At 44.8% G+C, this 124,994-nt stretch overlaps 1 protein-coding gene across 1 annotated transcript; it reads right to left on the reverse strand.

Annotated features, from left to right (window-relative positions):
• Positions 1-43,043: 43,043 nt before the first annotated feature.
• Positions 43,044-117,871, reverse strand: wnt9a (wingless-type MMTV integration site family, member 9A). Its single transcript, XM_078215869.1, has 4 exons — positions 117,738-117,871; positions 88,112-88,371; positions 76,364-76,629; positions 43,044-44,538 (listed from the first exon to the last, which is right to left on the reverse strand). The coding sequence occupies exons 1-4, from the start codon at positions 117,821-117,823 to the stop codon at positions 44,056-44,058; spliced, it is 1,095 nt and encodes a 364-aa protein (XP_078071995.1). The 5' UTR covers positions 117,824-117,871; the 3' UTR covers positions 43,044-44,055.
• Between the last annotated feature and the right edge of the window lie 7,123 nt (positions 117,872-124,994).

Consider the following 124,994-nt stretch of genomic DNA (forward strand, 5'->3'; position numbering starts at 1 on the left):
AATCTGCAACCTTCTGGCCTCATATCATGAGAGTGCCACTGTTTTTTTAAAACTAATTTATGGGATGAGGGTGTTGATGGCTGGGCCAGCGTTTGTTGCACATCCCTAACTGCCCTTCAATTGAGTGGCATTCTAGGAAATTTTGGAGGACATTTAAGAGCCAGCCACATTGCTGTGGATATGGAGTCACATATAAACCAGACCAGGTAAGGACGGCAGATTTTCTTTTCTACAGGACATGAACGAATCAAATGTGTTTTTTACAACGATGGTTGCAAATTAGACTTTTGATTCCAGATTTATTTTTCTTGACTTCAAATTTCACCATCTGCCATGGTGGGATTCAAACCAGGATCCTGGGAGTATTGCCTTGGGTCTCTGCATTGGGCCGACACCTATGTCACACAGCGAGTTGACAAACTGTAAGCATTGTGTGGGAATATCACAGCCGAACCCATTTCTGTTCCACTCAACATCTGCACATAGCACTAGGGAGTGGGACAGCTAGCTGACTTTTATTTCCCTCTCTTATCCTAGTAATACTAAGAATAACTGTGACCAATCCCTAACCCCCAGTACCGTCCTGGATGAGATCAAATATCCAGTACAGACTTGGAACTGGACAAGAGTCTTTCCTGGGTCTTCATGACTGGTTACACCATGGAGCTGGAAACTCAGTGTTCATCATTTAATATTCTAACATTTCAAAGCAGGTGAACTCCCACATGGTGTCTCCTGCTCACCTGCTGTAACTTTAGTGAAAGAGTTTTGCAAAGCAAAGTTCAAATGCTGCTTACACTGATTAAAGAACAAAGAACAGTACAACACAGGAACAGGCCCTTTCTTAGGCCCACCAACACCTGACACCTTTCTAAACTAAAGACCTTTTGCCCCTACGTGGTCCCTATTCCTCTGTTCCCTGTCTGTTCATGTATCTGTTAAGATGCCTCTTATCCATTGTTTTACAATGCCCCAGCAGAGAAATGTCTAAAGAAATTTGCCTGTTGGGAATTTTTTCCATTGGAGCAGAGGGGGATAATAGGAGATAATTAGAGCATTTTTAAAATTATTCAGGAATCTGATTTGATGAACAGGGAAAAACACTATCCTATGGTTGGGGAGTTTGTGATAGGAGTTTACCAATTTGAAATTATTACTAACAGATTGATAAGATGGGTAAGGAGAAATATTTTCAAGGTGATAGGTCGGAGGGCCTTTTTTCTGTGCTCTTTTATAGAATCCCTACAGTGCAGAAAGAGGCCATTCGGCCCATTAAGTCTGCACCAACAACAATCCATTCCAGACCTTACTCCCGTAACTCCAGTATTTACCCTGCAAGTTCCCCTGATACTAAGGGACAATTTAGCATGGTCAATCAACCTAACCCGCATATCTTTGGACTGTGGGAGGAAACTGGAGCACCCGGAGGAAACCCATGCAAGCATGGGAAGAACGTGCAAACTCCACATGGGTAGTGACCCGAGGAGAAATTGAACCTGGGTCTCTGGTGCTCTGAGGCAGCTGTGCTAACCACTGTGCCACCGTGCCACCCTAGCTGTATACATCTATGACTCTGGGTGGGATTTTATGGCCTCGCTCATCCCCAAATCGTAAAATCCTGCCTGAGCTCAATGGACCTTCCCACTGTCAGTCCCTTGCCCACTCCAATTCCCGTGGCAGGCGGGGCAATAAAATTCAGTATGACTCTATGATAGAGGATCGTTGGACAGTGACACACAATGTATTAGGCAGACACCATTGTAAGTTTGAGGGAAAAATCTGAAGCAAGTGAAGATCATGGCAGGGATTTTATGGACACCTGATGGCTGTGTTGGCAGGCACGGTGGGGATGGGGAAATGCCATCCCCGGCACCTACCCGCCTGTCCTTGCCCCGGCCAGAGTCTTTTTTTAAAAGTAGGAGCCCATTTTCCCTGTGATAGTCTTAAACATTTGTGCTACATGGATTTGAGGGAAGAGGATGGGGTTTCAGTGAAGCAATTGTCAGAATGCAAGTTGCAATCCCACTTCTGGTTATGTGTTGTTCTGCCCTAGCTATTCTTTATTTATGCTTGTCCAGGAACAGCCTTTGCTGCCATAAGACATAAGAGCAGAATTAGGCCACTCGGCCCATCAAGTCTACTGCGCCATTCAATCATGGCTGATATTTTTCTTTTGATTTGATTTGATTTGATTTATTATTGTCACATGTATTAACATACAGTGAAAAGTATTGTTTCTTGCATGCTATACAGACAAAGCATACTGTTCATAGAGAAGGAAACGAAAGAGTGTAGAATGTAGTATTACAGTCATAGCTAGGGTGTAGAGAAAGATCAACTTAATGCAAGGTAAGTCCATTCAAAAGTTTGACAGCAGCAGGAAAAAAGCTGTTCTTGAGTCGGTTGGTACGTGACCTCAGACTTTTGTATCTTTTTCCCAACGGAAGAAGGTGGAAGAGAGAATGTCCGGGGTGCGTGGGGTCCTTAATTATGCTGGCTGCTTTGCCGAGGCAGCGGGAAATGTACACAGAGTCAATGGATGGGAGGCTAGTTTGCGAGATGGATTGGGCTACATTCACGACCTTTTGTAGTTCTCACCCCATTCTCCTGCCTTTTTCCCATAACCCCTGATCCCCTTATCAATCAGGAACATATCTACCTCTGTCTGAAGGACACTCAATGACCTGGCCTCCACAGCCTTCTGCGGCAAAGAGTTCCACATATTCACCACTCTCTGGCTGAAGACATTCCTCCTCATCTCTGTTTTAAAGGATCGTCCATTTTGTCTGAGTTATGCCCTCTGGTTCTAGTTTTTCCTACTAGTGGAACATCCTCTCCATATCCACTCTATCCTAGCCTCGCAGTATCCTGTAAGTTTCAATTAAAAAAGTATTTATCTTCATGACTGTTGACTTAGAAAAAGCCTGACCCTTTTAAGGATTCATACTGCCATAGAGAACTTTCCCCGTTAAATATTCATAGGAAAACCTTCACCATTAAGGTCTTATCACTTTCATCAGCATCCACCTGATGTTTCCTTTTAAACTGTGCACTCAACATTCTGAGCCTTTCATCATTATAATTTTAGCGATAGATCGATTACCACACAGGATGAAGAAATTTGCCTGTAAGTAATTTAGCTGTGTTTGTTGGAGAGAGTGGCGAGAATCATATTTAAAGGGACAGGCGGATGGAATCTTAACAAACTCCAGATGGAATGGGGAATGAAAAACTGCGGGTTTTTATTTTTTTTGTTTTCTTTGAAAAGTTTTGTCTATTCGCCGTATTGGAGGTAGATTGGGTGCGACTGTTGGAGGAGATGAAACTCCAAAAAAGTAGGGTCTAACCAGAGTTGGCAACTCTATTTCTGCCCAGGTGTGGACTGCCAGTTAAGTTCCACTGGTGCAGCCTCATGATTGCAATCACCTTTTTACATTATTGTCTTGCCAACCGGGGAACAGCACCATGGTATCATGCCAACATTGGGTACTGAGACTGCTGACAACATAAGGACACAGGAAACATCTCAACAGGAGTAGGCCACTCAGCCCCTTCAGCCTGTCCCAGCATCATGGCTCATAACTAATCTATAGCCCCATATTGCATAAGCCTGTTTCACACATCTTGTTCCACACATTTTTCAATAATTTCAACTCATCATTAGTGTGGTCTATAGTTTATTTCCTTGTTTTTGTTTCCTTTGGGCTGTGAATGGAAGGGCTGTATATCGCCCTTCTTTAGAGAATTAAGAATCAGTAAAGAATCAATCACCTTGTGTGGGAGTTATAACCACATGTAGGCCCAGACCAAATCAGGGTAGATTGAACATTGATTAACTAGTTGGGTTCTTAAGAGAATTCAGCTGATTCCATGATTATTTATAATGTCAACCCATAGTTTACCAGATTTACTGAATTCAGTTAAGGTCTCAAGGATCATAGAAATGTCGGCCATCATTTCATTCAATCTGTTCAGCCATTCAATTAGGCCATAGTTGATTTGGATCTTGACTCTACTGAACTTTGATCGTATCCCTAACACGAACGAAAGTCTGCTGATCTCTGTATTGAAAGATTCTCCCAACCTCCATGGCATGGGTGATTGTCTGTTTGGAGTTTACACATTCTCCCCGTGTTTGCGTGTGTTTCCTCCGGGTGCTCCGGTTTCCACCCACAGTCCATAGATGTGCGGGTTAGGTGAATTGGCCATGCTAAAATTGACCCTGGTGTCAGGGGGATTAGCAGAGTAAATATGTGGGATTACGGGAATAGGGCCTGGGTGGAATTGTGGTTGGTGCAGACTCGATGGACCGAATGGCCTCCTTCTGCACTGTAGGGATTCTATGATTCTATGAATTTGAGAGAGTGAGTTTCAGATTTCCGCTTTCCTTTAGATGAAAAATTGCTCCAAACCTGAATTTCACAGCCGAATGGTCGAGCTCTAATTTTAAATTCTGGATTCCTCCATAAGGGTAAATAGTTTCTCAGTATCCACCCTGTCAAATCACTTTATCATTTTAAAGAGCGCAATTTAATCACCCTCAACCTTCTAAACTCATCAGAAGACAAACCAAGTTTATTCAAATCTATCTTCATTTTTAAACCCTTGGTGTTATTATGGCGAATCTGCACTGCTTCTTGATATAGAATTCATCAAATCATAGAATTCCTACAGTACAGAAGAAGGCCATTTGGCCCATCGGGTCTGTACCAACCACATCCCACCCAGACCCTATTCCCGTAACCCCACCCTACTAAGCCCCCTGATACTAGGGTCAATTTTGCATGGCCAATCAACCTAACCCGCACATCTTTGGAGTGTGGGAGGAAACTGGAGCACCCGGAGGAAACCCATGCAGACACGGGGACAATGTGCAAACTCCACATAGACAGTGACCCGAGGCCTGAATTGAACCCGGGTCCCTGGCACTGTGAGGCAGCAATGCTAACCACTGTGTCACCGTGCCGCGCAATGCGGCACCTTAAACTGAATGTGGTATTCCAGATGGAGTTTGACCAAGGCTTCGTACAACTGACATGTCACTTCTCCCCTTCTGTATTCCAACCATCTTGAGATAAAGGGCAACATTCTTAGCATTTCTCATTACCTTTTACTCTTTAAGTCCTGAAATAAAGAAAAATATACGAGGTACAGAAATATTATTCAATATTACCAGCTCGAAGATCTGGTAGTATTGAATAATATTTCTGTACAATCTCCACATTAATTAACTCTGTCGGTAATCTCCAACATTTTGCTCCTTCCCTCTCAGGACAGAGAAAAAAACATTACAATGGAGGTGAGGCTATCCCAGCATTCCAAACAATTGTGAAAGCCTTCTATTAAATTTATAGGCCCTGCGGTTTCAATAGTTGTTTCACTGCGCAGTGAATGCAGGAACAGCTCTGATTTCCCCCTCCCCCATTCTTTCTTCTTCAATCCAAAGAAAGCAATTGGGAATCCCACAGCGAGGAGTGAGTAGCCTGTGAAGGATGAAAGAGAAATATAGAAAATGGCAAGAGAGAGCAAATATGGAAGGGAGCGAAAACAAAATACATTACTTGGCCATCTCTTATGGCCTGAATATGAACTTCCGTAATGTTTATGTATTTTGTTACGAGGGAAATAACTACAACTCTACAACTGGTGTTTATTTAGTGCTGAAAGTCTGAGTAACATTCAGGGCTTTAATTTGAACAGAGTGGGGGTCGATCTTAAAATCCCCGCCACCTGCCTGGCAGAAACTAGTTAAAATCGAGCTAGAGGAAACTATCTTACATCATTCCTGGCCAGAGCTGGCCAACTGCTCTTTTAAATAACACGCATCGAGGACACCTGTCTCAAACCGGCTTTTTAAAAATGCTAATTGGTTTCCAAGGACAGAATTGGGGCCCTGATCTGTGATTTTAGCCCGACGTCTAATGGGGCAGCATTGATGGCTTTGCTGCCCATCGGCAGCCAGGACCAGAGGAGGCTTCCTAGCAATAATCTGGGGCATATGTCTCTGAAGTCCACAAGGAAACCTTGAACCTCCTCTTCTCCAGTTCTGTGATAAAACACTTACCTTGAGATAAGAACCATTCCTCTGCACCTCCTGCAATGGATACACACTGCCTGATTTTATTATCTGACAGCTTCTTCCCACATCACCTCCCAGATCAGGAACTTTTTTTTATTCATTCGTGGGACATGGACGTCGTTGGCTGGCCAGCTTTTTTTGTCCATGCCTATTTGCCCGAGGGCAGTTGAGAGCCAACCACATTCCTGTGGCTCTGGAGTCACATGTAGGCCAGCAGATTTCCTTCCCTAAAGGACATTAGAACATAAGAAATAGGAGCAGGAGTAGGCCATCTAGCACCTCAAGCCTGCTCCACCATTCAATAAGATCATGGCTGATCTGATAGTGGGTTCAGTTCCACTTACCCGCCCACTCCCCATAACCCTTAATTCCCTTAATGGTTAAAAATCTATCTATCTGTGACTTAAACACATTTAACGAGGTAGCCTCTACTGCTTCATTGGGCAGAGATATCCAAAGATTCACTACCCTCTGGGAGAAGAAGTTCCTCCTCAACTCTGTTCTAAATTGACTCCCCCGTATTTTGAGGCTATGCCCCCTAGTTCTTGTTTCCATTGTAAGTGGAAATAACCTCGCTGCTTCTAGCCTGTCTAGCCCCTTCATTATCTTATATGTCTCTATAAGATCTCCCCTCAACCTTCTAAACTCCAATGACTACAGGTCCAGTCTACTCAATCTCTCCTCATAAGCTAACCCCCTCATCTCCGGAATCAACCTGGTGAACCTTCTCTGTACCCCCTCCAAAGCTAATATTCCTTTCTTAAATAAGGGGACCAAAATTGTACACAGTACTCTAGGTGCAGCCTCACCAGTACCCTGTACAGTTGCAGCATGACCTCCCTGCTTTTATACTCCATCCCATTAGTGAACCAGATGGGGTTTTTCTGACAATCGACAATGGTTTCATGGTCATCAGTAGGTTCTTAATTCCAGATAATTTTCATTGAATTCAAACTCCAGCATCTGCCGTAGTGGGATTCATAAGAACATAAGAACTAGGAGCAGGAGTAGGCCATCTGGTCCCTCGAGTCTGCTCCGCCATTCAATAAGATCATGGCTGATCTTTTCGTGGACTCAGCTCCACTTACCTGCCCACTCACCATAGCCCTTAATTCCTTTACTGTTCAAATATTTATCTATCTTTGCCTTAAAAACATTCAATGAAGTAGCCTCAACTGCTTCACTGGGCAGGGAATTCCACAGATTCACAACCCTTTGTGTGAAGAAGTTCCTCCTCAACTCAGTCCTAAATCTACTCCCCCTTATTTTGAGGCCATGCCCCCTAGTTCTAGTTTCACCTGCCAGTGGAAGCAACTTCCCTGCTTCTATCTTATCTGTTCCCTTCATATTCCTATCTGTTTCTATCAGATCTCCCCTCATTCTCCTGAATTCCAATGAGTATAGCCCCAGTCTACTCAGTCTCTCCTCATAAGCCAACCCCCTCAACTCTGGAATCAACCTAGTGAATCTCCTCTGCACCCGCTCCAGTGCCAGTATATCCTTTCTCAAGTAAGGAGACCAAAACTGTACACAGTACTCCAGGTATGGCCTCACCAGCACCTTATACAGCTGCAACATAACCTCACTGTTTTTAAACTCCATCCCTCAAGCAATGAAGGACAAAATTCCATTTGCCTTCTTAATTACCTGCTGCATCTGCAAACCAACTCCTTGTGATTCCTGCACAAGAACACCCAGGTCCCTCTGCACAGCAGCATGCTGCAATTTTTTAGCATTTAAATAATAGTCAATTTTGCTGTTATTCCTACTAAAATGGATGACGTCGCATTTACCAACATTGTACTCCATCTGCCAGACCCTCGCCCACTCACTTAGACTATCTATATCCCTCTGCAGACTTTCAGCGTCCTCTGCACATTTTGCTCTGCCACCCATCTTAGTGTCACCTGCGAATTTTGACACACTACACTTGGTCCCCAACTCTAAATCATCTACGTAAATCGTGAACAATTGCGGTCCCAACACTGATCCCTGAGGCACACCACTAGCCACTGATCGCCAACCAGAAAAACACCCATTTACCCTCACTCTTTGCTTTCGAACCCAGATCCCCAGAACATTAGCTGAGTTTCTGGATTAATAGTCTAGCGATAATACCACTTGGCCATTGCCTGGCCAAATGACATGTTAATGGGACCCTCAACAATTAGTCTCCCTGCTGATGCTAATGTGCCAGGGTGTGGCTGTTTGTTTCAGTGTCCTCCCCCCGGGGGGGTGAAGCAAAGCCCAGGGACAAAAAACCTCTTGGTTCATTGGCAGCGAATTGTGTCGTGATTCAGAAAGTTATGGGCTCAAATTCCACGCCTGAGGAATGAGCAGAAAATCCGGACTGACACTCCAGCGCAGTACCGAGGGAGTGCAGCACTTCTGGGTGCCAGCTTTCAGACGGGACACTCCTCTCACCCTTTTATGGTGAACACAAAATATGGTCTGGCAAGACTTTGAGAAGGATAGAAGTGTTCTCCCCAGTGTGCTGATCCCTCCAACAAAATCTGGCCACTTATTTCATTCCGTATGTTGGACCTTGCTGTGCATAAATTGGCTGTAATCTCTCTGTCTATATTACAACACGCTTTGAACGGATTTGATTGGTTGCAAAGCACTTTGGAACACCCTGCAGTCCTGAAAGGCGATATATAAATGTAAGTCTTGCTTTCATTCAGCAGCCAGCAGGTGAAAAACAAGATGAGAGCAGCGGGGGTTAACTATTGGTGACTGTTAGTGATTACAGTCAGAGGAAGGGGGAGTAACTGGAGTAGAGAGTTGGTCTGAGCTCATTCTTGCAACATTTACACAGCTGTTCCTCAAGGAGGAAGTGAGGGAAAAGAGTCTCACCACATATTGTAAAATAAAATGTGGCCTTTTCTGTAGATTTGGCTGTTTTTCTTATTCTTCCAAAAAAAAAGGCAAAGGTACAATTCCCTTTCAAACTGTGGTATGGATTACCAAACTCCAGCTGAAAGCATTTGCCACCCAACCTCACCCCAACCCTCCACACCCCCACAACCACCCCATCCATCCTCATCGTAGGTCTGATCCCGTCGTCTCAGCAACGCTTCCCATTCCCTCAAATGGACAGCCACAATTAGTGGCTTAAAAAGTCCCTCCAGCTCAGTAGGAAAACCCCTCACATACTGCCACACTCCGCTACCATTTCTTGTTCATCCGGTTTTCTCCCACCCCCCCTCCGCCCCAATGATCCTGATTGATGGCAGGGAGGAGTCGGGGTAATTTAATTAGTCCCGCTGCCCTGCAGCCCAGTCTCATTGCTATTCTTAGTGTATGAGGTGGGGCAGACTGTTGCCAGGCTGTGCAACCCTGGAGGCAGTTACATCCTGGCCACGTCCCTCCCATCATTTGTCCATCTTTTCTGCAACGCTCATTGGGTAGCAACCAGGAGGCAGAATCCTAGTCAGATTCCTAAGCCCATGGATACTGCCACTTACTCCGGCTGCCCTCCGGCTCATTCAGAGCTGGTTGGGGATGAAACTCCAGATCATCATAATACGTTCAACAAATACACCTTTCCCCCTACAGCACAGGGATTGCTCCCAATGCGTTTCCCCCACAACACAGGGATTGCAGTAACACAATGCTACCTTCTCAAGGACAATTAGGGATGGGCAGTGAGTACTGTGCATGTGATAAATGCTGGCCTATCATAAAATCATAGAATAGAATCTCTAAAGTGCAGAAAGAGACCATTCAGCCCATCGAGCCTGCACAAGCAAACCAAGCCCTATCCCCACAACCCCACGTATTTACCCTGCTAATCCCCGTGACACAAAAGGGTAATTCACCATGGCAATCCACCTAACCTGCATGTTTTTGCACTATGGGAGGAAACCAGAGCACCCGGAGGAAACCCACACAGATATGGGGAGAACGTGCAAACTCCACACAGACAGTGACCCGAGGCCAGAATCGAACCCGGGTCCCTGGCGCAGTGAGGCAGCAGAGCTAACCACTGTGCCACCATGCCACGTAGCCAACGATGCCCACATGCCATGAACAATTACATCTTGACAAAACGTTTTTGTTCCCTCATCTGGCTCTCGGTGAATTGTACCGCCTACAAGCAAGTATGGGGTGGTTTTTAGTGGAAAGCAGGTCAGGTCCAGCCTGGGAGATTTAAGCTCATCTGTAAGCCTGCCATGACTCTCTCCCAATGGAAATTGCTCCCCAGTTATGAAGCTACACGGTTGGGATGATGTGAAAGTCAGACAGGCATCTTGAACGGAGGAGGGGGAGGTTGGCCAAAGGGAGGAGAGGGTCAGTGTTTATGGTGTGGGTTTATGTCTGCTCTTTCTGCTCCACAAGAAAACTAAAAACAAAATTAAAATAAACCTCCCTTTCTGGGCCCCTTCTGACCCTGTGTCCTCTTCTCTCAGTGTCTGACCGACAGAGAGGGCATGATGACTTCCCTGTGTAACCATCACATTAATATTGCATTTAGGATGTCATTAGTGCTCAATCTACATATTTAATGAAAGAATGCCCTGCATTTCTCTTCAATGCCTCTTACCCTATTTTAACTCTACTTTTTCTCAACCCAATCATTCTCTATCATGCACTCAGAGATTTAAACGCTAACTAGCATCGATCTTTACTGTCAATAAAACAGATCAGATCATTAGATTTTTTAAAAATTGAATCATAGAGTCATAGAGTCATAGAGATTTACAGCATGGAAACAGGCTCTTCGGCCGAACTTGTCCATGCTGCCCTTTTTTTTTAAAACCCCTAAACTAATCCCAATTGCCCGCATTTGGCCCATATCCCTCTATACCCATCGCACCCATGTAACTATCTAAATGCTTTTTAAAAGATAAAATTGTACCCACCTCTACTACTACCTCTGGCAGCTTGTTCCAGACATTCACCACCCTCTCTGTGAAAAAATTGCCCCTCTGGACACTTTTGTATCTCTCCCCTCTCACCTTAAACCTATGCCCTCTAGTTTTAAACTCCCCTACCTTTGGTAAAAGATATTGACTATCTACCTTGTCTATGCCCCTCATTATTTTATAGACCTCTATAAGGTCACCCCTCACCCTCCTACGCTCCAGAGAAAAATGTCCCAGTCTATTCAGCCTCTCCTTATAACTCAATCCATCAAGTCCCGGTAGCATCCTAGTAAATCTTTTCTGCACTCTTTCTAGTTTAATAATATCCTTCCTATAATAGGGTGACCAGAATTGCACACAGTATTCCAAGTGTGGCCTTACCAATGTCTTGTACAACTTCAACAAGACGTCCCAACTCCTGTATTCAATGTTCTGACCGATGAATGTTAACATGAAGACTATTTCTTTCCCAACCCTCTCCCCTTTCTCTTCTTCTCCAGCTTAATGCCATGTTTGGGTGGAATTCTCCCATCCTGGCCATGATGGGTTTGGTGGCGGGCAGGATCAGAGTATCCAATGGGAGCCAAAACGTGGGAAACCCACCAGTGTAAAATCCTGTTGCAATTCTCCCAGTTGCAGATTAATGGTGCGTTGCTCTTCCCACTGGCAGGTGGGATGAATGTCATTTGCATTCATTTGCATCTCATGAATGCTCATTAAACATCTGCCTACCTGTTCCCATCAGACCACCCAAACTTGTGTCACGCCAGTGCGAAATTACCTCAGTCTAAAACCCGATTGATAAAGAGTGGCATGCACAAGGTGGTCCTCAGTTGATCAGAGACCACAGCGCTGCGCTGCTCCTGATGCGCTGTTCACCATGCTGCTGGGACAGACCGGTTCCTGCCTCCATCTCCATGACCAGTTGGTCTTCATGGACAACACTGTGCTGCTGGATCCATGGGCCCTCTTATGTTACCGAATTGGATCAGTACAGTGAGAAGGTCGGGGCATACAGGGGTTTACTTTTCCTCCTGGTACCACACACTAGTGTCTATCTGGACAGCTCTGTGGGACTCTTCAACCATCGGAACAAAGGTCCGAACTTCAACTAGAGGCGGAGTACGAGATGAGGCTGGGGGTGGAAGGGGGTGGCTATTCTCCAGTCATCTGGAACCTCGCCTGTGGTCAGAGGATGTGTTAAAGTAAACACTTTAATTAAGTTATTTAGAACCAAAAAGGCAATACAATGAACAAATATAATCATCTTATTGTTCAGTAGGTTTTTTTAATTAAAAATCGTTATTTTGGACATTAGAAATTTCAGTTACTGAGGAAAAAATAATTTTGATTAATTTGTGGCCTCTTAGTCACTGTACAATTACAGAGTGATATATGGTCACTATAATATAGAAGCTATTCTGTTTATTACACACAGCAGCACGGTGGCACAGTGGTTAACAGTGCTGCCTCACAGCACCAGGGACCCGGGTTTGACTCCCAGTTTGGATCACTATCTGTGTGGAGTTTGCACATTCTCCCCATGCCTGTGTGGGTTTCCTCTGGGTGCTCCGGTTTCCTCCCACAGTCCGAAAGATGTGCTGGTTAAGTGCATTGGCCATGCTAAATTCTCCCTCAGTGTACCCGAACAGGTGCCAGAGTGTGGCGACTCAGAGATTTTCACAGTAACTTAATTGCAGTGTTAATGTAAGCCTACTTGTGACACTGGTAAATAGTCTTTAAACATTGTCGTAGGGAAGTCTGTACCTTTGACATTGGAGGGACATGTCACAGCACCACCTACAGGAGCAAAAGGTATTGCAATATTCAGGAAATGCCTATTTCGGGTAGATGATTCAATAGATGGAGATAAGGGACAAAAACAGTTTTTAACTTAGCAAATCAGCGGGTGACTGAACCATGCAGGCCTGGATGCTCCCAGGTTTGATTCTCCTCCTATCTATGCAGCCTTAACCAATCTCAGCCAAAGCAGCAAAGCAGAGGGTTACACTTAGCATTCAGCCAGGGACGAAGTCAAACAGAGTTGGACTTCTAACTGCCACTTGGTGTGACGTGCTGGAAATGGATATCATGGCGACCAGTGTCCAGAAGATATGCCATCTGGGTCTATTTTGCAGATCTTCTCAGGTCATTGAAGCATTTCCTGCATTGCACCCAGTTCCTCCCCAGCCATCCTCTGCAGCAGGGTTGACCATAGATCAGCCATGGCATTAAAGCCCTGCTTCTTGGCTTTGCAATCAATCACATTTTACGGGGGGTGGATGACGAACTACATTCCATCAAAAAAAGATTTGTATTTAAAGGAGTCCTTGGAAGGAAACAGAATGACTCCTGGAAACCCAAATTATGTCTTTCGTCTCCAACAGGTTTTTTCAGGGGTGAGGGAGGAGCAGCAGCAGGAAGAAGCCGGGAAGTCCTCAGAAGGATTAGCAAACTGAGGATGCACCATCTAATGCTTCATTCATATCCTTCAGCAGCACGGACACCCACATCCCACAGTGGCTTCTGCCTTAGACATAGTTGCATTGTCACACGGTGAGCTGGAGCGGCTACTAGGAACAGGGACAGCAGAGATTCCCTGTTGGAGGGTGCAGGAAACTTCATGTTACCAGTATTGATGTCCACTTCATGGCAAGTATGGCCTGCTACATAGAACATCAAGATGCAGCAAGCAGCAGACTCATGCTGACTCACACCGGTGGCCTGTATGTTTAGTTTGTCACTTTACTGAGAATGGAGCTTCACCTTGTGACCCAATGCTTCACTAGAATGCTGCTAGCAGGGAAGAGTAGGTAGGCCCAACATGGAGAAAGGGTATATGGCATTTTTATTTGAATTCTTCATTTTTCTGACATCTACTTTGTTGTATCCTGAATTCACTGTGGGCAGTAGCCTCCAGGTGACTTGCATGGCTGGTATGACTGCTACGAGGAGGGCAAGGTGTGAAAATGATGGTTGGGTTTTGGATGGCTAGAGTGAATTGTGTGGCACGGATGTGAGTGAGGGTGAGTAAAGAGTCTACATGTGGATGGCACTGCCCAATGGCATCATACACACAGATTAGCTGAAGTGTGTGAGGACCAGAACAAGCGCTGGAGCGCAAGCCGGTCAGTTGATATCCAATTTTGGGTCTTTGCTGGCAGCTTGGTGGCACCATGGTCACAACCTCAGAGGAGGACAAGGCCAATCAGTTGGCCTCTTCCTCTACCTGTAGTTTCATTCCTCTCTTCCACATGGCCACAGCTATCTTGGAAACCCTTGATACAACATGCTGAAGGGTGCCTGCAGACCTGCTGAGGCACCTGAACTGCATCTTTAGCAGCCCAATAGCTTATGTTTTCATCCTTAGTCTTGTGACTCCTGTTCTGCCTTTCCACTTCATCACTGGTACATTTCCTTACAGGAAGCCTCCTCTCCGAAGGTAGCTCTTGTCTTCCAGAACCACCCACTGATTCTGTGTGGAGGAAAAACAACCTGTCAGAACTGTGACTGCCACAGTGTGAATGAATCATGATAGCTTCCAGGATATCAAGCATGGATATGCATGAATGCCTTCCAGTGGTTACAAATGAATTGAACATGAAGGAGTGGAATGCTTTGCACTTTACAAACACACTAGGCTTATCCGAGAGTGCCACATGTGCGCAGTCAATGCTCCCTGTAGCTGTGAGAACCCAGACTGCAGCAAACCCATCACCCCTTTGTGTCTTAGGGGCAGCATGGTGACACAGTGGTTAGCACTGCTGCCTCACCTGGGTTTGATTCCCGGCTTGGGTCACTGTCTGTGTGGAGTTTGCACATTCTCCCTGTGTCTGCGTGGGTTTCCTCCGGGTGCTCCGGTTTCCTCCCACAATCCAAAGATGTGCAGGTTAGGTGCATTGGCCATGCTAAATCCTCCTTTAGTGTACCCGAATAGGCGCCGGAATGTGGTGACTAGGGGATTTTCACAGCAACTTCATTGCAGTGTGAATGTAAGCCTACTTGTGATGAATAAATAAACTTTAACTTTAACCTTGTCTGTCCTCACCTATGTCCAAGTGAATGTCAGTGGCAAACAAGGCATCGGAGACCTGGAAGATGAATTAGCAGATTATGAAATTCTGGAAATATCATTCACAGATCTCTGGAAAGAACTGGAAGTGAAGAAATTCAGAGCTGTTGTGAACCTAATGCAATTGTCAATGTGTGCCCACCTGCCCTTTTTATGGAATGCCTTATTCCAGGAGACTGCAGAGAAACAGTGACCTGTAGAGAAAGCCTGGGCCTCCAGAAGCTTTGTTACTCTGTCCTGTCCAGGAAGCTGATCCTCAATTTGAAACAAAAACAGAAAATACTGCAAGATCTCAGTAGATCTGACAGCATCTGTGGAGAGAGAATAGAATCAATGTTTTGAATCAGAGTGACCCTTCGTCAGAATGGCAGACCGCATTGGGAGCAGTGAATGCAGAGACCAGATTAAAGGAAGTGTACATGAAACACTGCTTGACCTGAAAAGAGCGGTTGGGCTCTGGGATGGTGAGCGGGGAAGAGGCGAAGGGGCAGGTGTTGCACCTTCTACGATTGCATTGGAAGGTGCCATTGGCAGTGGGTGAGGTGTTGGGTGTGATGGAGGAGTGGACCAGGAACTCTGACACTGTGCAATCATCGGCGAACATCCCCACGTCTGACTTTATGACAGAGGGAAGATCATTGACGAAGCAGCTGAAGATGGTTGGGCCTCGGACATTACCCTGAGGGACACCACTTACAAAGCTGTGTGTTCAGCCTATTTTGTGCATGTTTTGCAGGACGCCTGAATTTAATCTGAAAGGCCCCAATACATTTTCAGACAGTTTATTACAAAGCTTGCCAACTAATCTCTGTCTGCCTCAAACCTATCCTCAGTGCAGTCAGAGGCTTTCTCTTATTTCCTTCTTTCATGCCAGCTAATTCAAATGTAATGTTAATGGGATATTTCAACCTCAGCTGGAGAGGCTGCATTTGATTATTGATGTGTTCTTTGGACTGCAATTGGTCTGTTTCAGACATGGGAATACTCTGCTTGACAGCGGTAAATAAATTTAAATGACCATTTTTAGTTTTTTCTTTGTGGCAATTTTGTTTCCCCTCTATTTCGTATCTCTTTTCTCTTCCCATGAAGCTGACTCTTGCTGGGGTACCTTTTTATTTAATTCATTCGTGGGGCATGGGCATTTATGGTTGTCTGGCATTTATTACCCATCTCTAGTCACCCTTGAACTGAGTGGTTTGCTAGGCCATTTCTGAGGGCAGTTGAGAGTCAACCACATTGCTGTGGCTCTGGAGTCACATGTAGACCAGACCAAGTAAGCACGGCAGATTTCCTTGCCTCAAGGATATTAGTGAACCAAATGGTTCCACCAGTGCCAATGACTTTCTGACACTACCAGGTTGGCCACCCTTTATGGGAATGTTGCCAGGCTGCTCTACCGCCAAGGGCATTACAACCCCATCTACCATCCCCACACCCACCCCCTTTCATCCACTCCACCATCCTGCCCTCACTGAATAACCACTGACACGCAGGCACAATCTTGCCACGCTCCCGCTGCAGTATGGTCGGAGAATTTGGTGGCCAGCCAAATCTCTGTTCACTGTGGCGGGATGGGAAAATCCTGTTGGCATGTACAATGGTAAGATTCTGGCCACAAGCTGCAGTGGGAGGTTATTTGATAGCAAGCAGAAATAGGAATCCTTTGTCAGTTCTTCATTCATCTCAGCTCAAGAGTGTTGCGTCATTCACTGCTGTCCAGCCTGGGATAAGCAAACACAACATTGTAGGTTGAGCCTCAGTCTACCCTGAGACAAATGGCTAGCCATCTACCATCATTACTTGTTTTTGACCCTGATTTCTTATCGAGTTTTGCGATACTTAGCTGCATTTATTGTGTAAAACTAGTTATCCTGAAGGCAATAAAAGGCAATTATGTGAGACTTTGGTCATGCATAAGCCAACCAAGTAAGTGAAATCGCTTCCCTTTTATGAAGGACATTAGTGAACTAGTTGGGTTTTCAATACAAAAAGGCAGCTACTGTGGCTATTTTTCTGCTCCCAATCAAGCAATTATGAAATTTCTCGAATGACCATGTGGGATTTGAATTTATTGACCAAAACATTTGGCTCTAGAGTGCTGCTGGAGCTATGGGAACCAGAGGACCTTAGGGTGGGGCATGTATCGCTTCCAGGTCTACTTCCAGTGTAATCCATGCAGCATTCCTTGCTGGGAAGGGCGTTTGGATGGGGTGTGGTCAATGTACTGGAAGCTTCCAACTGCTCAGGTGGCAACGTCAAGCATCCATTCTGGTTGATTCAAAGCACTCATCCCAAACTTGGACAGCACAGGTTCAGAGAGCAAATATGATTGTTTGTCTGGAGCTACCTAAATGGCCAACCATCAGGGTGAGAGGATTTTGAAGAACCCTTGTTACTGGTCGATATGTGCTGGGGGTGTGGAGGCACTGTAGTGAGTGGCTGGATTTGGCAGCGAGTGTTGCTGCATCCACACACAGATAGAGCAGAAACATTGATGCCTTGTACACTCAACCACTGCAACAAGTATGGAGGGGGTGGCCGGGGGGCGGTGGGTGGGGAGGAGGGGTGGCGAGGGAGAGGAGAGAAACCCATCTGGTTCACTAATGTGCCTTAGGAAAGGAAGCCTGCCATCCTTATCTGGTCTGGCCCACATGTGACTCCAGATCCACAGCAATGTTGTTGACTCTCAACTGCCCTCCAAACAAGGGCAACTAGGGATGGGCAATAAATGCTGGCCAGCCAGTGACGCACATGTCCCACAATGAATAAAAAGAAGTAGATTCTTAATTCCCGATATTTTTTAATTGAATTCAAATTCTACCAAGTGCTGTGGTGGGATTCAAACCCGGGTTCCCGGAACATTAGCTGAGTTTCTGGATTAATAGTCTAGCGATAATACCACCAGGCCATCACTTCCCCTTACCATATAGTAGTGTGAGCACAAGCTGAAGGATGATGATGGGAACCATTCTGTCAGCCTCTGTGTTCTCAGTGCCATTGATGCCACAGGCACTATCGTAACTAACCCCATGATTAAGAATCCTTGTCCCCCACTGGTTCTGTCCTGCTCCAGGCTGTGGTGGGACCACATTACTCTCAAGACGGAAGGAAGAGTGTCAGTGATTGTATTGCACATGTGCTTGGGTGACGTGCCTGGCAAAGCTGAATATAAGGAGGTACGTGGACAAAGTGGTGGTGAGGGATTTGTGGGGCCTGAGTTCTGAATGTTAGGGGTTGCTAATGGATGAGTGTTGCCTTGAACATTGTGAGAGGTATGATGGAGGGGAGAAATTTTGTGCAGATACATTCACTGACCTCGACTGCATGAGTGAGTTCATTGAATGTCTTGCAGTAAGGCTGCCAGGTCCTCAGAGTCAGACTCTGGGTATTGACTTTCCTGCACACCTGCCCCCTTTCCCTTTAGACAGTGCTCCACTTGGGCGCCCATGGAAAGTTGACATTTCTCCTTCTGACAACCTCAAGCACTAAGGCCTCCAACACTGCATCAGTGCACCGAGGAGCATTCTCTTTTCTCCAGTGTTCCTTTTGTGCAGTTCCTACATGTAGGCTGTGCCAGTGCAGATAGCCAGCAGCAGCAGCTCCCAGTTAAGGTGCAGCTCTCCTTTGAGAGAAACAGGCTGCCTTCATGAGGAGCAGGCCATGTTGCACCATGCTGCACCATGTTGCTATATGAACACACCAGCTCTGCCCCTCCATGCTGAGCATTCAGCCAGTCAGCAGTGTGGATCTCTCTGAGCTGAATGCCACACTTAAATGAGGAGACGGTGCCGAGTTGGCATCCTGCTGTCTCAATGGGAGTGGGCCGATATCCAATGCAGATCCCACACCTGAAAATTGGCCTTCATGAATTTTAAACCCATAATCTCTGAGCCGCAAATCCAACATCCATTTGATAAAAAGGTTGGAAAAATGGTTGAAAGAATGAGAAACAAAAAGAATAAGTTTAAAGTTTATTTATTAGTCACAAGTATACTTACATTAACACTGAAATGAAGTTACTGTGAGAATCCCCCAGTCGCCACACTCTGGTGCCTGTTCGGGTGCACTGAGGGAGAATTTAGCATGGCCAATGCACGGGCGGCACGGTGGCACAGTGGTTAGCACTGCTGCTTCACAGCTCCAGGGTCCTGGGTTCGATTCCCGGCTCGGGTCACTGTCTGTGTGGAGTTTGCACATTCTCCTCGTGTCTGCGTGGGTTTCCTCCGGGTGCTCCGGTTTCCTCCCACAGTCCAAAGATGTGCGGGTTAGGTTGATTGGCCAGGTTAAAAATTGCCCCTTAGAATCCTAAGATGCGTAGGTTAGAGGGATTAGCGGGTAAGTATGTGGGGGTAGGGCCTGGGTGGAATTGTGGTCGGTGCAGACTCGATGGGCCGAATGGCCTCCTTCTGCACTGTAGGGTTTCTATGATTTCTAACCAGCACGTCTTTCAGACTGTGGGAGGAAGCTGGAGCACCCAGAGGAAACCCATGCAGACAACTTGCAGACTCCGCACAGACAGTGACCCGAGACGGGAATGAAACTCGGGTCCCTGGCGCTGTGAGGCAGCAGTGCTAACCACTGTGCTACCATGCCGCCCAGGAATAGGAATAAGACAGGAAAATGGGATTAGGGCTACTGCCTGTATGACATAAGTACTGGACTGGTTGGGTCGAACAACTATTTTGTTGCTGTAACTTCTATTTAATTTTATAACCACCAGGCTGCGTGAACCTATTTTAACATACGGTAAGTTCAGAGGACCATATATTTCAACACTACTTCCTGTTAATCTTATGTTCCCTCTTCAACTATTTCTTTCCAAAGTGAGATTTTTACGGGGTAAGACCTGCGAAGAACGACACCACGTTTGCAATAGTTTCAGTTCCCCTCGGTCCCTCGGTACTCCCCGAAGTAGGCTTTTGGCCTACTCTGCGTCTACAGTAAACCCATCACGTGGTGTCCAAAAGTATTCAAATGTGGTTGTGGATTTAAGCCTTGGATTGCCGTTCGGCTGCTGCATCTGATCACATTTCAAAGTCTCTTCTTCTAAAAAAGGAAAATGGAAAAAGAAAATTAAAGTCGAGGATTGGGTTAAATAAAAAATGATTAGAACAGAAAAACACTAATCTTCTTAATCTCACTAAAAGAACTGGTACAACCCAACCTTCACTGAAAACACATGTTCTAAAGAATGTTGTTCAGTCTTGCCCTCTTTTTTTCATAGACATTACACTTTTCCTTAGAGACAATATCACAGTGACCTGTCATAATTAACTTGTTCAATTCTTTCGTCAATTTATTGCTCATTTTTTCCAAGTATGTGAAAACAGAAAAATGATACATAGGAACACGAGTCGGCCATTCAGCCCCTTGAACCTGTTCCCCCGCCGTTCAATTAGATTATGGCTTGTTTGCAATTGTCAACTCCATTAACCCATAGGGGGCGGCACGGTGGCACAGTGGTTAGCATTGCTGCCTCACACTGCCAGAAACCTGGGTTCAATTCCCAGCTTGGGTCACTGTCTGTGTGGAGTTTGAACGTTCTCCCCGTGTCTGTGTGGGTTTCCTCCGGATACTCCGGTTTCCTCCCACAGTCCAAAGATGTGCAGGTTAGGTGAATTGGCCATCCTAAATTCTCCCTCAGTGTACCCAAACAGGCGCCAGAGTGTGGCGACTAGAGGATTTTCACAGTAACTTCATTGCAGTGTTAATGTAAGCCTAAGTCTGACTAATAAATAAACTTTAAAAACTTCTTATCTTTGATCATAATGGAGAGGGCTATCTGAAGGCATTGTCAAAGAGAAAGGGCGGAATTCTCTCATTTTTTGACTAAGTGTCAGGTGGGAAAAGCGGGGTGTAGGCCACCAGCAGCACTCTTGGCTTTTCTCGCCTTATATTTTGATACATATCAGGTTCTGTTCGCCGGTTCCTCATTGTTAAAAACCTGTTGTAAACCGCTAGGATGTGAGATCACTCCGCCGGGGGCGGCGGGGGGGGGGTTCTTTCTATGTTGGGGGGTGGGGGGGGAGTGTTATAACTGGAATGCCCACCAATTATACTTAAATATATTCACATGGCAGGAACCCCCTTACACCACTGGAGTGGGGAGGATGGGGGTGGGGGGGAGGTTGCTGTGGGTGGGGGTGGTTGACAATTGAGCGGCTAAAGCCATTTTGGATTTCAAACTAGCTTCTTCACTCCCTCCGCCATTCCCCCCCTCAGGAAATGAGGGTGGAAAATCCTCACCCCCAGGGACTTTGAAAATGACAGCAAGTAAAGGGAAAAGTGGCATTATGGAGGAAAGCAGTAAAGAATTCCAGAAGTCAGGGTCATATGTCTGAAGCGGGACAATTAGTAATGAGGATCTAACGTTGGGAGAACAGAGAACAGAGATTGAATGCCCTCCCCCAAGGCAAAGTTGATAGTGGGGTGCAAATCCTGTTGCTGTTACTTATAAGCTTTTGCGTGGAGGAAGGGACGTTCCCTAATTCAAAGGCACTCAGTACCTCATTGAGTGACCAGCTTTGGGAGGGTGAGGCACCTCTCTGCCCTTGCTGCAGACCCTCATTCCCTACAAACCACAACCCACAGCACCCCCATCTTGTCATCTGTGGCCTGGGTCCTTTGGTGATTGAGGGCCTTGGGTGAGTTCATTGCCAGCAGCAACTACCACTGGCACTGCCAAGAAATGCACATTTTCTTTTTATTCTTTCATGGGATGTGGGCATTGTTGGCAAGGTCAGCATTTACTGCCCATCCCTAACTACCCTTCAACCGAGTGGCTTGCTAGGCCAATTCAGAGGGCAGTTAAGAGTCAACCAATGTAGGTTTGGTAGGCCAGGCCAGGGAAAGATAGCAGATTTCCTCCCTTAAAGGACATTAGTGAACCGGTTGGGTTTTTCAAACAATTGATTATAGATGAGGGATGTAAAAGCAGGTGGCATGCTGGAGGCAATGGGGAATTTTACCAGTGGTTGATAGATATCAGGCAGATTTGCCTGGCTGCTCGTCCTTAGGTCAATAGGTCAGTGGCCTCAACCCACTGCCGCTGATATTTTACCAGTGGTTAGTAGGTGCCCACATCATGTGGAGGTCCTGGCTGTGGGTTCAGGAATGGGTGCCTCCTGCTTGGGCCTCTGCCCAAAAGAGGCTCCCCACAACAGTGACCCCCAATAAAAACAGAAGGTGCTCAAAACACTCAGCAGGAAGGGTAGTCACAATGTGATGGGTTTTAAGAACATAAGAACATAAGAACTAGGAGCAGGAGTAGGCCATCTGGCCCCTCGAGCCTGCTCCGCCATTCAATAAGATCATGGCTGATCTTTTTGTGGACTCAGAAATGCCGTAGAAATTGGAGAGAGAGAGAGGAAGAACAAAAGGGAATGTCTGCGATAGGGTAGAGCATGGGAGAGGTTGAAAGACAAAGATAGCACGGTACAAAAGGCAAAGAGAGGGAAATGGTTGTAGTGAAAACAAAGTATTTGTCCAGAGTGGGTGTGAATGGCAGAATGATGAACAGCTCTGTCCAAAAGCAAGAACATGATAAACACAATTCAGGGCAGCACATGGCAAAAAAGCAGTCAAAATGGGGGACAGAATTAATCATCTGACATCATTGAATTCAATGTTCAGTCCGAAAGGCTGTAAAGTTAATGGAAGAATACCTTGCATTGATCTTCACTGGAACACTGCAGCAGCCTGAGTTAAAATGGCAAGCTACTGGAAGTTTGCCTTCAGGCAGAGCAGAGGTGCACTGCAAAGCAGTCACCCAATCTCCAACTCCAATATAGAGCAATCTTACATTGTGAGCAGTGAATACAGTGTACTAAATTGAAAAAGGTGCAAGTAAATCATTGCTTCACCCGGAGGAGTGCTTGGGGCCTTGGATGGTGAGGAGGGAGGTGGTGCAGCATGGAAATGTGCCATGGAAAGGGGATGAATTGGTCATTGCCTGTGTGGTGGCACTTGTATGATGTGAATGTTATTACCACTTGTCAGCCCAAGCCTGGATATTGTCCAGGTGCTGCTGCATCTGGGCATGGATTGCTTCAGTATCTGACAAGTCACAAATGGTGTTGAGGAGTGGACCAGGGTGCTGTGGAGGGAACAGTCCCTTTGGATTGCTGACAGGGAAAGGGGAGATGTGTTTGGTGATGGGGTGGCATGGTGGAGGCTGGTGGAGTGGAAAGCGAGGACAAGGAGAACCCTATCATTGGCCTGGGAGGGTGGGGAAGGAGTATGTGCTGAAGTGTGGGTAATAGGTCAGATACGATTGAAGATCCTGTCAACCACAGTGGGAGGGTAGAGGGGGTGGTGGGGAATAATTACTCAGTTGAGGAAAAAGGAAGAGCTGTTATGGAAGGTAGCATCATCAGAATAGATGCAATGGAGATGGAGAAACAAGGAGAATGGAATGGATTACTAACAAGGTACACAGTGTGAGGGGGTGTAGTCGAGCCAACTGTGGGAGTTGGTGGGTTTATAATGAATATTTGTTGACAGCCTATCCCCGGAAATGGCACCAACAGTCATCCGTGTACCAGATAAAGAGTTGGGGGAGGGGCCTGGAGTAGGACTGGACCAAGGAATGGTCAACATACTCCATAAAAAGACAGGCAAAACTCTGGGGAGGCAATAGCCTAGTGGTATTATCGCTAGACTATTAATCCAGGAAATCAGCGAATGTTCTGGTGACCTAGGTTCAAATCCCATCATGTCAGATGGCAGAATTTGAATTCCACAAAAAAAATCTGGAATTAAGGATCTACTGATGATTATGAATCAATTGTGAAAAAAACCCATCTGTTTCATTAATATCCTTTAGAGAAGGAAATCTGCCATCCTTAGCTATTCTGGCCGACATGTGACTCCAGAGCCACTGCAATGTGGTTGACTCTTAACTGCCCAAGGACAACTAGGGATGGGCAATAAATGCAGGCCAGCCAGTGATGCCCATGTACCATGAATGAATTAAAAAACCCATGGGGTACCCATAGTAACATTTTTTGTTTGGAAGAAGTGCAACAAATTAAAGGAGAAATTGTTCAGTGAGAGAACAAGTTCAGCCAGCTAGCCCCCATTTCCCCCACTGCCTCCCTGCTCCCCACCCCCCGCCCCCCCCCACCCCAGGCAGCTGATCAGACACATCAAGAACCGCCATCCCCAGCCCCTCCCCTTCCAACACAGCCCCACTTACCTCAAGTGTCTGGTCCCCATCAGTTCTCCTCGTGGAAACAGGCTGCAGTCCCAGCAGTGGCCACTGCTTCTAATGGCGCTAATGGGCCTGGGAAGTTGCCTGCCATCTGACTGGCTGGTGGGTCTTGGAGACAGAAATTGCTCTCAGATGGGGACAGAAGCCATGACATGAGCCAATTAGCAGCCAGCTGGCTGTAAAATCAGGTCAGGTCTTCCTAGCCAAGCGGGTGTGCCCCAACTTTCCGATTGGGGACTGGGGCCAATGCCTAGGTGTAAAATTCCGGCCTTAGATACAATCAGTGACTGACAAAAATAAGCCAATTAAATGACCCAGATAATCTTTTTTTGGCTGTTATTTTACTCGGGCCAATGTAAAAATAACATACCAAAGAATAGCAGAATATTAGAAAAATACATCAATCGCTAACCCATTAAATTGGCCATTTAAGGGATAGTTCTCTGACTCTGCACAATGGGTTTGTGTGCCTCATTGCAAAGCTTGTTCTATGAGCAAGGCGTGCCCATCTGTCTGGAGCCTGAGGCTTCAGTTTTTCTTCAGTCTCAAGAGGTGGAAATTTCACACAAGACCTGCGTGCTGAAGGTTTCTGGCTTCTGCTGACAATTCCAGCCGTGAGCAGGAGAGAACTATCCCGTGAGTTATAGTTTTTACAATTTTTCCTTAGTGAACTACAATAAGCAGAAACATGCTGTGACAGCTAGGCTGAAAATTCACAAATGGCAGATTTTTGTCAGTGTCTTAATTCAATTTGGCCATTAAATAAAAATGTAGATGCATGAGTGCATCATGTTTTGCACTGGTCCTCCGCATGTGTAATTCACCTACTATCATTCTCCCGTCTTCTCCCTGTAACCCTTCATAATTTCACTTTTCCAATAACAATGTAATTTTGACTTCGGGGTCACAGTCTGAGGATTCGGGGTAAACCACTTAGGATGGAGATGAAGAGACATTTCTTCACCCAAAGAGTGGTGAGCCTGTGGAATTCATTACCACTGGAAGTAGTTGATGCTAAAACATTGAATTATTCAAGAGGCGGCTGGATATAGCACTCGGGGTGAATGAGATCAAAGGTTATGGGGAGAAAGCAGGATTAGGCTATTGAGTTGGACAATCACCCATGATCGTGATGAATGGTGGAGCAGGCTCGAAGGGTTGAATGGCCTCCTCTTGTTCCTATCTTCTATGTTTCTATGTTTCTAAGTTCCTACATTCCTTCTTCACACTCTCAGGCAGTGCATTTCAGACCTTAATCACTCGCTCTGTGAAAAGGTTTTTTCCATATTACTTTCATTTCTTTTACCATTGACTTTAAGCCTGTGCCCTCTCAATCCTTCCATGGGTGGGAACAATTTCTCCCTATCCACTCTGTCCAGACCCCTCATGATTTTGAGTACCTCCATCAAATCTCTCAGCATTCTCTTTTCCAAGGAAAACAGCCCTAACTTCTACAATCCATGTTCCTCAACTCTGGAACCATTCTTGTGAACCAATTCAACCTGCAAGTTAACCTTAAGAGAATCCTGAACTAGGGCTCCCAAGTCCCCTCGCACTTCTGAGGCCCGATTCTCCCATCGCGACCCATAACTTTTCTGCCAGGTCTGGTCGGGAGAATCGCATGTCAACCATTTCGCGGGATTCACACATGCGCCGGGAACGCATGCGCATCTACCAGAGCCGAAGAACAGTCGCAGTCAAGATCGTGCTGGAAACCGGTGGGAAGAGAAGTAAGTCACTTGAATCTATTTTAATGTAGTTTTAATATATTGTACATGTGATTATTGGGCCTGGCATGGAATTTGCCGGGTCCGATAGCATCTCCCATCCCACCAGGAGTACTTCATTCCGGTGGGGTTCAGACTAGCTCCCCATGTTCGGGGAACTGGCAGGAGATCTTGCCGGAATGAAGGGGGACAATCAGGGCCCCGTAAGGGGTGGGGGGGATGATGCCCCCTGGGCATGGGTGCCCTGGCAGTGCCCCCGGCACTGCCCAAGGGACAAAGTGCCCATGCTTGGGGGCACCTTGGCATTGTCCAGTGGGCACCGGGCAGTGCCAAGGGGGTGGGGCCAATTGTGGGCGGGGCCAAGGGACAATCAGTGGGGGTGGGGGGTCCCGCTGTCACTTTGCATTGGGATCGGTCAGGGCTGGAGGGAGGGCAGCGATTGGGGCGGACGGGGGTGGGGTGGTCTGCCAGGGGGGGTCTGCCTCCCAGAGGGGGCGGGGAGGGTCTGACCCTGGGGGAGGTCTGATCCCAGGGCGGAGTCTGACCCTGCAGGATCGCCACTGCTGGGAGGGTGAGCTGGACATCGGGGAGCTCTGGGGCGGGGGGTCAGGGCTGGCCCGGGAATTGTTATGAGGGCCGCGATCGGGCCGTGGGGGGGGTGGGGGGGGTGGTTGGGGGGGGGGGAGGGCTTGCAGGGGGAGGCTGGAGGGGCAGCACTGTGGGGGGCCCGGGCTGGCCAGCAATCAAGCTGGCCAGCAAACGAGGAGACTGCCAGATCGGGACCACTGCGCATGCGCAGAATTTCGGAGCTGTCAGACTCTGCCGCAAATAGGCCCCCCCCCCCACCCCCCCGCCCCCCCCGGGTTTTTAATGATATTTACGATTGTGACCTGTGCGTTGCACAGAGTGCAGAGATTCAGGTCTAAAACTGCACTGAGAAAACAGTCGTGATCTAGAACAGTTTTCCCACCAATTCAGCACTTTTGGAAGAATCGTCCCCCCCCCCCCCCCGCACCAATTTCCTTCATCTAGATAATTGATGTATCAAGTAAAAGGTTGTGGTCACAACACTGACCCCTGTGGAACTCCACTAGTCACCGGTTGCCATCCTGAAAAGGACCCTTTTATCCCCACACTCTGCCTTCTGCCAGCCAGCCAATCTTCTATCCATGCTAGCACCTTGCTTTTAACACCATGGGCTCTTGTTCAGCAGCCTCCTGGGTGGCACCTTGTCAAAGGCCTTCTAAAAATTCAAGTGGACAACATCCACTGGCTCTCCTTTGCCTGACATACTTGTTACCTCCTCAAAGAGTTCTAACAGATTTGTCAGGCATGATCTCCCCTTGTTGAAACCATGCTGACTTCGCCCTATTTTCCCATGCACTTCTAAGTACTCCAAAATCACACCCTTAATAATGGACTCTAAAATCTTATCAATGACCGAAGTCAGGCTAACTGGTCTGTAATTTCCTGTCCTTTTCCTCCCTCCCTTCTTGAACAGGGGTGTTACATTAGCGAAGATGCCTCACCAACCCCTAGCAAGCTGAATTGTGTATCTGCTGCTTGAGGACAGGTAACCCCACTGCTGCCCCTCACCACCACTGGATGCCTCCCCATCCAATCGACAGGGCGGGATGATGCTGAGCAACTGACACACCAGCTGGTGGCTCAAATTAATGCACCCACCTGCCTCCATGCTCCACCCCCATTAAGACTTAAGAATTCAGCCTACAGTATGGGAAACTACTGACATACTTACGTACTACCATACTAACCATATCTGCTGTGGGTTTACTTGCATATTAGCACCATGCTTACTCTATTAAATTAACTATATGGAGAGATACAACATAAATTAAGAGCTTGAGATAGTTTTCATGAGAATTACATGACTGAGTTCATGAAACCCAGCTTGTTGCTGGTGAGGATCAGTACTGTGTATATTAAGTGTATTGATAAATAAGTTTAACCAATTAGGTTTCTTTCGATCACTTAAGTCCAGGAGCCTGTGTTAAAGTAAAAGATGCAAATTATCCCAAACCCAACACTGAGCACAGCTGTGGCTGGGTAGAATCTCTGCCCATTGCCATAATGTTTCCCTGACCCGTGCTGGTCTTCCTGTTTCAGGGTTACTTATATAGCTACCTTACGGGTGGCATGATGGCACAGTGGTTAGCATTGCTGCCACAGAACTAGAGACCCGGATTCAATTCTGGACTGGGGTCACTGTCTGTGTGGAGTTTGCACGTTCTCCCAGTGTCTGTGTGGGTTTCCTCCAGGTGCTCCGGTTTCCTCCCACAGTCCAAAGATGTGCAAATTAGGTTGATTGGCTATGCTCAATTGCCCCTTAGTGTCAGGGGACTAGCAAGGTAAATATGTGGGGTTACAGGATAGGGGCCTTAGTGGGATTGTTGTCAGTGCAGACTCGAGGGGCCGAATGGCTTCCTTCTGCACATGATTTGATTTATTATTGTCACATGTATTGGTATACAGTGGAAAGTATTGTTTCTTGCGCGTTATACAGACAAAACTTACTGTTCATAGAGTACATAGGGGTGAAGAAAAGCAGAGGGTGCATAATGTAGTGCTACAGTCATAGCTAGGGTATAGAGAAAGATCAACTTAATATAAGGTAGGTCCATTCAAAAATCTGATGGCAGCAGGGAAGAAACTGTTCTTGAGTTGGTTGGTACATGACCTTAGACTTCTGTATCTTTTTCCTGATGGAAGAAGGTGGAAGAGAGGATGTCCGGGGTGCATGGGATTGTTGATTAAGTTGGCTGCTTTTCCGAGGCAGCAGGAAGTGCAGTCAATGGTTTGCGTGATAGACTGGGTTACGTTCACAACTGTAGCTTCTTGCGGTCTTGATCAGAGCAGGAGCCATACCAAGCTGTAGTACATCCAGAAAGGATGCTTTCTATGGTGCATTTATAAAAGTTGGTGAGAGTTTGTCACGGACATGCCGTATTTCCTTATCTTCCTGAAGAAGTAGAGATTTTGGTGGATTTTCTTAACTATAGCATTAATGTGGAGGCAACAGTGGTGATCTGGATACCTAGAAACTTAAATCTCTCAACTATTTCCACTTCATCCCCATTGATGTAGACAGGGCCATATCCTCCACTCCACTTCCTGAAGTCGATGACTAGCTCTTTCGCTTTACCGACATTGAGGGAGAGACTATTATCATCGCACCAATTCACCAGATTTTTTCTCTTTTCTGTACTCCATCTTGTCATTGTTTGAGATCCGACCCACTATCATGGTGTCTTCAGCAAACCTGAATATTGAGTTGAAGGGGAATTTGGCCACACAGTCATAGGTATAAGAAGTATAGTAAGGGGCTGAGGACACAGCCTTTCTGGGCACCGCTGATGAGGATAATCATGGAGGAGGTATTGTTGCCTATCCTTACTGATTGCGGCCTGTGAGTTAGGAAGTCTAGGATCCAGTCGCAGAGGGAGGAGCCGAGCCCCAGGCCATGGAGTTTGGAGATAGGTTTTGTAGAAATAATGGTATTGAAGGCTGAGCTGTAGACAATTGGGGATTCTATGATTCTATGATAGCACATGTAGGCAGGCTCTATGACTGAGGGATGTCCCTAGATTGGCAAAGTATTTACTGAGGCAAAACATGGAGACCAACAACTCAAAAATTGCCAATAAAAAGGATTTCAGTTTGTACTTAGGTGACTGCCAAGGCCAATCTGTGCTCAGAATGCTCTGCTGTGAAAAAAGGACAGGATACTAGGGACAGTTGAAATTGGGATGAGTTGTGACCTCAGGAGTTCCTTTCCGTGCGCTCTCCCTCTGCCTCTGATATGCACTGGCTTTAATGGGAGCTGCACTGTTTTTATTTCATTGCATATGTGCTGCCATGAGAGTGAACCCAAACCTCAGACTTTTGTATCTTTTTCCTGACGGAAGAAGGTGGAAGAGAGTATGTCCGGGGTGCGTGGGGTCGATGATTATGCTGGCTGCTTTTCCGAGGCAACGGGAAATGCAGACAAAGTCAATGGATGGGAGGCTGGTTTGAGTTACTGGGTTACGTTCACAACTGTTTGTTGTTTCTTATGGTCTTGATCAGAACAGGAGCCATACCGAGCTGTAATACATCCAGAAAAGATGCTTTCTATGGTGCATCTGTAAAAGTTGGTGAGAATTTGTCGCGGACATGCCGAATTTCCTTAGTCTTCTGAGTTATTAGAGGCACTGCTGGGCTTTCGTAACTCTGGAGGCACCAGAGGTGATCTGGACATCTAGAAACTTAGGTGTCCATTTCCACTTCATCCCCATTGATATAGACAGGGGCATGTCTACTCAAGCGCTGCATAGAAGATTCACTTTGATAAGTGTCAGGCATCCTGGCTGGATGACTAGCCCAACTCAATTGTGACTATCTCAATATGGTGTGGATGCTTGTCATGTCAGATCGGATGAGCACAGCAGATGGGTATTTTGTTCTGCTCACTGATTTTCAGGAGTTTCTGTAGTCAGCTCAAAGTGGTTGTGCTTCTTGTCATGACACTGGTACACAGTCTAAGTCATGTGTGTGTAGAGCAATGTGGGCAGGACTATAGCTCTATAAGCATTCAGTTTGGTAGGCAGACTTACTGTTCTTCATTCCCAGACTGATGTTTGAAGTCTGCCGAAGGCTACACTTGCTTTGGAAAATCTCGCATGTGTTTTGTCATTTCTGTAGACAGCTTGAGAGCCTGTTGCCAAGATAAGTGAACTTATTCACTGGTGATTGGTTCTGGCCATGGACTGAAACCTTGGGCTCGAGAGAGGGTTTTCATGGAGGAGATTGATACATTACTTCCGTTTTCTCATACTGATCATAAGACCAAAGTTGCTGCATGTCTGCCCAGCTCTGAACTGGCAGCCTGAGCACAGTCATCAGCAAACAGGAAATTAGAACCCCCTTTGCAGTTCATAGAATCCCTACAGTACAGAAGGAGACCATCGAGTCTGTACCAACCACATCGCACCCAGGCCCTATTCCCATGATCCTCATTTACCCTTGCTAATCCCCCTGACACTAGGTTCAATTTAGCATGGCCAATCAATCTAACCTGCACATCTTTGGATTGTGGGAGGAAACCAGAGCACCCGGAGGAAACCCACACAGATACTGGGAGAAAGTGCAAACTCCTCACAGTCATCCAAAGCCAGAGTTGAACCCGGCTCCCTGGTGCTGTGAGACAGAAGTGCTAATCAGTGCTAACCAGTGCCATCATGCTGCCTTAAATTGTGAAGTAATATCTTGGCAGACCTTGGTCTTTGCCTTGAGTTGTCTGAGATTGAGTAGCTCCCTATCCGTGATATATCTGATTTTGATGGCAGGGTCACCATCATGGAAGGAATTGGGGAGCACGGTGGAGAAAACCATTCTGAAGGGGCTTGGCGAGCATGCAAACCCAGTTTAACCCTATCAGAGACTGGGAGTGGGTCAGAAGGCTCAGGTGAGAACATGCTATGACAGAACCGTCGAACCATTGTGAGAATTTCTCAGGGCAGCCAAATTTCACCAATACCTCCTAAAGTCCCTTATGGCTGACAGTGTCAAAGGTCTTGGCCAGGTCAACAAATGTGATATAGAGGTCCATGTTCCGTTCTTAGCATTTCTCCTGGAGTGTCTAACTGCAGGTACCATGGGATGGGATTATCTGGCTTCCCTGCTGTGACACGGTGCACCATTTACCAGCAGTGGGATCTTCTGGTAGCACCACTGTCAATGGGATTTCCCATTAACTGCACCCCACACCACCGGGAAACCGGCATGGGGGGGTCTGCCATCCGCGGAACCAGAAGATCCCGCTGGCGTGAACAGCCAGAGAATTTTGGCCCATATTCTGAAACAGCACTGACTCTCTGACAGAAGATCCCATTGAGATGTTGCCGTAAGCGGTTCAGAAGAATTCTGGTGAAGGTTTTGCCGGTGATGGTGAGGAGTGCAATTTCTCTATAATGTTGCAAGATTAGTGATTTCCCTTCTGCCTGTACAGGTGAACAATGGAGGCATTTCTGCATTCTTATGGGATAGCTCGTCACTGCCACATTGACTGACAGAGTTCAGTGAGCTTCTTGACCAGTCATTGACCTCCAGCCTTCTAGACTTCAGCTGGGATAGCATTAGCTCCTGGAACTTTGCTACTAAACAGGATCTTGATTGCTTCCAAAAAGTACAGTTGCCCACACTTGATTCTTGTTGCAATTTATTTGCAAATCCCATGAATTTTGGATTTTAAAAAAGTGCTTGCAGTTCAAGTGAAATTTTGATGCATTTAGACAACTACATTTAAAAGCTCAGTATGAATGCCAAGTAAAACAGCAAATTGCATAACTGACAAATAATTGCAACTTTGCAGCCATTTGCAATGTCATTGTAATAGGTTGAGTGTACTTACCTTTACACCCAACTCTTTGCTTGGTGCGCCCATTGAATGAGATTCGCACCCTGAACCAAGTGGTCAAGCTTCAATGAAGAGGTGCTTTCTCTGACCACATCTGGCAGTGTGATGCCATCATCTTTGATTCCCACTTGAAGCAGTGAGAATGAATCAGTACAAAACTGGAGATAATGGTGTTGCTTTCTTTCTTCTGTACTCACAGACTTCTCATGCACATAATTACAGGGAGCCTGGGGCCTAAAGTGTGGTTAGCATTCAGGAGCTAATTGATCCTGTCAATTTAAACTGTAGTGGAGTTAATTCTTGTAGTGATATAAATAGACACATATAAAAGGTCAATTTGATACTAATTGCAGGGAACTAGTGGAATTGTACAGACACAATGGGCCAAATAGCCTCCGTTGGTGCGACAACCATTCGATGATTCAAATTATTGTTGGATGTTTGTTAGACTGGCAGCTGCTCGACTCCACTCTTTAAGGAGATATCTCAAAGCTAGAAAATCTATCAGAAATAATTAGCTTTATTTCTCTTTATGTATACTTAATTTTGAAAATAGTTCGCAAATTGTTGGTGCTTTATACAGTTTGTGACAGGTGCAGTGGGAAGTGTGATGTGTGAAATGTCATCTTGGCATCAGGTGCATGTGGTACATGGAAGTGTAATGTTCAGCATGTGATATGTGGAGTGTAATGTGTGACACGTTGGGCAGGATTTTATGGCCTCGCTTGTCCCCAAACCGTAAAATGCTGCCCAAAGTCAACGGACTTCTCCATGGTCCATCCCTTGCCCATTCTGATTTCCATGGCAGGCAGGGTGGTAAAATTCCAGCCATGAAGTCTGACATGTGGTGTAGGATCTGCAATGTGTGGACGGTTCTCATGAAAATGTGGATATAATATATATATATATATATATATATATATATATGAGATGTAGCTGATTACAGACTGAGGTATTGATCCTCATCATTGCTGAGTCCCAAACCGAATAGCCACCAAAGACAATTTCCAGCCTATCACTCAGTGCTGCACTTAAACCCACATCCTAGTTTTGAGAGATCAATTAACTAACCAACTGGACAAAATATTTCTGCCCGCCGTCACTCCCACCATAGTATACTCCAGGCCACCTGCAGGATAATTAGATGCCGAGTATACTTCTATCTATTGTCCCTAACAACATACCTTATCCCCAACTGCAGAAGAGCACTTCACACTATTGCACGAGTGTTACACTCCAATATCTCAAACTAGCCATGCCGATAACCCTTTTGGTTGCAGAGCACTGTGCTGTTGTATGACCTTAGCTCAGTTCAGGGTGGCACGGTAGCACAGTGGTCAGCAATGCTGCCTCACAGCTCTAAGGACCTGCGTTCAATTCCCGGCTTGGGAATGCAAAATTTAGTGTTAACGAGAATGTTAGTGTCAGGAGTGCAATGGTCACAAGGCTGATTTTCTTTTTCCACTTTTCCTTCAGATAAATTTGCAATGTATACACGGTAAAGGACTTCTGCTATCCCAGCCCAATATTTCACTGTCTGTGCACAGTTTGCACATTCTCCCTGTGTCTGCATGAATTTCCTCCGGGTGCCCCGGTTTCCTCCCACAGTCTGAAAGGCGTGCTGGTTAAGTGCATTGGCCATGCTAAATTCTCTCTGTGTACCCAAACAGGTGCCGGAGTATGACGACTAGGGGATTTTCACAATAACTTCATTGCAGCGATAATGTAAGCCTACTTCTGACACTAATGAATAAACTTTGTTTTATGACCTTAAGCAGCCAGAAGGGGAATATTCATCTTATTGGTCACACACTGGATTTGAGTCCAGGCCTGAAAAGAAGAAGACAGCAAGTTCAACAGTGGCACAGCTCACCCGCCCTAGAAAATCCAAATTTCAGAAGTTCCCCTACCCTAACACAATCCATGGCCCCTTTCCTAGTCTTTAACTTCCAAACTTGAAGTCCCCCTCTCTTCCCATCTACGAATCCTTCCCCTCATTCCATGACTTCCGAATTTTAGACGCGAGAAGGATGAAGACAAAACACATTTGAAAAATAATTCACAATTCATTTATTTCCAAAATTTTCTTGCTTTTGTTATACCAAGGTGTTAAATAACTTAAATACATCCTCCACAGTCACTCTGAAGAATCAGTACATTACCTACAAGCTATGCACATGAGGTAGAAACAAATAATTTAGGCTCCATTAGACTCTGTGAGAAAAAACACACACAACCTGGGTATGTTAGTGTCAGGAGTGCAATGGTCACAAGTTTGGTTTTCTTTTTCCAACTTTTCATTCAGATAAATTTGCAATGTACACACAGTGACGGACTTCTGCTATCCCATCCCAATATTCCAGATTTCTGCACCTTGTCTAACTGGGTTATAAATGTTCATTCACATTGCAGTGCAGTACTAAGGGAATGCTGCATTGCCAGAGGTGTTGTCATTCGTATGAAATGTTGACATCTGGATCCCATCTGCCTGTTCAGTTGAGCATCAAAAAGATCTAATTGCACGACCAGGAGATTAGAGAGCTTTTGCTGATTATTCAACTCATCACTGTTTCTGCGGTCGCATTTGCAAAACGACAGCCTTATTTAATAACAGTGATTTTAATTTAAATTCGTTACTAGAATTAACTCACTAACACTACTTCCAAATCATTTGTGAAATACAAAACCAGCAATCTAGAAGGATAAGAATAAGAGGTGCATGGGAACACCATCAAAGTCACGGATCATTCTGACTTGGGCATGTGTTAGCATTACTTAGTCATCATTGGGTAAATAACCTGGAATTCTCAAACTCACTGTATTGTTGGGAGTATCTACATTGCGTAGAATACATCATTTCTAGCATCACACCACCTTTTCAAGGACAAATAGGAATGGGTAATAAATGCTGGCTGGCCTTGCCAGCAATGCCTTTATTATTTTTTAAACTTCCCAAGAGGTATAGCGATTTTTCTGATTTCTTCTTTGGTGTTGGGGCCACTGCGATTTGAGATTCTCAAGGGTAGAGCTGTGATAGGCACAGGCTGGTTTTTTGATGCTCAACCCATGAGAACGAAATGCTCACTGCGCGACTTCCGAGAATGAAGCCCACACGGCAATCCCTAGAGGCAAGCTCAGAATCCAATTTTAAATATGCCCCCTTTTTATCATTGCTTCAGACTGTTGGGACACTACACAGAATCAGAGGTTTCATCAAAATAACTGAAATGGAATAAAGCAGAATGTTCTCACTGGACTCTATCCAACATTAATATTTCTTCCCAGTGAATGTGGCCCTGGCCATATTATACATTCACACTTTGATATTTCAACCCTGTTTCACATAATACTGAAATAATAGGGTTTCAAATAGCCCAGATTGGCTCTTAATATAGAGTCATGCAGGCTACATCCATTGTGCAATGATGCATTGACCACAGATTAACAATCGAGTCCAATAAGCCTCAAGGGATGGAGGTACACCTCATGGTGGGAGTTTGGCGCTTTGCTTGGATAACAGTGGGTGCTCCAAGAGAGGGTTAAAAACTTGCAAATCATTTTCAGACGAGTGACCAGTCCACCTGCCACCCCCTTCCCCGTGAAGGGAAAATTTCAAATTCACTATGGTCAGTGATACTCACTTAACAATGAGTTAGGGATGACTGGAGGTAGGATTAACCCAGAACGTCTGTTGGAATGGGATTTAAATGGTCCCAGTCCTGTATTCCATCAGGAGAAAGTTCTGGGCTGTTAGGGCCAAATGATCTAGAAATATTCTGTTCTGTTGACTAACAAATAAAACCCAGAACAGCAGGTCCATCACCTGAAAACAATAGATACTGCTTTAGATGCTGACCTTGCTATCAGGATTGGGCAGTACTGATCTAAAATCCTCCCCTAAATATTACTCTCTCTTTTCTCAGATGCTAGCAATTCCCTGCTGAGTATTTCCGGAAATGTTGGTTATTACAGATGTTCAATATTTGCTTTTCTCATTTTGTCTCCACCGCCTGTCCACATTCTTGAGGGATTCTTGTCCATTGGTCACTCTGGTTTAAGGTGCTTGAAGTGGTGGAGATTTGGGAGGAGGCAGGTTAGGGAATTAGTGAAATGTTGGGAACATTGTATTGGAAAGAGAAAGTCTGCAACCATCGCACTCCTAATTAATGTCAATATAATGTATATGTGCCGCACTAACTGAGACGTATTAATACCACAGGAGAACAGGAGAAAATTCAGTATTTACAATTTACAAGAGCAAAATATATCCACATTAAATAGTATATATTTAAATAATTACAGAAAGCATCCAGGTTCAGTGCGAGAATCTGCTTTAAAGTCACACAGCAACCCTCATTCTCCCTCATATACACCTGCACCCTCACATGTACACTCACACCCATATACAGTCCAACCCACACATACACATTCTCACCCACACACACCCCTGACCACACAATGCATAAAAACAAACACATAGGACCTCAGTTTCTTCCCATCTCACTTTTTAGATGAATGCACTATTTAAATGCACTGAAGCTCTGTTCTGAACTCTTTTAATGAAGGGCTTAATCCATTTAGTTTTCTCTGGAGGTGAGCGGCAATTATGAATATAACAGTCCACAACTTGCACTCTTCATACAGAAAGTATCGCAACACACTAAAACAGTGAAAAACCAGTGGGCACTGAGAATCCAGGATTTTGGGTGGCAAGACCAGTGTGAGTGTCCTGGTGAAAGGGAGTCAATGGGTGGAGGCAAGGAGGTGAGCAGAGTGTTTTGGATTGTGCAACAGAAGGAAATCACAACCACAGCAGCATTAGCAAGATCCTAGGGGTGTTTGAGAGTGAAACCCAGAATTCTGAAGGCAGCTTACATTGGAATCAATGGATGAGGATGATACAAACACAGGACATAAGCCTCGGATACAAACTCTCATTTATTGAGGATTGACCTCAATTGTGTCAAAGAAAAGCATTTAAATTGTACTGCAAGGCTGAGTTTTAATGTTTACACGAATGCTCTGCCCAACTGTGATGCAAATTTGACTTTAAAAAAGTGTAAAGGTTTTATTGTTATACATTTAATAATTTTCTCATCGAGTCTTCTAAAAACACTATTGCCTGTCATTCATCATAAATTAGCCTAAGGTACAAATAAAATCAAATATCCTTTGGCTCAGTAGGTGAGTGTGTTGCTCTGTATCCATGCCTTTGTCACCACTTATGTCGACTATTCAAATGTTCTCCTGGATAGCCTCCCACTTCCATACTCCAAGCTCATCCAAAATCCTGCTGCCATGTTTCATTCACCCACCACCTTAGTATTCCTCCAACTATATTGGCTCCAAGCTCACCAATGCATTGATTTTTAAAACTGTTATTCTTGGATTCAAATTCCTCCATGGTTTTGCTGTTCTTCATTTATGTATCCCCTGCAGACCGGCAACCCTTCGAGAACTCCTCATTCCTAATTTTGCCCCCCCCCCTTTCCATTGCCCCATCTCTGGCAGATGCTGCTTTAGCCACTTCAACCCCAAACTCTGGACTCTCTCCCTAAACCTCTCTTCCTTCTTCTTTCCCTTGAAGTCTCTCCTTAAAACAATTCCTCAACTCACTCAAAATTCCTCATTGAGCAACCTATACAACTATCTCTTTTGGCAACAGCAAATCTAAATTCATCTCTCTCATACAAAATGCTCTTAAAATTGTGGATCCTCATTTGTTTATTGCAACAAGAATAAAAGGAACCCTTGTGCGTGATTCCGAATGGAATTCTCTTCCTATTCTTGTCCTAAGTTCTCTCAATTCCCAAGCTGGAGGATTCTGGATTTGCTTGCTGACTCCAATGATATTGAATCGATCACTTCAATCTCAAAGTATTTAAAATGGATATCAAACTGGGTAGAAGATATTTCTGCAGGGCACTCTAGTCAATCAAGTGGCAAAACTGGGCAGAACTGTAGATTTTCCCTCATTGAGGTAATTCTAATGATGGTTTGAATTAATTATTCAATGGACGTGCTTCAGGAGACCTAGACACAACTTCAGCTTCTCAGACAGTTTGTGGACAATTGTGCTCCTCTAAGTGACTAAATGGTCTCTTGGGCGGCACAGTGGTTAGCACTACTGCCTCACAGCTACAGGGACCTGGGTTTGATTCCAGTGACTATCTGTGTGGGGTCTGCACATTCTTCCTATGCTTGTATGGATTTCTGTTGAATGCTCTGGTTTCCTCCCACAGTCCAAAGACATGCAGATTAGGTGGATTGGCCTGCCCCCTCAGAGTTTGTGTGTGACCCAACCAGCAAGGCCAAGAGGGGAGTTTTGACACTTGGGCAACCCCAGAACACCCATATATATATCCCACCCGGGCACGCACCATACAGTGCTCATTCCAGTGACATATTTGGCTCGCATTCATTGTCTTTCAAGACAGGGAGGTCAAGGAAGGAAGGTCACATGGGTAATGCCATTCCAGTAATCTGAACACTCCCACAAGTTGGGGTTGAACATCTTGTTATTACCACTGGGTAAGTTAGGAAGTGAATTCTCCAATCCTTACAGTTATTAGATACAACCATTTATAATGGGCTAACTATCAGCAGAAGGAACAAAGCTGAACTACAGACCCTGCTGCAGCCTGTTTCTGTGCAAGGACTAAATTCACAAATGGAATGTGACTGTAGGCTCTCCAAATCTTTGTGATGACTAAAAGTCTTCATTTTGTCTGCATGAACGGGCAATTCATTGTAAGAATTGCAATGAATTGCAAGAGCACTCCACCCAGGCAGTTAGCTGATGTATAAGCATGAAGAGGCAACTTGCTGTGTGATTTTTAATCATACATGAACCACTTCCCTACCACCTCCCCAACATACAGCTCTCAAGTAGCTTTTTTTGTATTCATTCGTGGGACATGGACGTTACTCCTTGACCAGCATCCCTAGTTGCCTTTGGAGGGCAATTGAGAGTCAACCACATTTCTGTGGCTCTGGAGTCACATGTAGGCTAGACCAGGTAAGGACGGCAGATTTCCTTCCCTAAAGGATATTTGTGAACCAGATGGGTTTTTCCGACAATCGACAATGGTTTCATGGTCATCAGTAGATTCTTAATTCCAGATTTTTAAAAATTGAATTCAAATTCCACCATCTGCTGGTTAGGATTCGAACCCAAGTTCCCAGAACATTAGCTGAGTTTCTGGATTAATAGTCTAGCGATAATACCACTAGGCCATCACCTCCCACTTTGAACATATGCTTCTGTTTGGTGTACACAACCATGTCACATCCTTCAGAAGTGACAACGTCTCTTTCTGAGTTCAATGTTATAACTGCAGTCTTATTTATTGAAGTCTTACAACTGCTACTTAGTGGTGTTTAATCAAAACCTCTGCTATTTTTTTTTTTTAAATTCCTTGTCCTCATGGTTTTTGTTTTACATTCTTTTGGTTAACAGTTATCCACTTAGCCGAGTTGGAGGAAGATTTCCTTGGCTCACTGTTAGAGATGTAAACCTCCTGGGATGATCTGTGGCTTCATCAGAAATAGAGGATGTCTCAAAATCTTACAGTTAGGTTTTACTAAGTCACTAACACATGGTGCCCAGAGATAACCTTTGCCTTATGTGTTTCCACTCAATACCCGCAAACACACACACACACACACAAACACACATTGCACCCCTTCCCTCCCACTAACATTTACATATTTTATAATATATAAAATATATATTTATGATTAGAACTGACTGGTTCTGTGACCGTTATACTATGGGTTACAGCAATGGGCACACTTTTATCAGCCAGTGGTGCACTGTCATAGTAAGTTAAACTAAAGCCCTTCAAATACTGCTACCAGGGTCGATATACTCTGCACTGTGCTAGTCATTTATAACACACCCTGCAACAGTACGGGTCTGCGTCATCGTTATTTTTGCCTTGTTTTAATGACAATTTAGTTTGCCGTTGACATCTTATGCGTCAACACACGTTACAAATACCAAGGCACAATTTTCTTCTTTCAGCTCCAAATTACTGTCCTCCTCACTCTCTTGAAGACACTGACTGGTGAGTTGTGGTTCCATTAGCATCATCTGCCCATAGATATCTCATGCCAGATGGCGTTTTTCAATCGAACTCAGGAGAAATTTAAACTGAGCTCAAACTTGTCCATAACCAGCATCTACACACACACACAAGCGCAAGTGCCTGCCAATTGAGATTCATTGGGTAGCAATCTGGAGCAGAAACACTTTGATTTTCTGGCTCTATCCTCTAATCCAGAGGCATGGAGTCCAATCGAGCACCTCTAATGGTTATCTGGCTGAGACCAGCTTACTCAGGGTATGAAGCCCGGAACCTATCTTGTATGCTTCAGTTCCACACATGGAACTTAGGCATAGAAGGAATTTTCAGTTCCCTGGCACACTGATCTACAGGAAATAATACTAGGGTGTGTTATAAGTAAGCATATAGCACATTAATAACAGTCATTTAACAAAAATCTATCAACATTTTTGATAATTCTATACAACTAATATGAGGCTTTTCACCACAATCTGCATGCACTGAACCCTCTCCCCATTTCCACTCTAGATGAATGTAACTCTTTAGATTGGTTTTTAAATTGCTCTGGGAGATGGAGTCCCAGTGTTGTCCAGACGTATTTTACTGAATGAATTTGGCCCAAGCAGTTTCTATGTTGTCATGCAAAGTTTATCCAAAGAAACCATCTCGAGTACGTCCTGAAACTCAAAGGTGCTAGAAATCCTGGTGTGGTACTGTCAAATGTTCTGATATTACTTAACATCGTGGGGGGAAATATCAAGTCTGAATGAACGATACCAGTCTGAGGCGTGATGTATAGGCAGTGCGTCATGGAGCTTCAGGCTGATTGACTCAGACGAGCAGCTAAAAGATCTTCAGTTACTTATCAGTCCAATATTTACTGATTTCTGGATAAAAATTGGTCATTTTTGATTAGAATTAGATCTAACCACACATTTGATTGGCATTCTAATTGGATCCAATGGACTCGAACCACCCATGTAATCCTTTTAAAAGTCAACACAATGCTGATGTTTTGCGATTGGAAGTCATCAGTGAATGCTATTTACAAGGCACGCTTGTGACACACAGAAATCTCAAAGTTTCAGAGGGTAGAGGCACAATGGCGTTCCATCTTCCTGCTGATCATTGGTGTGTTTCTGATTTTGCTCATCTTGTCATTTCAGTCCCCAACAGAGCTACTAGTCTCCGAAACCATTTTGCAGAAATTAGGGGTGTCTGGGTTAAATAGCAGTTTGTGAGCATGCATTGGTGATACGTCAAATCGTTAAAATAGAGTGTGGAATATGCAATTACTGACAGTTGTCTCGATCTCCAAGCAGTTCAATCCACTTACGCACAGTAGATGAGTATCAGAGACCAGCTTTTTCAGTGACATGTTCCACCATGTCTACATAAAAGTCTGCTAGTCTTCAATCTGAAGAACCACAAATAATAGGAATAAAATCTAGTCCTCCGCATCCAACAGCCGTCCACAGTTAGGCCTGTGCATAATCTTACAAAAGCTGATTAAATTTATTGGCGAGTGTTTCTCTTGTCATGTATAATTGGCCCACGACAGTCGTGGAGTGAGAATGATGGATAACGGTCTGAACATTTGACTGCAATGTCCATTTTCAATTTAGTTTCCATTGAAGGGCACCCTGGGATGGTACACCAGGATAGTCAGTATCCTGATAGACATTATTTAAAGCAAAAGCTAGTGGAGAAACTATGAGACACATTTCTAGTCTGGTTTGCATCTCAAATCTTTTGTATGTGTAAATCTAGCTTTCCTAGTACCTCAAACTGTCTGCTTAGCAGAAGACCACAGGCTATTGGCGAACATTTAGTTTACAGGCCTTGTTTATTATGAATACCACAACGTAATGTGTTCATTACGTCATTGAAGCGTGGGAACTCACAGCCATACTCTGGGGCCACATAACTGTCTAGGGTTCACAATTTATGGCCATTTTGCATGAGCCATTTCACGCCAATTAAGGTTAATCTGGGATGGTCCCAGACCCAATATAAACAGATCATTAATGTCTATTGGCATGGATACTACTGCACTGTGGGCCTGTACCTTCTGGGAACCTGACAATTAACAGCCACTGGAGTGAGGAGACTTTCATCTACCCGATGCTTCAGCTGGATTCAAACGCACGTCCCAGGAATGAAAGGACCTGAACATATTAGCACTCTTCTCTAAACCCTTTACATGTACAAAAGTCGCTTTGTCTGGCTCCTTGTTCTAATTGCACTATTGAGACCCATTTTCTTTTAACAACCCAACCTGAACCCTGCAGAACAAACATGAAAACCAAGTGACCCTTTGGAAAAGGCATGTTAAGGTTAAGGAAAGCTTTGCCAAGAACTTGCCGAGATGTTAAATCAATCCACGATACAGCTTATGCATTTTATTTCTCATTCTTCCTCCTGCTCCACACTCCCACCCTCCAACACTGCCATTCTTCTCACTGGAGTGCAATGCCATAGGAACAGGACACCCATCATCACCTCACCTAACTGAAATCAGCTGGTTCAGCACTGGGAATCGAGCCTGAGCTACTCAAAGGGCAGTTCTATTCACCAACTCAGTTTTATCTCTGTTCTCCCCACATTTTTCTCATGTCCTTGGGACACTGGCTCTTGATGGGGCATCAACTGCAAGTAGTTGATCCTCTCTTGTACCTCACACCAAATTTCTGGGAGTTCTCCCAGTTAAACCCAGCATTTCCAACAAGGGTTACTGGAGAGCATTCAGAAATCAGCACAAGGGTCTACTTCTCTTTCTCCAGTCCTAGGGCACTCCAATAGTTCCATCTCCATCCAGTGGAGACCAGAGAATCAAATCTGATCTCTCTCATTCATCACTATATCAACATTGCATTTACTCCCTCACACTCCACCATTCTATGAAGATATGTAGGGACTGGTTTGCATCAAGTAGGTGTTACTCAATTATGCCTTGGGCTTGGCCTGAATTCCCACCAAATATATTCAATGTTTGGCTTGTGGCTGTACCTTTTTGGTAACCCTTTGTGCAATCGGATTTGGCTACTTGTTGCGCAACAGCCTTTAAAACTGCTTCTTTACTCCTCTGCTCTCCAGCCTAAATGGAACCTGCAAGTTCTTCGATCTCTACCCGTTCTGTTTAATATTGCGAAAGTTCCTATGTAACACCAATAATTAATAAATTGAATATTGAGTAGCATGTAATGGACCTTGAACAGACCCAGTTGTAAGCCATTTGAAGTGAATTTCTCAAATTCTTGCCAGTGAGATAGCTGCTGAAGACCTTGTTGACATGTTCACTCGGTGTGATGTATAAAATGCTTAAGATGGTCCATCGTAACCAGCATGTTGCAGTGAACTGGTTTGTTTAGAACGAGGCATTGCACCTTTCAGTATTTATCTATGTTCTCTGTTGTTTGACTTCAGACTTTAGCTCTTTGAATCCAAGAGTTGTGTAATGCAGTTTATACATTTAACGTAGGTTGAAAACAGAATCCTCCGTGCATTTTTTCGGGATGATCGGGATTTTTTTTTGTTGCAGTATTTCCTCAGGCAGGACTTTCTTGTTCCTCATCGTGGATCCCCAGAGCCTTTTCCATTGGAAAGTGGAAGCTTTAGTCTTTGCAGGTGTAAATCTCTTCTCTTTGAGTACATTGCTTACACTCTACATAACAGCACCAGCGCACTTGGCACTGGCAGGGTCGCGTCACCACTCGACTCTGGGTATTGTGCCCACGACCACAGCAGATGCTCTCGCAGTTCTTGTCCTTGTAGCACTTGCGGGTTGCAGTACCCGGTGAGTACTTACTCGGCCGGCAGAAGCTCGGCGAGTCATCGATATAGACCAAGTCAGTAGTCCTTGGGATCTGGTTTTGTTGGTGGTGAGTAGCAGCAATGGCCTTTTTTGGCGGTGTAATCTCACCTTCGCCAGTTGCTTCGTTGGTCGTGCTGCCCACCTTGAGCGAGGTCTCATACTTCAGCTTGAGTAACTTGCCGATTTCGTGGAAAGGCGACAGCTGCCTCCAGCAAGTCCGAACGGTGCAGGAACCAGAAACACCATGGCATTTGCAGGTGGTCTCCACCCCTGACTTGATAACCTGTAGACAAGACAGGAATACAGACATCAGTCAATATAAATAGACTATTGGTGGCAATGCGACAGCAGGAACCGGGTTGGAAGTAATGTTAAATTCACAGACTTATACAACATTTGGCCCAATATAGTGGTGCTGACTCAGCTCCTGCTCTCTTTGCTCTTTCCCTATCACCAGGACAATTTTCTTTTTCAAGTATTTATTAAATTCATTTTTAAAAGTTACTATCAAGCTTGCTTCCACTACCTTTTCAAGCAGTACTTCCTAATTCAGGACCACTCATGATATGAAAAATGTCCCCTTATCTCTGTCGCTCTTGTGCTAATTATCTTAATTTAATGTCCTCTGGTTACTGACCTTTCTAGCAGTGGAAACAGTTTCTCTCCACCCACTCTATCAAAACCCTTCAAAAGTTTGAACATCTCTATTAAATCTTCCTTTCCCTTTTCTGTTCAAAGGGGAGTGATGTCAGCTTTTCTAGTCTCCACATAATTTAAGTCCCTTTTTTCAAAATTCATTTTTACTGGGATGTGGACGTCACTGGTTAGACTAGCGTTTATTGCCCATCCTTAGTTACCCTTCAGAAGGTGGCAGTAAGCTGCCTTTTTGAACTACTGCAGTTCCTGAGCTGTAGGTATACCCACAGTGCTATTAGGGAGAGAATTCCAATATCTGCACTCAGCTACAGTGAAGGAATAATAATATATATTTCCCAAGTCTTCATTGCAGTGTTAAGGTAAACCTACTTGTGACACCAATAAATAAACTTTAAACTTTAAGTCAGGATGGTGAGTAACTTGGAAGGGAACTTCCAGATGCTGGTGTTTCCAGGTATCTGCTGCTCTTGTCCTTCTAAATGGTGGTGGTTTGGAAGGTGCTGCCCAAGAAACCTTGGGTGAGTTCTTGCAGTGCATCTTGTAGATGGTACACATAGCTGCCACTATTCGTTGGTGGTGGAGAGATTGATTGTTTACAGAAGGGGTGCCAATCACTGCTTTGACCTGGATGGAATTGAGCTTCTTGTCGTTACAAGCTGCACTCATCCAGGCAAGTGGAGAGTATTCTATCACACTCCTGACTTGTACTTGTAGATGGTGGACAGGTTTTGTGGAGTCAGGAGGGGAGTTACTCCCTGCAGGATTCACAGCCTTTGACTTGCCCTGATAGCCACAGTATTTATATGGCTAGTCCAGTTCAGTTTCTGGTCAATGGTAACCCCCAGGATGGTGATAGTGTGGGATTCAGTGATGATAATGCCACTGAATATCATGGGACAATGGTTAGAGCCTCTCTTGTTGGAGATGGTCTTTGTCTGGCATTTGTGTGGTGCAAATGTTCCTTGCCACTTGTCAGCCCAAGCCTGGATATTGTGCAGGTCTCATTGCATTTGGGCATGGACTGCTTCAGTATCTGTGAATTCGTGAATGATACTGAACACTGTGCAGTCATCAGCGAATATCCCCACTTCTGACCTTATGATGGAGGGAAGGTCATTGATGAAGTAGCTGAAGATGCTTGGACATAGGACACTATCCTGAGGGACTCCTGCAGTGACTTCCTGGAGCTGATTGACCTCCAGTCATCACAACTATCTTTCTTTGTGCCAGGTATGACTCCAACCAGTGGAGAGTTTCCCCTTGATTCCCACTGACTTCAGTTTTGCTAAGGCTCCTTGATGTCATACTCGGTCAAATGTTGTGTTGATGTCAAGGACTGTCAGTCTCAGCTCACCATTTAGCTTTTTTGTACATGTTTGAACCAAGGCTGTAATGAGCTCAGGAGCTGAGTGACCCTGGTGAAAAGCTACTCACGGAAGCGCAGTTTGGATATGGCTGAGTAAGTGCCGCTTGTTAGTGCCTTTTGATGACCTCTTCCATCACTTTGCTGATGATCGAGAGTGGACTGATTGGGCGGTAATTGGCTGGGTTGGATTTGTCCTGTTTCTTATTTACAGGATATGCCAAGGCAATTTTCCATATTTTTGGGTAAATGCTTTGTAACTGTTGGGCGGCACGGTAGCACAGTGGTTAGCACTGCTGCTTCACAGCTCCAGGGACCTGGGTTCGATTCCCGGCTTGGGTCACTGTCTGTGTGGAGTTTACACATTCTCCTCGTGTCTGCGTGGGTTTCCTCCGGGTGCTCCGGTTTCCTCCCACAGTCCAAAGGTGTGCGGGTTAGGTTGATTGGCCATGCTAAAATTGCCCCTTCGTGTCCTGAGATGCGTGTGTCAGAGGGATTAGCGGGTAAATGTGTAGGGATATGGGGGTAGGACCTGGGTGGGATCGTGGTCGGTGCAGACTCGATGGGCCAGATGGCCTCTTTCTGCACTGTAGGGTTTCTATGAACTGTACTGGAACAGTTTGGCTAGGGGAGCGGCAAGTTCTGGAGCACAAGTTTTCAGTACTATTGCCGGAATATTGTCAGGGTCTTTGGCCTTTGCAGTAGCTAGTGCCTTCAGTTGTTTCTTGATATCATGTGGAGTGGATCGAATTGGCTGAAGATTGATATTTTTGATGTTGGGAACCTCTGGAGGGGGCTGAGATGGATCATCCATTCGTCCCTTCTGGCTGAAGTTTGTTGTGAATGTTTCAGCCTTATCTTTTGCACAGATGTGCTGGGCTCCTCCATCATTGAGTATGGGGATAATCGTGGAGCCTCCTCCTCCAGCGAGTTGTTAATTGTTGGAACAATTAGTTCACCACCTCACCACCATTCACGGCTGGATGTAGCAGGAGTGCAGTGCTTAGATCTGATCCGCTGGTTATGGAATTACTTGCTGCTTGGCACGCAAATAGACTTCTGATCACTGGTAGACTTCGAGTAAATTTCCTCAGAATCATCTCCAAGGCCTTGACATCCTTCCTAAATTTCTGTGCCCAGAATTGGATATAATACTTCAATTCAGATCAAACCACTGATTTATAATGGTTTAATATAGCTTCCTTGGAGGGGTTCCTCTGAAAGGACTATTCCATTCCAAAACATCCACGGGCAGTCATTTCTGTGGCAATTCTCCCCAGAGTCTACAGTTACTGCAGCAGATCATGCGTGGAAGCAGAAGTGGCCAGTTATGCCAATTCCCCAGAGTTTCCAACAGGTTTTTGCAGAGATTGTGCCACCTCAGTGTTGAGAGACGTTAGTATTGGAAAATGAAACTTTATCAAATATCTGTGAGGTCAGGTATGGGATAGTTAGAGGAAGAGCAAAACTCACTCGACTCTAGCCCAACAAGACAGACTTTGTATTTATTTAGCATCTTTCGTGGCGTCAAGATATCTCAAAGCACATTACAGTCAAGTGAAATGTAGTCACTGTGTGATTGTAGGAAACACGGCAGCCAATCTTGCATAGTAATATCCCAGTAATGGTGCTGGAGGGGCTAATGTTGATCAAGCCACCAGCAGAGCTCCCTGCTCTGTTATGAATAATGGTATTTAATGTCTTATGTCCACAAGAGGCTTGTTTGCTTGCTGTTCTGTATGAATTGGCAGCATGGTGGCACAGTGGTGAGCACTACTACCTCACAACGCCAGGGACCCGGGTTCGATTCCCGGCTCAGGTCACTGTCTGTATGGTGTTTGCTTGTTCTCCCTGTGTCTGCATGGGTTTCCTCCCACAGTCCGAAGATGTGCAGGTTAGGTGAATTGGCCATTCTAAATTCTCCCTCCGTGTACCCAAACAGGTGCTGGAGTGTGGCGACTAGGGGATTTTCACAGTAAACCCATTGCAGTGTTAATGTAAGTCGACTTGTGACACGAATAAACGAACTTTCCTTTGAGTTTTGGTTCTTTAGCCTATTAGTCTGGACTCGAGTCAGGTTAACACAGTAAGAAGTCTACAACACCAGGTTAAAGTCCAACAGGTTTATTTGGTAGCAAAAGCCACTAGCTTTCGGAACAGGCTGTCCCTTTGTCAGGTGGGTGGGAGTTCTGATTACAAACTTGGCTTTTGCTACCAAATAAACCTGTTGGACTTTAACCTGGTGTTGTTAGACTTCTTACTGTGTTTACCCCAGTCCAACGCCGGCATCTCCACATCTTGAGTCAGGTTCACAGAGATGGAGGGCCAGTGTTAAACCCATGACTTAACCCACTCATTTTACCAATTGCACCCTATCTAGTCTGTTCATTCATTCTTGGGATATGGGGGTGACTTGCAAGGCCGGCATTTATTGCCTGTACCCAGTTGTCCCTGTGGTTTTGGACCTTCATACTGAACTGCTGCAAACTGCGTGGCAGAGGTGTCCTCACAGTGCAGTTAGGAGGTAGCTCTAGGATTTTGATCCAGTGACGTTGAAGGAATGGTGTTATATATCCAGAATTGATATGATTGCAGGGAAACTTGTTGGTCGCGGTGTTCCTACACACCTACCGTCCTTGCTCAGATGGTGGAGTTGAATCCAAAATAGCGGCTGGCTCCATCAGATCTCACAATAACCAGCCAGACTCTTGCCACACAGGGGAACTGTAAGTCTATCATGATGGCACATTGCAAGAGTTCTATTAGGACCTAGATTCATTGCCTCAGCGATCATTGCTATCTCAGAGGACGTGCAACCTCAATTGCTCACTCATGACCCCGACCCACGGCTTGGAGTCCCGTGATAGAGGTTGTGGGTTCACAGGTTGCCTTGCAGAGTTGCTGCAGTGCAACAACAGAGCACGGATGGTGGAGAGAGCGGATATCAAAAACTACACGTTACTCTAGTCACCCAATATGTTGGTGGTAGCTCACTACCACCTTTGTCAAGATAAGTAGCATTTGAACAACGAATGCGGCCAAGCAAACATCATCCAAACCCTGAGAACAAATAAGAAAATTAAACTGTTCAAAGTAAGTGGAGTTGATGCGCCCGTGGTGGAGACATTACATCCACCAGACTGCGGCCGGAGAAATGTGACAAGTGTGCAGGGTTTATGTTTCTATGAGGAATTGTACAATTTCAATGCAAAAGTATTTTTTATTAAATGTAATCAAATTTTCTTTTGAGATCCAAGACACTTCACCCTTATGAAATTTAACCATGTGAATAGAAAATGAAAACTGGCATTGCTGGCACAAATCAGCAGCAATTCCACTTCCAACTCCTTTCAATCCACATTGGTTTGTGATGCTGAGGGGGTTAATGTAACGTCTGAACATTCACAGCTTTATTTGCTGTCAAATTTACATTACTTCCTCTCTACCCCCATGCTCCCGATGGACTGCTCCACTGATGATGTCATGAGTTGACTCTCTGCCATGCTCTGTGCATTATCTGTTAACCCCATGACATCATCCTGTGGAAAAGTCTGTCTGAAAAACAGGGGAATAGTATTTGGCACAGTGATTTAAGGTGTTGATCTGACATTTAGAAGACTTCATTAACCAAAAGGGGATATTCCCATTCATTTTATCCATCACTGATCCTTGGGGCCATCAGAAAAATCAGGACAGGACATTTAAGACTAAAATGGTGTCTTCTTGCTCCAGATTCCCTTGCCAGATGCAATCCTTTCTCCGTCTCTAATCTATTGAATGAGTTTACCATTTTAAATGTAGCGGAGGCAGTAGTGTACTGGTATTGGCATTGGACTAGTAATCCAGAGACCCAGAGTAATACTCTGGGGACCCGGGTTCGAGTCCCACCAAGGTAGATGGTGAAATTTTGAATTCAACTAAAAATCTGGAATTAAAAGTCTCTGATAAACCATGAAGCTCATGTTGATTGTTGTAAAGGTCCATCTAGTTCACTAATGCCCTTTGGGGAAGGAAATCTGCATCCTTACCTGGTCCAGATCCACAGCAATGTGGTTGACTCTTAAATGCCTCCTGGGAGGGCTTCAGTTTCAGAGCAATTAGGAATGGGTAATAAGTGCTGGCCCAAAGGATACAAGCAACATTTATACAGCTTGATCTCATAATTCAGTTCTATAAGCTCTAGGAGCATTTTAGTGAATCTACCATATATTCCTTTCCAAGGATTTGTTGAATTCAAACCCAATTTACTCAGTTAATGGTAGGGCATTGGGGAGCGTTACAGAACAAAGAGATCTAGGGGTACATGTTCATAGTTCCTTGAAAGTGGAGTCACAGCTGGACAGAGTGGTGAAGAAAGCATTCAGCATGCTTGGTTTCATTGGTCAGAACATTGAATACAGGAGTTGGGACATCTTGTTGAAATTGTACAAGGCATTGGTAAGGCCACACTTGGAATACTGTGTACAGTTCTGGTCACCCTATTATAGAAAGGATATTATTAAACTAGAAAGTGTGCAGAAGAGATTTATGAGGATGCTACTGGGACTTGATGATTTGAGTTATAAGGAGAGGCTGGATAGACTGGGACTTTTTCTCTGGAGCGTAGAAGGCTGAGGGGTGATCTTATAGAGGTCTATAAAATAATGAGGGGCATAGATCAGCTAGATAGTCAATATCTTTTCCCAAAGGTAGGGGAGTCTAAAACTAGAAGGCATAGGTTTAAGGTGAGAGGAGGGAGATACAAACGTGTCCAGAGGGGCAATTCTTTCCACAGAGGGTGGTGAGTGTCTGGACCAAGCTGCCAGAGGTAGTAGTAGAGGCGGGTACAATTTTGTTTTTTTAAAAAAGCATTTAGACAGTTACATGGTAAGATGTAACCAAATGCGGGCAACTGGGATTAGCTTAGGGATTTAAAAAGACAGCATGGACAAGTTGGGCCAAAGGGCCTGTTTCCATGCTGTAAACCTCTATGACTCTATGACCTCTAAGGCCTACATTTCATTTAGTGTTTCGATCGATTTTTGTACCTGTGCACTAGGTTTTAATGATTTGTTTACATAGATATCCACAGCTCCTAGTATCCCACCATTTTCCTTTGCTAAGACCCAACACGACCTGACACCTCCCCACATTTAACTCCAAGAGTCATTCACTTATTCTGTCCACTTCTCTTTGTACTCCTCATTCCTAAATATACAGAGAAATCTTGCTGCTATTCACACCAATGGGATCTTATAGTCCTGCTGATGGTGCACCCACGCCGTGGGTTTCCTGGTGCGTTTAATAGGAAACCCTGTTGACAGCAGCGGAACTATAAAATCCCACCATCAGCGAATGGCGCGCTGCCTCCTACCGCCGTGAAACACGCTGTGGAGGGGGAGAAAAATCCCACCCAAAGACACTACCATATGATTGGATTTGAATTCACAGGGCAGACATAATGAGCCTGACACAGTCGCTCCAACTCCACTAGTTGGACAACCAGTAGTGAATCCCCATCAGTTCCATGGGGGAATCATGACAGAATTAAGTGTCCATCAGGCATTTAACTTACCACAGTCAGGCTTTTCCCAGGGTTGAGGACACGGCGGGGGGGGGGGGGGGGGGGGGGAGAGAAATTCAGCCCACTCAGTACTGCCTGCCAGAGTGCGGCAGTTCCTCATTGTCGTGGGGGATCACTAGGAGAGAAGAAATACACCCTCAAGAGGCATAAGATCAACGAGGGACCCCAAGGCCACAAAAGTGAGTGAGGGCTGGATGGGGGTCGTAAGGATGGATTTCTGATAGAGAGGGGAGGCGATGGGGTGAGGAGGCCAGAGGAAAAAAGGCAGGGGTGGGGTGGCTTTCAACCTTGCCCCTCCCATTGCCAGGTTCATTGACGAGGCACTGTGTGCCTCACAACCAGGGACCCCCATTTAACTTGAGTAGACAAGTTTTCCCAATGCCAGGAATCCACGCAAGTGCTCCCACAACACATTTCCCCACCCACCCATAATCATGCCTGTTCCAATGGGATCAATTAAATTCCACCCAATGTCTGGATTGCTAGTCCTGTTCTATAACCAGAAATGTCCTCACTGTCTCCCTGATCTGGAACAGCACCAATTGGTTGTAATATAAAGCTTTCCAACACCAGTTAGACGAGGGTCAGACGTGACTCCCTATTGTTATCTATACACCTCATGGTAGCCTCCCCATAGTAGCACTCTTACCTCGAGTCCAAAGGCTGTGGGGTCAAGGCCTACTCCAGAACGTGAGCACAAAAATCAAGGCCGAATCAAGTAGTGAAGGAGTGCTGCACTGTTAGAGCAGCATCTTTCAATGAGACACGAAACCAAAAACACAGTCTGCCCTCTTAGATAGGTATAAAAATTTCCATAGCACTATTTCAAAAGAAAAGTTTTCCCCAGTGGCCTGGCTTTATCTCTCAATCAACACCACAATGACAGATTATGGGCGTTATCACATTGCTGTTTGTGGAAACATGCTTTATTCAAACAAGCTGCCATGTGTATATAAGTGACCACACACATTTTGGGATGTCTGTAAGTTGTGAAGGCGCTATATAAATGCTAGGTTTTTTTTGATTACTGTGTCTTGTATAGCTTATTATTACACATTGCAGTGTAGTGAGTATTATTACATAGGTCAGGCAAAGTGGCAGTTATTTTGCATTCAACAAAATGTCACAATCAACAGAGAGATGAGCAGCAGGTTAATTTGGAATTGATGGCTGACAGAGGCATGCTGGTCAGGCAACCAACAGTACACCCCGGGGCCTTTTTTGAATGAAGCTATGGTTTCTTAAGCTTTACTTGGTCGCACTGGAACAGACCAACTGGATTAACATTTTTTACCAGTGTCATTGAGCCTGCAGTGTTGCTGCACTCCCTCAGTATGCAGTGTCAGCTCAGATTGTGAACTCAAAACTCTTTGCATGGGGATTGAATCTATGACCTTCTGGACCCGACAGGAGAGTACTTTCAACTGAGCCAAGATGACACATATGTGACAGTCGTGCCAAACATGCTGCCAGGCCTCCACCAATACCACCGTAAACGAGTCAACAGAAGTTGACTGAGATGAATGGAACTCTTTTCAGTCATCAGTTCTCTTCATCCCTGGCAGCACTGTGCCTTCATTTGGCATCACCTCATTGACAAATTGGATGGAAATCCAACTGTGGAATGACTGCAGGCAGAGTACTGTCTCCTGCTATTCCAAGCTGCTGTAACACTGGGGTTTTAAACGGGGGGATCAAGCAGTCATCTATCAGGGATTAACTTTGACAAGAGTTTTAGAGGGAAATGACACTCGCGAACCCATTTGTTTTTTTTAAAATATGTTCCGGCAATGTGGGTGTCGCTTGTGAGACCAGCAATTCCCCAGTCTCCTTGACTGAATGACTTGCTAAGCCACGTCAGAGGGCAGTTTAGAGTCAACTGCATTGGTGTGGGACTGAAGTCACATGTGGGTCAGATGGGGTAAACAAAACGTTTCCTCCCTTAAAAAAGGTCATGAGTGAACAATTGTTTTTTTTTTAAAAAAAGCAATCTGACAACTTTGTGGTGACTTTTGCAGAAATCAGCTTTTCTTTGATTAAGGATCTTTTAAAAACTGAATTCAAACCCTCAAACTGCCTTGGTGGGATTGTCAGCTCACAGTCTCTGGATTCTTCATCCAGGCCGCGAAAATTTTCAGTCCAAATGATGTCTACACTACACTACTATGTTCTACTTAAAGCAAAATAAATACAAGCCAGAATTCTCCGGCCGTCCACGCCAGCGGGATTCTCTAGTCCCGCCGGCAGCACCTCCTGCCCACAGGTTTCCCAGCGGTGTGGGGCGGCTTCAATGGGAAACCCCTTTAACAACAGCGGGACCAGAGGATCCCGCTGCCACTGAACGGCACGCCCCTTCCGCCACTGGGAGGCTGGAGAATCCCGCCCACAACATTTAGAAGCACAGAATGAACTGCAGCCTACATATTAGGCAGGATTTTCCAGGTCCCACCAATTTCTATGGCATTCTGCATGGCTTGTCTGCGCAGGGGGCGGGGGGGGGGGGGGGGGGGGCTGCCCTTTGGCCAACAGGAAGATCCCCGCTGGCAGGAAGGGCAGGAACATGCCACCCATTTTCACAGATATTTATCAACTTCAGGGGTGAGGGCAGCTGAAATTTGTAGTCAGGTCTGTGAACCTGGGAAATAAAGGTCTTCGGGTAGCCACAAGAGCTGTTGGGTGAAGAGACGGGCTGTTTAAAAAGGTCCACCTCATTGCTGTGGGACTTTGTTCCAGTTAAAATATAAAGACCAGGGCCCTCCAGCCTTCATATACCCTCACCCCACACACTGTCCATGCCCCATCCATACCGCCTCCTGCTGCGCCAAGCAATTCCATTTACTCCCTTTGGCTCCTTATACACTCTTATGCCATTTCCATGTTCATTGGGTTTATACAATGTATATTGGCTCAATGAACCCTAGAGTGACAGCAGGATGCGTTTTAAAAAAGCTTTAAAATAATTAATGCATAACTTATGATAAAAAGTAATTTCAATGAACGTGATAAAAGTGTCAATTACCCAGACCCTTTAAAGTAATAACAAAATCCATAAGCACTCATTTAACCTTGTTTAAATATACACTGAAATTTATAGCAGAGGTCAGAAAACCAGAGCTGTCAATAAAGCAATATTGTTTTCTGGGGTGCAGCTGTTTCAACAGAAATAATGGTCTTCTGGGCTCTCAGGTAAGCCTTATTATGTATGCTTGGCTGAGAGCCCAGATATCCAACTCGGTGAAAATTGCGAAGGAGTGGGACATGCCTAATTCCTGAATGGAGCTGGTCAGATCAGGATTGCCAACTGTACGCTTTTGACAGGAACCGATCCACATTCTTAAAAGACGTTCCCGACAGCTCGGGAATCTTGGAATTGGGACCTGCCCATCTTTTTGATTGGCTTCCCAGGTCATCTAGTCATGGTGAAAATCCAGGCTTTAATCTAACAATGGGGAGACAGTGGTGTGGTGGTAATGTTACTGCAGTAGTAATTCTGAGGCCCAGACTCTGGGAACATGTGTTCAAACCTCACCACAGCGGCTGGTGGAATTTAAAACTTAACAAATTGGAATATAAAGCCAGTCACAGTATTGGTGCCATAAAATCATCTTCATTTGTTGTACAAACCTATCTAATTCATTCATGAAGAAATCTGCCATCCTTACCCTGTCTGGCCTACATGTGACTCCAGACCCTCAGTAGTGTGGTTGACTTTTGACTGCCCTCTGAAACGGCCCAGCAAGCCACTCAGTTCACGGGTAAGTGTGGCTGGGTAATAAATGCCACCCACATCGCAGGAAAAGAATAAATGTTAAAAAAAAAGAACCGGAAAGGCCACAGGATGGTACGGGTAGGAAACGGAGATTGGGGTGGGGAGTGCGAAATATCACACTACTACCGCAGTGTGGGTGAAGTTGTGGAGAAGAGTAGATTAAACTTAACTCTGTGTCTAGCAGTGTTATACCCAACCTAGAGTGTTGAATGCTGACACAGGCTGTCTGAAATGGAAAGAGTTTCAGCTCCAGCTGTAACATTTCTGAAACAGAGTAATAAACAAAGGCAGAAAGAAACATAGCTTAGAATATGAGAACAGTTCTCCGAGACATAGGGCTGGATTTTGCAGAGCTGTTAGGGTGGAGGTTTGGGGGGGGGTGTGGGGGGGTGGGGGGATTTCTCATTGCCACCTCCCACCCCCCTACTGGAAGGAAAGTCAGCCAGAAACTGACATGCTCCAAGGAAGCCAGCCTACAGCGACAACACAGTACAGATAAGCTAAATGAGCCAACAGCGTGACCTCAACCCCTCAGTGGAAGGAAGTCTCCCCCTCAGGAGCAACTCCAGCAGCGCCAAACCTCAGTAGTGGCTGCTACTGGGATTGCAGGAAAGGAGGACAAGGAAGATCATGGCTGCTCCAGAAAGATAAGTCCGGTGGTTTTAGAGCAGGGAGGGATCATGGGGCCTGGATTTGTAGATCAGTTGAAGCAAAAGGGGGTGCAAGATGACATCTTGGTGGGAGTGACCCTGCTGTGCACTGGGCACTCTCCAAATGAGGTGCTCCCCCCTTTATTCATGAATGCCTTAAAACAAAAACTGCTTACCTCTTCCAACCTCCTGCCATACCATCATAATATGGCATGGGCAGCATATTATTCAGGTCAATAGGCTTGCTAACAGTCCATTATTCATTTAAATATGGCAGATGGGGTACAGAGATTGGTGTCTGCACAGCTAGTGTATTATGAGAGTTAGCTTGGGGTGGGTGGGAAGATGGTGGTTAGCCCTGAATAAAAACTTAGCCCACAGGAGCAACTAAAATTCAGGCCATAAAAATAAAGCGGGTGCCAGTTTGGAGCCTGATCGGTTTGGAGTTCATTAGCGTCATTTGGGTGGTTGCAGCAATTCTACAATTAAACGCAGTAGAATTGGATTAGTCAGACTGTCTGCTTCTAACCAATGATCAGAGGCCTTTACCCAAAAGGTGCGCATATGCGTGTGTGGCTATTGGTTAAAAACAACATTGCGCTGCTCAGTGAAATGCCAAGCATTCACTGTTTGTGCTGCTAGGGTCACATGTACTTGGGAGAGCTAATTCACAAAGCACAATGGGTTGTGGAGCTATTCTGCAGAAAGCCAACATGCTTTGGAGAAGGGAGAAAATTGGAAGTACCAAAAATCAATAGGAAAGGAGAATAAATGACCATTGTGTTAAACCATCATCGGGCCTGTGAAGCCAGAGAAGTCAGAGCCTGAACATTGAGAGCATTTACACCTCAGACTGTCATTAACATAAATCCCGAATTAGAAATGACTTTCAGTTACATTGGGATTAGTGCTTCTTTGCAGCTGCCTTTTTCTCAGGGAAAGAGCAGAACGAGAGAGTGTACTTGGGAGGAGAAAAGACATTCGATTTTTCATAAACGGCTCTTTGAGAACAGGAGTTCACCCTCGACACAAAAAAACTGAAGAGGTTCCTCTTAATTACCTCATCCTCACTCCAGACAAGCCCCTTATTCACATTGAGTTAGAGCTCATTGAAAGTACTTATGGGCATTCAAACCAGAACATCTGTGCTGCAAACTATTGGTTTATGCCTTTCCTTGTGCACTTATGTGTGAGAAGCAAAAACAGAGGGATAGGACAAAAAAAAACCCATCATGGATTGATGAGAGATAGAGAGAAATACAAAAGGTAAAGAAACAGAGCTAGAAGGAGAAGTGAAGTGAAGTTTATTAGTCACATTTATTAGGCTTACATTAACATTGCAATGAAGTTACTGTGAAAATCCCCTATTTGCCACACTCTGGCACTTGTTTGAGTACACTGAGGGAGAATTTATCATGGCCAATGCACCTAACCAGCACGTCTTTTGGACTGTGGGAGGAAACTGGAAGCACCCGGAGGAAACCCACACAGACACGGGGAGAACGTGCAAACTCCACACAGATAGTGACCCAAGACAGGAATCGAACCCTTGGTGCTGTGAAGCAGCATTGCTAGCCACTGTGCCACCCATTAGAAATTAGAGTGAAAAAGAGTTACGATCAGATGGAATGAGAGGAGAGAGAAAAATAAAAGAGGGAGAAAAAAAGGAGAGAGAGGAGCACAGCAGTGAAGAGAAGCAAATGAACTGGAGACAGAGGGAGAAAGATGAAGAAAATACATGGAGTGAGGTGGAAAGGTATAGACACAGAATACAGAAGTGAAGAAGCACACCATGCCAAAGAGGAAAAATAGTGATGAGCAGTTTAAATGAGGAAGAAAGACACACAGAAGAAGAAAAACAAGGGAATAAATCAACGGGATATTGAGGAAAAGGGGGGTAAAAAGTCAAAGAGGGAAAAAACACAAGTAAAAATGAAAAAAGAATTTGGAAGAGAAGGAAGTTGAGAATTCCAGCTGGCTTCTCCAATATTGAATTTCACTTCCTGATTATACACACCTGCCCAATTTCTTGAAAAATGACCATTTTCTCTTAAAGCAAAGCAGTGAGTGGAGGAGACTGGCAGCAGCCAGGCTGTGGGGATAGATGGGCTCTGTGAGCTAGCTCATCATTTTTTGCGGTTGATGGAAAATTGAGATACCGGAGGTGGGAATTCACAAAAATGCGACGGCTCCATAGACTGGGTTAGACATTTGCCGCGTAAGGCAGACGGTCATAGGTTCAAGTCTATTCCAGAAATTGAGCATAAACTCTAGGCTGACATCTCAATACAGCACAGTTTGAGGTGCCGTCTTTTTGATGAGCGAAAGCCCTGGATGTATAGGGTCCCATGGCACCATCTCCAAGAAGAGCATTGAGTGTCAGTCTCAGTGTCCTGGCCAATATTTAACCCTTGATCAACATTGGAAAAACGAATTATTTGGACATTTTTCTCATTGCTGTTTATGGAACCTTACTATGCACCAATCAGCTTTCACATTTCCTGGATCATAGTGATCACATCCCAAAATAATTGGGCTAAAAACACACGGCAAGTCCTGAGGTATTGAAAGGCACTATGTAAATGCAAGATTTCCAAAACAGTCCATATCCGAGTTTCAGGTTTGGTCTAAAAGGATGAAAAGAATTCATATTTACATAATGCCTTTCATGATCATACAATCAGCCCAATGCACTTTATAGTCAATGAACTACGCTCGAGATGCTGTCACTGTCTAATGCAACAGGCAGCTACAGCGCCAGGGACCCTGGTTCATTTCCAGCTTTGGGTAACTGTTTGTGTGAGGTTTGCACGTTCTCCCCATCACTGCGTGGGTTTCCCCCGGGTGTTCCGGTTTCCTCCCACCGTCCAAATATGTGCAGGTTAGGTGGACTGGCCGTGCTACACTGCCCCTCAGTGTCCCAAGATTATCAGGTTAGGTGGATTAGCCAAGGTAAATACACAGAGTTACAGGGATGGGGTAGGCCCGGGTAAAATGCTGTTACGAGAGTCGGTGCACTCGATGGACCAAATGGCCGCCTTCTGCACTGTAGGGATTCTATGAAAGAAAAATAATGAAAACCCGGAATGAATGAATGAAAATTGGGATTATCCTCCTGCTCTGTGGTGCGTTTCACGGCAGTGGGTGGTGATGTGCCGCTCACTGGCAGCGGAATCTTATGGTCCTGCCGTTGTTAACCAGGTTCCCCGTTGAACCTCCGTGACGGAGCTGCACTGGCGGTGGGATTCACCAGCCCGGTTTGCTGATGGCAGGAATCCCGATTGCCCAGCTAAAAACGGGATTCCCGTTTGGTGCGAGGGCTATTGGGATTCAACCGATCCACCCCACCAGCCTCGATCAGGTTCCTGTCCTGAGCAGGCGGCAGCCCGATTAATATGCAAACTCACTAATGGTAATACAATTAGCGGGTTTGACAGCCCATTCTCCCCCCCTTCCCCCCCCCCAGTGGGAACTGCACCAGACGGGCTTTGGTGTTAGTCACCACAAATATGGAGCTGGCGTGTTGGACCCTCACCAACCTTCACGATTCAAGGCTGAGTTAGGCAGATTTTTATTTTACGAGAGAGACAAGGGTTACTGGGAAGCTGGCAGAAAAGAGGAGTTAGAGCTTTAATCAGATCAGCCAGAAACCTATCGAATGGTGGAGCAGACTCGATGGATTGAATGGTCTACTCTTGCTCCTACATCTTATGGTCATATGATCAGACTGTATTTTGCAATATGATGCAGTTATGCTGAGCATGCTAAGCGAGCTAACACAGAATGCCTTTCGTTTAATGAACTCCCAGAACATGGGCATCATTAGTAAGGTAGGCATCCATTGCTCCATTCCTAGCTGCCCTGAGAAAATGTGGGCGGGCCTTCTTAGAGAATTGCTGTAGTCCTTAATTGTCACAAAGATCCTGCTTTCCTTCCCCAGAGAGTGCTGGTGAACCAGTTGAATTTTTACAAAAACCTAACATCATCATGGCCATTTTTTTTTTGAAAACGATACCAGAATTTAAAAATATTTCCATTTATTTTATAATGGAATTCAAATTCTGAAACAACCATGGTGGCATCTGAACGTCATTCTCCGGGTAATTAATTATCCGGATTGCTGGTCCACTGACATAACCACAAAACTACCGCAACCCCTCGTAGCAGCAATGAAAAAAAAAAGAACGTGGGTCACTCCTGTTCCCAGTACAAATAAACCAACTAATTTATACTTCCTAGTGCAGCAAACAGCAGACAGTAAGCGCCATTTACAGAAGGTGCGAAAACTGCTCTTGTTCTGGGCATAAGCCTACTTAATAAGTGAGATCAAGCTGCCCAATCTTTTCATTTTGGATCTTTACAACTGTCTGATAGCGTGAGCTAGAATGACATTCATTCCCTCCATTCTGGGCTGGATTTCAACACAGCTCCCAGAGGCGATAGGCCAGTGTTCCAACACTTATCCGCCCAGTCTGAAGTTAACAAGACATTTTTTTTTTTAAATGCTAACGGTCTGTGAAACCAAATATTCAGATGTAGCTTAGTGACTCAACGGTGGAATAAGTAAACTTGAGAACTAGCCAGCTATGTGTGAATGTAACGTTTAATCAAAGCCCAGGGAATGTTCAAGGCAGCATTTAAGAGAGGTTAGAGGTACCATCAGTGTCAGAATGGGACACATTAAGGCATTCCCTAAACTTGTAGCTCCTAATTAAACTCAATGGCTATTTAACACAAAAGCAAATATTTCTCACACTGCTGTCACTTATTGCTCACAAAACAAACAAACATTCTCCCTATTTCTCCTTGAGGATGCTGAATAATGTTGGAATGCTTTCTTACCAATGGCCTAGATTAATTTTAACTGGTTAGCGCTGCTGCCTCACAGCACCAGGGACTCTGTGTCTGTGTGGGTTTCCTCTAGTTTGCTTCCACAGTCCAAAGATGTGTAGCTTAGGTCAATTGGCCATGCTAAATTGCCCCTTAGTGTCAGGGTAAATTGGCAGCTTAGATACACAGTGATAAAGCCGTGGTGGGATTGTGGTTGGTGCAGGCTCGATGGGCTGAATGGTTTCTTTCTGCACTGTAGGGATTCTATGACGATGATTTTTTTTTAATTATCCAGAGAATAACATTCAAATTCCACTATGGACAGAGAATTGGAGTGGCAAACCTAGAATTTCTTTTTGCTCTCTGATCCAAAGGCTCCGAGGCCAACTATCATTCTACCTCTACTGAAATCAGCTGACTCACCACAGATCGTAGATCAAACTCAAGACCCTCCTGGTTAATGTGGCTCAGTACCAAGCAAGCCAGTTGAGGAACCAGGGCATAGTCGGGAATGCAAAGCTGGCTGGGTTAATCACATGGTATCCTGGCCTAATTTCCTGGCCCCATCAATCCATGCAGAAAACGGTCAATAATTGGGCAGTACAATACCCACAATCCTCTGCCCTGGTCAAAGTTCCCCCCCTGAACTAATAACACTAAAACCGATTACCTGCTCGTTTATTTAACTGCAGTTTGTGGGAGCTTGCTGTATGTAAAATGTCCCATTTCCTCCATTAAAACAGTGATACTTTAATACAGTAATTTTTTGCCTGTGAAGCAGTTTGTGGTGTCTGGCGGTCGTAGGTGGTGTTATGCAAGTACAAGTTCTTTGTTAATATATGTCATTTGAAATGAATAAAAGTGAGCATATAAAGGGTTATTTGAACTACGTGGTGTCCTGGGCTGCATTGTGCAGGCAAATAATGAGGACACTACGATTTATTAGTCTGTTAACCAAGACTAATGTCTTGAGCAAGATTGCATAGGTCTGGACGATGGGTGTATACAATGGACGATTTGCATGTTGGCATGTTTAGATCGTGACTTTACAACGAGTAACACAGGTCTGGAATGTTTTCCTCTCAGCAGATGTTGAATGTCTGAATAATTAATGGTCTTGAGCCCAATGCAACATGTGGAATTCTGCTTCAAATCGTTCAGTGCTGACTTTCCTGTGCTCTATAGTGAATTAAACCACTGGTGAACTGGATTGTGTGTGGCGTGTCAGCAGTAGCAGCAATACAGCAACTGAAGCACACTTTTTGGTCTCACCGGAACTGAGCAACTTGCATTTATATAGCACCTTTCACAACCTTAGGATTTTACAAAGTGAATCACAGCTTTGACGTGCAGCCCTAGTTGTAACACAAGAAACAATAGAATGGTCCCACAAATGGCAACGAGATGAATGATCAGATAATGTTTTAATAATGCTGCTTGAAAGAAAGAGGTCACTTTTATAAAGAAGCTCAGGATGTTTTGGATCACTTTACATTACAGATTGTGAGGAACAACATTGACCCACCAGGACTTCTCTGCTGTTCAAATGATGCACGATGTTTTACACAGTCAGGTTTTCTTTGATTTAACATCTCAAATGAGCAACAGCACCTCTGACAGTGCAGCACTCACTCAATAATCTTAGATTATAATCTCAAGGTTCAAGAGTTAGGGCTTTGACCATTAAAGTTTTTAATTAGAGTCACAAGTAGGTTTACATTAACACTGAATTGAAGGTACCGTGAAAATCACCTATTCACCACACTCCGGCACCTGTTCAGGTACACGGAGGGGGAATTGAGCATGGCTAATGCACTCAACTAGCACGTCTTTCGCACTGTGGGGAAAAACCCACAGACGGAGCAGAATGTGCAAACTCCACACAGTGACCCAAGCCGGGAATTGAACCCGGATCCCTGCCTCTGCGAGGCAGCGGTGCCAACCACTGCGAGGCAGCGGTGCCAACCACTGCGAGGCAGCGGTGCCAACCACTGCGAGGCAGCGGTGCCAACCACTGCGAGGCAGCGGTGCCAACCACTGCGAGGCAGCGGTGCCAACCACTGCGAGGCAGCGGTGCCAACCACTGCGAGGCAGCGGTGCCAACCACTGCGAGGCAGCGGTGCCAACCACTGCGAGGCAGCGGTGCCAACCACTGCGAGGCAGCGGTGCCAACCACAATTACCACATTAAACAATGAGCGTTTCCTTTCATGGAGCCAAATCGAGACTCAAAGCACAGCACTGTTGCTTCATTAAGCAATTAGGCCAACGCATTGGCCCTGCTTTTCCAACGGGATGAGATGACAAATGGGTTCAGAGGCTTGTGTAGCGCTAGTTTAAAACAAAATGCCAATGTAATTTCTCTATTCATTGTTTGAAAAGGAGAAGTCATTTAATATCAAGAAACTGATACTTTTATCTTAATAGTGGACAAAGGGAGGTCACAGAGGCGCACTGGAAGTGTTTATTAATATCAGTCACTATTTCAAGAAAAAGCAAATCTTATTGCATTGAAGAATAACATCCACCACTGCCCCGACCAAACAGGTGAGGACATTATTCCCACACATGGAGAAAGACTTGTGATGTAAAAAAAATAAATCGATGGGTTGTCTGGAGGACTCCAACTATGAGCAATAGAACGACAGCTTGCATTTATATATTACTTTTAAAGCAATGAAAATATCTCAAAGAACTTCACATGAGCATTATCAGACATAAAGTGAACCCAGTCAAAGAAGCAGAAGCTAAATGAGACAAGCTTTAAGGAACATCTTAAATGAGGTGAAGATGGGAAGAGGTTTGGGGACCAAATTCCAGAGCTTACAGCCGAGCCAATGAAGGAGTAAAGGAAGTGATGCTTGCCCAAAAAAGGCCAGAATTGGAAGAACCCAGAGTTTTTGAAGGGCTGCAGGGCCAGAGGAGATTATAGGGATAGGAAGGAAAGCAACCAAGGAGGGACCTAAACCAAGCATAAGCGCTGAAAACCTCCATCTTTGCTCACGGCTGGGATTCTTCAGTGCCGCAGAAAGTGGATAGAGTTTTGGTTGGAATTCCAAATTCTCCATACACACTTGCAGCAGGGTGGCCACAGTGAGATCGGAGCATCCCGCCCAAGGATTTCAAAATTGAGAATTTGGTGGATGAGGAAGCAATATTTATAAAGGGTGGGAGATGGGAGGGCAGCCAGGGAGATAACAAAACTAGAAAGCCAGGAAGGTGAGAGATTTAATTCCAAGTTTATGCTGAAATGACTGACGTGCACAGACAAACTCCTGAAAATGGCTCCAGTCTCCCAGACTGGAGAAGGGGAAAAATAAAATCAGCCTGGCTTACTGTTTCCGATCCAACATCCCCAGCTAGTAGGTGTGGACAGCTAATAAAAGGCAGGGTTGGGTTGGCCATGATGCCTTCCATTAGCAAATAGCCTGTTGACCCTCACTGTCTGCACTCCCACATGAAAAGCTACTGAATGAGCTAACGGTATCGGCATGAGCCAGTGCCTTAGGAGAGGAAGGAAGAAAGCTGGCTTGGCTGACAGACAGAAAGGTGGGTCATAGGCCCTTGTCCAAAATTCCCAGAACACAGGTCCATGAAATGCCCCACACTGAGTTGCTGAGTGCAAGCACGTCACTGATGGGAAGGGGAGGGGTGCAGAATACTTCTTATAATGAGAAACAGGAAAATGTCTGATTGTTAGCAATCATTTAAAAACATTAAATTCCTCCAGCTAGTTAGCCGATTCTTAATGACGAAGAAAAATGAGAATTCTTTCATTCAAAGACAGATCTCACTCCCCAACTGTACTGCAAAAAGGAGAGTGTAGATCTCTCCTCAGCACCTCAAACTTAGTGCAACTCTTTTCACACCTCTGGCCTCCAACATCAAGGCTATAACCAAGGAGTTCCTTCCTATGGGGCCTGGGATTGGTGTGCCTACTCAGCCTCTCAGTTGAAGTACAAGGGGTAACTCGGATTCTGCAATCTTGCTGTGGCTCTGTTTATCCTGTCTGGGCCCCAGAGAGTCTTGAGTGGGTTGTAGAATATGAAGCCCTGTTCAACATCTACTTGTCAAACAGAATATTAAATGATCAGAACTGCTTGGGAGAGCTTACTGTGTGAAAATTGGCTGCTTATTTTCAACCATTACAAGTGATTATACTTCAAAAATATTTCATTGGGATGTCCCAAAGTGCTTCACAGCCAAAGACTTAAAATGCACCATATAAATGCGCAGGGTGGGGCAGCACGGTGGCACAGTGGTTAGCCCTGCTGCCTCACAGCGCCAGGGACCTGGATTCGATTCCAGCCTTGGATTACTGGAGTTTGCACATTCTCCCCGTGTCTGCGTGGGTTTCCTCTGGGTGCTCCAGGTTTCTCCCACAGTCCAAAAGATGTGCAGGTTAAATGGTTTGGCCATGCTAAATTGTCCTAGTGTCCCAAGATGTGTTGGTTGGGACGGATTAGCAGGGTAAATACGTGGGGTTAGGGTGGGCCTGGATAAGATGGCCTATTGGAGAGTCGGTGCAGGCTCGATGGACTGAATGGCCTCTTTCTGCACTGTAGGGGTTCTACGAAGTTCTTTCAATGGAGTATGACATGAGAAATTTTAACAAAGAGATAGAGGACAATGTGTGCCTCTTCAGGTGGGGCTTGCCTGTCTGAAGGAAATGAAACCAGTTTACCAGACTGATTCCTGGGATGGTGGGACAGATGCACGAGGAGAGATTGAGTCAGTTATGATTATATTTGCTGGAGTGAGGAATGAAGGGGGATCTCAGAAACCTATAAAATTCTAATAGGACTTGACAGGGTAGATGCAGGAAGGATATTCCCAATGACGTGGGGAGTCCAGAACCAGTAGTCATTGTCTAAGTATATGAGGTAAATCATTTAGGACTGAGATGAGGAGGAATTTCTTCACTCAGTGGTGAGCCTGTGGAATTCACTACCACAGAAAGAAGTTGAGGCTAAATTAATGTCGGTTTTCAAAAAGGAGTTAGATATAGCTCTTGAGGCGAAAGGGGTCAAAGGAGGTGGGATGAAAGCGAGAACAGGTCATGGAGTTGGATGATCAGCCATTATCGTAATGAATGGTGGAGCAGGCTTGAAAGGCCTACTCCCAATCCTATTCTCTATGTTTCTACATTTCTATATTATCCAGCTGTGGATCTTGTATTAGCATCATGGACGCCCCCAAATCAGTTAAATAGCTGGCAGATATAAGTCTCCAATCCAGTGCAGAACATACATCTCACTCCCAACCTTATCTAATCACAATGACAATCTCTGGCCCAGACCAGCATTCTTCCAGCCCAAACCAGACTGTTTAAAGCTAATGTTATCCGAGGTGCTTCTAGTAAGTGGAAATGGAGTTGCTAGGCAACCCATATGAGACTGGGCTGCATTAGGATCCTGGCATCAGAGATGGAAGATTTGTAACCCATTGCATGTTGAATTGCACTTTGACCTTCTGATGGAGTGTTTATACACTGGCAGCACATGTTAAGAATTTGGGGATGTGTAACTGAATTTCTGATGATGTTCAGTCAATGCTCTGAATCAGTGCGGAAAATAATATTTTTATTGCATTATCCTTTCAAACATAGGTTCTGGGTTGAAACCCAACCAGATGAACATACAAGACTGGAAGAAATATTTTCTGGCTCATCCCCAAGGTCAAACACTACTTCGGTCTAAGATGTGTTGGCTAGGAGGGATGAGCGAGGTAAATACGTGGGGTTGTGGTGATAGGATAGGCCTGAATTTGCGATCCCAGATCAGGTACGCAAGCAGACCCAGGAAGAAGAGACCAGGTATTTTCAACCTTCAATGTTTGGGGGTCAGGTCGAGAGTGGGCTAGATTAGAAATTGGGCCCACTGCCTCTGGAATGAGTGTAGAGGGTGGCCTCTAGCCGGAAGGCCTGCCTGTGCTCAGGCACTTCTGCTGAACTTATTTAAAACAATGAATGAAACATAAAACATCCCTCAAGCCCTCCTCATACACACCCAATGCCCCATCCATGCCAACCCATTGGGCAGAATTTTCCTGTCCCTCCTGCCACGGGAATCGTAGCAGACAGGACAGGACCATGCGAAGGTCCGTTGACCTCGGATGGGATTTTCCGGCCTTGGGGAGTGCGCGACTGGAAAATCCCTCCCATCCTGTCTACTGACCCCTGTGGCCACTCCTACCTTTTCAAACCTGGACCAAAGTATGCATTTCTATCCACCTCATTAGCCCCTAAGCCATCCTATGTCCCTCATTCCACAATGCCAGCCAATGCCCCCACTCACCCCCATGGCCTTTTTATAGGTCCCTCATAGGGTTCATATCTGCAGATTAAATAGAATTTCCTCGATTTTTTCCCTACCTTTTGCTGTCAAACAAAATTACTACAAGTTCTTAAAGTTAGGGAATGCCGGATTGTGTGGGAGGGAAGTCTATGATCAAGTGGACAAAGGCTCAGTAAAGTCAACAAGCCTTTGCTCAATCCAGATGTTAGAGTAGATTTTTAACTTGGCTCAAAACTGGCACGATGGATCAGGACCAGTTATAGAAGCCACTAAGTGTTTACTTCATGGTGGCAGGTTTTATAACAGAGAGACACGTCAGCTTTACACTCAGACAACAAACTGAACGTCTACCCAGCTATTTCGCAGCACAATATCTATCCAGTCCCCTCTTGAACTTGTCAGTTTATAATCTGACAGTTAAAACTAAGCTGGTTAAAAATTACTCCAGAGAAAAAAAAATTTAGACTGAGAAAGATTTGGATTTATATAAGCACATTATCATACCGCAGAAAATGCTTCACAACCAAGAATGTGCAAGTTACGAGGCTGGGAATTTCCTTTTGAGCGGATTGCATTTACCATTCTGCTGTACTTCCAGTGCAGGTACTGTAGCAGAACAGCAACAGATTCTCAGCCTACATCAAAGGCAGCCGGACAACTTTCACACAGCAATGCCCATAGACAAAAGGCAAGGAAATAGCTTGTTAGTCTGTTCTTGGCCAATGTACTAAGCAAACTTCCTATTCGGGCTGCCAGTCATTGGATCAGTCACATGTACCCAAGCAGCAAGGCCATTCAAGAGAGTGAATTATTCCACCCCCCCGCCACACACACACACACGCACACACGCACGCAGATAGAAATTCTAAGGATAGCACCTCTGACAATGCCATGCTCCTTCACTACTATATTAATGTGGAGCCTTGGATCACATGCCAAGGTCCTGGAGTAAAATTGAACTCGCAACCTTCAAAACGCAGACTGAAATTCTTTGGAAAGATAGACCTGACACAGCTAAATAGATGGTGGTGCAGACTCAATGGGCTGACTCCTATTCCAAATGACACTATCTGCCCCACCCTCTCCGTCTCCCTTCCTGTGCGCCACAGCTAAGATTTCTGGAATATATTACCATTTATCAGCTCATAATAAGAAAAAAACAATTACATGTCTCAAGTTTTATTGGAATCAGATGTGCTCTTTAAAAATGTAAAGGAATTTTTAAAAAAGAGATTTAAAAAAAAATGTAAACATCACAAGGCAAATTTCTGGAATAACTGAAGACCACAGATCAGAACCAGCCTCTCTGAAAAATAGCCAAAAAAAGAGACTTCAGAACTATTGCCAGTTAAGAAAAGGTATCAGAGATCAAAAGAATGTTCTAACACAGAGTAAAGGCCATTCAGCCCATTGAGCCAGTGTGTTGCTTTTGCCTTTCAGCTACCTGCTCTCTCTCATGCAGTTTCTCACTACTGAATCTCCTGGGAATTGTTCAGGATAATCCAAATAATGGCTGGAACTTTCCGATTGTTCACGTTGGTGGGATTTTCTGGCAGCGAGGGACACATTTAATGAAAATTCCTATTGATAACGGCGAGACCAGAAAATCCCACCCTCGGTCAATGGCAGGCGAAACATGTGATGGGTTACACGAAAGATCCCACCCATTCTGTTGTTTTATAAAGTTAGGACTGTTAAGCCATATAGAGCATGCTATTTTCTTTATCCATTTACAGGATGAGTCTGTCGTTGGCAAGACTAGAACTGACTGCCAATCCTAAACTGCACTCGAAAAGCAGCTGCTACAGTTTGTGTCATGCAAGTCCTCCCATAGTTCAGTTAGGGAGGGAGTTCTAGAAATTTGACCCAACAGCAATGAGGGAACAATGATATATTTCCAACGCTTCTGCAGTGTTATTCTGGAGACGGAGATGATTGATCTCCAACCACAACCACCTTCTTTTGTGCTGGATATGACTCCAGCCAGTGGAGTTTCCTCCGATTCTCTGACTCCAATTTAACCAGCAGCCTTTAATGTCACGCTAAAGTCAAATGGCACATCAAAGGCAGTCGCTCTCACCTTCACCTGTGGAATACAGCTCAGTCAATGAGAATTGGAGTAAACTCCGCTGGCTGGAGTCATACCCAGCACAAATGAAAACGGTCGTGGTGAGGTGACAGATGAGGATGGAATTCAAACTGAGCATTAGTGACTAGTGAATAAGTGCGACTCAAATCGCACTGTTGTTGACACCTTCCATTGTTTTGCTGCTGACCAAGAGTAGAGTAGTGAGATGGCACGATAACTGACTGGATGTCATTTGTCCTGCTTTTGGTGGACAAGGTACACCTGGGCAATATTCCACTTTGTCAAGATAAAGGTTAGTGTTGTAGCTGTACTGAACAGTCTCTCCAAGGCTATGTAGTGTAACAGTCCTTTCCTAAGGCAGCACATTATCTGGATTATTCTGAGTGACGCAGTGGTTAGCACTTGCTGCCTCACAGCACCAGAGACTTAGGTTCAATTCTGGCCTCAAGTGAGTGTGTGTAGAGTTTACACATTCTCCCCATATCTGCGTGGGTTTCCTCCCACACTCCCAAAGATGTGCAGATTAGATTGACTGGCTATGCTAAATTGTCCCTTGGAGTCAGGGGGATTAGCAGGGTAAATACGGGAGGCTGTCAGTGCAGGCTCAATGGCCTCCTTCTGCACTGTAGAGATTCTATGACGCCACAGGAGATTTGATAGTGAGAAGCTGTGTGATATGGAACAGGTTGCTCGTGGAGTAAAACAACAAAGGCTGGATGAAAAGTATTTCTCAGTGGTGATGTCTGCTCTGGAGCAGAAGCCTTACTCATTGTAATCGAAAGTTGTGGCATTTACTGCCTCAGTATTTTGTTTTCCCATTCATTCACAGAATGTGGACATCGCTGGCATAAATCATAGAAACCCTACAGTGCAGGAAGAGGCCATTCGGCCCATCGAGTCTGCACCGACCACAATCCCACCCAGGCCCTACCCCCATATCCCTACTTATTTTACCCACTAATCCCTCTAACCTATGCATCTCAGGACACTAAGGGGCAATTTTAGCATGGCCAATCAACCTAACCCGCACATCTTTGGACTGTGGGAGGAAACCGGAGCACCCGGAGGAAACCCACGCAGACACGAGGAGAATATGCAAACTCCACACAGATAGTGACCCAAGCCGGGAATCGAACCCAGGTCCCTGGAGCCGTGAAGCAGCAGTGCTAACCACTGTGCTACCGTGCCGCCCAGCAAATACCCATTTGCTGTTTTCAGTGTGCTCAGCCATTTCTTGATATCACATGGAGTGAATAGAATTGGTTGAAGGCTGGATTCTATCATGCTAGGACTACATGAGGGGAAGAGGTGGATCATCCACCTGGCACCGAAGGCTGCAGACAGGTGTCTTTTGCATTGATGGACACTACCATCACTGAGGATGGGGATGTTCATGGAGCTTCCTCCTCTGGCTATTTTTGTTTAATTGTGCACCCCTATTCATGTCTGGATATGGCAGAACTGCAGAGCTTTGATCTGATCTGTTGGTTTCAGAATTTTAGTTCTGTCTGTAGTATGTTGCTTCTGCTGTTTAGCCGACATATAGTTTGGCACTACATTTTTAGGTTTTTCTTGGTTTTAAAGTTTATTTATTGGTGTCATAAGTAGGCTTGCATTAACGCTGCAATGAAGTTACTGTGAAAATCCCCTAGTCGCCACACTCCGGCGCCTGTTCAGGTACACAGAGGGAGAATTTAGCATGGCCAATGCACCTAACCAGCACGTCTTTCGGACTGTGGGAGGAAACCAGAGCACCCAGAGGAAACCCATGCAGACACGGGGAGAACATACAAACTCCTCTCAGACAGTGACCCAAGCAGGGAATTGAACCTGGTCCCTGGCGCTGTGAGGCAGCAGTGCCAACCACTGTGCTGCCACAACAGGTGCTTAAAAAGGTACCCTTTTCTTTACATCTTTGAGCCAGGGTTGGTCCTCTGGGCTTGATGGAAACGTGAGGGCTATGTCAAGTCATGGAGGTTACAGATTGTGGCCAGCAGCACCTAATAATTGCCCAGTTTTGAGCTGGTGAATCTGTTCTGAATCTATCACATTTGAAACAGTGGTAGCGCCATACAACACGGAGGGAATCCTCCATGTAAAGATAGGATTTCATCCCCACAAGGATTATGTGGTGTCATTGCTACTGTGGACAGATGCATCTGCACAGGTAGATTGGCAAGCATAAAATTAGGTATGTTCTTTATTGTGTTAGTTTCCCTCTCACCCAGTCTGACAGATATGTCCTCAAGACTCAGCCAGATTGGTCAGTAGTGTTGATGAACCACTCTTACTGATGGACATGGAAATCCCCACTCAGTACATTCAATGACCTTGCTGTCCTCAGTGCTTCTTCCAAATGTTGTTCAACAAGGAGGCCTAATCAGGTGGCAATCAGGTTTCCTTGTCCATGGCTAACTTAACGCCATGATACTTCATAGGGCCCAATGTCAATAGCCAGGGTGACTAACTCCCACCACCCAACCTGGGGATGGCGATGGAGAAGTCTGACATTAGTGAAAAGCTTTGACTGAGTATGATTATGTAAATCTGTTGCTTGGTTAGACTGCGGGAAATTTTGGCACAAGTCTGGTGCCTAGCTTCACGTCAAGTGGCCCATCTAGTTTAATTATTGTTTTAGTACCTCGGAGTGCACTAGCTTGCTGGGCCATTTCAGACAGCAGACAACCACATTGCTTTGATTTGGAGTCACGTGTTGGCATCAGTGAACCAGGTGGGTTTTTATGACAACCCAGTAGTTTTATAATCCCCAATTTCTGGTACTAGCTTTTCATTCTGCTTCAATGCGTAACCAGGTCTGTTACTGTTTAGACCACAACATCTAATTGATTTCAATAGATACAACTGGATATCATTTAGAGGGAAATTTGAAAATCAGAACGATTGTACATCCCAACTCCTGGCCAGGCAATCCAGCATTGAATAGATAACATTCTTATTCATTTTTCTTGCTATACCTATGACACGTTGAAGTGTACTATAACATAGGAATTGCCAGACAAAAAAAATCTAGTGCACCTACTTTGCATGATACACTGATAATGGAGTTCTTTACCAATTTTGATCAGCTAATCTACAACTCAAATGCTATCAATAGTCTAGCAAATTGGTAGTAATCTGAACAGTTTGTCTTTCAACCTGCTTTAGTCTGGTCAGGAGTAGCGGATCATTAGCCTAGAAATGGGATCATACCCAAATGAGAGCAGAAGCTGGGTGCAATACCCATTGCATGTGCTTAATGAAGCAATGTGGCAGGATCTCAGAAATGTGCTGTGTTGGACTCATTTGTTTGTTACTGATGAGCTGTAGGCACCAGTCAGGGCTTCAGATAAAGCTTGCCTATGACGACAAGATAGGAACAAGATCAGTTTGTTCAGACAAAGCAGAGGAATTAAGACGGGTCTGAGGGGTGGGAATGAGGAGATGCAAGCAACAAGGTGCCGACAGTTTGTGGGTTTTTAAAAAAAATGCAGGGTGGGGAGGAACCTTCTGCTTCTTTGACTCCACATTCTCAGGATGTGGGCATTGCCAGAAAGGCTGGCCTTTACTGCCCATCTCTAGCAGTCTTTGAGAAGGTGGTGGTGGGTTTACTTTGTCAGCCAATGCAGGTGGTAAAAGTGCCCCCCCAAGATGATTAGGGAGGAAGTTCTAGGATTTTGACTCAGCAACAATGAATAAACAGCAACATATGTCTAAGACAGAATTTTTTTAAAAAAGTACTTTAAAGAATAGTTCATTAGATGGAATGAAAATCTGGTGATTCTGAATGCCATGTGGAGATGCCGGCGTTGGACTGGGATAAAAACAGTAAGAAGTCTCACAACACCAGGTTAAAGTCCAACAGGTTTATTTGGTAGCAAAAGCCACTAGCTTTCGGAGCGCTGCTCCTTCATCAGGTAAGTGGGAGTTCAGTTCACAAACTGGGCATATAAAGACAAACTCAATTTACAAAATAATGGTTGGAATGAGAGTCTTTACAGGCAATCAAGTCTTAAAGGTACAGACATGTGAGTGGAGAGAGGGTTAAGCACAGGTTAAAGAGATGTGTATTGTCTCCAGCCTGGACAGTTAGTGAGATTTTGCAAGCCCAGGCAAGTCGTGGGGGTTACAGATAGTGTGACATGAACCCAAGATCCCAGTTGAGGCCATCCTCATGTGTGCAGAACCTGGCTATCAGTCTCTGCTCAGCGACTCTGCGCTGTCATGTGTCATGAAGGCCGCCTTGGAGAATGCTTACCCGAAGATGATCAGAGGCTGATTGAAGTGTTCCCCAACAGGAAGAGAACACTCTTGCCTGGTGATTGTCAAGTGGTGTTCATTCATCCGTTGTTGTAGGTCTGCATGGTCTCCCCAATGTACCATGCCTCAGGACATCCTTTCCTGCAGCGTATCAGGTAGACAACGTTGGCCAAGTTGCAAGTGTATGTACCGTGTACCTGGTGGATGGTGTTCTCATGAGATGATGGCATCCATGTCAATGATCTGGCACATCTTGCAGAGGTTGCTGTGGCAGGGTTGTGTGGTGTCGTGGTCACTGTTCTCCTGAAGACTCACATTCCAACCATTATTTTGTAAATTGAGTTTGTGTCTTTATATACCCTGTTTGTGAACAGAACTCACTTACCTGATGAAGGGGCAGTGCTCCAAAAGCCAGTGGCTTGTGCTACCAAATAAACCTGTTGGACTTTAACCTGGTGTTGAGACTTTTTACTGATTCTGAATGCAGCAGGCCTGACACATGTGGTGACTGGTATAAAGCAGTTTGGGTTCTAAAACCAGCTTTGCAGCTCTTAACATATTCGGGGGTGATAAACACATTAGATGCCCCTCCGTCGACAACAGCACCTTAACCAATGGGTCTTTCACCGTGCCTCTTCAATATTCAGGAACATTAGACCTCTGCACCCAATTTTCATCTGTCAAGCAGCATGTACCAATCATGATTCACAGGCAGCTCACCCAACATGGGGAAGATGGCACAAGATCAGCTGGCTCTGGTGTGTCAGAGGAATTAAGGATAATCTGGGGGATGGTGGCACTCGGTGTATTTGTGTAGTCCTTTTGGATTCAAGCTTGTCCACCTTAACTTTAGGGGGAGAATCCCTGCCCTTGCACAAATTACCCCCTCTCCATGTCCTGCATCAGTGTAACAGATCTCTGTTGTCTGTGTGTGTGCGCATGTGGCCTGGGTAAAAAAGGAGGAAGGTGGTGATATTGAGCTGGCTGAATGTTTGGGCAAGAAGCAGTAGAAAATGAGATAGATGACCTACATACACTTTCCACTCAGTTCCCGAGAGTTGGGGCTGTAATAGAATAACCTAGAACATTGGTCCAAATTCCTTTGAGCAGTTTGTTCCTGATGTGGGAGCTGGAACCATTCCCTTTGCTTTCCCCCCCGCCCCCTGCCGAATACACTTCTACTTTAGAATAGTCTCTTTACAAGTCCCACATTAGCATCAAAAAAATCTTAAAAGTCGTATTAGGTTCTCTCTACTACAAAGGCAAATAGCTTGGCAACTTTTGGGTTTTATTAAAGTCAGCTGCACATTGCAGAGTCCCACGGTAATATAGAAATCCAGGAGTGGCCATGCACCCACTGTTCAGAGATGGAGTTAAGCATTCCAGAAAATCTTCCTAGAAAGCATTTGGCAATTTGTTTTGTTTGATGTGATGGCCCAACTCAACTCATGGACGTAGATGCCCATTGCTTACGCATAATATCAGCGTAAAAAGCAGTTGGTGTGCAACTCATCACCTTTTGCACAACGGTTAACAAGACCGTTTTATTCTTCTGGCACATAAACATGACAGGAAAAATAAATCCTGCTCCGATGATAGTGTCCTTTAACTGGCCTGGATATTGGGTCATAATCCAGTCAAATCAGAAGCAAACAGGAAGGGGCCGAGTGGGTAGTACTCTTGCCCCAGTTCGAGCCACACACAGAGCACAGAATCCAGGCTGGCACTTCAGTGCAGTTGTGAGGGGGCTTTAAAGTTGGAGGTGCTGAATGAGGCATTACATAGATCTACAAAATCCCACAAGACCATTTGACAAAAGAACAGAGAGTTCTTCTACTGTCTCAGCCAATGTTCCTCCCTCAAGCAAAGTACAGACAGATTCCTTCGCCATTTGTCGGATTACTGTTTGTGGGATATTGAACAATTCATTTGTTATCTACATGGCGCTTCAAAAGGAATGCAATAATTCTTATTATTCTTTGAGAGGTGTTCATTTACTTCCCATCTCAATGCCAAAAGCTTGTAGTGGTCCTCATTCTGGAGCTGCTGAAATTTAGTGGTTTGTGTTACTATTTGCCCGAATTCATTCACTTATCCTTTGTTATTACTTTTTTTACATTTTAGGACTGTTTGTTTCCATGACATTTTGGGAAGATTAGCATTCATCTTAAACATCAGAAATGTTAGAATGGGCAGTGTTCTGGGAGTTTCTCTGGACTGGAACAGTCAGAGGCAGGGTGTCTGCACAAGCTCACCAGTTAAGTGATGCCACAGACCTCACCAGAGGTACTTAAGCAAGTCCAGGAAGATGTGCCTTCACTTCACCAGAAGAGTCCTTTACCAGCTCTGGAAAGGGTCCTGGAATTACATGCCATTTCACTAAGGAAGCAGAAAAACATTCCTGGGAAGATTGATTGGTTGAAAGGAATATCGGAACAGCAACATGTCATTTATCCCCTCAAGCCTGAAACACCAACCCAGTTGATGTCCTCAAGTCCTGGAGTTGAGCAACTCGATGGTGAGAATGCCTACGAACTGATCCAAGTCAAATGGTAATATGGCTTTCAAGATTATGCTCACTCCACTCCACTTCAAAAAAAAATACTTGACGTTGCCATCACAGTCAACCACTCACCTTGATGCCAACATTGGTATTGTGTAGGTCAACGCGTGCTCGTAAATCTTTGTTGGATTTCTTTTGTCCCATAAACTCTTTGACAAACTTGTTGCTGTATTTGAGGTTGTCCCCGCAGCCTCCCCACTGCCAAGCTTCCCGGTTTTCCAAATCAGGAGCTTCGTCACACGTACATCGTTCCATCCGCCCAGCGCTGCAAGCCTTGGCCAGGGCATGAGTCAATCCAGCAGAAGAGATGGCGTACAGGAAGGCAGTCTCTTTAAAACCTGTCGGGCAAAAAACAAAGTTAATGAGTTTTACTTGGCTTAAAAGTATAGGACAAAGGGCTTAAAACAATGATAGGAGAGAAAGAGGCAAAAATTTCTAGTTCAGCCTTAGTGTTTTAAAGCCAGACGTTTATAGGCAGTGAAGTGAAGAGTCCTGGGAAAGCAAGTTTGAATTTCAAATGACGCCATGAATCTGGATTTCGAAGTGGTGAGAATTAAAGCTATGGAACACAGGGAACTAGCTGACAATCCGTGGGCGGCACGGTAGCACAGTGGTTAGCACTGCTGCTTCACAGCTCCAGGGTCCCGGGTTCGATTCCCGGCTCGGGTCACTGTCTGTGTGGAGTTTGCACATTCTCCTCGTGTCTGCGTGGGTTTCCTCCGGGTGCTCCGGTTTCCTCCCACAGTCCAAAGATGTGCGGGTTATGTTGATCGGCCAGGTTATAAAAAAAAAATTGCCCCTTAGAGTCCTGGGATGTGTAGGTTAGAGGGATTAGTGGGTAAATATGTGGGGGTAGGGCCTGGGTGGGATTGTGGTCGGTGCAGACTCGATGGGCCGAATGGCCTCCTTCTGCACTGCAGGGTTTCTATGATTCTATGAATCCAGTACATTATATTCATTTATGGGACATGGGTGTCACTGGCTGGCCAGCATTCATTGCCCATTCCTAATTGCCCTCCATTTCAGAGGGCAGTTGAGTGCCAACCACATTGCTGTGGCTCTCGAGTCACATGTAGGCCAGACCAGGTAAGGATGGCAGATTTCCTTCCCTAAAAGGACATAAGTGAACCAGGTGAGTTTTTCCTGACAATTGATTCATGGTCATCAGTAGATTTTTAATTCCAGTTTTTTTATTAAATTGAATTCAAATTCCACAATCTGCTGTGGCAAGATTTGAAGTCATGATGTGGAGATGCCGGCGTTGGACTGGGGTAAACACAGTAAGAAGTTTAACAACACCAGGTTAAAGTCCAACAGGTTTATTTGGTAGCAAAAGCCACACAAGCTTTCGAGGCTCTAAGCCCCTTCTTCAGGTGAGTGGGAGTTCTGTTCACAAACAGAACTTATAAAGACACAGACTCAATTTACATGAATAATGGTTGGAATGCGAATACTTACAACTAATCCAGTCTTTAAGAAACAAAACAATAGGAGTGGAGAGAGCATCAAGACAGGCTAAAAAGATGTGTATTGTCTCCAGACAAGACAGCCAGTGAAACTCTGCAGGTCCACGCAACTGTGGGGGTTACAGATAGTGTGACATGAACCCAATATCCCGGTTGAGGCCGTCCTTGTGTGTGCGGAACTTGGCTATCAGTTTCTGCTCAGCGACTCTGCGCTGTCGTGTATCGCGAAGGCCGCCTTGGAGAACGCTTACCCAAATATCAGAGGCGGTCACGGGCATTCGGCCTCTGATATTCGGGTAAGCGTTCTCCAAGGCGGCCTTCGCGACACACGACAGCGCAGAGTCGCTGAGCAGAAACTGATAGCCAAGTTCCGCACACACAAGGACGGCCTCAACCGGGATATTGGGTTCATGTCACACTATCTGTAACCCCCACAGTTGCGTGGACCTGCAGAGTTTCACTGGCTGTCTTGTCTGGAGACAATACACATCTTTTTAGCCTGTCTTGATGCTCTCTCCACTCCCATTGTTTTGTTTCTTAAAGACTGGATTAGTTGTAAGTATTCGCATTCCAACCATTATTCATGTAAATTGAGTCTGTGTCTTTATAAGTTCTGTTTGTGAACAGAATTCCCACTCACCTGAAGAAGGGGCTTAGAGCCTCGAAAGCTTGTGTGGCTTTTGCTACCAAATAAACCTGTTGGACTTTAACCTCGTGTTGTTAAACTTCTTACTGCAAGATTTGAACCCAGGTCCCTAAAATATTAGCTGAGTTTTGGGATTAATAGTCTAGTGATAATACCACTAGGCCATCACCTCCTCAATAGCTGCATTGATAGAGGTTAAATGGAGTCCTTCTCTATCCTCTTAAGTGGATATAAAAACAATATTCCATGACAATATTTTGAAGGGGGGCAGGGGAGACGACCTATGTTCTGGCCAATACTTATCCTTCAACCAACATCACCAAAACAGATGATCGGGTTGCTGTCATTTCCTGCCTGCATATTGACTGCCAAATATCCTGCACCTGTAACACCCAGGAGGTCACGAAAGGAGGGAACACCAATTCATTGTACATAGGAACCTGAATGCATGCAGGCTGCTGTGTACAATAGAGTATACAATGAGATTCCCGCACATGTAATGTTCCAGGTCTCAGCTGTGCTTCCAGGGGAGGTATGGAGCAGAACCCAGACACAGGCTCTAACCAAACAGTGAAAAATGCCTGTGGTGGAATCACCGCAGGATACAGTTGGCCACCATCTGGCAGCCTGTTTCATTGTGGCATTGGCAAGACATCACACGTTTTAATGTAGACCCTGCTTAAAGGGGAACAATTCACTTGCTTTTGTTACTGAACAACTAGCGCATGTGAATATCTCAGTATCAGCTCGCAGGCATAAACATTACTCAAGTGAGCAAGTAATTAGAATCATACAGTGCAGAAGAGGCCCATCAAGTCAGCACAAACATGTGAGAAACACCTGAACTCCCACCTTATCCCATTTACCAGCACTTTGCACATCATAACATTCAAGGCTATGGGCCAAGTGTTCATCAGGTACTTAAAAAGGATGTGAAGCAACCCGCCTCCACCATCCTCCCAGGCAGTGCATTCCAGACCGTCACCACCCTGTGTTAAAAAAAGGTTTTTCCTCACATCCCCCCTTAAACCTCCTGCCCCTCACCTTGAACCTATGTCCCCTCATGACTGACCCTTCAACCAAGGCAAACAGCTGCTCCCCATCTATTCTGTCCGTCCCTCAATCTTGAAATTAGATGAATTTCTTTCAGATAACTTCATTTTGCAATACAGTAAATGATTAATTTGAGACATGATACATGACAATTGTAACACGTGTGTAAGGAACATGTGACTGAGCCTATGGAGGCGCCAGCTCCAATGCCCCCAGACTGTCACACTGAGCTAGTGGCCTCCCCGTGCAGTGTGGTGGGTACCCTGCTGCCAGCAAAATATTGGTGGCCTGGGATAAATTCCCTTTAATAGGACCTTCAGCTTATTTAATCTGACTGCCCATCTCTATTCTGTGGATAGCCTATCCACATCTGGACCAACCACTGGGAAAGTTCCCCAGCAGCAGGGCTACAGTGGGAAGCTGTCAAAAAAGCAACCATTTTCCCATTCCAGTACCCACCTCCCAGCCTGGACCTTGGGACAAAGAAAATCCTGCTCAAGGTATTGGATGATGGCGTTAACTTAACCAAGAGATGACAAGCTCATCCCCTCCTCTGACAAAAGTTAGGCTGACACTGGAAAATAAAGAATCAAGAAACCTACAGTAGAATGAGCACAAAAGTTTTAAAAAGTTTATCTAGGAACATTTAAGCGGTTATTGGATAGGCACATGGAGCACACCAGGATGATAGGGAGTGGGATAGCTTGATCTTGGTTTCAGATAAAGCTCGGCACAACATCGTGGGCCGAAGGGCCTGTTCTGTGCTGTACTGTTCTATGTTCTACATTCATTAGTCACAAGTAAGGCTTACATTAACACTGCAATGAAGTTACTGTGACATTCCCCTGCCCAACTGACTGCAGAGTGGGATTTAATCAGAGTGGAAAATCCTGACTGAAGGCCAAGGATTGTAAAAGGTTGAGAGTCAGGAAGTCTATGAAGAATGGAGTTAATGAAGTCCAGGATTTAGCACAAGGTGGGATACCAGTTGCAGATTTCTGGACAAGTTGAAAACAAATATAGTTTGATCAAAGGACACAGGTCATAGCCAGAAACAGCAGGAAAGAGAGATGAGATCAAAGAGCAGACATAAAGGACACCCACAAGAAATCAGTTAGTAACCTTGATCTTCGTTTGAGTTTAAGGCGGCAATTAATTACAAGTGTGTCCTGACTTGGGGATTATGGTGAATAGTTCCAGGGATGAGGATGCATGGCTAAATTGCAGAGGCTGGGCTTGTTGTCCTTAGATGGTCATGGGGAAATTTGATGGGGGTGTTCAAAATCATGGAGTCTAAATAGAATAAATAGAGGAAAACTGATCCCACTTGTTCAAGGGTCACGAGCTAAAGGACATGGATTTAAAGTGATGACAAGAGAACCAAAGACGACAGGAGGATGAGCAAGTGGTGAGGATCTGGAATGCACTACCCGAGTGTGCTGGCGACAGATCTAAATCATGCCTTTTGAAAGGAAATTGGATAAGCATCTGAAGGGAAATCATTAAATGATGTGGAAAAAGCCAGGGAATGAGAACTGCATTTAGATTCAGCACAGATTTGATGGGCTGTATGGCCTTCTTCTGCACTTTGAGCATTCACAGGTAGATTCCCAAGCTGAGAGCAGCTTGTATGAGCCATTCAGCCCAGGCATGTCCCTCTCAGCTTCTTGAATTGTGGGGAACTACCTGTGTGCAAGTTTACACAACTGGGAATTCATTGAGTGGAGAGAGAGATTGATACAAGCGATTAAACAAATTGTGTAATTAGCGACAAAACAGTCACCTCTGAAATCTGGCTTTAATTCAGCCCAAACTGATGGGTTGAAATTCTCCGCCATCTCTCCACACCCTCCCTCTGTTCCTTTGCTGGTTTATAAGGGATCTTGGACCATTGCCATACCAGTTGCTAGTGGGCACGAGTCCACAGCAACAAATTATTCATCAATCATTACATAAATTCCACTAAGTTGGCAGCCTTGCTGAGTGAGGCCCCAAGAGATAGCTGTGGGAAGTGGAAGTGCCACAATGGTGCAGTAAGCATTGCTCCTGAGGTTTGAGAAGAGGCACACTGATGGGGCACTGTGGAACCAACTTGGCTATGCCTTTATATAACCCAGTCTGGGAAAGTGATGTCCAAAGGGAGACCTAACCCTCTATCCTTTATTTTCCTTGTATGCGCCACTTGTTACAGCTTTCCAAAAATAAGAGTAACTAACTGATGAAATCACAGTCCAAAGATGTGCAGGTTAGGTGAATTGGTCATGCTTAATTACTCCTTAGTGTCAGGGAGACTAGCTAGAGTAAATACATGGGGTTATGGCGTTAGGGCCTGGGTGTGATTGCAGTTGGTGCAGACCCGATGGGCCGAATGGCCTCCTTCTACACTGTAGGATTCTATGAAATATAGAATCAACTAAAAATGGGGAGCCCAAGACAGAAATCTTACATTCTCCCAGTTCTCTGACAAAACCTGTCTTGTCAAACCGCACCATACCCTTGTACAATGATACATATCCTTCAATAAGCCTCAAGAGAGGGATAGAAATTTGACTGAGTTTTGGGTGCCATCTTGAATCCAAATGGCACGTTTGGCTCACACACAATTCTGCCCATTTCGGTAAAGGACAAACAAAAAGTGCATTTACCCATGTCAAAAGCATGCTTTAGTCCAATAACATGCGCAAAAAAAAAGGACTTTAAAATCTGCTTTTGCAGCTCTGGATTGTTTATATGGCAGCCAGTAGCCAACCAGATTGCCTCTGGTAAACACAACACTAACCGGCACAGGATTAAAAAAGGTAAGTACTCATCTCAACCACTGCTCCAGAGTCCAACTGTCAGGCCCACCCAGATCTCCCCCAAGCCCTGGACCAGACTTCCTATCCTGCTCACATTCCAAGGTCCAGCCACCAATACTGTAGACCTTTGCAGTGTTCTTTTCCAATCTCCTCACCTCAAACCTAATTGCACACCCAGAAGGGGAAAACATTAAAATGAGGAAAGAAGAATACCAGTCCAAACTGTTTATTCCTTCTGGGCACCAAGGCCCATCTGAACTCCACACAACCTCAGTGGAATCTTGTCTATATGGTTTCTACATGAAAATGATCAAGGTCCATGGCCGAAAATCCTGTCTTCCTTGGATTGGGGTTCTTCGCACACTGCCACTTTTTTTTTAGGCTTAGTGTTTAATGGAACAGCGTAACAACTTTCCTCTGCAGTGAACTGGTGCTGTACCTGCCGGAGTCCTCAATTTGCAGCATGGTGGCACAGTGGTTAGCACTGCTGTCTCAGTGCCAGGGACATGGGTTTGAGTCCCAGCTTGGGTCACTGTGTGGAGTTTGTATGCTCTCCGTGGGTTTCCTCCAGATGCTCAGATTTCCTCCCACAGTCTGAAAGACGTGCTGGTTAGGTGCATTGGCTATGCTAAATTCTCCCTCAGCGTACCCGAACAGGTGGCGGAGTATGGCGACTAGTGGATTTTCATAGTAACTTCATTGCACAGTTAATGTAAGCTCACTTGTGACTAATAAACGTTAACTTTTTCTCATGTCAAATGATATCAGAGAACGCTGCAGACACTATGGGTGGCATGGTGGTTATCACTGCTGCTACACAGCACGGTTCAATTCCGACCTTCGGTGACTGTGGATTTTGCATGTTCTCCTCATGTCTGCGTGAGTTTCCTCCAGGTGCTCCAGTTTCCCCTCAGTCCAAAGATGTGCAGGGTAGGTTGATTGGCTATGCTAAACTGTCCCTTAGTGTCGGAGATTAGCAGGCTAAATGTGGGATTGTCAATGGGCCGAATTGCCTCCTTCTGCACTGTAGCGATTCTATTCCACGATGATTCCCCCTCACTACTGAAATTCCTCATCCACAGGGAGAAAAATCTCCCTTCATGCCCAAACAAAAGAAAAGCTGCATAACAATTGCTGTCAGCCATCTTACTGCTTGAACAATTAACATCCTTCCCGCTGTTTTGCCAGTGGTACTGAGCTATTTAAAAATACACAGCTTAATGCATCTGCTAAAACACTGGAGCCAGATACTTGACACCAACTTATTCAATGAGTGGACATTATGACTATTAGTCAATTTTATATCTGATATTGGACAAGTCATAAGTTGTGGTGAGAGATTCTTTTATTCTTTGCACATGTTTTATAAAAGAGAAAGCGAAGTGTGCAATTTAATTTTTAATTAGATGATATTGCATATGGAGTTTTATCTGAAGTGTACAGCTTGCAGAAGTCATGGGCTCATAAATCAGCACACTGCATGCCAGATGTGCTGTAATAAACTCATAACCTTTTCGCTGGCAAAGCAATTGAAAATGGAAAAAATAATTACAGTCAAATGTACTTGTCCTCTTGGACTGAAAATGCTATTTTAATTTCTCATATTAAAAAAAATGAAAAGTCAAGTTTAATCGCCGTCTCGATGGGAGAAACAATGGAGGTCTGCTCCTTAGCCTCCTGATTATGGGTTCAAGTACCAAGGCTGCCTGGTGCACTAATCTGCCAGTCAATTCCCATCTGGAAGTCTTCATCTGACATTTTCCTCCATCTGGCTGATATATCTATCTGTCTTTCTCCTTGCATCGGTATACCCTCTTGTGTGGCATGCTTTCCCTTGGATTTGAATGGATCTTGGCAAACATTAGCACTAAGCGGGAATGTCTGTGAAGAATTTCATCCCCTTGGTCTAATCCACTTTGTTCTTTCTTGCCCTGCCACCCACCCAACTTTAGTTTCTTCCTGTGAGGTGCGTGTTTTTGGCAGGGCCAGCATTTAGTGCCCTTCACTTGTTGACCCAAGTTGGTGATATGGGCAACCTTTTGAATATGCACAGTTTGACCGCAGAAGTGACCTCACAAGCCCCTCTGAATCAATGAGCTATGGGACTGGAGTCACATCAACCAGACCAGGGAAACACACCAGGTTTTTGTCTCAAACGCATGAGTGAACCAGTGTTGAGTTTTTACGGTGATCAACAGCTATGTGTTGATTTTTTAGGGGTCAGCTTTGCATTTCCTGAATTTTAAAAATCAAATGCAAATTTTTAAACTGCCACAGTGGAATTTGAACTACATTCTCTGGGTTAAAGTTCAGCACCTAAACACACTGTCAGTCCATGTAGAGTGTGCAACCTTTCCTTTTATCTGATGTTGCTGTTCCTCTCAGTATTGGGGGTATCCTTTCATCATTCTCACTTTGTTGTTTCTTTAAGACCAGTTGCGGCATTTTCTGGCCTCGCTTGTCCCCCAAACAGTAAAATCCCACCCAAGGTCAATGCATCTTCCCAGCTCCAGTTCCTGTGCTGGGACGGGCAGTAAAATTCCAGCCCATAAGTTGAAGGAGCTGACGTAGCCATTCGGCCCATTGAGTCTGTTATGCCATTCAGTGAGATCATGGTTGATCTGATGTGATAATCCTTAACTCCACTATCCCACTTCATCAGCATAACCCTTGATCCCGTTACGGATTAAAAATCTGCCCATCTCAGCTTTGAACTTAGCAACCCAGTCTCTACAGCAAAGAATTCCACAAATTCCCTCAGAAGAAATTCTCTTATCTCGGTCTTACCCCCTTGGTCCTAGATTCCCACACAAGGGGAAACAACTTCTCAACATCTTTCCTTGGGGCTGATTAATTCAGTTGAATGAGAGGTTTTCTGAAGTGTGACTGGACACCTTGTGAAATGTAGCAGACAATGAGCCACATCGCAGTTCAGTGGAGACCTACACAACTCAACTCCTGGATGAACATGGAGCACCCCTCCCTTCATTGTTCATATCACTAATTATCCCATGGCATGGATATGTAAACAAAAGTAAAGCTTGCAGGGGGTGGGGGGGCATCGCTGGTGATCTGGCCACAGTTAAAAATCTCTATGGCTCTAGCACAAAAATATATTTGAATGATCTGATCTCATCGTGTAAAGTCAGTTTGATTGGGCACAGAAGCATTGAATACCCAAGTGGAGGCCCCAGTTGTATTATTACCAATGTTCTCCTTTATGCCCTTTCGTTCTGCTGCTTTGGTCAATGTCTTTTTCTCTCCTCTTGGTTTGTTCGCAGCTTTCTACATGGTACATGGCTAAATGCCGATTCCAGCCGTAACTCTACCACCTCACCTACCACAGAATTGACCTGAGTGGGGGCCCAACAATGGAAATCTGTAGACCTTGGCCAGGAATTTCCTGTCTCGCCTGAACGAGGCTGCAAATCCTGCCCATTATTCTTTTCATTTCTCTCAGGTCACCAACTTCTCCATCGCTGTATATTGTGTGTGCGTGTCTTTTCCCTCCCTTTTACTCCCCCTGGATGGCCCTCTTGTGGGTCCTTTGCCTCACTCTTTCCCTTTCTCATTTGGTCTGCCAGTTCCCTCTTTGGCCTTTCTTCCCCTAACTGGGCCCTCTTCTTCCCCTCTTTCTCCCCAGCTTTCCCACTCAGTTCCTATGTTCTAAGTTGAGATTTGCCAGGAGACAGGCACCTTTACCTCCTCCTGTTAGCAGACAGCATTCGATAGGCAGCTCCCTCCCCCTACACCAGTTTGTTTACAGCACAAACTTCACTTTAATTGCCACTAAAACCTTTGCTGGTTCCAGAAATGTGACTCAACATCAACTCCAAGAAAAATATCCATTACTCTACCAGCATGATATTTAATTTCCTACATCATCTACTCTGGAGTTTCTCCGAGGAAGGCTGCTCAATTTTGAAGTGAATTAGAATGCCACTTGGTGCCTTAGACTCATGTCTACAATATGCTTGGAATCGAGTTCACCACATTTCAAGTCAGCTTTCCCGTTCACCCACCAGGGCCAGCAATCCCCTGCAGGAGAGAGTTTGTTTCCGGTAGCAAGCTGTATAGCTTTTAGGCGCCGTCACTGATGAAGACCTCGTTGAAGTGGGTGACGTGTCAGTCATAAGGGCGGCCAAGTGGCAAATAAAAGATTCAAGGCCCTAATTAGCAGAAGCAGAGATCACCAAGCAAGTGATCAATCCAGGCAGTAGGCTCCCAGGGAGATGGTGGGAGCAGTTGGTATTGATTCGTACAAATGAAAACACGATGGGTTTCTTTCAGAAAAGAACACTTTGGGATACAGTATATATATGAGTCATTTCAGACACAACGCGTGCCAAGTGTAGCAAGCTTGGGAGGAGCAGATGACTTTGACCTATGATTCCCAAAGCTTTCCACCACTGGAGGTTTTTCTCACCTCATGTCTGGGTCTGTTGTAAACTAATTGACAGAAATTGTCAGCATTAAATCAACAGCTCCATTACTGTTGCATCATGCATCCACTAGGATGGCAGGAGAGGAACTAGATAGGACTATAGAAATTGTTAGATGATAAAGACTACGTTCAACAGAATACAAAGCTTTCCGTCAAAGGTTCTCTCTCCCTAAAGGATTTATTTCTTCATGGAGAGTGACTCAGAAGTGAGAATGCTACCATTGAGTCAAGGCCAATACCGAAACTGCACTAATATACATTTGAACTATACAGCCTGCCATTTTGATAAAGGGCTTTCAAGTAGTGCTTTAGTTGTAGGGTAGCCTGACTCTCAGCATGCTCCAGCTTTTTCTTCTTATAAGCAAGAGAAGATAGAAGGAAATATTCAGAAACCAGTTGGCCTGGCTAGAATCAAAACGGAGAAAAGAAAACTGAAAGGAGGAAACAGTGTGAAGGACAAAGTTACCAGAGCAAAGATGATGAATATAAATGTCAAACAGTAGAAAATGACAGAAACAACATGCAACTTAATGGGAAATGTATCTACCATGCCACTTGAAATATCCCCCCACATGTTGCTGAGTTTAACTCCATAGCATGTTACTGACATCACTGATCAGTACCCTCCCAGCCAGACTGATCAACAAGCTCGACCTCCAGTCAGGCAGGAGCAGACCAGTGATAGTCGGAGAGCAGGCAAGTATGTGCCAGGGAGGGAGGGAGGTCAGCCAGGGGACATGGAGTTATGGAGGCATTGATCACAATGGGAGTGTCGATTGAAGGGGTCAATCGATCAGTTAGGTTTAAAATGGTTCATCTGGCGAGGGGGAAATCAGGGTCGATTATGTGGAGGGGTGAAGGTCAGAGTGCTTGTGTCATGAGCCTTTGGGGTGGAGTTTGGTGGTACCTAATTATGGAGCATTTCAGGCAGTCATCTGGATCCAAACAATTGGTGTGAAGGCACTAGTGTCCGAGTCCACTAACTCATCACTGGGGCTGGGGGGGGGGGGGGGGGGGGGGCAGCTGCTGTGTATCTTGAGCATCAGTAAAACCTGGATGGCCAAACCCACAGTTGAAATGTTAGTGAAGATGAGACTAACAGCCCCATTGAAAGTTCCAACTGCCTCTTTGGAGTGGGTTCGTTCCCCACACACCTTCCAGCCTCAGTTAGTGGAAAATGGGTGGATTTGAAACCAGATTTCAGTGACCCAAACATGCCCATCTTTCAAAGTTATTCCAGTCTTGGGATTTCCCAACATTTTTACTTGTGTTCAAACCGAAAATTAACTGCCCTCGAGTAGATTGTCGTTTGAGCAAACATTGACGTAATAGCATCCTTTAGAAACATACTCTAGGTACAACAGATACACACAAGAGATAAAGGACATAGAGAACATCAGAACCATAACTGACCTCTCCTCAAAAGGCTGGTCCTGTAACGTCCCTCCAGGGTGCAGTTCCACCTCTCAAATCTGAACTGGTACTGACACTCAAGGGCACTCATACTGATTGCTTCCATTAGGGTCTCTGCCACTCCAGGGTCCCGTCGGCACATCCGCCGTTGTTTTCGTTCCAGCTTCAGACGATCGCAGACCTTGAAGTGGGCCTTCCCGTGAGTCTGTTCTGCTTCTTGGGTTAGAGGCAAGATGGTGAGTGGTTCATTACCAGTTAAACTGTGGTAGAGAGAGAAAAAAGAAAAATGTGTTGAAACCTCAGGTTTCCTTTGAGGAAAGAATGTGTGCAAATTCACTCCCTCCTTCACTATTGCTGCCACCACCCCCATTTCCCATGACTTGCAGGTCTGATACAGTGTGGGTTAGAGTAAATCCCCCTCTACTTTGTCCCATCAGGGTAAGTTATAGCATGGGATAGATGCAGATAAAGCACCCTTTACATTCTATCAAAATATTCCCAGGATGGCTAGGGATACAAGGGACGGGGGAAGGGTCTTTTGCCCCTGGAGCTCTGACAATTACAGCATGGTTCATTTGTACTGCAATGCCATTTAGCCATCTTTCTTAGTGACAGCTTGGTTTGGAAGGTGGTGCTCTGAGGTTGGAGCTGTGAGCTGCACTCTACAACTGTGGCCACAATAGGGTAGTGTCCTAGGCCCAGCCATCTTCAGCTGCTTCATTAATGACCTTCCTTCCATCAAGAGGTCAAAAGTGGGGATGTTCATTGATAACTGCACAATGTTCAGCACCATTCGTGACTCCTCAGATACTGAAGTTGTTCATGTCCAAATGCAGCTAGACCTAGACAATATCCAGGCTTGGGCTGACAAGTTACATTCATGCCACACAAGTGCCAGGCAATAACCATCTCCTACAAGAGAAGATATAACCCCCCCCCCCCCCCACTGTCCAACATCTACAAAACACAAGTCAGAGTGCAATGGAATACAAATACACTACACTTGCCTGGATGAGTGCAGCTCCAACACTCAAAGCTTGACACCATCCAGGACAAAGCAGCCCATTTGATTTCTACCCTTTCCTCAAATGTTCAAATCTTCTGCCACAGATGAACAGTGGTGGCAGCCATGTGTACCATTTACAAAATGCACTGCAGGATCACCTCAAGGTTCCTTTGGAAGCACCTTTCAAACCCATGACCACTATCAGCTGATGATACTGGGAACACCACAACCTGGAGGTTCCCCTCCAAGTCACTCACCACCCTGACTTAGAAATATAATCGCCATTCCTTCACTGTCACTGGGTCAAATTCTTCCCCAACATCACTGAGTGTACCTATACCTCATGGATTGCAGTGGTTCAAGGCAGCAGCTTACCATCACCCTCTGAAGGGCAACTAGGAATGGGCAAATGCTGCCGTTGCCAGCAATGTTCACATCCTATAAATGAATAAAGTCTATGCAGATACTCTGATACAGTGCTGCATTGAGAAATACCTACGTCACCTGGACTGCAGTGGCTCACTGACACCTTCTCAAGGGTAGTAAATACCAGTCTCACCAGTGACAGCCACAACAAGATTCAATCTTAAAAAAGGCTGTTCTTTGGGTAAAACATTAAAGTATGGCTCTCTTCAGGTGGGTACCTGCTAATTTATATTGCCACAACATTTACAAAAAATGGAGAGTTGCGTGGCCAATATATCTCGACCGCTAATACTAGACAGGAACAATCATTCATCACAGCTTTTGGGATTTTGCCACATGAAAAATGATTGCAGCTTTCACCATCATTACAAGGGTGTCTGCACCTCAAATGCATGTCACTGCATATTAATTCACAAATAATGAGGGACCATGAAAATTGTAAACTCTCTCTCACTGCATCAACTATCTGCAGTTCCTCAACATTAGCCAGAAGCTTCAGCTGCAGAACCAGTTGCCTGCAGCCAGTGCTTGTGAGCTTGGTACCAAACAGCTGGCAGTGACATCAACAAGTGAAAAATGAACCCGATCTGAACAGAGTTATAAAAATCAAGGCAGAGTTCTGTGGCCAGCACAGAGAAATAATTTGCAGTTAGTTATCCTACAAGACAACTCCCTCGATGATTGTTAGTGGGACTCCGCTGTTCCAAAATGGATGCCAATAGGTTAACAGTAATCAGACTTCAAAAGTACTGTCTGTAAAGCGCTCGAGATATTTTCATTATTATGGGCCATACAGCACATCACATGGAAAACAGATCAGCAGATGTGGGCATCGCTGGCTAGGCCAGCATTTAGTGCCCATCCACAATCACCTTTGGGAAGGTGATGAGATGCCTGCTTGAATTGCTTCAATCCATGTGGTGGAGGTACACCCAGTGCTTTTAGAGGGGGGAGTTCTAGGATTTCGATCGAGCGGCAGTGAAGGAATGGTGATATAGTTCCAAGTCAAGATGGTGTATGACATTGCCATGCATCTTGTAGATGGTACACAGTGATGTTTAAGGTGGTAGATAGGGTGATGAATCATACCTTGACTCAGATTGGTCAGACAGGCATGCTCTGAAAAGACAGTTTCAGGGTGTAAAAGACATCAAGTGGGGTCCTAGAAAATAGTGAGAATCAGATCAGATGAATCGAGCTGCTTTATCCTGATGGAGTCAAGCTTACTGGGTGTTGTTGGAATTGCACTCATCCAGGCAAGCAGGGTGTATTCTGCCCCAGTCACGAATGGGAGTGGTGAACAATTGAACAACTAACTGGAGGCCGAGGGTCCACAAATATCCCTCTCCTCAATGACGGAGCCCAACACAGTACAAAACAAAGGCTGAAGAAATTGCGGCCATTTGAAGTCCATCATGCTGAGTGAATGATCCATCTCAGTCTCCAGAGATCCCCAGCATAACCAGTGCCAGTTTTTGGCCAATTCAATCTTGTGATATTACAGTTGAAGGCACTGCATAATGCAAAGGCTATGGGCCCTGACAATATTCTGATGGATAGTAGACTTATGTTCTAGAAGTAGCTGTGTACTTAGCCAAGCAGTTCCAGTATAGCACTGGCATCTACCCAGCAAAGTGGAAATTGCCCAGTTATGTCCTGTCCACAAAAGGCAGGGCAAATCCAACTTGGCCAATCTATTCTTGATCATTAGCAAGTGTTTTGTAGATGGTAGACAGGCAGTGAGTTACTATCCACAGAACTACTCTTTTAGCCACAGTATTCATATGGCTGGTCCAATTCAGTTTCTGGTCAATGGGTATCCCCATCGTTGATTGGAGAATGGCAATATTTTGTCTCAATTGAAAAGGGAAGGGGAATGTAGGCTAACAAGGGAAAGGGATCAAGTTGCGCAATATAAATCATACAATACTGGGATGTAGAATGGGAGTGGACTAAAGTTCAGGGTTCTAAAATTCAGCCCTGCTTGCCAACACCGAGGAATTGTCTGCCGAAACCCCTAGCAGAAATTCAATCTACAAAAATCCCAGAGAAGCAGCAGTAACGTCATTTCTCCAAGGATTCCATGTGTAAATTATATCAGTCAATCGGGAGAATCCCCACAGAAATTAATGGTGAGTGGTGAAGTTATCATAACAGCCGCACAAGTTTTGGTTAAAAGATTTGAAAAAGGATAAAGAAAACAGGAGGTGGCCCTGATTCAAATCATTGTCAATGCCAAAGGTTCAAAGCCATTTCTCCATCTAGAGACAGACAGACCAGAGCAGAAAAGGACCAGAGTCTGCCACCACCCCCACTGGCCCTCTGGGGGAGGGAGGGATAGGGGAGAATTGTCCGAATGTCTACTACTGATGACCATTCCTAGAAACATACATCAATGGATATCAGATGAGGGCATGACAGTCTTGACTTTCTTCATAGAAAACTAACACTGACTGTCAAACATCCTCAAATAATTACCCATGGGTGAAAACAATACCATGCAACCAATGCCTTTAGCAAGATTAGAACAACTAGACTCAATAAAAGCAAGGAAACAGGCTGACAGGAGTATGGAGGGATAGCTGGTTTACCCAGTATGTTATCCGCCCGAGATGAATTGCTTTGTAAGCATGGAGGAGTAGCCTGGGTGCAGCCAAAGACAATCTGTACCGATTTGAGCAACATAGTGGAGGGTGGATAGTGACATTGATAATGTCATTGGACTAGTAATCCAGAGACCCAGCAGGCACTGATTCAAATCCTATCACAGCAGCTGGCTGAATTTAAATTCAATGAATAAATCTGGAATTTAAAATTAGTCTCAGTAATGGTGAGCACAAAAATCATTGATCAGTGTTAAAAACCTATCCAGTCTGCCCATGTCTCGAAGGGAAGTATGCCATCCTTACCCATTCTCACTTACATATGACTCCCAAGTGCCCTCTGAAATAATTGAGCAAACTACTCAGTTCAAGGGCAATTAAGGATGAGGGAAAATTTGTGTCACAACTAGGCTTACATTAAGTGTTACTGTGAAAATCTCAGTCACCACATTCTGGCACCTGTTAGAGTACACAGAGGGAGAATTTAGCATGGCCAGTACACCTAACCAGCATGTCTTTTGGACTGTGGGAGGAAACCCATGCAGAGTTCGCACAGGCAGAGATCCAAGCTGGGAATCAAACTTCAGTCTCTGGTGCTGTGAGGCAGCAGTGCTAACCACTGTACCACCCACAGATGCTGGCCTTGCCAGTGATGCCCACCTCCCAATAAAAGAAAAATAAAGTATTAAAATCCTCGAGAGAGAGAGAGAGAGAGTCCCACTCCAGAGATTGGAGCACATATTCCAAGCTGATACTCCAGCACAGTACTGGAGGGAGTGCTGCACTATTGGAGCTGCTTTCTTTCAGAAAGGTTACGTGCAAGCCCCATCAATTCTCTCAGTTGGGTGTTGAAGAGGAGCAGTGATGTTTTGGCCAATATTTATCCCTCAACCAACATCAAGACAGATTATCTGGTCATTATCTCACTGCTGTTTGTGGGACTTTGCTCTGGGCAAATTGGCAGCTGTGTTTCATACATTACAATAGTGGCTACACTTCAAAAACATGTCAGATGCGCTTTTTCTCTTTCCAACAATCCTCTCCCTAGTTTATGCCAATATTTTCAATAATGTATCCCAAAGGCCATGGAGAATTTTTGAATGAAACAATTAGGGCAAGTTTAGAATCTCCTTCATTGCTTATAAGCTAATATGAACAATCCATAAGGTAGGACATGAAAAGGTTTTGTTTAAAGGCAAGGAAGATTAATGCTAGGGAATGATTTACTTGTTATTTCAGATACCAAGTGTTGGCATCAAGCTCTCTTAAGTCAGGCATAGCATGGTTGAGTGTAAATAAAGCTCTCATCAATAGCATACCCTGCACCAAACTTCAGAAAAGCACCCCTCAACCTAACATCTTATTTCTCCATTTCCCAACTATTTGGAGTGGTTTCCCTGGGTGGGGATTGCCATTTATAGGGCCACAGATAGTGACCCAATGCTCAGTTTAACACTTTTGCAATCAGCATAAGAGACCTGTGTCACATTATTGTGGGCTAGATAGGAACAAAGTTCCAAAAAGGGGAAGATAATTATTTTACCAAACTCATCACCAGCTTTTGTCCTACACAGACTTAATGGGACACTTTCCATTACCTCCCTTATTGATTTGGGAAAAGATTGCGGTGAACCAAAAGCTTAAATTCCAAACTCTGAATCAAATATCTTTTGCTGAGGGTTGCTGCATCACAGGGTGACGAGACGCTGTTCTGTGCCTCTGATTCCCCACATGAACCACCACTGATTTGAAACATTCTGTTGTGAGCAGTTGCCAAGTGGAATCCACAACAACAGCTTAGGTTTCTATGGCAGGGCCCCTCTTGCTGAAAGATGTCTCAAAGCATTTACCGAACAGAGCACTGAAAGTAGACACCGAGGAAGGGTGGAGGGAGGAGAGAGAAGACTGAGAAATGAAATAAAAGGAGCAGAGCCAGTCCAAGTGCCCTGCCGTTAAGATGTCAAGATCTGACGAGGTGCAATATCAACAAATCTACCTGGAATTTCATCGAGAATTCTTCTGATTGTACCTTGTAACTTTAGTGGAATAACTGGCAGAGAATTTTTAAAAGTTTGTGAACATCACCTCCCTGGTTTCCAATGTTTGTCAAAAGAAACAGAAAATCCCCCCCCACGACTTCTTCCCCATAGATATTCTACCCACCCTCACTTTTTACACAGGGTATACACAGAATTGTACTCATGGGCAGATAGCTGGGACAAACTTTGCACTGGTTACAAACTGGCATTGCCGTGATACAGCCTCTTGGTCACAGGCTTGGCCAAATGACACCACACATGAAAGCCAAATAGGGATCAGACCCCACTTTTGGATCAATTTACACCCAAACCCATTAGGGAAGAATCTGGTGCCCTCCCCTTGATGGAGACAGGTAGGGATCAAATTAGTTTCCCACCTCAATTATGTCAATGGTGGGAAGGTTTATGGATGACTTCCTGCCAATTGAGGCCTTTAAGTGGGTAATTAGTGCCCACTTATGGGCTGCAACCCACCAGTGTTATTAACCTTAGGGCAGGTGGGGGGAGTTTGCCATGTAGAGAATACGGCAAGTTATCCCTGGCCTATTTGCTTAGAGGTTCCTGGGGAAAAGGGGTGTGATCCCTAATTCAAAGGCCTGACCGATGGATCGGGCATTAGGAAGGGCTTGTTAGAATGTAACCAGTGACAACTTTGTATTGGATGTTATGTGACCAATGGGAACAAGATGCAAGGGTCAGCTGACCCAGTAAAACATGTAACCAATCAGAGTGATGTAATAGTCAGCTGATTCACTATAAAGGAACTATGTAGAATTGTGAAAAAGCTTGAAGTGCCCAGGGCAAAGCCCCAAGTTGGAGTAATGTTGTTTCTTTATTAAACCCTTTCTTTGATTTAAGTTTAGTTGTCGTTTCATTCGCTGCATTTTGAAGAATTCCTTCTGAAGAAACAGGGCTTGGCCCATGAAAGCCAATCCCTCTGCTTTTGTTGCTGACCCCTTTCCCCACTCTTCCACTGCGACCCCTACTGAGCCCCCTTCCCATGATCATGCATCCAAAGCCTCAGATTGGTGCAGTGACAGCAGCTACCAACTTCCCCTGCTGAGTATGGAACAGCTGCCTGCCTGACTGGTCAGCATCTTGGCGGGCAGGAATGACAACCTCAGTTTTTAAATCTACTGCTGGCCTGGCATTAGTGGCACAGGATGCAGCAGGTCTTGGAGGGAATGTGGAGTCTGGCTGGCTGTTTAGTCAGCAGCCGAGACCCCCATAAGACACTGTCCTACTTTGCACTAGCAGAACCACATCCTGAATATCCTCAAGTAAAGTAAGTAAAGTTGCCATAGTCCCAGATAACCAGAGGCTGCTCTCCCCTTTTGAGGGGGCAGAGCTAACTGGTGGTGATTTAACCCGAGGATCACCACACCTCAGGCAAGGGCCAAGGTTAAGGCAGCAGGGTCTTCATGAATAACCTCAGCCAGTACAGGAATTGGACCCGTGCTGTTGGCATCACTCTGCAGGTATGACTGCTGTAATAATGACAAACCTCTCCATCTTTGATAAAACCTGCATTTCCAAATTATGGTACTCTGATTTTTAAAAAGCCCATGTAATTTAATGCTGTGCATCCCTTCAATTTTATTTATTGTTTCAAGAATTCTCCTTTAAATATGATGGGCTTGGAGGGCAGTGATATCAAACACATCAGTTTAGTTCACTCATTCTGCCTCAATAGTACCCCAGCATCCACAGGAGCCCTGTGTCCCCAAACATGTGTCTTTACTTCCTGCACCAGTTGTATACAGCCTTCCTTACAAATTTAGACTGATTATCTATGTATGTGAATATGAGAGGAGAGAGACAGAAAAAAAAGAGACTGTGTGCACGAGTGTGATCTCTTTATCCCATATGTATCATATAAATTTGAACCCAGGTCAAGGAGAGGAATGAACACAGTTTTAACCCACAATGATTTTCCATCTCATCAGTCTAGGCTGGATTTGGACACAGATCAAGGAGGTGAAAGGGCAGCATTCGAACATACACTGCCTTCCAGTCTCCAGAGAGTCCCAGAGATACTCTAACCTAGCCCATTACCCTTCAGAATAAGTCTTGATGACATCATTACCTTATGACATTATTGGCTTAGTCGAAGGCAATAGACCATTTTTGACAGCTCTCCTCATTGCAGGTTGGCACCGGCCCATCTCATTTTATTTTTATAAGGAAGCATTATAGCTACAGCTGCTTTACTGAAGCATTTTTCCAGTCCCTGGTTTCACTTAACTATTGGTGCTCTCTTGATGGAGAAATTATCCCACGCATGGTATGATCTAGAGTGCTCCATGGCATCATACTCCAATAAAGGTACATTCAGGCACTTGCCCCACTCAAGGCTCTAGAACCCATCCAACCAGCATTAAGAAATTAGAAAAGGCTTGTTATATTGTGTATTATTCAAAGAAATAGGAAAGAATAGTTAGGGGTGGGGGGGGGGGGGGGGGGGGGGGGTATATCTGGGATGCCACATTTCACTGCTGCACTGTTCAACACGTAACTCCAATATTCAAGTCTACCAGCCATATGGATTGTGGCAAGAAAAACACTCAATGACGTTTAAGTGATTATTTCTAACTTATGGGAACCAGGAGGCATAACAAGGCTATGCTGCTATAGAAGGCATAACCAGACTTCACATGGAGTATATGTGCAGTGACAGTCACCTGGTCATGGCCAGGAATACGAGTGTCCGTGAAGAAGGAACCAAGATGATTCCAGGCATCGGTCAAGCAGGGATGTTGAGGAACTAGGTTTTGCCCATTTGCAGAAAAGGGAATTCTGAAGTGACCTTTCAGTTTTATTTATTAAGAAAACCTGACAAAATTAACCAAAGTAAATTGTTCACTGGCATGGTTTACAAATCCCATAGAGCACAAGTTAAAAATGAAGTGAGGGGTAAAAGGTATCGTTAGAGCAAACAATGGGTAAATTATGTGGAGATATATTACCTGGCAGGCTACTGCAAAGACAGTAAAAGTGGGTTCAGGAGGCAATATTGGTCTGGGAAAGGGGGGTGTAGGATAATCCCATTTATTCACTTTAACACAGCATGGAAAAAAAATCAGGATGGAGTCAGGGAGCGAGGCAAATACAGAGTGACGGTGAAACAGTAAGACATAGAAAGAGAAACACAGACAAGCCAAGGGATTCATGATAGGAGTCTGATAAAGGGCACCAAGAGCCTGGGTGTACATCCAGATACATGGAGCATTTGAGGGATTCTCCACCCTGCCCCTTTGCTTAGGAAGTAGCTGGAAGGGAGACCCTGTTCAAAATAGTTAGACCCTTTTTTGGGTAAAGAAGCATTTTCTGCTGGCTGAGGTTAAAGACTGGTTTCCACTGCACCAACAGATATTATAACAGAGTCTAACTCAGACACAAAAGCAATGACAAATAAACCAAAAGATGGAGACCAACTGGGACAAAGAAAGACATTGATAGGGACAGAATGGCAAACGCAAAAGAACTGGACAGAGTGAAAAAGTTAGACAAATATACTGAGTAGCACACTGGACAGAAAGAAAAAGAGGGACATACACTTGGACGGGGGAGACAGACCAGGCTCTACACTCACTCTGGTTTAGGGAGGGAAAAAACATCTTGCAGTTAGATGGACTGCATTTCCAATTACAGTAATTGGTGCCTTACAGTTTATGCAACAATTATTGAGAAAACTGGAGTAGTTTATCCATGGTTAGGGAATGCGGTGATTAACCTCCATCCCTCCCAGGCGTAGAGTTTATTTTAAAAGGTATGAGCTGTACAGCACCCTCTTGTGATCAGCCTGGGCACTGCACCATGCTTAATAAGCAATGCTGTAAACCAACCACACAAACAAAAAAGGGCTTATCTGACCAATATTGTACACGGTTTTTCCAGTAGGTAATATCAGATGTTTTGTATACATACAGCAGTTTACAGTGGGATACTGAGGATTTAAGCACAGTAACCACAATGAAGAGTTCTAAATGCCAGCCCAGCCAGCACATCCCATAAATGAATAAAATATAATTTCCAGTAACGTCCCAAACTTCCTCACTGATTTCTCCAGGATCCTGAATTTTTAATTCATTCTAAAAGGTGTGTTTATTGCCATTTGCTATTTATTCCAAACGATGGTGGTAGGCGATGGTTCTGGAGTTACATATCAACCAGACTGGATAATAATGGAAGATTTCTCTCTAAAGTTCATTAGTGAACCAATTATTGATGACAGTGATAGTAAAAATGACCATTTACATCCAGATTTTACTTGCACAGAATTGAAATTCTTAATTTAGTTGGAATTAGGAAATTCTGTGGATTGCTGAAGGCAGAAGAGCATGTTAGTAAGGGTCATGAAAAAGACATATGGGACACTTGCCTTTGCATCAATTGAGGGATAGATTACAAACGTAGGGGAGTCATGGAGTTGTATAGAACTTTGGTGGGGCCACAGCTAGAGTACTGTGTGCAGTTCTAATTGCCACATTATACAAAGGACGAGATTGCACTAGAGGGGGTGCAGAGAAGATTCATCAGGATGCTGCCTGGGATAGAACATTTAAGTTACAAAAAGAGGTTGGGTAGGCTTGGGTGGTTTTCACTAGAACAGAGAAGATGGAGGGGGACCTAATTGAGGTGTACAAGATTATGAGAGACATGGACAGAGTGGAAAAAGGAGCAGCTGTTCCCCTTAGTTGAAGGGGGAGTCACAGGAGACAGATTCAAGGTGAGGGGAAGGAGGTTTAGGGAGGAAAAACCTTTTACCCAGAGGGTGGCAACAGTCTGTAATGTGCTGCCTGGGAGGTGGTAAATACCTGGATGAGCACTTGGCATGGCATAACATTCAGGGCTATGGGCAAAGTGCTGGCAGATGAGAGTTCAGGTGTTCCTAATGTGTCAGTGTAGACTTGAACACATTCTCCCTGTGTCTGCGTGGGTTTCCTCCGGATGCTCCGGTTTCTTCCCACAATCCAAAGATGTGCGGGTCAGGTTGATTGGCCATGCTAAATTGCCACTTAGTGTCAGGGTAAATGTGGGATAGGGGTTGGGTTGGATTGTGTTCAGTGCAGACTCAATGGGCCGAATGGCCTCCCTCTGCACTGTAGGGATTCTATGAAATACATCTTGGAAGCAAAGAAGTCTAGTTACTGATGTAATACAAGAAATATAGCAGCCAATTTGCACATTTTCTCTGCTCATCTCAACTGGCATCATGGAATGTTCATGTCTGCTGGAGAGACCATGTATAAAGTTTCATCTGAGAGATGGCCTCTCCAACAGTGTAGTACTGCACAGAGCTATCGGTCAGAGTTATTTGCTGGGCCGAATCACATTTTTCTCCAGCAGCAGTCAGTCAAGTGTTCAGATTTGAAAGCGTCACGTTGCTAATTTAGCAATAAATATGTTCTTCCTACTCTAATAGCAGCAGAGTAACCTTGAGATAGGAGGTGGTTCTGTGCTCATTGTTCCAGCCACCAGGAGGAAACAATGGACGGGTTATGTGCTCCAACTATAGACAATATAAAATTTGCTTTTTAAAAAAGAGACATCTTGCCACCTTGAGTGTTCAGTCTCTTTTTTGGCCGCTATGGCCCAGTTGTTAACACTCTTGCCCAAGTTACAAGGTTTCAGGTTCAAGTCCAACTCCAGGACTGGAGCATAAGATTCAAGGCTGATGCTCCAGCACAGTACTGAGGAAGTGCTGCACTGTCAGAGGTGCCCACTTTCAGATGAAGTGTTAAGCTGAGGCCTCATCTACTTGTTCAGGTGGATGTAGAACAACACCTGGTGCTATTTTGAAGATGAGGAGGGCAGTTAACCCTGGTGTCCTGGCCATTATAATGTTGCGGTTTGCTGTGTATTTATTGGCCTGCTGTGCCTCCTACATTACAACAGTGACTGTACTTTAAAAAAAGACTAAAGCAATGAGATGTCCTGTGGTCATGAAAAGTGCAACATAATGAAATTCCTTTTCACTCTAGAAGAAGGTGCCAATGGTGCCTCCTTAGAGCTAATAGATAAATGCTCTTAAATTTGAATTATTTGGGCAGTCTTGTCTCTGTTGAGAACTGGCTGCAGTTACTGCCAGCTATCAGGCTACAAGAAGGAAAATCAGTTAGGGTTTTCACTTCTAATCCCTAACCAGTATACCCTCCCGGAGAGGAGTCCGTTTGTAAATAAGATTGTGCTCAGCACTAATCTCCACACCTCAACATTGAAATGCCCCATCAACACCAAGTAGGCCACAGGATCAAGCTTGGTACCTGGTGGAGTTCTCAAACAGCATTTGAACTGTACCCCTGTCACAGCCATCACAAGGGGGACAAAAGTGAAGCAAACTGCCCAAATGAGATTTACTATTTCTGTGAAACACCATCTTGAATCCTTCTTTGAAACAGGCCCGGATTTTACAATGATGGAGCACCTTTGGCTACTATTTTCATAGGTGCTGAAATGGGCCCAGGTAGGGATTCTCACACACACATTGTGGAGACAGCAGCCAGCTCCAAACATGATTCTGGTGAGATGTTTTGAGACCTGAAATGCACAGATTAGGCCTGGCAAAAGCAGGTCTGAACTCTAGCCAAGGCACTGTTGAAGTGAGGAACCCCTTTGGATATGGTCCTAGACACATTTGGGGGAAATTGGATTTCTAAAAGTAGGCATGAATGTGCATAAACTCACTGAAATGGTCAAAAACTGTCAGAAGTGTCAAGCTGAACTATCATAGAAGAATAGGAGCCCTACAGTGCAGAAAGAGGCCATTTGGCCCATCGGGTCTGCACCAACCACAATCCCACCCCAGCCCTACACCCATATCCCTACATATTTACCTGCTAATCCTTCTAACCTACGAATCTCAGGACACTAAGGGGCAATTTTAGCATGGCCAATCAACCTAACCCGCACATCTTTGGACTGTGGGAGGAAACCGGAGCACCCGGAGGAAACCCACGCAGACACGAGGAGAATGTGCAAATTCCACACAGACAGTGACCCAAGCCAGGAATCGAACCCAGGTCCCTGGAGCTGTGAAGCAGCAGTGCTAATCACTGCTACCGTGCCGCATCAAGAGGAGACGTCAAGCATTTAAAACTCCTGCCTGGAGCACTAAAAAAACGTTTGCTTGCTATTTCACTCAGTCTATTGACTGAAGCTTTAGGGTTACCATTAATGGAACAGTGGTGCATGACTGATTTCACAATAGTCTATCACAATAGGTGTCTGCCATTTCATAGTTCCAAGTTTTTATAGAATCTTGGAAGTGGGATTATAAATTCTGGTGCTTGATTTATAAGGGATTATGCAATTGGAATGTAATGTTTGTTTTCATAAAAGATAATGTAGTTGAATGAATGCAAGTGTAATAAAGAAATGGTTTTTTTAAAAATGAAGTTTGCAATAGGTACTTGATCTCAGTATGGGTCCTTAGGTCTGCCCATGGTGAATACTGGGTGAGTTGGCAGGGTATGTGTAAGAGGCAAGGGTATGGGTTGGAACTCAGTTGGCATACACTATAAAGGGCAATGGGTAGAGGGGCATATGTTGGCATAGAGGAAGCATGGGGAGTGTATGTGGGCAATGAGAAGCTCTACCATAATAATGTCACAGGAGATGCACTAATAGAAAAACCACAGCCAGTCAGATGCCACTCATGCACCTTCTGGCAGCTGAGCACCTCAGTACTGACAGAGGCCTCCTGGAAGGTTTACTGCCCACAGTTGCTGCCAGTGAGGTGCACGGTGTAAGATGTTGGCATGCCTTCTCCATAGATAGGGCAATAGAGGATCCAGGCAGGAATTGACTGAACTGATCTCAGTCAGAGCAGAGTTGGGGCCTCGTGCACTCCTGATGGGTGTCCAATGACAATTTCTGGGTAGTGCAAGTGTATGGGCATCTGGCAAGAACCAGATGGGTACCTCTGCCAGCCTACCCCCAGCCCCAGAGTTTGTGACAGCTGACCTTCATGGAATTGTCAGCATGTTCAAGGAATGGAAGGCGAAATAGAAGTTGTATATGCTCTTTCTGGGTCAATAGGTCAAAAAGCAACAGTGGTTGTTGGTCTTCCTCCAGCTTTACATTGTGTAGTTTACTATTTTCTTTTAAATTATGCAAACCTATCCATGGCAGTGCTGCTTCTTGTTTTCCTCAGGTCCTTTGCCCAACATTTAATGCAAATTCTTTATGATTAGTGATTTTAAAAATTTCCCAAAGGCTCATTGAGTGAATGATCTATGTTTTATAGCACTGGGCTACACAGACCAGTTTATTTACTTGCGTCATAAGTAGGCTTACATTAACACTACAATGAAGTTACTGTGAAAATCCCCTAGTCACCACACTCCAGCACCTGTTTGGGTACACGGAGGGAGAATTTAGCATGGCCAATGCACCTAACCAGCACGTCTTTTGGACAGTGGGAGGAAACCCACGGAGACATGTGGAGAACATGCAGACTCAGCACAGATAGTGAACCAAGCTGGGAATTGAACCTGTGTCCCTGGCACTGTGAGGCAGCAGTGCTAACCACTCTGCCACCAAGACATTCCCCTGCCCCACCCCACAAACATTGCACTATGCTACTTGATCTCAGGCAGACATGCCAGTTACATTGCTATTATTCTCAGTCTGACTGAGTTGCAGAGCACATGGGTAGATCAGGACTTCTTGGGCAAGATACCAGGACTGTGTGCCCAGCCAGCCTGCACCCCAACAAGTCAACACCCTCGCAAAGCTGGAAACAGCATTGTGGAGAAAGTGATGAGGAACAGGATTCTGTTAAGTAGTTTACCAACCCCAATATGGCTAAGATACAGAGTAAAGCTCCCTCTACACTGTCCCATCAAAGACTCCCATTCAGAATAAAGCTTCTTCTACAGTGTCCCATTAAACACTCACCTAGCCAGTGCTGCTCAGCTTAGACCCAGAAAAAACTCCCTTTACAATATCCCATCAAGCACTCCCAGGTCAGATTTAAAGTTTGCTCTACACTGCCCCTTCAAACACTTCCTGACCATGTACATCATGGGTTAGATCATGTCAAAGTTCCCTCTACACTCTCATTATTTATACCATCTGCAAGTCCTAATTAATGATGAAACAAAGAAAGCGCTGGAAAATCTCAGCTGTTCTGACAGCATCTGAGGAGGGAGAATAGGGCCAACATTGCAAGTATGGATGACCCTTCGTCAAAGCTTTATCTTAATGAATAATGATATTTTCTGTCCCCAGCAGCAACCCTGCAGAATTTTCCTGTCCCACCCACCACCGGAATTGTAGCAGGTTGGACAGGACTATGCAAAGGTCCATTGACCTCAAGTGGGATTTTCTGTTCTTGGGGCAAGTGGAAAATCCCACCGCTTGTCTGTGTGTATGAAGTTTGCTTGCGGTTCACTCATTTGCAAAACTGTTGATACTTTTGTGACAGCTTTATCTGAAGACAGCTTTGACACCAAGATATTTAAATGCCTCTAATTTAATGAGAGACAAAATGTAAGTCTGAAGAGAAAGCTCAGAATTGTTTTCAGGTGACTCAAATGCAAACTGTGACTTTAGAGCAGATAGTGAGGAACAAACTTAGCAACCAGGAAATGTCATCTACTAACCAAGGTCAATGACACCAATTAGAAGGAAAATTGGTCTGATATTCCACTCACTTGGCAAGGGCTGGTTATTAATTCCCCTTCCCTAGAAACTACCTCTTGCTATGGTCGAAAACTTTGCAGGCTTTCATAAGGGAAGATTAAAAATTGCCAGGAAGTTAGTGAGGAGACACAGAACCCCTACAGTGCATAAAGAGGCCATTTGGCCCATCAAGTCTGCACTGACTCTTTGAAAGAGCATCCCACCCAAGCCCTATCCTCATAACTTTGCATTTTCCATGACTGATCCACCTAACCTGAACGTCTTTGCACTGTTGGAGGAGACCGGTGCACCCAGGAGGAAGCACAGAGACACAATGTGCAAACTCCACAAACGGACAGACAGTCATCCAAGGCTGGAATTGAACCCAGGTCCCTGGCACTGAGGCAGCAGTGCTAACCACTGTGCCATCATATTAAAACAAGTTCCCCAGCCCCCATGGTAGGGGCATGACTGTTCTATGTTAAAATGTCTTTTGTTACATTAAAAACTCAGGACAAATGTAAACATTGTACAAAACTGCAACCTGCTAAATGTAATGCAAAATGATAGTTCACGGGAGTCAAATATCTTGCTTTGGACAGGCTGCAATGGAAGAAAATGACTGCCTCGTGCACCATGAGGCACAGAAGAAAAACTAACAAAAGTTTCCACTAACTCAGCAGAACTGAGATTAAACCCAAAATCTTCTGACTCTTTATGCTGCAGCTCTCCACACCCAAACACATACCTGATGAGCCAGTGTTCTATTATATCAAATAAAACAGTAAGTCAACAAGTCTACATGAGCCTACTGAAAAGCCTCTGGCACACCAACACTTCCATTATCACGTCCCTCTGAAAGTCCTTATTATTGCCATGATCCTGTCTGACAGATTATTCTAAACATCTATTGCTGTTGAGCAAAGCAGCTTCTAAATATGGTAGAGGAATGAACACAGTCCAGGACGGACAACCAGGAGTTCAAATCCGACCACAGCTGGTTGTCAGTAATTCAACTAATTTATGGGTTGGCACCAGGAGAAAAGGGAAGCTGACCATGAAAGCTCCCATTTTGTAGTAAAAACCCCAATTCATTCACGAATGTGCTTCAGGGAGGGAATCTGCCACTCCTACTGGTATGGACTAAATGTGAACTGAGTCACATATTATGGTTTTTCATGCCCTATGAAGTGGCTCAAAAAGCTATTCAATTGTGAAACCCCCCCCCCCCCCATTGATAATTGGTAGAGAATATTACCTTTTTGGAGACCAACTTGAAATGGATAATAGATGTACATATGGGCAGGATTTTCCTGCTGTGCTCACCCAAAGGCCGGAAATTCCCACTAGAGGTCAGACCTTTGCACGATCTGCTGAATTTTCTGTCTCGCTGCTATGATTCCTATGGTGGGCAGGACACGAAAATTCCACCCATGTCACCACGCATTTCAGAAGTAAATACGAAACAGGCTTTATTTTCTCCCTTCTCTCCCCCCACACCTCAGTGTCATTCCCTATAACACTTCAGTTTCTGTCCCCCATCCTCCTCAGTCAGTATAGCTGTCTTTTTGGACCCAGACCATTACAAACTCAGAGCATAGCATTTGTAGAACAGGACACAGCATTCCAGTTGGGGAAGTTTTTCCAATTTGATGCTCCCAGAAAGATACCTCAGTCATTGGGAGTGAATACTGGAAATCTGGGTATATGCTGTGTCAGAGGGCTGAACGCTGCACCCCTTAATTTCTTGTGTGCTCCCATTAAGAGGGGTTTCTTAAGGGAGGGCAAATTCAGTAAAATTACCGATCAGTTATGGTCTCAAGTGCCACAAGAAACCAGTAAAACTTCTAAGATGTAGGGCAATCACACTTAGAGTGGGAAGGATTGGTGTGCGTAGAGAATGGAAAAATCAAGGAAAGACATCAGCTCACTTGATTTGCTCTACTTCCCATATATTTTTACTGGAAAATTGAAACTGACTCCCTCCCACACAAGTAGAAGGAGGAGGAGGGGAAAATTGACCTCTGCAATAGATTCTCCAATTTATTATTCCTCTCAAGGGTGGGGGGTCTTCTTACCAGCCTTGTAGTCCTTGGTGAATCTACCCTTGTATGTCAACATTGAGGCTTGGCACCACTGACTAAGCTTCCAGTACAGGCAAGTGGGCAGAACAGAGACAGATGCCAATCCTGTTGACTTGAGGTCAGTAGAATTGGCAGATCCTGCCTGTGGCCAGTCTGCAGTGCATTCTGGGTTAATCACTTGTCTCCAGCTCAGCGCTTGTGGAGTTTCACTACCAGAAGGCGAGGGATGCCTAGTTGTACCACAAACTTAGTTTTCAAAGCACATGTTAATGGTTATCTATTGCGAGTGTATACTCAAAAAACCATGATAAACGTGGTAGGCAAACACTGCTTGTCCAGTGCCAGAATCAAAGGTTTTGTAATATCCTTCAGTGAAGGAGATTTGCCATCATTATCTGGTCCAGCCAACAATTATTTGTAGCCATGGGAGTCGGTGGGCTTCTAATGAATATGAGTGGGCAAGTCAAGAAAGGGAAGTGTTGAAATGGACCATGTGAAGGAGAGAGATGGGTGGAAATTGGAAGAAAAAAAAGTTTCCAGGTCCAGATGAGCATGAAATTACACTAAAATACCAAAAGAGTGTGGGGATGGGTTTGGAGTAGGCCTGGAAATAATGTTCCATAAAAGACAGGCATAACTGGGGCTCATACTGGTACCCATAGCCACACCTTTTATTTGCAGGAAAAACTATTGAGTGATAGAACAAGTTCAGCTCGGCAGAGAAGGGTTGTGGTAGATGGGGATTGTTCAGGCCTCTGTTCCAGAAAGATGCAGAGCCCCTTAGACCATCCTGATGAGGGATGGAGGCATAGAGGGAGTGGGCATCCAGTGAAGAGAAGGCGGTTAGGGCCAGGAAACTGGAAATTGATAGGACATTGGGCATCAGAAGAATGTAGATGGGAAGAGACTGGACAAGGGGAGAGTATAGAGTCAAGATAGGGAGAAATGAGTTCAATGGGGCAGGAAGAGGCTGATATGATGGGTCTACCAATCCGGTTTGTGGATTTAGGGAAAGAGGTCAAAGTGGGCAGTGCAGGATTTGGGCCCTATGAGGTTGGAAGATCTTCAAAAGGAAATGAGGTCAGTGGCAGTACTAGGAACAATAGCTTGATGGTCAGTGGTGGGGTCATGGTCCAATTAGGAAGAAGTGTCCAAGAGTTGGTGCTCAGTCTCTGTGGGGTGCAGGTCCGTATGCATGCTCCTGTGTGCCCTCTCAGATAAATGTAAAAGATCCAATGGCACAGGGGAGTTCCAATATCTTTTTGGGGATTTGCTTTTCAGCAGGAATCACTGATTAAAATCAACATCTTTGACTGTTATCCCGTCTCCAGTCCATATTGCAGGATTGCAATGGCCAATTAGCAGCCAAGCCTGGATCCTTCCAGGGCCAAATGCATCAAGCGCCAGTTGTCAGCTTGGTTGAGTGGTAGTAATTTTGCCACGAGTCTTTGCCTCCAAGCCAAATCGTTATTGGCAAGTCCCATTCTGAAAGAGTGCAAGTCTAATCTGACACTCCATTACAGGTGGGAGTGCTGCACTGTCAGGGGCGGCGCCTCAGCTGCGCATAAAAGATCCCACTGCATTACAACAGTGATTGCCCTTCACAAGTACCAGCTTTGGGATGTCCTGAGGGAATAATCTATGCTCTATAGATAGAAAGACTCCCATTTATAAACAGTAGCAGGTTGGTGATTCAAGCCTGACTCCACAACGTGAGCCGAAATTAGAGTGTATGCAAAATTATCCCAGGACAAAGAAATGCAAAAGGTTTCAAAGTCCTGGTCAATATATCAATCAATACAACACAAAAAAGTTTTTTATTCATTTGTGACCCATGGGCTTCATTGGCTGGCCAGCATTTAAAGCCCATTCCTAGTTGCCCGAGAGCAGTTGAAAGCCAACCACATTGTGGTGGCTCTGGAGTCACATGTAGGCCAGACGAGTTAAGGACAGATTTCCTTCCCCAAAGGAAATTAGTGAACCAGATGGGTTTTTCCCAGCAATTGACAATGGTTTCATGGTCATCACTAGAATCTTAATTCCAGATTTTTTCTATTGAATTCAAATTCCACCACCTGCCATGGCAGGATCTGAACCCAGATCCCCAGAAATGAGAATTAGCTGAGTTTCTGGATTAATAACCTAGCGAAAATGCTAGTAGGCCTCTCCAGATTGGTAGATGATTGATAACTAACCATTCATATCAACAGTATTATTCTGGGGGTGCTTTGGCTTAATCGCTGCTATGTTTGATACCATTACAACAGTTGCTTGCATCCCAGCATAACTCATTGCAAAGAGTTTGAAGAGATAGCCAAGTGACCCGAAATGACACGATAAAATTGCAATGTAATTGTTTTTAAAATTCACCCAGACAGACCATTTATCCATTGAGCACTGAGAATTAGTGCCAGGAAAAATGGACTCTATAGGTTATAGAAAAAAAAAACCCAAGATATTATTCTCTCTCCCCCACCCCAATCTTCTTCCACATGCATCCAATTTGCAGTCACTGAAGCTACCAGCCAAAAGCAGCAAGGCTTGGGTTTGAGAGTCAAGTCAGAAACACATTGGAATGATCTGCACTGTGCTGATGGAACTAACATCAGTCCCAGGCAGGCCAGGCTCGCAGCCAGAAACTCATTGGCTCAGCTTCGCAGTAGAGCACAGGGTCAAGCCAACAGCACGCTAACAGGTGATTGCCGAGCCCCAGTATTGCGCAGAGTGCAGCTTGGTATCCAAGTACAGTTTCAAAAAAAAAATACCGTTTAAAACTCCCACCCCCCTCTTTGGTCATCAGGCTTCACTAGAACAGTCACTTCATAATCACTGGTGTTAAATGTGTCATTTAATTCCTACCCCCCTCCCCTCTTCCAACCATTTCTACCCCGCTAAAGGTGTCAATTCCTGCTGGCATCACAATCACATGACAGCTATTTAGCACTTTGACCAAATGGTCAATCAGGAGCGAGTGTGATTGCAGGTTGCTCGTCTCGAGGGTCAGAATCAGGGGGGTAGAGAGACTAATGCAAGCATTCTACCCCCAGAAAACCAAAACACTTCACATACCACTTTAATTTTTTGGGGCAAACAAGGTTGTTCATATCGCATAATCGCAAAATCCCACAAGCAGCAATGAGTTGAAAGTCTATCAGTTTTTGGTGGCATTGGTTGAGGTAAACATGTTGGCCTGTGACATCCGAACTCTTCTCTTCAAGATGCACTAAACCAGCAAGCAAGAGTCAGTTTAACCTTTCACCCGAGGTATGGAACCTCCACTAGTAATCCAAATTGTGTACTTAAGTTTATTTATTGGTGTCACAAACAGGCTTACATTAACACTGCAATGGAGTTACTGAGGAAATCTATGTTTTTCACCCCAGGATCAGGCCTTGAACTCTGAACCAAGGAGACAGGGTAATACCAATTAGGCCTCAAATTGGTGCCAGTGGAGCACAGCTCAGCATGGGAGGAAAAAAAACCCTTTTATTTCTGCTCCAGATTGGTATCCAAAAGGCCCTATTGGAAGGCAAATGCATGTAGAATTGGGTGGGGATAGGCTAGGGCTCTCTTGCTCAAGTCAGAAACTTCCAAGGTCTGAAGATAATGGAAGAGACTTGAGGCATGACTCATGACATTGTCAAAACAAGGGAGGGGAACTTTACCATAAGCTAAGCTGGCCAAACACTCTTGCTCATCCATAATTAGTGTTCAAGAATAAAATGGGAAGGGAAAAAAAAATATCAAGTCCATTTCAGATGTTCAAAATCTTCTCCCGTATGACCATTGCTAATCTGACAGATTCGCTTGTTTCAATACAATAGTCCATTTATCATGTTCACAACAAAACAATGGCAAAGCACAGTCTGGTGGCATGTGGCAGCAGGGAAGGAGTGTGGGAGACGTGTGTATCCAAGTGGCCACATTTGGGAATCTGTCAACTGAGTGCCAGGTGTTCTCTGATAGGGAGGGGGGAGGAAAAGGAGATTTGCAAAAGGTCCATCGCTTCTTCCTAGGGGAAAGCCTTTCACAATCCTGAAAACTGGACCAAATGTGCCAACCCCTGATGCATCAACGGAATAGATAATTTCCCTGTATTCTCAAATCAACAAGCCAAGAAGCAAAAAAAAAGCAAAGACATGTTTTCATAGAAATCATAGAAACCCTACAGTGCAGAAGGAGGCCATTTGGCCCATCGAGTCTGCACCGACCACAATCCCACCCAGGCCCTATCCCCACATATTTTTACCCGCTAACCTACACATCCCAGGACTCTAAGGGGCAATTTTTAACCTGGCCAATCAACCTAACCCGCACATCTTTGGACTGGACTTAAAACTGGTCTTTATACCCAAGTTAAATTATCCATCCCAGTTTCAATTAAGCCGGTCTTCAGTTCAAATGTCCCCTTGGCCTTACCTCTCCTGACCTCTAATCTCCGAGTCCCTTCAGCTCATTCTTCTAATTCTGGTTTCTTCTGCATCCCCCACTTCCTTTGCCTCAACATTGGCGGCTGTACCTTCAGCCATCTAGGCATCAATGTCTGGAATTTCCACCCCAAAGCACTCTGCCTCCAGTTATCTCACCTCTGTCAAGACATTCCGGAAATCTACCTATTTAGCCAAGTTTTGGCTGCCCAATATCTTCTTATACGGTTTGATGTCTCGTTCTGTCTGATTTTTTTAAATAAATTATTTCATGGGATGTGGGCATCACTGGCAAGGCCAGGATTTGTTATCTATCCTGAATTGTCCTTGGACTGAGTGGCTTGCTCAGGCATTTCAGAAGGAAATTAAAGAGTCTGGAGGCCAGTACAGGCAAGGATGGGAGACTCCTTTCCAAAAGGGCATTAGTGGACCAGATGGGTTTTTTTAAAAAACAAATTGATAAAGGTTTCCCCATGAGCGCCATCACGGAGATTAGCTTTAGATTTCAGATTTTAAAAGCTGAATGCAAATTCCACCAACTGCCATGGTGGGATTTGAACCCACGTACCATCACTACCCTTCCAACTCCCCATGATTTACACTCCTATGAAGCACCCTGAGCATCTTACCATAGGAAAGATGGTTTTGTTCCCTACAATTGGGCTCAGCACCACTAAGTTAGAGATGAATTGGCCAGGGAGAGTCCCCTGGAATGCATACAGACATGTACAAATGCAGGTGTCAAGGTCTGCATGGAATTGGGCACAGTGAGGAATAATGCAAGCCTGTCACTACATACTGCCATTGGCATTTCTTCATCTGTGATAAGCAGATGAGGTTTTCAGAAGAGCAGTGCTACTTTAGGAAGTCTAATGGAGGACATGCCCCTGTCTACATCAACAGGATGAAGTGCAAATGATCGAGAAATTCATGTTTCTCGGTGTCTAGATCACCAAGCCGTCCTGGTCCCTTCACCAGGTTTATTTGGCAGCACAAGCTTTCGGAGTACTGCCCCTTCATCAGATGACTCACCTGATGAAGGGGCAATGCTCCGAAAGTTTGTGCTGCCAAATAAACCTGGTGGACTTTAACCTGGTGTTCAGACTTCTTACCATGCATACCCCAGTCCAACACTGGCATCTCCACATCCTGGTCCCTCCACGCCAACACTATAGTTAAGAAAGCCCACCAACGCCCCTATTTTCTCAGGAGGCCAAGGAAATTTGGCATGTCCACTACAGCTCTCACTGACTTCTACAGATGCATTCTTTCTGGTAGTATCACAGTTCGGTATGGCTCCTGCTCTGCCCAAGACCACAAGAAACTACACAGGGTCATGAACAAAGCCCAGTCCATCACGCAAACCAGCCTCCCACCCACTGACACTGTCTACACTTTCCACTGCCTTGGAGAAGCAGCCAACATAATCGAGGATCCCATGCACCCCAGACATTTCCTCTTCCACCAGGAAAAGGTACAAAAGTCTGAGGTCACGTATTAACCAACTAAGTTTCTTCTCGGCTGCCATCAGACTTTTGAATGGACCCCTCTCATACTAAGTTGATTTTTCTCTACACCCCAGCCATGACTAACATGCCATTCTGCATCCTCTCCTTCCCTATATACAGTATGCAAAAAATAATATATTTCACTGTATGCTAATACATGTGACCATAATAAATCAGAGTGAGTCTGGACAACCAACATGAGTTAACAAGGGAGGAGGGAAGTGAAGGGGCGGCAGAGCAGGGGGTGGGGTGTCAAGAGCTACAAAAAATCCATCATTGCGGCAAATAGTCAGTGCCAATATCATGTCATGTTAGGTTAATGCAGATGATTTTAAATTTTTTTTATCCGTTTGCACATTTTCTGTACATAACTATCTCATTGCCCTTCATGGTGAAGGTAGTTTATTCCAACCCCACCTTAGCAGCTGTTTGCAAATATTAGAATTGTCCTTCTCCCACCAAGAACAATGACAGCATCTATGAATGTGGTTTCCACATTCCAGTCAGAGGCAATGGGTCATCTGGACACGACGTGTCAGCTCTTTTCTCTCCTTACAGATGCTGCCAGACATGCTGAGATTTTCCAGCATTTTCTCTTTTGGTTTCAGGTGAGAAGGGGATTGGCATAACTCTAAAGCATCAGATAACTACCCTGCTGCACTATGGAAGTTACAACCTCCGCTTTCCACAATTTCCTCTGGGTACATTCACCTGTGGAATCCTACAATTTCTGAGCAGATTCACTAGCTGATGAATTGTTAGTGATACTGGCAGGTGGAAAGATTTTGATGGGACACACTACCAAAGTTCCAGAATCCGTCAGTGGAATATAAGCCATCTTACAAATTTCCGTAGGATATTATTTTTGTATTATGTTGTGGAAAGAGTTTTGACCTGAACCTTTACACAGCATCAACTGTTGCTGCAGCTGGAAACTAAAGCCACCACCCTAAACAGTGTGTATGATGTGAGAGTGTCCCTCTCTGCATATGCTGCTTTGTGTGTGTCTCTCTCTCCACACGCTGTGCACCTTTCTCTGCAGTGAGAGAGAGAGAGAGAATGTGTCCATGTATGAGCATGCATCCCCAAGTGTGTCGCATGCTTTGTATGTAATGTGCGTATGTGTGTGAACATGCTCATGCATGTCTATGCATTGCTATATGTCAATACATCTACATGTGTGTCTCCCTCTGTGGGAGAGGGCATGCATCTCAATGCATGTTGCTATGTGTCAATGCATCTACGTGCGTGGCCCTGTGTGTATGTATGTCTGCATTTGTTGGTCAATGTATCTACACATCTATTTCCCTGTGAGAGCATGCATCTCTGCATGTTGCTGTGCCTCAATGTATCTAAATGCATATCTTTGCATGTTGCTGTGTCACTATATCTATGTGTGCATGTTGTTGTGCCAATGTATCTACATACATGTCACCCTCAGTGTGGGTGTTGCCTCCATTTATTTGTGTTCCATGAGAGCTCCCACAGGCAATATTAGGAATCTTTGGGCATTCCTGCCGAGAGCACTCACAATCACATGGTATCCCACACATCCTCCCAACCTACCACAGGTCCTCAGCTGCCTCCTCCTTGACCACCCACTCACTTGGGCCAGGCCTATTGAAAAACAGAGACCCAAACCTTCACACTGGCAAGAATGGCTTAAACCAATGGCCCAGTTCCACAAACAAAAGGATGATCTTCATTTTATTAACACAACATATTAGGGGATTCAAAGTTGCATCAGAGACCGTGGGAGATGAGATTTAGAGGGAAAAGTCAAAAAAGCTGCTCCTCATCCTGTTGGGCTCCGTTGAAATACAGGACAAGGAAAAGAGCAGCACGAGCTGCAATTATCACTCCATGGTTCAATAAATCCATTGTCAGGGGTCCCATGCGAAGAGTGGCCAGTTGGGAAAGATGTACCCGAGCAATGCCCTGGCACAACCTGAAAAATGGTAAACCTGCACGGTGGCAAGGTTTTTGATTAAAAAGAGGGTGGCACAATGGTTATTACTGCTGCCTCAGTGCCAGGGACCCGGGTTGGGTCACTATGTGGAGTTTGCACATTCTCCCCGTGTCTGCATGGGTTTCCTCTGAGTGCTTCGGTTTCCTCCCACAGTCTGAAAGACGTGCTGATTAGGTGCATTGACCACGCTAAATTCTCCCTCAGTGTACCCAAACAGGTGCCGGAGTGTGGCGACTAGGGGATTTTCAGAGCAACTGCATTGCAGTGCGAATGCAAGACTACTTATGACACTAATAAATAAACTAACTTTCGGTAAGGAGTCTTTAGAACAGAATGGTCTGCTGGTCTCTGCTGAGGATCACCTGGGGTTGTGATGTAATTGCGCTGAGTGAAAGAAAGGAAAGGCTTTCATAGCGTCACAATGCACTTTCCAGCCAGTGAAGTACTTTTGAAGTGTGGTCACGTTGTAATGGAAGAAATGGGCAGCCACTTTATGCACATCACATTTCCACAAGCAGCAGAAATAAATGATCTGATTAATTCATTTTAGACATTGATTGAGGGATTAATGAACTGGGACACCAGAATTCCCCTGCTCTTACTGTGCTATGCAATTGTTTACATCCACCCGAGTGTACAAACAGGTTTAATATCTCAACTGGAAGACAGCACCTCATGTAGAGCAACACTCCCTCAGTGCTGCACCCAAGCAGCAGTCTCAATCTTGAACTTGTACCTGTTACAATTTGAACCCTTCTGATTCTGTTGCTTATGGGATCTGGTTTTCATAAATTGGCTGATGTGTTTCCTATATTAGATCAGTTACCAAACTTCAAAAAACACATTACTGGCTGAAAAAAGCTTTGGGGAAATTCTGAAGTTGTGAAATACACAAATTTCTTTAAGTCCAACAGTGATTAAGATTTGATTTATTGTCACATGTATTAACCGTGACAAGTATTGTTTCTTGTGCGTGATACAGACAAAACATAACGTTCATAGAGAAGGAAACAAGTGAGTGCAGAATGTAGTGTTGTCATAGCTAGGGTGCAGAGAAAGATCAACTTAATGCAAGGCAAGTCCATTCAAAAGACTGTATTCACTTCTCAAGCTCAGTAATAGCATTCTAAAAGAAAAATTAACATCCATTTACTTCCACAGAACTTAGCATAGACAGCATAGGCTGAGAAGTCATGGCATCTGTCTGCCCCGTGAACAGGTACAGGAGGGTGAGGGGGCACCAAGAAATTGGCAACGAGCACCACAGAAATCAAAGTGGGGAGAGTGGCAGCAGATTATTGGCTGGGTAAAATGACCAGCATCTGTCAGAGAAACTGAATGGATGTGTAAGCTGCATTTTTGTAACAGGTTTGTAATATGCCGATTATGAGGGGGTGGATTTGGGAGGGGGAGGGGGGAAAATTGGGACAAAGTCCTTTGCTACGTGCAGGGTGGATTCAGACAGAGCTCCTGGCAGAGCATGCCATTGAACCTCAAGGGACTTGCGGAGAGGAGGGAAGCAACAGAACATGGTAAAGGCTTCATTCAATCCTTCTATCTGAACTTCAGGACTCGGGAAGGGCAAAACAGCTACAAAGGGAATAAAGGATTCCTCCAAGGTCAAAGTGAAGACCCATGTTGCATGCGCTACCCTGGGAGATAGAGATAGCATGCACCCACTGCCGGTGGTGTACATTCATATCGATGAAGATTCCTTTGTGTAATCATTCAGGGAGCCAACCTTGATAATTTAAAGAACCATCCTTTACTAATTGAAGAGTAATCGCAGTGAAGAACAATAAAGTGACTATTTAGTGTTCAGTTTATACCACAGCAGGAAGACTTACATTATCTATTTCGAGAGAACTTGCTTAAAGAAAGTTGTGGTTTTAAGAGTAACAGTTTACAAATACTTTTCACTTAATAGTTTACAATGGCACCAACACACACATGGAAACGAAAGAGTGTGATATTGATAAAGGTGATGAATGATGATGATGGCAGGTTAGGACTTATTCCCTTGGCAATATTAATGGATGAAGATTAATGGTCCCAGGATATACTTGTTTAATTTCGCAAAGATGTTAGCACATGTTAAGATTCCCCACCTGTGCTAAAATAACACAGCAGATTGTCAAACCCAAACTTCCTCTGAGCCTCTGACCTTTTAGGCAGGGAGGGTGGGGGAAAAGATACATGTCCGAACTGGGGGGGTAAATCAAAGACGTTGCAATTAGGGAATGTCCCTAAACGACCATGTCCAAATGCTAATTTCACCAACTGTAAAATTTGGACCCCCCCCCCCCAAAAAAAAAAATCACATAACAAATCATGCTGAACAATTACTTTTCCGTAAAGGGGCCGCTCCGTTTTGTCAGGCAAGGAACTGGTGTCCATCTCCCCGCCCCCCCCCACCCCCCCCAATCCCATCACAGCCAGAGAGTCTGGGACAGAGTCCCTTTAAGACAGGTGCTCAGTGTATAAACCTCAGGCTGCACTATATCCGAGGCTGAGTTCTATCTGCGAGCGCCTTAAGCAGTTCTGCAACTACTCAGCATTAGACCGAGGTGTTAATTTTTTTGCCCCTGGTATTTCACGGCAGTTTAGAGACGCTTCCTAATAGGAAAACCATTTCATTTCGCCAAGGCAGAGCGCCTGGATTAAGAGATGGGAAGGTCTGGAAAAAGGGATCAGGGCAGTCCGATTGTATTGGCTTATTGTAAAAAAAAAAATTTCATCTAAAACAAATAAAAAGCCTCCAGGACACAAGAACTTCATCCATTCCGCTTCATTTATTTTTAAATGTTTTATATGGGTTTGGACCGCTAAATATTTTGATTATTTCCCATCTGAAATCTTTGAGATTATGGAGTGCAACTCTCTCATTTGTTAAATTTCTGTCCCCTCATATTGATCCCAGTTAGAAAAAACAGGAGACCAAGTTGGGATCTGAAGGCTGGAAGATTCCCCGAGATTCAATCCCCAATCTTTTTCCTCTTTTTATTTTGGATTCCACAGGGATTGTGTGTGTGTGTAAAACAGCATGTGCTGGCCCCCGTGTTATTATAGCTGGGAACTGTAAAAGCAATCTCCAAAATACAAATGAATCGGGTGGTCCCACTAAAAAAAAAGAGGAAGGTCTCGGAAATAAAAATACTGTCTGCATAACTCCAAGCCGTAAAAAGATGATTTCCAGACTCCGAGTCTAACTGAGACTTTGATACAAGACCGCGATCCAGTATTGTATTTCCACGCACAATGCTGCCCTCCTGCAGTTTCTATTATTCCCATGTTTAACAGGTTAAGCACGCGTTTTTAAAATCTCTTGTTTTTGCAAGGGGCAAGGAAGTAAATAAAAATGCAAAAAAGTCAACAAGTGTTAGGCTTCATAGATACAGGGGCAATAACTCGAATGTCAACCCCATACAGAGCACTTCGCAATAAGGTTAGTATAACAGTGCTTATAAGAGAGAGAGACGTTTGCACAAAAGTCATGGAACAACCCTATTTCTCCCCCCGCAATGAATCAAATTAAAATGTGCCAACGATCCGCCCCAGAGAGATCAAACCGCATTCGGGATAAAGGGAATGTTAAAATCAGACTTGCACACACAGAGAGAGCAACCTGCAGCTGGGAGCTCTGGGTGGAGAAGGGGAATCCACTTCAATATCCCGGAGGCAGAGAGGCGCACCCAACTCATTGGGGAAAATAACACCGGCTTTTATATACATTTGCTTCTGATCATCACCAAAAAAAACACAGAAAAATCACTGACATTAGAGAATCTGGGGAGAGATTGAAACAAAAACTGCTTCAATGATACTGCGAAAGTTTGGAAAGAGTGGAGGAAAGTTTTGAGGGAAGAAACAGTTTTGACAAAACAAAAAGTTTTGAAAGTTGGAGAAGAAACTTGGCAAAAAGTTTTTCAGGACGTACCCGAAATAGGCAGTGGTGTTGCCGATGGTCAGGAAGACTATAAGAGCGAAGAGTTGCCATCCCAGAGAGCAGTGTCCATCCAGCATTTTGCTGTAGCGGCTCGGAAGCTGACCATCTCGTTTCGCATTGAGGTTAGTTTCTGGGGAGCTTCGCATCGCCGCCGCTTCTTATAGAAGCAGCCCCAGAGGCAGGCGCAGGCGCGCTGGCAGCTCCGCCTCCCCACTCAGCCAGCCAGAGCCACAACAAGCAGCGGCCGCCTGCCCGCCCAGGGTGGAGCTGCATCCAGGCAGGGAGCGGCTGCGAGCTGTACAGCGGCTAACAGCGAGAGAGGGAGGGAGGGCGGCAAGCAGGTTGGGATCCGGCACACAGGCAGAAAGGGCGAGATGCTAGTGGGGCTGCAATCTGGAGGATCCTGGCGGAGGTGGAATTACTGAAAGAGGACATGTGGAATTAGGCAGGCAGAGGATGGAGTTAGAAGGAGGGAGGGTGGGAAAACTCATTTCAATTAAACAAGGAGTGCAGGAATTAAACACAGAGAGGTGGGATTAGAGAAGGCTACAACGAGACAGAGCGAGAGGGAGAACTAGAAATAGACTGATAGAATGTGGGGATTAGACAGAGAGAAAGAGTGGATCAGGCAGAGGAAGAAAGAGTGGGATCTATACAGTGTATGTGGGTTAGAGAGAGTGTGTGAATTAGAGAGAGATAGAATGCGAATTAGAGAGAGAGTGTAAATTAGACAGTGAATGTGGATTAGAGAGTGAGAAAGTGTGGATTAGAGAGTGTGCAGACTACACAGAGATAATGTGGATTAGACAGAGAGAGTGTGTGTGGATTAGAGAGAGGGAGTGTGGATTAGACAGAGAGTGGATTAGAGGGCGAGAGGGTGTGTGCGGATTAGAAAGAGAGTGTGTGTGGATTAGAGAAAGAGTGTGTGTGGATTAGAAAAAGAGTGTGTGTGGATTAGAGAGTGTGTGGATTAGAGAGAGTGTGTGGGGATTAGAGAGAGTGTGTGTGTGGATTAGAGAGAGTGTGTGTGGATTAGAGAAAGAGTGTGTGTGGATTAGATAAAGAGTGTGTGTGGATTAGAGAGAGTGTGTGTGTGGATTAGAAAAAGAGTGTGTGTGGATTAGAGTGTGTGTGGATTAGAGAGAGTGTGTGTGTGTGGATTAGAGAGAGAGTGTGTGTGTGGATTAGAGAGAGAGTGTATGTGTGGATTAGAGAGAGTGTGTGTGTGTGGATTAGAGAAAGAGTGTGTGTGTGGATTAGAGAGAGAGTGTGTGTGGATTAGAAAAAAGAGTGTGAATGGATTAGAGAGAGTGTGTGTGGATTAGAGAGTGTGTGTGTGGATTAGAGAAAGAGTGTGTGTGGATTAGAAAAAAGAGTGTGAATGGATTAGAGAGAGTGTGTGTGGATTAGAGAGCGTGTGTGGATTAGAGAGAGTGTGTGTGTGGATTAGAGAGAGTGTGTGTGTGTGGATTAGAGAGAGAGTGTGTGTGTGGATTAGAGAGAGAGTGTGTGTGTGGATTAGAGAGAGTGTGTGTGTGTGGATTAGAGAGAGAGTGTGTGTGTGGATTAGAGAGAGAGTGTGTGTGTGGATTAGAGAAAGAGTGTGTGTGTGGATTAGAGAGAGTGTGTGTGGATTAGAGAAAGAGTGTGTGTGTGGATTAGAGAGAGTGTATGTGTGGATTACAGAGAGTGTGTGGATTACAGAGAGTGTGTGTGTGGATTAGAGAGAGTGTATGTGTGGATTAGAGAGAGTGTGTGAATTAGAGAGAGTGTGTAGATTAGAGAGAGTGTGTGTGGATTAGAGAGAGTGTGTGTGTGTGGATTAGAGAGAGTGTATGTGTGGATTAGAGAGAGTGTGTGTGGATTAGAGAGAGTGTATGTGTGGATTAGAGAGAGTGTGTGAATTAGAGAGAGAGTGTGTGTGTGGATTAGAGAGAGTGTATGTGTGGAGTAGAGAGAGTGTGTGAATTAGAGAGAGAGTGTGTGTGTGCATTAGAGAGAGTGTATGTGTGGATTAGAGAGAGTGTGTGAATTAGAGAGTGTGTGTGGATTAGAGAGAGTGTATGTGTGGATTAGAGAGAGTGTGTGAATTAGAGAGAGAGTGTGTGTGTGGATTAGAGAGAGTGTATGTGTGGATTAGAGAGAGTGTGTGAATTAGAGAGAGAGTGTGTAGATTAGAGAGAGTGTGTGTGGATTAGAGAGAGTGTATGTGTGGATTAGAGAGAGAGTGTGTAGATTAGAGAGAGTGTGTGTGGATTAGAGAGTGTGTGTGTGTGTGGATTAGAGAGAGTGTATGTGTGGATTAGAGAGAGTGTGTGTGGATTAGAGAGAGTGTATGTGTGGATTAGAGAGAGTGTGTGAATTAGAGAGAGAGTGTGTGTGTGGATTAGAGAGAGTGTATGTGTGGATTAGAGCGAGTGTGTGAATTAGAGAGAGAGTGTGTGTGTGGATTAGAGAGAGTGTATGTGTGGATTAGAGAGAGTGTGTGAATTAGAGAGTGTGTGTGGATTAGAGAGAGTGTGTGAATTAGAGAGAGAGTGTGTGTGTGGATTAGAGAGAGTGTATGTGTGGATTAGAGAGAGTGTGTGAATTAGAGAGAGAGTGTGTAGATTAGAGAGAGTATGTGTGGATTAGAGAGAGTGTGTGTGGATTAGAGAGAGTGTGTGTGGATTAGAGAGAGTGTGTGAATTAGAGAGAGTGTGTGTGTGTGGATTAGAGAGAGTGTATGTGTGGATTAGAGAGAGTGTGTGAATTAGAGAGAGAGTGTGTGTGTGGATTAGAGAGAGTGTATGTGTGGATTAGAGCGAGTGTGTGAATTAGAGAGAGAGTGTGTGTGTGGATTAGAGAGAGTGTATGTGTGGATGTTTAAAGTTTAATGTTTAAGAGCGGATGGGATTCCTGATCGGTAAGGGAATTAAGGGTTATGGGGATCAGGCGGGTAAGTGGTACTGATCCACGTCAGATCAGCCATGATCTTATTGAATGGCGGGGCAGGCTCGAAGGGCTAGATGGCCTACTCCTGCTCCTATTTCTTATGTTCTTATGTTCTTATTAGAGAGAGTGTATGTGTGGATTAGAGAGAGTGTGTGAATTAGAGAGAGTGTGTGAATTAGAGAGAGAGAGTGTGTGTGGATTAGAGGGAGAGTGTGTGTGTGGATTAGAGAGAGTGTGTGGATTAGAGAGAGTGTGTGAATTAGAGAGAGTGTGTGAATTAGAGAGAGTGTGTGAATTAGAGAGAGTGTGTGTGGATTAGAGGGAGAGTGTGTGTGTGGATTAGAGAGAGTGTGTGGATTAGAGAGAGTGTGTGAATTAGAGAGAGTGTGTGAATTAGAGAGAGTGTGTGTGGATTAGAGGGAGAGTGTGTGTGTGGATCAGAGAGTGTGTGTGGATTAGAGAGAGTGTGTGTGGATTAGAGGGAGAGTGTGTGTGTGGATTAGAGAGAGTGTGAGTGAATTAGAGAGAGAGTGTGTATGTGGATTAGAGAGAGAGTGTGTGTGTGGATTAGAGAGAGTGTGTGTGGATTAGAGAGAGAGTGTGTGTGGATTAGAGAGAGTGTGTGGATTAGAGAGAGTGTGTGTGGATTAGAGAGAGTGTGTGTGGATTAGAGAGAGTGTGTGTGGATTAGAGAGAGTGTGTGTGGATTAGAGAGAGTGTGTGTGGATTAGAAAAAGAGAGTGTGTGGATTAGAGAGTGTATGTGTGGATTAGAGAGAGAGTGTGTGTGTGTGGATTAGAGAGTGTATGTGTGGATTAGAGAGAGTGTGTGTGGATTAGAGAGAGTGTGTGGATTAGAGAGAGTGTGTGTGTGGATTAGAGAAAGAGTGTGTGTGTGGATTAGAGAGTGTGTGTGGATTAGAGAGAGTGTGTGTGGATTAGAGAGAGTGTGTGTGGATTAGAGAGAGTGTGTGTGGATTAGAGAGAGTGTGTGTGGATTAGAGAGAGTGTGTGTGGATTAGAGAGAGTGTGTGGATTAGAGAGAGTGTGTGTGGATTAGAGAGAGTGTGTGTGGATTAGAGAGAGTGTGTGGATAGAGAGAGTGTGTGTGGATTAGAGAGAGTGTGTGTGGATTAGAGAGAGTGTGTGTGGATTAGAGAGAGGTGTGTGGATTAGAGAGAGTGTGTGTGGATTAGAGAGAGTGTGTGGATTAGAGAAAGGTGTGTGTGGATTAGAAAAGAGTGTGTGTGGATTAGAGAGAGTGGTGTGTGGATTAGAGAGTGTGTGTGGATTAGAGAGAGTGTGTGGATTAGAGAAAGAGTGTGTGTGGATTAGAAAAAGAGTGTGTGTGGATTAGAAAAAGAGTGTGTGTGGATTAGAGAGAGTGTGTGTGGATTAGAGAGTGTGTGTGTGGATTAGACTCGCAGAGAGTGTGTGTGGATTAGAGAGAGTGTGTGTGGATTAGAGAGAGTGTGTGTGGATTAGAGAGAGAGTGTGTGTGTGGATTAGAGAGAGAGTGTATGTGTGGAATGGAGAGAGAGTGTGTGTGTGGATTAGAGAAAGAGTGTGTGTGTGGATTAGAGAAAGAGTGTGTGTGGATTAGAGAGAGTGTGTGTGGATTAGAGAGAGTGTGTGTGGATTAGAGAAAGAGTGTGTGTGGATTAGAGAAAGAGTGTGTGTGTGGATTAGAGAGAGTGTGTGTGGATTAGAGAAAGAGTGTGTGTGTGGATTAGAGAAAGAGTGTGTGTGGGATTAGAGAGAGTGTGTGTGGATTAGAGAGAGTGTGTGTGGTTTAGAAAAAACTCCCCCCTCGAGTGTGAATGGATTAGAGAGAGTGTGTGGATTAGAGAGTGTGTGTGGATTAGAGAGAGTGTGTGTGGATTAGAGAGAGTGTGTGGATTAGAGAGTGTGTGTGGATAGAGAGAGTGTGTTGTGTGGATTAGTGAGAGAGTGTGTGTGTGGATTAGAGAGAGAGTGTGTGTGTGGATTAGAGAGAGAGTGTGTGTGTGGATTAGAGAAAGAGTGTGTGTGTGGATTAGAGAGAGTGTATGTGTGGATTACAGAGAGTGTGTGGATTAGAGAGAGTGTGTGTGTGGATTAGAGAGAGTGTATGTGTGGAATTAGAGAGAGTGTGTGAATTAGAGAGAGTGTGTAGATTAGAGAGAGTGTGTGTGGATTAGAGAGAGTGTGTGTGTGTGGATTAGAGAGAGTGTATGTGTGGATTAGAGAGAGTGTGTGTGGATTAGAGAGAGTGTATGTGTGGATTAGAGAGAGTGTGTGAATTAGAGAGAGAGTGTGTGTGTGGATTAGAGAGAGTGTATGTGTGGATTAGAGAGAGTGTGTGAATTGGAGAGAGAGTGTGTGTGTGGATTAGAGAGAGTGTATGTGTGGATTAGAGAGAGTGTGTGAATTAGAGAGTGTGTGTTGGATTAGAGAGAGTGTATGTGTGGATTAGAGAGAGTGTGTGAATTAGAGAGAGAGTGTGTGTGTGGATTAGAGAGAGTGTATGTGTGGATTAGAGAGAGTGTGTGAATTAGAGAGAGAGTGTGTAGATTAGAGAGCGTGTGTGTGGATTAGAGAGAGTGTGTGTGTGTGGATTAGAGAGAGTGTATGTGTGGATTAGAGAGAGTGTGTGTGGATTAGAGAGAGTGTATGTGTGGATTAGAGAGAGTGTGTGAATTAGAGAAGAGTGTGTGTGTGGATTAGAGAGAGTGTATGTGTGGATTAGAGAGAGTGTGTGAATTAGAGAGAGTGGGTGTGTGTGGATTAGAGAGAGTGTATGTGTGGATTAGAGAGAGTGTGTGAATTAGAGAGAGAGTGTGTGTGTGGATTAGAGAGAGTGTATGTGTGGATTAGAGAGAGTGTGTGTTGATTAGAGAGTGTGTGTGGATTAGAGAGAGTGTGTGAATTAGAGAGAGTGTGTGGATCAGAGAGAGTGTGTGGATTAGAGAGAGTGTGTGAATTAGAGAGAGAGTGTGTGTGTGGATTAGAGAGAGTGTATGTGTGGATTAGAGAGAGTGTATGTGTGGATTAGAGAGAGTGTGTGGATTAGAGAGAGTGTGTGAATTAGAGAGAGTGTGTGTGGATTAGAGGGAGAGTGTGTGTGTGGATCAGAGAGTGTGTGTGGATTAGAGAGAGTGTGTGTGGATTAGAGGGAGAGTGTGTGTGTGGATTAGAGAGAGTGTGAGTGAATTAGAGAGAGAGTGTGTATGTGGATTAGAGAGAGAGTGTGTGTGTGGATTAGAGAGAGGTGATGTGTGGATTAGAGAGAGAGTGTGTGTGGATTAGAGAGAGTGTGTGGATTAGAGAGAGTGTGTGTGGATTAGAGAGAGTGTGTGTGGATTAGAGAGAGTGTGTGTGGATTAGAGAGAGTGTGTGTGGATTAGAGAGAGTGTGTGTGGATTAGAAAAAGAGAGTGTGTGGATTAGAGAGTGTATGTGTGGATTAGAGAGAGAGTGTGTGTGTGTGGATTAGAGAGTGTATGTGTGGATTAGAGGTGTGTGTGTGGATTAGAGAGAGTGTGTGGATTAGAGAGAGTGTGTGTGGATTAGAGAGAGTTGTGTGTTGGATTAGAGAAAGAGTGTGTGTGGATTAGAGAGTGTGTGTGGATTAGAGAGAGTGTGTGTGGATTAGAGAGAGTGTGTGTGGATTAGAGAGAGTGTGTGTGGATTAGAGAGAGTGTGTGTGGATTAGAGAGAGTGTGTGTGGATTAGAGAGAGTGTGTGTGGATTAGAGAGAGTGTGGTGGATTAGAGAGAGTGTGTGTGGATTAGAGAGAGTGGTGTGTGGATTAGAGAGAGTGTGGTGGATTAGAGAGAGTGTGTGTGGATTAGAGAGAGTGTGTGTGGATTAGAGAGAGTGTGTGGATTAGAAGAGATGTGTGTGGATTAGAGAGATGGTGGATTAGAGAGTGTGTGGTGGATTAGAGAAAGAGGGGTGTGGATTAGAGAGAGTGTGGTGTGGATAGAGAGAGTGTGTGTGGATTAGAAGAGAGTGTGAGGATTAGAGAGAGAGTGTGTGGAGGATTAGAGAGTGTGTGTGTGGATTGAAGAGGGTGTGTGGATTAGAGAGAGTGTGTGTGGATTAGAGAGTGTGGGTGTGGATTAGAGAGTGTGTGTGGTGTTAGGAGAGAGGTGTATGTGTGGATGAGAGAGTGTGTGTGTGGATTAGAGAGAGTGTGGTGGTGGGGTGTAGAGGGTGGGGTGGGGGATGGTGAGTGAGTGTGGGGGTGGTGGTTGAGGGAGTGTGTGTGTGTGGTTGAGAGTGTGTGGGTGGTGGTGTGTGTGTGGGGGGTGGGAGGGAGTGTGTGTGTGGGG

This window comes from Mustelus asterias, chromosome 7 (genome assembly GCF_964213995.1).
Source record: "Mustelus asterias chromosome 7, sMusAst1.hap1.1, whole genome shotgun sequence".
In the NCBI taxonomy this organism is placed as follows: domain Eukaryota; kingdom Metazoa; phylum Chordata; class Chondrichthyes; order Carcharhiniformes; family Triakidae; genus Mustelus; species Mustelus asterias.

Bases quoted from the DNA above. Each gene is read 5' to 3' on its own strand.
- wnt9a (XM_078215869.1), bottom strand. From the start codon at position 117,823: ATGCTGGATGGACACTGCTCTCTGGGATGGCAACTCTTCGCTCTTATA. The intron at 76,630-88,111 runs GTCAGTTATGGT...TTTGCCCGACAG, and splicing joins GACCAGCCTTTTGAGGAGAG to GTTTTAAAGAGACTGCCTTC. The intron at 44,539-76,363 runs GTGAGTGGTTGA...TCTTGTCTACAG, and splicing joins ATACCAATGTTGGCATCAAG to GTTATCAAGTCAGGGGTGGA.